At 32.0% G+C, this 144,179-nt stretch overlaps 4 protein-coding genes across 7 annotated transcripts in view; 1 reads left to right on the forward strand and 3 right to left on the reverse strand.

The window, feature by feature from the left end:
• Positions 1-691: 691 nt before the first annotated feature.
• Positions 692-11,899, reverse strand: LOC143079889 (platelet-activating factor acetylhydrolase IB subunit alpha2-like). 3 transcript variants are annotated; one of them, XM_076255513.1, is made up of 5 exons: positions 11,773-11,899; positions 10,173-10,262; positions 8,703-8,819; positions 8,359-8,481; positions 692-6,962 (listed from the first exon to the last, which is right to left on the reverse strand). In XM_076255513.1, exons 2-5 carry the CDS (start codon positions 10,248-10,250, stop codon positions 6,642-6,644), a joined length of 639 nt encoding a protein of 212 aa, XP_076111628.1. In that variant the 5' UTR covers positions 10,251-10,262; positions 11,773-11,899; the 3' UTR covers positions 692-6,641. The 3 variants fall into 3 exon arrangements, with proteins under 3 accessions (XP_076111628.1, XP_076111630.1, XP_076111629.1); XM_076255515.1 differs by lacking the exon at positions 11,773-11,899 and adding an exon at positions 11,374-11,532; XM_076255514.1 differs by lacking the exons at positions 10,173-10,262; positions 11,773-11,899 and adding an exon at positions 9,283-9,312.
• Positions 11,753-29,240, forward strand: LOC143079888 (palmitoyltransferase ZDHHC3-like). Its single transcript, XM_076255512.1, has 8 exons — positions 11,753-11,979; positions 17,854-18,013; positions 18,254-18,363; positions 18,787-18,848; positions 20,724-20,811; positions 22,006-22,078; positions 22,924-23,032; positions 25,389-29,240. The coding sequence occupies exons 1-8, from the start codon at positions 11,861-11,863 to the stop codon at positions 25,463-25,465; spliced, it is 798 nt and encodes a 265-aa protein (XP_076111627.1). The 5' UTR covers positions 11,753-11,860; the 3' UTR covers positions 25,466-29,240.
• An 8,032-nt stretch (positions 29,241-37,272) lies between these two features.
• On the reverse strand, positions 37,273-120,540 carry LOC143079890 (uncharacterized). 2 transcript variants are annotated; one of them, XM_076255516.1, is made up of 5 exons: positions 120,377-120,540; positions 71,838-72,184; positions 44,147-44,493; positions 40,252-40,472; positions 37,273-39,742 (listed from the first exon to the last, which is right to left on the reverse strand). In XM_076255516.1, exons 1-5 carry the CDS (start codon positions 120,377-120,379, stop codon positions 39,323-39,325), a joined length of 1,338 nt encoding a protein of 445 aa, XP_076111631.1. In that variant the 5' UTR covers positions 120,380-120,540; the 3' UTR covers positions 37,273-39,322. The 2 variants fall into 2 exon arrangements, 1 of the variants encoding a protein (XP_076111631.1); XR_012979526.1 differs by lacking the exons at positions 40,252-40,472; positions 44,147-44,493; positions 71,838-72,184; positions 120,377-120,540 and adding an exon at positions 40,047-40,108.
• Positions 120,541-124,949: 4,409 nt separating this feature from the next.
• The window catches only part of LOC143079891 (uncharacterized), a 20,353-nt gene continuing 1,123 nt past the window's right edge, over positions 124,950-144,179 (reverse strand). The window contains exons 2-5 of the mRNA XM_076255517.1: positions 135,429-135,775; positions 128,106-128,455; positions 127,133-127,353; positions 124,950-125,906 (exon numbers count right to left, since the gene is read on the reverse strand). Coding sequence (XP_076111632.1) covers positions 125,457-125,906; positions 127,133-127,353; positions 128,106-128,455; positions 135,429-135,775 — 1,368 coding nt within the window. The 3' untranslated portion in view covers positions 124,950-125,456. The remainder of the gene's footprint in view (positions 125,907-127,132; positions 127,354-128,105; positions 128,456-135,428; positions 135,776-144,179) is intronic.

Consider the following 144,179-nt stretch of genomic DNA (forward strand, 5'->3'; position numbering starts at 1 on the left):
TTATGTTTTACCTTTACACACGCCAGATGTGTTAACCTCCTCAATAATGTTGCATTTTTCATTGTCTTTAGTCTGTCACTCGACATTAAACAGGACAGAAGAACACTGTATGGCAAAATATAATGCAAAGTACAATTTGGTAAGTCATTTCCTCAATGCATAACAACAGCATGAGGATTAAAGTGTCTTTAAGATTTAATTCTCCCTGGTCAAATTATGATCTTGATCCTTTTCCCCTTCCATACGACTACAAATGGAACAAAATGCATGCAATATACATCACACAGCTTTATTGTAGATTGGATGCAAATCACCAGGATTAAAATTGTGTATGCCGGACATACATTTCTTTTAGAAAAGACTCATCAGTGATGCTTGAATAAAAAAAAAATATACGTGATCACCATAAGTTTTTAGTGGGGTTCGTGTTGTTATGTATTTAATTTTCTATGTTGTATGATGTGAACTTGTGTTGGTCTACTGATCTTTTTTTAAGCCATGGCATTGACAGTTTCTTTTTCACTTATGAGCTTAAATGTCCCTCTGATATCTTTTTACTCTCCCTTTTTTTTAAAACTACTCGGTAATATTGTAGACAGGGATATAACAATGTGCACACTTTGAATATTTGATCATCAGATCTATGTAGTAGAAAGGAATTTAAGGCTAGAAATCATAAGAAACAAATCAATTAGTTTAAATGATGTTTGTATTAGCTACACATATTATATTGTTCATAAAAGAAATATACATGCAAACAATGTAACAATTATACATAAACTTATATTGCACATGTGAGATCTGTTTTTGCTGTGAAAAATAAATGCACCAAATATTGTCAACATAGTGTTGAAGCACTGCTTCACAAAAAAAATATAAATGATATTACAAGTGTAAACTTTGGAAAAATAAGTGTGTAAAGCCCCTATTACTCAACATCTAAGGTTATGAAATCTAAATGAGTATTAAGATAATGCGAACTTATGTTGGAAATTATTTAGTTGGATCTACTGTATATATTGAAAAAAATTACCAGCACTATTCTTATGAAATGCAAACACTGTAAGGTATAAAAATGACTGTCAATTCCATTACTTTAGAAAATATGGAAACGTTTATTGATTTCTGATGATTGTACTAAATATACTATCAGTCTTTATCAACCTTGATAGCACCTTCATAAGGTTGATGTTGTAGTAGTCTGCATTTATTATCTAGTCCTCAATTAATACCCGCACTTGCACAAATAAGTATACACTCTACACTAGAATTAAAATCAATTAAAAAGTAAAATATACATATTTATCTTTTATCTGAAAAATTACATAATACATTGAAAACTTAAATATATATGAAAAAAAGGTTATTGTAAAACCAAAATAAACACTGAATTCAAACTTTATAATTTCATATTGTATTCAATTTAATAATACTTTCAATTCTTTCAAATCAATACTCAGTGTTTTCAAGTTTATCTATAAATAAAACTTGACAATTTAATCTGTATATATAATAATAGTCACCACCACAATCAATTTAAGGTAAATAGTTTAAAATTATCAACTATAACACAGCATTTAAACTCATCTCTGTAGATATCTTGTTTTTTTCAAAAGGTTATATTATCTTTTTTGTTTTTTTTTTTAAATATGTATACAATGCATATATTATATTCATGAATATAATAATTTCATACAAATACAAATACAACTGCCTTCAACCACCTGATTTCATACTTCAAATACATCAAAATCTTAAAATAATTCATAAAGACATCAATGATTCTCTGATTTGCACCAATCAATTCAATAAATTTGTAATTCAGCTAATTTATGTATCATTTGGCAATCTGTTTTTATCAGAGTCTGAGTGAAAAATAGATATATCTGTACATGTATCTATTTTGCGCTTTAAAGGAGATCAGCATTGGTTTTTTTCATAATATTTCGAAAAATGCAATATTTCTATTGCTAAGTTTTTATTTAATTCTCCAAATTTGCTTCATATAAACCTAAATGATAATATAAACATTGAGTATTTTATATTTCTAGCAACAACAAAACAGAACCCAATATTGCTTTTGATTGTGGTTTCTTGATAAATTAAAGGCCTATACATACACATTTGAATAGACAAGCAATAAAAGATAACTAGTCCTTGCAGAAGATCATTTAACTTTTTCTGTCAAAACAGGAAAATAAATTTGAACTATAACTGAAGATTTGAAGAAAAAAACATCAATCAAAAAAATAACAATTAACAATATTTTTATCAACAAATCATCATATTTAGTTATGACTTATTTCAACTATTGGAATGTTTTTAAGTCTGACAACTTTAGCTAAGGCTGAATTTGTCATTTTCGTCTGTTTGTGTATTCTACTTGTTATGAAAATTTATTAACAATTATAGCTTTCAGATTTGATTTTCTATTCAGAACTTTTTTTTAAAATGTTGAAAATTTTGAGACAGCTGTCAACAAGTGGACAGGTAAAAAAGACAAAGTTTAGCTTAGCTACAGTTTGTGGTTAAGCAGATAGTTGTGTTAACCTTTCATAATATCAAAGAAGGTGAAATACACCTGAAATTTTCCTTCATAGTATATCACAGGTTTTTTAAAGCTTTTCATAAAGTAACCAAAAAATAAATTTGAATCATTTAAAAGAAAAAACAGAATGACTTTACTGACTTTTACTGTGAAAGTTTTGTATTCCATTGACACACATAATTACGGCAAATCCCCTATTTGTTTATACATGGTAGTAATTTTGCTTTTGCCTAGAGTGGTGTTCGATTTTATTATCAAATTCAAAAAAAGCCTACTGGCATCAAGGAGTACTGATTTGTAAGCTATCTAATAATCTATAATGGTTTTTAGAAAACTACATATCAGCATTTGTAAAGTATTTGGGATGCATGTTTTAAGTATTTCTTCTTCTGTATTCCTCATAAATGCAATTTTTCAAGTCAATTTTTAAATGCATATTGCAAATGAGAAGCATATATAACTTTTAACTTTTTAAATCAGAATTTTTATATAACATGGTTTCCTGAATGAAACTTTAAACTCATATATAATTGTGACCTGATAAAAAACATTTAGTAAGTACCGTAATCACCATCTTAACTTTTAGAAACTATTTTGCTAGACTCAAAAATATTTAAAAATTTACTTAACATTAATTTTCCTATAATTTTGCAAGAGCAAATACTATTTTAGCAGCTATCAGTTATTCTAAATAGCTTATGTAAAACATTAAATTGGAACTTGTCAGAATTTATTTTTTTTTATATCAATGGCAGTGTTTTTTTCTGCTCAAAGCTACTGTCAAAACATTGATTATTTTGGTAACAAATTTCAGAATGCTCAAGCTTTAGTAAAATTGGTTCTATCATTCTATAGCCAATTTTCTCTTATACATCTTTAAGGTTAGGTGATTTCCAAGTTTTGGAGGTTACAAAAGATGACACTAGTAAATCTACATGACATAGCTATCAAATATATATATATCTATACTATAAAGATATATTTAAAACATTATTGTAAATAGATGGCAGGTTTAGAGGAGAGAGCAGATATAACCATAACAGAAATTGCTTACATCATTGAAAAATACTTGGTCTTCTACACAATTGATTTTTAAATTATGGTTACCTCCCTTTTTCCCAGCCTTGCAAGTAGTTCAATACATACAAAGTTTTATAAAAGTATTTTTTTAGATTAACATTTTCAAATTAATGTTGTATAGCAAATTTTTACATTTAATTTTTCCGTGGACAGAAGACCAAAGGAGTCCAAAAAAATTACAGAGCATTAAAATTGTGAATTTTAAATTGATAATATTTTTCATATTCGAAAAAGTATATGAATTACAAATGAACACATCTTTCTATCCTCAAGACATATATATTTAGGCAACACTGAACATTATGTGTAAATAAGTATACATCACTATAGTTCCTTGCTGTATATACCAGCTAGAATATAACAAAATCCTTGAAGTAGGAAAAATTATCAAAGTTTGTTCTGTTTTATAACATACTATACACTTATTTTCTTTACAAATGTATCAAAACCGAAAGAAACTTGTTTTGAACACTGTTAACAACTTGAGGTGAGATTGCTTTGATAAGTGACATCTTGATTAGGGGACTGGCTAGTTCATATATATATACATGATATATAGAAGATAATAAAATTGCCACCAGCTGGTTCCCCTAAAGCAAGACCATCAGACATCAGATTAATCTTAGGACTATAAAAAACTTTAAAAATTTTTATTAAAAGTATGCATCAACATAGCCAATAACCTCAAAAAAAAAAAAATTATATAAAAACAAAATCAAAATTACAAATACTGTGGATTCATTATTAACTAATTTTTGTAGATTTAGTGGGTACAGTTGAATTACAAATTTAACTGTTCCACAATAGTTTTTCATTTTCTATAGGCTTATTTGCACAATATAGCAAAACCATGAAATCAAAAATCACCAAAAAATACAATATTTAACTTAATCCAAGAAAATAAATGAATCCATGGTACTCATTATCAAATATAAAATTCAAACATACATAATTTACCAATTATCCATAATATTCAAACATTTGTGAACTTGAAATCAACCTTTTGAGTCATTACTTTTCAATACCATAAGATTGAAGTGGCCCTTTGCATTGGCCTGCTACCACCTATTTCATGTAATACTTCAGTTTATGTTGGAATAAGATTTCATAAAAGTTCTGGTTTTATACAATGATGCATCCAGTCAAACAAAATAAAGTGAATGTTTTTTTTCCACCAAATTAACAAACAGACAACAAAACCAGTTTTAATAATCCTGTATTATCAGGGACTAAAAACAGACAAATCATTCCCCAAATATGTACTATAGGAAAAATATGCTATCAGTTTAACTTAATTAAAGTTAAAAATGACTTTTTAAACACATGTTTTTCAGATGATAAATTGTAATTATTGTTTACATAATCCCAAGTAGTAATTAGGCATTATCATGATGTATAGAAAAAAGTCTAATTAAACAACACAAAACATAGCCATTATTGCATTTTTTTGTTGGTTCACAAACAATTAAATTAAATTCAACCCTCAAAAAAGGTATGACATGGTAAATTGTAACTGTAAAACTTTTTTTATTTAACAGTATATCTTTAGAAGTTTGTCTCATCGCCACATCTCCATTTTCTAATTATAAACTATTACCAATAAAAATTATGATATCAAATACAATTATCACTGTCATGATTATATACCTGTAATTTTGTTTGTTGCTGTTTCAATATTGTAATAATTATACAATTTTAGTTTTTACACCTATACAATTTTAGCTTTTACACCACTACCTTCAGAATATTTTATTTTTCTATATTTGAAACATCTATCAGAGTTTCCGATATTTTATGAAATACTGTGTACATGTTCTTTTCATAATTCAAACATTAAATAGAATATGTAGTTTGTGCCTTGCTACAATAAGTAATAGCAGATTATCATAAAGGTCATCCATAACATGTTAAAAACAATTTTCATAAAATTTATTTTTATCATAAATGCATTTAGGCAATCAATCCAAGAAAAATGGTTGCAATCACCATGATGATAGTCTTTTAAAGAAATAGTCAATACATTTTGTTTCTATTACATTATAGCACTTAATAGCATCAAATACCTCACTCAGAAATGAAGTTGGGTTTAGGCCCAAGTTTGGTTTTCCCAATGCCCTTTTTTTAAATATGTATTCCACATTTTTAATACAAGCAGAGTTTGCTATTGGAAAACATGTCCACATGTGTGACTGTACACTTTGTACCAATGCAAAAGATTGGACAAGTTTATTCTGACCATAATCATTTGAAAATTATCAGAGATGATTTTGTTTTAAAATTATATTATCAAAAAATGATTAACATGATTAAAATTTATCAAAAAACACCATAACCTCTTTCAAATATGTTTTTTTTTAACCTTTAACGACAAGTCTATAGCTAGTAACTTTGATCAGAAATTTTCACGAACATATTTTTTTTAACCCTGTAAAATATGTCTATTCAGCTCTACTCAAAACCTTTTTGGTCAAATGGAATACATGCTTAACTTTTAATGACAACAGCTATTCATTCCATCCTAAGGTATGAACCTCTCATTTAAAGTACAATCTGATATGCTTGTTTTTAATCAAATAACAGGCTTTCAATGAAATTTTCAGACATGGTGTAAGTTTACTTTCAGATTTAATTTTCTGAAGATTATGTCACTGTTTAAACATGTTTTAAATGTACTAACAAAAACATAATACCGCAAAAACAGCATCAAATTGTGCATATTCCTTCTTAAGCTTAAAAATCCATAAGGTTCAATGAGGACAAAATCAGATATTTCAATGAATAAATGGCAGGAAAATTTGAATACCTTGTATTGACATTAAAACTTTTAACATGTTTAAAGCACTATGCTACACCCCATTTTAATTGGATTTCCCTGAAAAAAAGCATGATACATTTCATGTTGCTAGGGATAAGGCATGTTGGCTGCTTTATACAACAAATGCATACAAAGAACAAAAATAATGTGACCCTAGCCCCTGCCATGAAGATCTGGACGATCTGTAGGATGTTCATATTACGTTGTATCGTTACATAGCAAATCGGCTGTGGAGGACGAATGCATGGAAGTGTTTTCAACCTTCAAAAATGTCTGAAGCAAGCTCTGTACTTCTTCTACCAGTGGCTCACAAAACTTTCTGTAGCCTTCATTTGTAAAATGTAGGTAATCGTACATATCTTTTGAATCTATCAGCCCTTCTGAATTAATGAAAGAAGAAAATTCAGCATTCAGGAATGAGATATTTGGGGTTCCGCTTAATTTTGAACATAAGCCCTCATTTATCTTGGAAATCTTTTCTCTGAGTGGATTAGGTTTTTCACCTCTTGGAGGAATTCCCTGAAAAATATGAAATTAAATGAAATTGTTGTATTCAAGATAATACAAAAAAGTGGGTAATATATATATATATGTGAACATAAAGATTTTTTTAATATCTATTAAATATGATTAAAGGCTAAAAATGTAACTGCCATACACAGAGAGAATAAAAGTAGCAAAAACAGTGATTATTAGATGTTATGCAATAATTTTATAATGCAGTAGCAGATTATACATCAGAAATGAGATCGTGTCTAATGATCAATCTAAATGTTTTTGTTTGTTTGTTATTTATATAATTTGGTGTAGATGGAAGAACTTTCATATTTACTATTACTGGAAAACTACATAAAAACTTTGTTTTAGAGTTTATACTTGATATATAATGTACATGATGTAAGGCACCTGACTATTGTTGAATACTGAATCTATATGTCTTTAAGTTTAGTTTGTTCACTGTCTCATTAATGAAAAATATCTACATCTTCAATTTTATGTATTTGATATCCACTCATTTTATGTGTTTATATAAAAAAAAAAAAGATGTGGTATGATTGCAAATGAGACAACTCTCCACAAGCGACCAAAATGACACAAAAATTAACAACTATAGGTCACTGTACTGCCTTCAACAATGAGCAAAGCCCATACCGCATTGTCAGCTAAAAGGCCCCAAAAATAATAATGTAAAACAATTCAAACGAGAAAACGAATGGCCTTATTTATTTAAAAAATGAATGAAAAACAAATATTTAACACATAAACAAACGACAACCACTGAACTGCAGGCGACTTAGGACAGGCTTGTTGTGTTTGATGTGCTTGGGCTTTAGATTTTGTCATTTGATTAAGGATTTTACATTTAATTTTTCTCAGAGGTGATATTTTGGTTATTTCACATTTTTTTTCTATTCACCATCATGTTATCAGATGAAGAAGAGAATATTTTATGCATTTAATTCTCAACTTTATTTACTTTGCCCCTCCAACATGTCCAAATATTTTGATTTGAATGCCAATGTTGAATTATGTATCTGGCCTAATAAATATAAGCATGGTATCTTTGTCATGTGATTTTTTTAAGCCAGATATTCTAATGACATGTTAATTTGCTGATGTCATGAATTTGCACACACAATTTTCTTCTGAAAATCTAGCATTCATGAATACATTTATCATAACGTCTACTTTGAGAGATAATCAAAATTCATCAGCTTTATAATTTTTATTTGATTCAAGTAAGTTTCAGATTATTCTAATCCTATAAAAAAAAACTTATTGTTGTGACGGCATTTATATAGTTATTGTTGGTGAATATTTCTCAGGACAAATGCAGGTCTGGAGGGATTATTTGTTATGTTGGGTCTATGATGGCATGATAAGAACTAATGCTAAACTTAAATCATAGATTTACCAAAACAATTATTTGAGCTTGGCTCTGTCTCTCCTGTATGGCTTTAACAATGGCAAGAATACCCTCTGTCACTTCTTTATCTGTATGGTCATAATTATTTGTCCCAACCAAAAGAACAACCACCTGTAAAATAATTGTATACATGTACATGAAGATATACTAATTTATCTGACTTTAAAATACACATGATAAAAGTTTATTCTAAAATCCTCAGATGGCCTTTTTTTTTAATGTTACAACATGTGACTATTTACTATATTAAACATATGTCAAATGTATGTAAAACTGCTAAAAATAGAAAGACAAAAAATTTAAATGGGATATAAAGTGCTGTAAACATTAACCTTTGGCTGGACATCGTCCATTTCGCCGTTTTCCACTCTCCATAAAACATGCTGAGTCTGGTCACCACCAATACCAAAGTTTAAACTATGTAAAGGCTGGAACATCTTCACCCATATCTGTAAATAACAATAGTTCAACAGTTAACAGTTAAATCTATCAATATAGTTTAAAGTTTAATGATCAATCAGTTTACTAAGCAACATTCTTTAATTTTTTGAATTAAAAAGATATCAACTAGAAGTATGATTCACAAATATACCAGTTGGTTAAATTTATTTGTGTTATTCTGTTGCATTTTTACTGACGACTATCATGATAATCTCACAATTTCTTAGCTCACAAACTTAATAAAAGTCTGAATCACTTTTGTTAAAAATTTGGGAGTTAGCAGCCTACAACAATGTACAAACATGACAAATGTAGTTTACAAATCAATACCCTCTAGAAACATTTCTTTAGTTGAAATTGATTCTGCATGTTTTATATGAGTGAGTCACCTACCTCAGACAACTGCATGTGTTGTATGAGTGAATCACCTACCTCAGAGAGCTGCACGTATTGTATGAGTGAGTCACCAACCTCAGAGAACTGCATGTGCTGTATCAGAGTGAGACACCTTCCTCAGAGAGCTGCATGTGCTGTATGAGTGAGTCACCTACCTCAGAGAGCTGCATGTGCTGTATGAGTGAGTCACCTACCTCAGAGAACTGCATGTTTTGTATGAGTGAGTCACCAACCTCAGAGAGCTGCATGTGCTGTATGAGTGAGTCACCTACCTCAGAGAACTGCATGTTTTGTATGAGTGAGTAACCTACCTCAGAGAGCTGCATGTGTTGTATGAGTGAATCACCTACCTCAGAGAGCTGCACATATTGTATGAGTGAGTCACCAACCTCAGAGAACTGCATGTGCTGTATGGGTGAGTCACCTAACTCAAAGCTGCATGTGTTATATGAGTGAGTCACCTACCTCAGAGAACTGCATGTTTTGTATGAGTGAGTCACCAACCTCAGGGAGCTGCATGTGTTATACAAGTGAGTCACCTACTTTAGAGAACTGCATGTGTTGTACATGTTGTATGAGTGAGTCACCTACCTCAGAGAGCTGCATGTGTAATACGAGTGAGTCACCTACTTCAGAGAGCTGCATGTGTTATACGAGTGAGTCACCTACCTTAGATAAATACATGTATTGTATGAGCAAGTCACCTTCCTCAAAGAACTGCATGTGCTGTATGAGTGAGACACCTTCCTAAGAAAACTACATGTGCTGTATGAATGTGTCACTTTTCTTATGATCAGAGGAGTACATGTATTGATTGAGTTAGTCAACTTCCTCAGAGAAATGCATGTGTTGTATGAGTGAGTCCCCAACTCTCAAAGAAATGCATGTGTTGTATGAGTGAGCCAACTACATGTACATCAGATATTAAACTGCATGTGTTGTATGGGACACAGTGAGTCACCTACCTCAGAGAACTGCAGCTGTTGTATGAGTGAGTCACCTATGAATACAACTTCAGGCTCTCTCTCTTTGGCTTCATACATAAATCTTTTATGCTGTAATAAAATATATATATACCAAACTGAATTTAAAAATCATTAGTACATCTAAATCTAGTAATCATGGTAATACATTTGTACATGTGGGTACAATTCTTCAATCAAATTTATTTTTAATCTTTTTTTCACTGTAAATCATGTATACGTTGTGTACAAAGTTATCATTTTGTACAAATTATATAGCTATAGGTATATATACTATTTGATGAAAATTCACTTATAACATGTACATGATGTATAACATGTTACATGACATGCATGAGTTCTGACAGATATTATGGCCCCATTGTTTTAACAGATTTTCCATTAGAATTTCTGTTACATGTACATACGTACAACAAATATAAGTAAACAACTCAAGAGAAGATATTAAAAATGAATCATGAAAACATCTATTTTTCTTTTTTTGTCCCCTATTCATGCTATTACAGTAGAAAATCAATACAAAAAATAAAAAAAAAAAAAAAGGGAAAATTTCCCGAAAATTTCATGTACTAATGAACTCAAAATCATTTTTTTTAATTCCCTCATTTGTGCAGAACGCAGAAATCTACTTCCTTTTTCCGGTCTCGTCATGAGACTTTGAGTTGTCTAGTAAAATATAGGAACTCAAGGAACACAATACCAATTTCATTTTTAATAATTCTTCAAATGTCTTTGATATGAATAAACGTTAACTGATGATCGCTTTTCTTTGTTTACATTGAACATGACTTCATAACTTAAATCATGTCACAAGTAACATCCCTAACAACAGAACCAAAATCGGAAACGTAAAGGTATTTCCGTTTCTTTTTTAACAGATTTTGAAGTTACCAATAAAATAAATCATACAGACTTTGTCCCCTTTCACAGGTAATGCCTGCCTCATATTAGTCCTCAATAGTAAGCAATAGAATTTGCAAAACAAATTGCTAACTACATGTACTAGTGGATGCCGAAAATGCTACAACGGCGCCGAATTAACCAGGTGTATATTTGACTAGGTGCCGTGTTGACAATAACGGGTGTCGTTTAAATCAGGTGCCGAAGGGACCAGAAATTCATAAAGAACTGGTGACATGTGAAACAGCTGAACGACTGGAGAAATATTAGATATCTATTCTACCTGACTCATCCAACGACCATCGCCTTGCACATCTTCTAGTTGCTTTGGCTCAGTTGCAGAACTCATCTGTGTCTTTAAGTTTGTTAATTTATTAAAATTAAATATATAATCGACCGTCTTGTCAGGTTGGTGGCTAAACGGATGTAGTGTAGAAATTGTAATAAAAGAAATACTGACGGTTTGGTGAACATATCCTTTTATTTTCCGATTCTTGTAGATACATTCTCCAACGTCAACAAAAGCAAATCAAGTATTATATATAAGTTTTCAGTTAGACTCAACATAATTTGAAAAAAAGACTGAATAATCAACAACTATAAATTAAAGATTTAAGACCGTTGCTGTATATTATCTTTGTCCTTTCTAACAGGTACATTTTTATATCCAAACATAAATTACCTCCCTTCTGCATTTCTTTTCCGGTTGCTAATTTCCCATTTCGAAACATTGAAAATGTCGATTTGAGGCAACATGAAGATATCTGGCTATGGCTGTTTTCAGATCTGATCCTTGTGGTATAATCTGCATAATAATAACTTACTCAGCAGTATTTTATGCAGATTACGTCGTAATATGGCATCTTGTTATTCCTGCGATGTCAAACACGTAAGTTGTCATATATATGCCGGTTTCTTAGTCCAAATAACTGAATAATTATGCCTTTTTAGTACGGCTTTTTGATAAAAAAAATTTGGACGCCTTCCTTTAACGTAGGAAGGCATAACAGCAAAATCAAAAATAGCCTTTCTAGACGGCATAATTATTTGGACTACCGGTTTCTATGAATTACACAATTTACAGTCACTTCGTCATCAAGTTAATTCGCCACTAAGTTTAGTCAAGTTGGTTCTTCGTCATAACTGTACCTGGTTAATTCGTCACTCATTGTTAATATAATGTTTGCATGTAAATTCAGTGAAATCACTAGCTGAATCTGGGTCTGTTCGCGCCAATTCACGTTCACTTATGTCCACCCCCTTTCACGTTCGCACCCTACATGTTCGCACCAAATTTTAATTGGTATTGTGTTTAATAACTTTGTAATCAAGTTTTGCCAAGTGTATTCTTATATATACATGATATAAGTATAATTGATGTCAATGTCTCAAAAGATAGTGAGACAGCTTTTTTTTTGTGTTGAATCATGATGTTTTGGATAGTGTTTATTGTTAAAAAAAAATGATAACCCTTTCTTAATAAAGTGGGATTCTGTCAAAGTTTTATTTTGTGTTGAATAACAGTACTCATCATGCTCATAATCATGCTTTAGTCATGTTAGTTAGTGTATTGCTATAACTATTACTTTGTTTCATTGACTTGTTTTAAAATAAAGTGAGATTTTGACTACGTTTTTTTTGTGTGTTGAATTAATTTTATCATGTTTTGGTTATAATAGTGTATTGCTATATTTTATTGTTTCACTGTTTCAGATCAAAGAGACCAAGCTGTGTGTTTTTCATTTAAAATCTTCAATGTTTTACTCATACCAAGCTATAAATACATTCAGTATTTACACCAAAGCGATTTAAAACAACAATCATGATTTTCCAATTATTCAACTGGAATTTGAGTAGAGTGCGAACGTGCGAGGTGCGAACGTGTAGGGTGTGAACGTGTAGGATGGGAAAGTGTTTTGGGCGCGAACGGACCTGATACCTCACTATCTGCGGAACCGTAGCTCTAAGGTCCCTATATTATTTTTTGACTATTTGCGGACCATAAATTGTTATTTTTTTACTATTTGCGGACCATTTTTGACTATTTGCGGACCATCTATATGGTCAGCAAATAGTCAAAAAATAACATAAGGACCTAAGAGCTACGGTTCCGCTGCTAGGTAATCACATGATGCTTATGATGTTTAGTTTTCTGCCTATACATGTTACAAAGTTATTTTTAGACGACCACAAACAAATTTTGGGGATCGTATAATGGTACGATGTCTGCGTCGTTGTCTGCTGAAGACTTATTTGGTTTCCAGACAATATCTTAAGTTTACTTGAATAGTTCTCTTTGATATTTAATGAGAAGGTTCAATACCACAACAGGAAGTTTTGGATTGATTTTGTGGTTGATGGTCCCACAGGTCTAAAAAGGGCCCCAAAACAAGCATTTTTCGACTTTTAGGTTAAAATTACTTGTGTTTAAGTACATGAAGTATTTCAATTGCTCTGAAATTGTACCACAATGTTTAATCATACCTGCCAACCTCTGAAACCTTCAAAGAGCAGGGGTTAAAAAATCCACTAGCCCGACGCCCGGGACTAGATCATTTATGCCTCGGGCAATTAAAATGTGTAATCCGATATGCCATGTATGCCAGACGGACTAGTAACAAAAAAATATTGACGTTTCCAAAATAGAAAGTGAAAAATCCCTTCATCACTATTCTATGTTAGCCATTTCGATTCAATTAAGTCATCCAGGATTCCAAGAATTTGAACTGGTTTGTACAGGTTCTGTTGTACATATTTTAAAACTGGAACAAATAACTGGCATGTCTGGGTGGCCTGGTATCATGTGTTGATTGCAATTCTCTTACTGTAAATATTGATTTCTCATACCATCGCTTGGGGTATTGTACATTGCTTATCGTGCCGAGATTTTCAATTAACGGTATTTGGGGGTATGATGTATTGATTGGTATTGACCTGTATTGTTGCACAGCTCTTGAGCACGAAACCATGCAACAAAATATTTCTTAATATTTTAGTACGGGAACCCCAGGAACTTCGTCAGTTTCAAAACGAAAAACCGTAGATGAAAGGAGTAACGAGGCAGAAAATTCATCCCCCAAAAATGCTAAATACGACAGGGAAAAGCCGTGGAAAAAAATAATAGTGTCCAGGACAGCAGGGCTGTCAACATGGTCAAGTCTTTAGCGCGAGACTCACACATGTTCATGCTTATTTGGCGGCATTTTCCTTTGATTTATTGTTTTTTCTCTTTGATCTTTACAATTTGGCTAAAAAATCACACATTCACTTCCTGAAAAATTGGCAGAACTGGGACACAATGATTCCCCTGGCAATGTTGGCTGATGCTGATGAAAAAAAACCAGACAATGCTCTGTGTATATTGCCGTTAGTTGCCCCAAGCACGCCCAAAAAAAGTCTGCTTTGAATGTGGGAACAACTAAGTTAGGTTAAGCACCAAAAGAATAAATAACAGATCAACAAAAATTATTAAATACAGTGTATAATGTCTCCTTTAAAACAAAGGACACCCACTTTGTATTATGCAGCAAACTCTTGATTTTTAACATGTTTAAGGCATACTAGGGCTAGCAGGTCAGTTTTGATGGACTAGCAGTTCTTCCAACAGGGCTAGTAAAATCCTGCTGCCAATAAGTCCTGGGCTAGTGAGCTGTAACAAAATATTTTAACCCCTGAAGAGGGAGATCTCCCCCTCAGCTATTACAGTGCGCTGAGTCAGAGATTTTGCGCGAACAACATTTTCAAGTGATATATATATGACCTGTTTATTTATTCATCTACAATACACATACATGACATATAAGAGTTAAAAGATATACTTTATTTCTTTAAATATGGTTATATCCTATCCTTCTTCCTATACAAGGTGTTGTTTGTTTCTTTCCTTTTTCACCATTTTTTATACCATCAGCACAGCATTTCAATATTTCCCTGATCATTGCTGATTCATGTTTCAACCATATTGTCACGATGGTGCAGTATGTGTTTGAATTCATTTAATTGCCACCCTTTTATGATTCTTTGTTCATTTGAAATTTATATTGTTTTATCAGTTCATATTATTTCAAGAAATGATAAATTGAAACGAATCCGGGTCCGTCCGCCCTGATTCTGTTTCGCCCTAGTTTCTGTTCCCCCTAATACCTGTTTGCCCCGAGTCCGTTCGCCCTGATTTTATTTTTTAGTATAGTGTTGCGTTGTGTGTATATAATTGAACGTGTTGAAGAAGGTCTACAATTTCGCCGAATATTTATGATGTTTCATATTAACTTGTCTAAAGCTAGCTGCTATACTAGGTTATAAGTTTCAGTACATTTCAGGACTACAAGATATATTGTGACTTCAAGGTATTGAGGAATAAGTTTGTATCTGTATGTAATTACGTTACTAGGAAATATAAGTTTCGGTTCTGTGAATTTCAGCACTACATTGTGTTTTTAAATGTAAAACAACTGAAGACTAAATTATTTGTATGTAATTGAATATGTTGAAGTTGACATTCACCAAATATTTATTTATGATGTATTCTGTGGTACTGCTATTAGGAAATAAGTTTCTCGGAATTTCAGCACTACATTTTATTTTTAAATGTAAAACAACCGAAGACAACGTTGTTGTCTTGCTGCTACGAGGATAAGTTTCTGTGAATTCAAAGACTACAAAGTATTTGACATAAAACAACTAAAGACTAACATGACTAAGTTATTTTATATATTTAACCAAGGACGTATGTTAGTTATACGTCCTTGATTTAACTTTATTGATACATTTTAACAATTTAAAAATATTCAGTAACGGTTATAACAAGATCAATTCCGAACTGTTCTTCGCACACATTTATTTCCTAAACGAATATTTAAAAGCATTAAACAGAATTACTATTAGTGAAACAAATACCAAAAACACAGTCACACTGCTGTACATTGATCACTTGTCGTCAGTGTTTTTACCCATCCTTTTTTTATTTTTTTATATTTCAAACTGAATTTTACCCATCCAAGCTGACTATTTTATTTTAGAAAAATGTTATTTTCATTATTAATCCATCTAAGACAATTTATATAACAATCAGTGATATCAAAGGTTTCCAATGACACATAATCAGCAATCAAAATTCAATCAACAGTAATTAAAAGTAATTATAAAATAAATTGTAACAACATGAACAATGCAGCCAAGAATTTTATTTAATTAATATAAATTTGGCAAATATTCTGTATTTAACTTTTAAAAGATATACATAAATTTTAATATATATATTTCATTTATTGATGTAACCAGAGACATATAATACTTGTATTATATGTCTCTGATGTAACATATACATATCATAAATAAATATAGGGCGAACGAACCCAGGGCTAACGGACTATCAGGGCGAACAAACTCAGTGCGAACGAACCTAGGGCGAACATGTAATCAGGGCGAACGATCCCGATACCAATTGAAACAGGATTAAACAGGGGAATTTTTTCAAAATAAACAGGTTGAACATGTTGTAGCAAAAGTTGTTAATGATTGTTAACTGTACTTTTTTTGTTTGACACCCAATCTGTCAAGTGAAACCATTTAATTTTACATGGTCTGTGATTAACAGGGAACAACAACCCTCATCAGTGACAGAAAAACGTAATTAATGTTGACTTGTCATTCTCGGTTAAAATATCCCAAAACGGTAGATTATATACTCCCGCACAGGAGGGTACCCCACAAGCTGGAGATTTTCCTAATTTCGCCATTTGAGTGGGAGTCTCCTGCTCAAAACAGGAGGGTTGGCAGGTACTAAATGTATGGTTTAATACCACAAGTAAAAGGTTTGGATTCATTTTGGGGTCTATGGTGTCAACAGTTTAGGAATTAAGGGCCAAAAACAAGCATTTTTGTAGTTTCTGGACAATAACTTATAAATGTGTAAGTGTATGGATTTCTCTGACATGGTACCACAAAGTTCCAAATCACAAAAGGAAGGCTGGGATTGAGTTTTGAGGTTATTGTCTCATTCTTTAGGAATTAGGGGCCAAAAAAGGGCTTAAAACAAGCATTTTTCTAGTTTCTATAGACAATAACCATGATAACTTGTGTTTAAGTACATGTATATGGATCTCTCTGAAATTGTACTATATAAGGTTCCATATACTACATGTACTACAATGGCAAGGCTGGGATCAAGTTTGGGAGTAATTGCTCCAAGGGGAGGGGGGTTCCAATTTTTTTTAATGGGTTCATTTTTTTTCAAAATTTCTTTAATTGCACAGTTATTGCGTATTAAATTTGTAAGATCATGACATTTGTTTTGTGTCAAAAACCTATAATATGTCAAAAATTTGATCTCAATCCAAATTCAGAACTGAATCAAGCTTGAATATTGTGTCCATACTTGCCCCAACAGTTCAGGGTTCAACCGCTGCGGTCATATAAAGCTGTGCCCTGCAGAGCATCTGTTTTTTTTATGCTATAAGCAAAAGCAATAGATCAGCTATATTTGGTGCATTTAAAGCTAATACAAGATTTACAAAAATGACCTCATGACCATATTTTTGCCATGTTTTGCCATACAAGCTGGGACCATGCGACGTCAGAGTAATCTTGGACTAGACATGAACATGATGAACATGTGAATGCAGTATTAATGTACTTTTTAACCACTCTACTCAGAAAAAAAAGTATTATAGAAAAACACTTAATAAGAAACCACAAGACATGTTCATGTAATAAAACTTCATGACAGCAACTGAGCAATTATTTTGGTTTATCTGTATTTCAGATTATGGGGAACCTTTTGTGTGATCCTCTTCAATCTGATTGTATTTCTAATGACAGTGTCACACATGAGGGCAGTGCTGTCTGACCCAGGGATAGTTCCATTGCCAAAAAATGGACTTGACTTCTCAGATCTACATGCTGGAAGATCAATACCTAACACAGTAAGTTAAATCAACATGATCAATGTTAAAGTTTATGAAATTCTGCCTTTACCTGTATTATCTTCAATGCTATCACAGTTCTAGATCTTTATTACATGTCTATTAAACTCCCATTAACACACATAAGATATGATATATATATCCTTTGGTTCTCATCTTAAAGAGAAAATTTTAAAACTTGAGTTAGCTACAAACCAACGTATGTAAACATTTAATAATATGATTTAAATTGATATACAGAAGGATGGCTGGAGTGTATGTAATAAGTGTGAGACCTATAGACCACCCAGAGCCCATCATTGTAGGATTTGTAGAAGATGTATTAGGAAAATGGACCATCATTGTCCATGGTAAGCTTTTAGAAGTTTGTAATGTGCACATAACTTGATGGAAAAGAGGATCCAATGTTGACATGATATTGCATTGCCAGTAGCAGCATTTGTTTGTAATAAACCAAAGTGTTTTCTTTTATAATAGATAAAAGGGATAATAGGAATAGCCAAACTTATAGAGCAGTACAACATACATGACAGACCACATCAACCACTAGCACAGTACACCTCCCAAAAAATAACATACATACAAAGACAAACAGCAACATTTGAGCAATGACATGATCAAACAACAATGTTATGCTTTCATATGATATTGTATATATAAAAAAATCTAAGACATGCTTGCATCTTTTTGCAAACCTGACTGTATTTTGATCTACATATATACAGAACATACTTTGACAGCATATACTATTTTAATTTTGTTTTACTTTTCAGGATAAATAATTGTGTTGGAGAGTTGAATCAAAAATATTTTATACAGTTTTTATTTTATGTTGGTAAGTTTGTTAGAAAGGATGGTCAGTCAGGGGTACTACTTATACAAGTTATTTTTATTTACTTGAAGAAGTAAAAAAAAATATACACATATAAGTAAATAAATAATGTTTGAATAATCTCCCCTTGATTTTCTCAAAAATTTACTTGTATAAGTAAATTTTTCTTACAATCCCACACAAGTTCTCAAGTTTGGAGATGTAAAATCATGCCTTTAATGATTATTCCCAGGTTTGCTCAATTTTTTTTACTAGAGTTCAATGTTTCATCTCATTAATTAAACAAAATAACTGATTGCGCAAAGATCTTAAGTATTTGCGCAAGCCCTTCAAAAATTGCTCCTTGGGGGCTTGTAAATGAGCAGTGTTCTGAAGATAACAGACAAATTGGATTTTCATTGTCCATGAAATTACTCTTAAATGATTAGTAAAGACATCTGCAAAGGGTAGATAATTCAAAATTCTATTAGAGCAAAGACATCATAAGAATTCAATAAAAGAAGATAAGTAAAAAAATCTGAATGTGTAAGGGACATAACTCAGCCAATTTTTTTTTTACCTATACATAAAATTCACTTGTATAAGTATCCTATAAATTTACTTATATAAGTATATTAATATTACTTCTTCAAGTAATTAAAAATAACTTGTACAAGTAGTACCCCTGACTGATGGTATATTCTGTAGGTTCATTATCATGTGCTGCGGTTTCATGTACTGTAATTTTAGAAATCATTGCATGCTATTATTATTGCGATTATTGGAGAATGAACAACAATGTGACTTTCATTATTAAGCTTTAGGAAAGCCTACATACAGAAATATTCAACTTATATCAGAATGCTGTTCTAAGATTTGCAATACATGTAATAAGGCAAATTATTTAAATAAATAAAAACATTACAATGATTTCAGAATTTACAGTATATTGATCTGGTTTCTATAGTTTAAGAAGGTCAATGCATTTTTGTGGATATTTGATTTCATTATAAATGCAAACGTTTGTGTACAAGCTTTATCATGTTTATGAAATAGAATATGTATGTATATTTCTTTGAATATTTTGAACCCTATGAAGTTACAAAAAGCAGCATTCCTATACATGTAATTACGTTTTAAGCTATGATCACGAAAACAAGATTTTAATCAAGTTTTTACTTAATTTACCTGTGCACTTTATTGTGGGACCTCGTGTCATCCTGAATGATAAATTTTATTGTGTAATGAAGTTGATTAAGGAATAATGCGAGATTGCAGTTAGCCAATCAGAAAAATGTATTATATAATGAAAATACATCTAATGTAGTTATGAAGCTATATAATATTGATGGTCACAATAATCAATGATTAAATATATCCTTATTAAAAAAAAAAACTATCTTGAAGAACTAGTCAAATTAGGCAAAATAAAGAATGGGCCAAATTTTAGATTGAAAAATATAAATGTCAAATGTGTGAAATGTTGCAACACAAAAGGGTTATTGAATCATTACACATATCTTGCAAATTCACAAAATATTCACAAATATTTTGGTCAGTTCACAAAACATTCACAATACTACACATTAATAAATTGTGTTCAGTTTTCATTTTCAATATGAAATCTCATTCAGGTCACATAAACTGACATCGATATATATCTGTGAAACAAACAGTCCATCAGATGTTAACTTTATGTAAGCACAGCAAGGGAAAATCTCATTTATCTCTAGAAACATCAGTGAGAACTAAATGTGTGCATATCTGTCAATAAAATTTATCGTTGATTTAAGCATTCCAAGAGTTATCATCTTATATCCCTCTATCTAAATCTAATTTTAACAGAAAACATTGATTTTCATGACACAGAAAACATGTACTTAATCTCTTTATTTGTAGGTATGGCTAGTTGCTATGCAACCACCATGGTGATTACATCCTGGGTAATGGATCCCAATGTTACCAGCACATATAAGCACACAAAACTGTAAGTAAATTGAGTAAATGTATATACAAACTTTTACACTTATTAAACTGTAAAAAATAAAGAAATGCTTAACAAAACAAAAAATAACTAGTATTGAAATATATTTTAACTGAAAGAATGGGAACTTATAGAAATGTGAGATGCTAGTATGAATTATTATTCATAACAAACTGAAAATAAAATATAAGAATGTCAGTTTATGAAACATTCCTTTACTAAGGAAAAAGTGGATATACTATCAAATAGATTTATAGTACAATCACACGAAACAGAGTAAATGTTTACTGGCTCATGTTGAGTAAGGACAAGGTGCATGCTTGCAAAAAAGTGTCATGAATTATCAAAAAATTCACAATATGGCTATTAATTTTTTTTATTTTTTTTTAAACTCAGTGCTAACAGTACATAACTGTATAAGTAACAGTGGCCAGCTGAAGCCCATCATAGGAGGTGGGTTTTTTTTTCTAGCTGCATTGAAAACCCATTGGTGACCTTGGGCTGTTTCTGATCTTTGGTTGGGTTTTTGTCTCTTTGACACATTACTGGTTTCTTTTCTCTATTCTAAAAGAAACACAAATATCTTCATAAAAGTTCATTATAGATTGCTAAATGATCTGTTGTTTTTTTTTGGATTTTTCAAATCTAAAAGACCTCAGCAAACCTTATATTCAAAATGTTCTGTCACAAAAAAGTGCCAAAGTTTTTATTGAATTACTAGAAAAATAATTTTCTGAATCAGAGGTTGCAGCTTAAACTAACTGGTCCGTGTTGAAGACCATACTTTGATCTGTAAAGGTTTTTCTTTTACAAATTGTGACTTGGAGAGCTGTCTCATTGACACTCAAACCACATCTTCTTATATCTATTATCCTGCTCATTATATATAATGGAAAAATAGTAACAACTATTTTTATGTAAATTTTGTAGTATTTTGTTAAGGTTAAAACAATATGAAAATCTTAAGTTTGTGACTGTTTATAAACCTAATCTGAAAGAATGAGTACATAAACAAATATACAGGTACTCAAAATATGAAGATCATATAAATACTGTTTCTTTAACATAACATATATATAATACTACATGTATGTCAAAAAAAAAAGACAGCCACTTAAACCCTTCTGAAAGAACTTTTTTTGTGTAATTCTTATGTAGAGTGTATAAAATTGAGGGTTTTTTTTTTATCTTCTTCAGCATACATTCTGTGATCCTGATAGTGGAGTGTGTTTTATTTGGAATGTTTGTTATAGCTATTGGTTGTGATCAGGTATGACTGTATCTCTAAAACTGTTGATTATATTATTTTTATGGGTACCAATTTTGGTGGATTGAGACAAATTGTAGTTTAATGGTATAATCTAGGTCTAAAAAAGAAGATGTGGTATAATTGCCAATGAGACAACTATCCACAAAAGACCAAAATGACACAGACATTAACAACTATTGGTCACTGTACGGCCTTCAACAATGAGCAAAGCCCATACCACATATAATCCTATAGAAAATTTGTACTGAGTTGAAATTTTGAATTCATGGTTCATGTTTACTTAACAAATCCATGAAAACTGGTATTCCACAACAAAAAAAATGAATCTATAAAATATTTCAGAAAACATGTGTTTTATGCTTTTAATACAGCTTACACGATAAAAATGTTATCAATTACAAATGTTTTATCACTTTCATTAATTTAAGTTCAGCAGACTCATTAATTTGAGTTCAGCAGGTAAACAAATTTTGTTATTTTCTTGGAGACTGCATAAGTTATCTGAGCCTAAAACCTTTTTTCACTGATTCAAAGCTAATCAAATAATAATCTATCAACCAATCAATCTGAACAAAACATTCCATATGTAATGTCTTATAGTTTTATAAAGCTAAATATACCCCCTACTCTACAAATGGGGCTTTACTGCAATCACCTTGTCTGTTAATCTTTTCATCCAACAAATGTTTTGTTACATTTTTTATTCAGATACTTCTGAACAGAATTCAACGACTTCATGTTTGGTCAGCAGTTTGATAGTGACGAGTTATAAGTTTCAATATTGTAATGTAAACTTTATTTTTTGGGGCTTCCATTCATTGTGGGTTAATTTATTATTTTTTCAGATATCTTCCATATTAGGGGATGAAACTCAAGTAGAACAAGTGAAAAAAGAAGGAATAAGAAGAGAAAAAAAGTCAATGTATTCTTTACTACAAGAAGTCTTTGGTAGAGGTAAGTTATGTGAAGATTTCCATTAAGAGCACAAATGTTCCTGGGGAAAGGCACTTGACAATTGACAACCGATCAACACAGTTGTATAACGTAACGGTACCCAAATTGCACCGAGTACCCAAATTGCACCTATTTACCAAAAATAGCAGCGAAAATCTAACAAGATTTCCTAGAGACTAAAAAAATGGTATTTTTATGATTTGATACTATGCACGTCTTTCAACATAGGTAAAAATATTTAGATATACACAAAACGTTCACAATATTTATCAACAGATGAAGTGTTTACTGAAAAAGCAAAATGTACTGAAACGTCGCCATGCGACGTCATCAAAACGTCATCTTTTTAAAATTAACAAATACAATACGTTTCAAGTATCCATTTCTTTAAAAATGAAGAGTAAGCATGGACAAATATCCAATTGTTCAAAATATTTGAAAAAAATAAACAAAAGCTCTGTTATTCGACTTTTGACGATGCGCATTTAAGCATGGATGCAATTTGGGTACTCCTCATTACAGAATCTGGGATGGTTTGGAGGTAAGTTCAGACCAATTTTTCTATGATTCCTTATGGATTGAAAATCAAATTGGTGTACCTTTATAATAAAGAAGGTTACGGCTACAAAATAAACACAAAATGGAAATTTTTTGTCTTGATCATAAAAAAACTTAGTTGAAAAAACTGTCAAAATAGGTGCAATTTGGGTACCGTCACGTTATAGTTACTGTAAATTCAGAAATTATTGCGTGCATTTATTATTGCAATTTTGTCATTTAGATTAAAATGCAATTTAAATTTTTTGCAATATTGAGATCCTGTTTAATTCTTATTAAAAAAAAATCAAAATGCGAGTTTAGATTTATAGTTGCTATTGTAACCCTGTCACATTTTAAGCAATAATAAAAACATCGCAATCATTTCTGAATTTACAGAACTCTCATTGTCTTGAAATTTTGATGATTGGATGTCATTCTGGTCCTGAACATTTTGTGATGTTTTTACCTGTATGCTTTAATTCTTTTTGGATGTAAAATGAACATAAAGAAGTTTCAATTGTTCTGAAATAAATTTGCTGTTACAATCTTAAATGACAACATTTTTAAATATTTAATGCATAAGAAGGAATACCAAAAGTTTGTCTTAACCAGGCTTAATTGTTTACGATCCAAATTAATTGACAAACTTAACACATTGAATTAAAATTGATATTAAACTTAACATCAGCAACATCTTATTGCATTTTTTTCTTGAGTTATGTCCCTTTGATCATTAAAGTCTCTGAATGCAAACCTTGTCAAAATACCTACATGTGTATTTGAAAAATTATTTTGAAGAGCTGAATAGGAGTATGATATATTCAATATGACAAAACATTTCACATCTTTTTCCTATACCAGTCAGGGTACGTTATTACTCAAACAAGTAATAATTAAAATTACCTTTACAAGTAATGTTGAAAACGTGGCTATTTTAAATATTACTAATATAAGTAACTTTTCTAAATCTCATTTTCATAGGTGTCCAATAATACAGATTTTACTAACTTTAACAAATTTTTACAGTTATCTGGTTATTTTTCCCATGAAATATAAAATTTAATTCATCTGAAACACTAAGTATCTTTAATTTCTGACACACTTATCTTTCATACCAAAGGAAGACGGATATAAATAGATAGATATTTGTCAATTTATTAAGACTTAAGGTTATTTATAATTTGTAACCAAAATCAATTACATAATATGTTCCTTCAATAAGTGTAACTACTAATTTTTTTCAAAAATGTATAAAATAACTTATAATTCAAGTAATATTTTTTTCATTATTTTTAAATTAACACTTTATCTCTATTCTCCTCTTTAATAAAAAAAAAATCTTTATTTTATGATATAAAATGAGGTAAAAATTCATGAAAACTACATTTAATCTATGTTTCTATTGAGAATTGAAATAACTCTATTGAGTACAAATGGAGTAATTTTATTTTTTTTAAAAACAAAATTACTTATATAAGTAACTTAAAAATATAACTTGTTGAAGTAACGCCCCTGACTATACTATTTTAAAAAAGGTTTTAAGCAGATTAACATAGATGAGTTGTAACAAGTGTGTACTCTTTAGATCTATCGGGCAACTACTGTCTGTTTTTATGTTTTTACGAGCTTGGTATGCCTACTACTACATCACATTTTAAAGCTTTTCCATAACATGTATATAGTATGCTTTCTCATTGTTGAAGGCCATACATTTGCTTATGATTGCTTACATCCAATCATGGTGAATGGTAATCGTCTCATTGGCAATCATACCACATCGCCTTATTTTTATATTAATTGCCTTATTTCTTTGCAGGTCATCCATTAGGTTGGTTATGTCCGCTGTTCACTGAAGCATCAAAGGAACGGCCATCAAAACAATATATTGTATAAAACATATCAGTTGATAAGAGAGAGCATATCGATCAAATAAAATCATCTATTGTATTTCCAATGTCCTGCAATGTAAGCCCACAGATGAAAGAGCTGCAACACACTCATGAGTTGTCAATAAACGGATTCATTAAGTCTATAGCCATTGCTGGTAGTTACCCTGTAGGTCACAGACTTCAGTTTTGTTTGGAGTCATAAAACCACATACTGCATATTGTATCAGAGAAAATGTATACAGTCTTACTATGGAGGTTTGAAAAATAAGATAAAATGTCAGCCATCAAGAGAAATATCAGTAGACTTTTTACATCTGTCTGGTTCAGTTTTTCCTGCGCATATGTTACAGGGGAATCCATTTGAAAGGGGTCTTATACTAGAAGTGTTTGTATGGGTCAAAATGTTATCATTGTCTGTGATAGCTTGGGAACATGATAGACATGATCTCTGTAAATGAAAATCATTCCATTAGTGTATGCATCGGTATATAAATGAACTTTTTGTACCTAATTTATGTATGTTCAATATTCAGTGATATCTATTTAATTTTTCCTATAAGCAGTTGTGTGCTATTGTTAAACTAGATATATTATTTTCTTTTATTAAATTTGAATATTAATAGATAGATTTAGAAGTAAATTCCAACAGCTAAAAAGAAGATGGTCTTTACTACAAAGTAACAGTCATTGCAAATAGAATCTTTTTTTAGCTCACCTGGCCCAAAGGTGCCTTTTTCATAAAATTTGTAAATTTTTATTAACATTTTACCACTGAAACTACTGGGCTAAGTTCATTATAGATAGAGATAATTGTTCAGTAAAGTAAGATGTACAAACACATCACCATCACCAAAACACAATTTTGTCATGAATCCATCTGCTTCCTTTGTTTAATATTCACATAGACCAAGGTGAGCGACACAGGCTCTTTAGAGCCTCTAGTTTTTATTGTCACAATGTGGAACAATTATTTTACCAGAATTTTTTCTTTAAGCAGAGATGTTTATGGGGGGTATTGTCTACCTTTCATTTAGGCTTACTTTTGAGTGTTCAGTATGCAAATACCCATACCAGTGTTTATTTTCAATTTGTACCAAAAAATATGGCTTTTGGTATAAATATGCATATATATCCTGTCTCTTAAGCCTCTCGTTTATCATGTAAATTTTCTCATTGTGTGTTAAATCCTGTTTTTATTTTAAATCTTGTTGCTATTTTATGTTATATAGATATTTTTGTTTATATATTCAGGGACTCATTTCACAAAAAAATCTTACAAAAAAATTATGTGATAAACTATTCAATAAAGCATTTGATCAATTTTTGTCTTTAAGATTTTTTTTTTTGTGACAAGAGTTTTTTGTGAAAAAGCCTCAGAACTACTGAATCATAAAAACATGAAATGTAATAACAGCAGCAACAGGAGTTATAAATCCATAAATACTTTTATTACAAGAGGTTAGCTCTCTATAGTATTAGATTAAAGAGGGAAATATATTAAAAATTATGACTCGTGTGATTTCTTCCTGGGAGAGAGTTTGAATATGTGTGTATAACTTGCATATAAGTGCTTTTTTCTTGGCAAGAAATTTTATATTTTGAGTAATTTTCAGTTTGTTGTTAAATTAGCAGTTAGCATTAAGATACAGTTCAACGTTTAAGTTTTTCATACATCAATTACTGTGTCACACCTTTATGGATTTTAAAAAATGGACAAACTTGACAGAAGCATTTTTGTATAAAAAAAAAGGAATCCCAATACAAATTTATAATTTTGCAAAAAAAATTTATCAAAGTTTTGAATATTTTTTGTCATTTTTTTTGCATTTTACAAAGTAAGGGATTAAGTTTGTTTTGCAGTTAGAGAAGCTTACAGTCAATGATTTAAATTTTAGACATTGTCAACTTTCATGGAATATTTTGAAACTTGAAAATAAGCTTCTAAAAGTTCAAGGAATAGAAATGTTATCTGATGGGAACAAGTTTTGGGGGTATTTTTACGGTATACAAATGTATCCCTGATAAACGGACTTAATTTTTGTTATCAATATTACACTTTTTCACTGACAGCAGCAATTGTGAGTGAGAAGCATTGTTTAGTAGAACCCTTAACAATTTTTTAAGGATTTTCATACTAAGTTTTTTTATCAACTGATTAAATAGTTTTAATGATGATCATTTTTCATGACTTATTTCATTGATTTTTTTAATAATATATATCATTGATACATTGTTTTGAATTTGTGTTTTTATACCTTGAATAAAACACAAAAAGTGGAATTATCATTGATTTTTGAGTTTTAAGTTTGTAGTTTCATATTTTGCAACAAATAAATTGAAAATTGACATTTCATAAGAGGTTGAAAAACACATGGTTTGATTTTGAAATCCATTATAATTGAAACTCCGTGGGTACAAAATATTTATCAATACTGATATCTGTAAATAAACTTCTTGTGCACCTTATTAAATTTTTTTTAAAATAAAATTTATATTTTATGTAAATGCAATAACTGGTGCCAATAATAATGTGTATATATAGACTTATGTATTTATTGTAAAAGTATTTTTGCACTATGATTTTTTACAATAATTTTTGTGATCAATATTTTTTTACATTGTGCCTCTATTATATAATTAGTACAGTAGGATAAATGCTAAAAATGTAAAGAATTTTAGTTTGTAGCTTAATAAATCTATTCAAAGTACTTCATTTAAGTTTGTACATTGACTTTGTAAAGTTGCATGGTATTGCATCAGAATTGAGGTTTATATATAGGTCAGAAGATTAAATCAACTTAAGCATTTAGTTTTCAAATATAAATAATTGATGAACCACAAATTTGAGTATTTATTGCCAAATGAACAGATATTTCAATAAATCGTTGTCAAAGCCTATCCCAGCACCCCAACTCCATAGATCACAAGGTGTTTCGAACATCTATTTAGACCAATTAGAATTAACTAATTGACCATGGCCATGTCCATCGTCAGGAGCCCAAGCCATTGCATAGTGACACTTATTATAAAAATACTGTAATTTTTATTAGGGGCTTTGACAACGATTTATTGAAATGTTTTCGCACTATTAACTTTAGTTTAAGTAAATAGAAATCTATGAAATTTTGACACAAGGTTTATGACCACAAAAGAAAGGTTGGGATTGATTTTGGGAGTTTTGGTTTTAACAGTTTAGAAATTAGGGGTCAAAAAGGGGCCCAAATAAGCATTTTTCTTGGTTTTCGCACCATAACTTTAGTATAAGTAAATAGAAATCTATGAAATTTAAACACAAGATTTATGACCATAAAAGGAAGGTTGGGATTGATTTTGGAAGTTTTGGTCCCAACAGTTTAGGAATAAGGGGCCCAAAGGGTGCAAAATTAAACTTTGTTTGATTTCATCAAAAATTGAATAATTGGGGTTCTTTAATATGCCGAATCTAACTGTGTATGTAGATTCTTAATTTTTGGTCCTGTTTTCAAATTGGTCTACATTAAGATCCAAAGGGTCCAAAATTAAACTAAGTTTGATTTTAACAAAAATTGAATTCTTGGGCTTTTTTGATATGCTGAATCTAAACATGTACTTAGATTTTTGATTATAGGCCTAGTTTTCAAGTCAGTCCAAATCAGGATCCAAAATTATAATGTTAAGTATTGTGCAATAGCAAGAAATTTTCAATTGCACAGTATTTAGCAATAGCAAGAAATCTTCAATTGCACAGTATTGCGCAATAGCAAGAAATCTTCAATTGCACAGTATTGTGCAATAGCAAATATTTTCAATTGCGCAATAGCAAGAAATATCTAATTGCACAATATTGTGCAATAGCAAGAAATTTTCAATTGGAGTTATCTTTCTTTGTCCAGAATAGTAGTTGAATTAACTTAAATCATTGTTTTATACTATATACAATGTATATTCACTTTTACTACCAACTGATAAATTAAAACAATCTTTACCATTCAGTGATAACATGCACTTTTTTTACATTTTAATATGTATTTAAATGAGTAGTTATTGTTGCATACTCCATTAGAAATTTGAATTAGATCAGTTTTGGAATAAGGGAAAGAGGGATGTGAAAAAAAATGGGGGGGGGGGGGGGGGGAGTTCAATTTATTTCATTTCAGATTTCATAAATAAAAAGAAAATTTCTTAAAACATTTTTTTGAGAGGATTAATATTCAACAGTGAATTGCTCAAAAGCAAAAAAAAAATTTTATAAGTTCATTAGACCACATTCATTCTGTGTCAGAAACCTATGCTGTGTCAACTATTTAATCACAATCCAAAATTTAGAGCTGAATCCAGCTTGAATGTTGTGTCCATACTTGCCCCAACCGTTCAGGGTTCAACCTCTGCAGTTGTATAAAACTGTGCCCTGCGGAGCATCTGGTTTTATTTGATTATCAATATAAACGCAATGTTTTCTCAGGCCACAAATTTCGATAATTTTGAAAAATAACTTCAAACACTTGTTAGAAATTCAGATTTTATTGTTATTAAACACATAGTGTAATTATTTGTTTGATTTGTTTTGTACATGATCAGTATTTTTATTGGTTTCATGATCATCTTGAAATGTTTCCATTTTATATGTTTAATAAATTTTTTAGCTTCATTTGAATTGTTTCTTATGAACTCTTTAATTTAGAAATTATTGCAAGGTTATTATAAATGCAAGTAATGCAATTGAACGACAATCACACTAATAATTATAAAAACACACAGTCTGAAATCTGATACATAAAAACTGTATGAAGATTTTCCTTAAATGGCAATAATTAAAAATCTTGCAGTTTAGCCCTTCTTCAAAATAATTGCTTGCAATAATTTCTGAATTGATACTTTATATGATTGATTGTTGTTTGGTGCTATCCAGTGGCAAATATTTGTTACCAGTAGTCCCCTACTGATGAAGTCAAAGGGGACTTTAGGTTTACATTCCGTTTGCCTGCCTGTCTGTCCAACCATCAGTCCGGCAAATCAGTTTCCCACACTTTTTTCTTCATGCTTGAAGATATTGATTTGATATTTGGTGCATTGTTTTATCCTGACAAGTTACTGATCAAGTTCAAATTTTGTTCTGGTCTGATGATTTTGTGTATAGTTATGGTCCTTAGACTTTAAACAAGAATGTGTCCACAGTACACAGATGCCCCATCCGCACTATCATTTTCTATGCTCAGTGGACCGTGAAAATTGGGTAAAATCTCTAATTTGGCATTAAAATTAGAAAGATCATATGATAAAGAACATGTGTACTAAGTTTCAAGTTGATTGAACTTCAACTTCATCAAAAACTACCTCGACCAAAAACTTTAACCTGAAGCGGGACAGACGGATGAACGAACAGACCGACAGATGAACGAACGGACGCACAGACCAGAAAACATAATGCCCATAAATGGGGCATAAAAAATCACCTAAATAATTATATTTCAACACTTTTTTTAGTCAAACTTGAAGATATATGTATTGCCTTGATATTTAATTTGTTATATAGTTAACACCATTACAAGTTATTGATCAAGTTAGCATTTTGTTCCAATGCAATGAATGTTTAACTTGTAGGGGACTATGTATGTCCATGCAGTATTCACAGTATGCTTGTTACCTACTCCAGTTATAACTGTTGCTTTGGTATTTAACTGCTATGTTGACAATTCTTGAAAAATTTAACAGCTTCGCTGACCATACTTGTAATTCTTCAGTGTTTTTGCTGGGAAAATGTTTGAATTGGTTTCCATTTTTATTCTATGACAATAACAGCCTACCTATAATCTGTCACAGCTAATATCCAGATCAGTAGGTTTTTTATGATATGCCCCATTTATGGGCTTTATGATTTCTGGTCTCTGTGTCCGTCTGTCTGTCTATCCCGCTTCAGGTTAATGTTTTTGGTTAAGGTAATTTCTGATGATGTTGAAGTCCAATCAACTTGAAACTTAGTACACATGTTCCCTGTGATATGATCTTTCTAATTTTTATGCCAAATTAGAGGTTTGACCCCAATTTCACTGTCCACTAAACATATAAAATGATATTGGGAGTACTATGTACTATGGACACGTTCTTGTTGTTCTCATTTTCAGTTTTAAAATAGAAGTCCATTACTGGGTGAAGTGTAGAAGCAGGAACACTGTCCAAAAGAAGGGCGGAGTTGTGATTCTAATTTTGGGGCTCTGTGGTGCCATAATGATTAAATATAGTATCATGAGAAATGCAATTGTCTTAAAGTCCAAGTCGTCTAACTAGCTCATTAATCTGCAGTAATCCCTAGCCTGTCAACGCTGAGGTGATGAGTTTCTTATAAAATTGAGAATTGAAACAGGGAATGTGTCAAATAGACAATTCAATCAAAGAGCAGAAAACATCCCAAGGCCACCAAATAGATCTTCAACAGTGAGAAAATCCTACACTCGAAGTATTGCCTGTTTTCCTGCTAAAGGTAGATGGTTCTCTCTGGACACTTCATCTTACGCCACCAAAAAATATATGATAAAAACTCAGGCCAGTATGATAAGAAATTAACACTTTTATAATTATGTTGTGTCTAAAGCACTTCTATTGATTTATTAAACAGGAATGCACATCCTCCAAAAGATCAATGTTTTAATCAACACTTCTCAATAAAACTTCTCATTGCATCCATAGTCGATATGTTTGAAATTTTAAGATGGGCCTTATTTGATTAGGAAATATGTGCTGATTGGAATTTTTATCTGTCAATAGAACAGGCTCAACGAATCCACCTATAAAACACAGAGTAAAAGTCTATGGAGATACTGTGGAGTCTCTCTTTACATAGAAGGTAGCACACTTCCCCTTGAAGTGGATGTTTTTGTCACAAAGATTCAGCTGCTTAAAGGAGGAACAGCTTTCAAAGGACAATTTGACTTGCTTTAATTCTAGCCATTTTCTAATAAACGAGGAAAAATACAAACAATAAAATTTATTAAGTTAATGCTGTTAGAACTAAGAAAACAAACAGATAATAAAATTATACAAAACATCTCTCAACAGTAATATTGTTACACAGTAAATATAGAAAAAATAGATTGTTAAACTTAACTACATAACAAATGGTTATCAATACAATGCTGATTTTTTTAAACACACAAAATAGTTAAACTTTTTTTATTACATAAAGCATCATTTACGAAAGAACAATTTCAATGGCTTCCTTCTTACCTAGGTATATCAATGTGTTTATTCAACTTAAACGTTGACTGTCGATTATATATAAGTAACATACAGTACAAATATTTCATGTATATTCCACGCTTATTTCAAAAACTTTTGTCACACATTAGGATCTATTTTGGGAGTGTAGGAGGGGTCTCGATATTGAAATCCTTGGCTTAAAAACTCGAAATCCTGAGGTCCTGAATTTTGAATTTAAATAAATGTAAATCCTGACATCCAGAAATTCGAAAAAAAAGAATTCCCTCAACCTGAAATCATGAGCTTTAAAACACCCAATCCCGGAGTCCCAAACAGATCCCCTCAACTATGAGAAGGAATTATATATGGTCAGTTAAGATTTTACAGAGATTAATGTAAATCACAATATTCTTTTAATCATGAAATAATCCACACAAAAATATGGATTTTTAATGCCTTGAAGAAAATTTTTCTCACAATGATGCTGTCATAATTCATTATTGCACTGATCAGGAATTTCTGATACTCCTTTTATTTATAAGGTTACTTTCATTTACCTTCCTAAACCTTATAAATAAAAAGAGTAAGTTCAGCTTTAAATATCTTGGCAAAAACAACACATTTTGTTTGGTATAAAAGGCTGAATTTCATATTTTGGACTAAATTTGAGTATTGTCACTTCATAACACATGTCAAATGTGACTATAACCTTGAAGTGACAATTCTGTACATATCATACCGTCTTCTTAAATAAGCAATAAAACAATCATAAATTTTCTGCAGAGCTTAACTAATTTTGAAATTTCAGGGGGCAAATAATGACCTTTATACATTCTGAGCCCTGGCATTTTGATTATTGACAAGCATATACAACAACATTTTCCTTATCTTTAAGGCACATACATCTTATCTTTTAATTACTTAATACATTAGTATATTTATATCATAATATTTAACTAATGAGCATGTAATTAATTGAATTATAATAAACAATTAAAACAGAATTAACTTCCTAAAAGATCAATAAAAGTAAATATTTCACTTTGTTTAAAGTTTAATTGCAAAAAATGTGAGATTTCTTCTTCAGTTGTATCAATATATTTAAATTGACCACAAAATGACCAACTCTGAGATATTACTTTAATGAAAAAATAATTTGTACACATGTATCATCTGTGCTGAACAGTAATTCCGTTTTCTAAATGCTTTCACATAAACACAGAAACAGCAAATTCAATTTGAAAATCAATAAAAAAACAAATATTTATACAATGAGGAACTGGTTATTAAATACTGCTTAAAAATAATAAAGAATAGCTACATTATATTTACAAATACATAACAGAATAAAACCAGATGCTCTGCAGGGCGCAGCTTTATACGACAGCAGAGGTCGAACCCTGAACAGTTGGGGCAAGTATGGACACATCATCCAAGCTTGATACAGCTCTGAATTTGGATTGTGATTAAATAGTTGACACAACATAGGTTTCTGACACATAATGAAGTGGTCTAAGAACTTAAACTTAACTTGAAACTTAAAATTTTTAAATTGTACATTAATTTTACCTATTATGATCCAATATCCAAAATCTAAATACATGGTTAGATTCAACCATATCAAAGAACCCCAAGAATTCAATTTTTGATGAAATCAAATAAAGTTCAATTTTGGACCCTTTAGACCTCAATGTGGACCAATTTGATAACCGGGCCCAAATATCAAAAATCTAAATACATGGTTAGATTCAACATATCGAAGAACCCCATATATTCAATTTTTGTTGAAATCAAACAAAGTTTAATTTTGGACCCCGATTTGTACCAACTTGAAAACTGGGCCCATAATCAAAAATATAAGTACATGTTTAGATTCAGCATATCAAAGAACCCCAAGAATTCAATTTTTGTTAAAATCAAACTAAGTTTAATTTTGGACCCTTTGGACCTTAATGTAGACCAATTTGAAAACGGATCCAAAAATTAAGAATAAAAATACACGGTTAGATTCGGCATATCAAAGAACCCCAATAATTCAATTTTTGATGAAATCAAACAGAGTTTAATTTTGGACCCTTTTGGCCCCTAATTCCTAAACTGTTGGGACCAAAACTCCCAAAATCCATCTCAACCTTCCTTTTGTGGTCATAAACCTTGTGTTTAAATTATATATATTTCTATTAACTTATACTTAAGTTATAGTGCGAAAACCAAATGTCTTCGGACGACGACGACAACAACGACGACGACGCCAACGTCATACCAATATACGACCGCAAAATTTTGCGGTCGTATAATGACTTATGATTTGAGCTTAGTGAAACATTAGAATGACATTCCAACCTTCTGATGCCAACATAAAAAAATGCAAAAGTATCATGAATACTAAGCGAAAAGTGAAATAATTATGTATTTAAATTGCAATATGTAAACTTGAACCTAATTTTTTTCCTGTACTTTAAAGTAAAGCATTCCAACATTGCTTTCAAATCAGTTTTTTAAGGAGAACATGACTTTCGAACTAAAAGAAACATTTTAATTTTATGCATAGATTATAATTATATACAACTGAGAAACGTCCAAGAATTCTTCATTAAGGTATTAATAGTTTTAAATATTAATGCATTAATAGGACACATCCATTCATTGTTAAATGCTTTATGAGGTGACATTGGGGAATTTTTCTGAAATCGAGGACAACATAAACTTCTCCCTGGAACTTCTCTACAGCTGAGTGGGGAGTCATAGGGCAATAATGTCGCTCACTTCGCCTGGTGTGGTGACCCCTGAAATTTAGTCTGAGTATTATTCTTTAAAAGTTTGGTAACTGTGCGCTGCATTTGTATATTAGATAACTGCACTGTACTGGGAGATAACTCTAGGCTAAAAGAGCACAATTTTTAAATGGAATATTTAAATATATAAAAATTGTATAAAGCATTTAATATCAATAAAAAATAAGGAATTTAATATCACATTTTAAACTCTACCCTATTTTTAAAAGACATATTATCTTATGGTTTCGTCTAGTTCATCAACACTAATACATTGATTGATTGATTGGTATTTAAGGGCATATGATACAGTTTGATCCCAAAAGTAATTGCTGACGAAAATTTAATTGCATACAAGCTTTTCTTCACCTAGTAAGCAATTCAAATATGTAATAAAAATATACCTTCATGTGCTACTTTGAGAGATAATTGGGGTCGAAATTTTAGACATTTACTCAAAATTTAGTTTTTTTGGACATTTCTATCCTTGGGCATGTTGGGATAGACATACCTAACTTTTTGTTTCAAAAGATTAACACAAGCAAATTTATGTAAAAAACATTTAGAAAATCTTCTTTACATTAGTATGCTCTAAACTTGTAGAACAATTCTTTGGAAATAATTAATCTTTATCATAGTTTCAGGATTTTTGAGGAAAAAAAACTGCATTTTTTGCGGTATATCGTTGACTTTTTCATGAAAATTTTTACAAATAATCTTCATACGTAATCAAACTAAATGTCATTTTTATAAAAGAGGGGTTCATGAACTCGTTTTCAAGTTAAATCAGTTTCAATGATAAAACCTGGGACTATTATATTAATGTTAGTATAATAGTCCCAGATGAAACTGTAAAAATGCATCTTTTCCCGATATGTCACGGTGTGACGCTGCGAAAACACCATTTTACGTTAGCAACGTCATCACCTCCCCTGTAATACCGCAGTCTCACTAGAATCTGTGTCATCCCAACTATCGTTCACTACAGCATCGCCATTTGATCTTGATGGACCAGTAATAGGTTGGGATAAAAGTTGGATTGATCGGTCCGACAAATCTCTATTGGATCATGATTCGTTTAATACTATCAGATCTGCCTCTGACTCTGCCTCTACCCCTACCACCACGCCCACGAGTTCTGGTATATTTTGGTTACATGACTGTGTTGTTTCCGAGAAACTCTACGGATTACTGAGAAATAGAAGGAATGGAATAGTATTTATATGGAACACGATGTTGACGTTATTGCTGCGTAGTAAGATCGCGGTATGAACGTGGTATGATCGTAGTATGGTCGTGGTAAGAGTCTGTTATGATCGCAGTAGAAGCGTGGTTAGATCGTGTTGCAATCGGATAACTCGTGGTATGGTCGTAGTGAGGACTTGATTAGCGTAGAAAGATCGTGATAATCGTAGTGTGGTCGCAAAATAAGCGTGGTGAGAACGTGGTATAATCGTAATGGGATCGTTGTAGAAGCGTAATTAGAACGTAGTAGCAACGCGAAAGAAATGAACATTTACATTTTCATGCCGCTCATACCGCGACCTCACCACGATCTGAATTTATTTTAGATCGCGGTGAGCGTGGTGCGATCGTGGTCTGGTGGGACTGGGGCTTAACTGTATCGTATGCCATTAATGCAGCTTCTTACACTATTGTGCTATTTCCTGGTAGTATTTTTTGTTGTTGTTGGAGGAAGTCAATAGACAACACATGGTTACTGGATATATTTAGCACATCAGTTTAATAAGAAAACAAAGAAGTACATACATATCATTTCATTTCATAACAATTATATTACATGTATGTTTCAAAAGAATTTGGTCTTTTGACTGGATGACAACAATAATGAGGCATTACAAATTATATTCTATTTCTCAAGAAAAATGCAACATTCATAAATACATGTGCTAAACCCACAACAAAATCACAACAGTGCATTGGAAAACAAACAAAAAACTTGATATAACTACTTATTTCATTGTTGTAGAATATAAAAGATATTATAAGAAGCAATTTTTAATTTCATTTTAAAGGGTAATACAAGCATTGATCATGTGCAATTTTAAGTGAGCGCCTCAAACAAAATGTGCTTCTTTCAATGCATGCTTTTACAACCCAATAAAATTATGAAAAGAAGCATTTAATTCAATTCAAAAATAAAAATTGTTTTATGTGATTGCTAAGAAATTTAGAAACAAATTGCAAATTTGATTTTGAATGACCAATTAGTTTTTTTTTTGGAACTTGTGTTCTTCCCATTCCTGCATTTATAGGGGTTTAACACTTATTTTCAAGAACTCTTTCAGATATATCTACATCTTTATTCCAATAAATAAAGATTATATCATATTCTATAAGGCATTGCAGAAAATCATTTTAACAAGCTAGATACAATAAAATCATAGGGGACAGTATTTTCGAAAACAGACATGTGTACAATAGTTTTTTCATGTCCAAAAGAGGAGAAAATCAATCTCCATTCTCTGAGAGATGATATATATAGAATAATGGCATTTTAGTTTTTGATACTGACTTTATCAGGAAGAATGGGCGAGCTGATATTCGAGCTGATAAAGTCAATATCAAAAAATAAAATGCCATTAATTCTATTTATCGGCAATTTGATATAACTGTATTTTGTTGTTGTTGAGAATATGAAGTAAAATGAAATAGTTAGTAAAGATAGTTTTATGCGTACAAAACGTTGGGATAGTTGTTCGGTTGTTTACATGAAGTCGCGTGCATTTCATTGATAAATTGACGCGGATGGACTTGAACAAGCGACGTTGCTGCACTAATACATGCCGTCATTGCCTAATATTTTCGAGTATCAAGTTCTATACATGATCTTAAAAATATTAGGTAGTAAGATCAAAGGGAAAATGTACAAACTGCCGATAATATGGCATAAGGTGCTGGCAAAGGAGTTCTTGACAAAAATCGATTTTGCCTTGACACACAAATTCTTGAAATTCCTTGGTAAATATTTGGTTTATTCAACAGATTTTGTAATTTTTGTTTGTAGTCTTATAGTCATCACATACCTTTCAGCTTGAATGACATACATTCAGACATATGAAATATAGTGATGATGAATGCTTCTTTAGAAGTTCCGTTCTCTTCCATATGTTTTTAACCAAATACTAGGTTTTACATGTTTTAGAATATTTTGGTGAAAACTTTTTTAAGATCATAATTTTTTTTTGCCATATCATTTGTCATATCTTTTAAGGGAGCTACCATTTGATATTTATGGGGTTGGGGGCTAGGATGAAATTTGAAAAAAGGGCGGATGAGCAACTATGCCAAACGTAATGCAGGATGACAATTTATGTAAAAAAAAGTCAGGATAAACTAATAAATAAAAAGGCAGAACCAAATAGAGTGAAAAATAAAAAGGCAGGACAGAGATTACAAATAAAAAAAAAGGCAGGACCAAATTTGTCATCCTAGCCCCTACCCCTTTTATAAATCAAATGGTAGCTCTCTAAGTCCAAAAAACAATTCTTTAACTACTGTAAATTAAGAAATGTTAGCGATGTTTTTAAAATTGAAGGAATTGCTAATAAATAATTTCACAAAAATTAAAGAAAACTTGCATTTTAAATCTTGATAGCATAATATCTATGCAGCATTTCCTGTAAATCCAATAATTAAGCTCACGTTTTTGTTCATTGCTCAAAAATCGCAATACTAAATGCACCCAAAAAGTTTACCGTATACTGTATTCATTAAATAATACATGTTTTTTTTATTGGTCTTGAAATTAACTCTAAGAAAATTGCCATTTTTCTTCAACAGTTTAAAAATTAAAAGTTCCAGTCTGACGACTTTTTTCTATTATCAACTACTTATTGAGGCTATTAAGAAAATCTCAGAAAGACAGTCATTGTAAAGATATTATTCAAAGTTTACTTATTTCTAGATTTACCCAAGAAAGAATAAAGCACAATTGGAAGAACAACGATAACAAACACTATCCCCCCACCCAGCAGATAAATTGGAGGTTTCAAAATGTCCACTTTATGGTCACATAACTCATTAAGGCCATCAATTATAACATCATGTTTTGACTTGATAAAGTCATAATTTGCACAGATCGTGTTGAGTTTTTCCTCTGTTATAACTGGCTTCATGCAAAAATGCAGAAGTATGGCCATAAACAGCACTTGAATGGTGATTAGAAGCAATAAGCTTGCAAAGCCAATTCCTGATGTTGCTGGTTGTGGACTAGGAACTGGTGGAACTGGCTTTGGCTTAGATTCACCTGGTATCTCTGGATCATCGAGACGGGCTTCAGGGTTTGTTACTTCTAATGCATTACTGAAAACCTGTAAAAATAAAATTATTGCTGTTGTATAATAATCACATGTACTTCTTTTCGATTTTATAAAATTCATTCATTTATTTTTAATCTATACACAGTTTTTTCCAAAAAAATCATACTATTTACACAATAAATTTCAGTTAAACAAATTAAATGTTCTAAAAGCTCCAAGATTAATGTCTTAGGTTGTGTTCCCATTGTGTATTTTGTTCTGAGCAGGTACTCAAGTATGGCTCAGTAAAACTGACAAGTAACTTGATTAGTAATTTTTTACTGAGTTGACAACCCTAGACTAATGAGTCACTAACCTGTGTCATCAGTTTAAGAACACGCACATCAATCTGTGGTATGACTGAAAACATATAAGCCACTACCATGTTTCATTATTTTAAGAACATTCAAGCACATCAATCTGTGGTATGACTGAAAACATATAAGCCACTACCATGTTTCATTATTTTAAGGACACGCACATCAATCTGAGGTATGACTGAAAACATGTAAGCCACTTACCTGTGTCATCAGTTTAAGAATACGAACATCAATCTGTGGTGTGACAGAAAACATATAAGTCATCTTTTTATCTATATGTTCACAATAATTCTTCATCCTTATAAAGCGGTTATTCGGTATTCCAAGATGTTTTCTGAATTCTGTCTCTCTCTTCTCCACTTCTGTTTCCTTTCTTCCTTTTAAAAGGTCAGATTTTGTCATGACACCAAATAACGGAATACCTGCACATGCAATTTTACAATAAAATTATTGCTTATAATAATATCACAATTATATAATGTTTTATGTACTAATTTGTATCTTTTGCAACATTTTATTTATTTTTACTTGATTTAAACTTCACAAAGATTACCTGTTGATTGAAATACATTAATGTTTTTAAACTTTTGTGAATCACTTAAATCACCTTCCATATTTCACCACTTTGTATTCAAAGTGGTGAACTTTTTTGGCATTTGCATTAAATTATATAAATAGTTTAAATATACTTTTTCACTTTTTTGGTCTTTTGGAAAATGTTGTTTGTGCTGTTTTTAGACCCTTCTACAACGAAATTTGTTTTACATGCACACGTATAAAAATTGCGGTTTTTATCCAACGCAATCATAGGTTTGAACGTATTTTTCAATTTAGACTCGTATATATATATATATATATATATATATATATATATATTAAAAATTAAATACACAAAAAGAGTTTTAAAAACAGCATTGTCTAGCGCTTTCGTCCATCTTGGGACTTTTCAAGACTATGAACGTCGTTGAAAAGAAACTTTTTTTGTATATATTAATTGAAAATAAAATAAAAAATAAAATTGATCACAAGATGTAACAAAATGGATCCTAATATAAATTTAATACTAAACAGAATTTTTTTTTTAACTTGTGGCCACGATGTTATGCCACAAACATACGGTGTCAATATTTTTTTAGTACACCAGATCCGGATTTCGACAATAAATGTCTCTTCAGTGATGTTAGAGACCGAAACGGTATTTGGAAGGCCATATAAGAAGTACCCTCATTTTTAGATAGACTCTTAAATTTGAAGAGTCAAAGGATGAACGGATCATATAAACCGGAGGGAAAATGTGATACAAGCCCAAACGAAAAGATATAAATGAGTCTATATATATATATATATATATATATATATATAACAAGAGATTTTTAAACAAATTGTTTTGTGATACAATTGCTTAAATCATCTTATATTTTTATTTATAAAAGCGCAGCTAGATACGACCGCAGAGGTCTAACCCTGAACAGTTGGTGTAAAAATGGACACAATATTAGCGCCTGATACAGGTCTGAATTTGGATTGTAATTAAATATTTGACACATAATAGGTTTCTGACACTGAATAACTGTAGTCAAAGAACTTAGAATTGGTTACTTGTATATGATTTAAATTTATATTCAATTTTTTGCTTTTGTGCAATACACTATGCTGTTGCAAATTGACCCCCCCCCCCCAAAAAAAAAAATTACCCCCCTTTTTTGCAAAAAAAAATAATGTTTGAAGAAATTTCCCCACCACCCCCATTTATTTCTTTTTTATCCCCCGACAATTTTGTTTCACCCGCCCCTCCTCATTATTCCAAAAAAAAAATGTTTTCCCTCAAGATATGGTCATAATCTCAATTCAAATTTCCAATGAGTTTGCAACCGTAATTACCCATTTAAATACATCATAAAAGTCTTAAAATAGAAAATGACATACATAATCATGGCTAAAATTAATATTCCTTAATCAGCATTTAAGACAGTAACTTCTATAAATAAATTGACAGCTAATCACCTCAAGACAATACATTTCTTTATACATAATTTAAAAGCAGTGTAAGGGAGGTAATCCAAACATAAAATTGTACTTAAATAATTGTCAATTAACCAGGAAACCCTTGTGTTTCCCCCTTTTTTTGTCTTATTCCTAAACGGTTTGAGCCATAACCCCCCCCCCCCCCCAAATCAAATCCTAACCATCCCTTTGTGGTATGGAAACTTGTGGTATAATTTTAGAGAGATCCATACACCGTTCCACAAGTTATTGTCTAGAAACAAGGAAAAATGCGTATTTAGGCCCCTTTTTGGTCCCTTATTCCTAATCTGTTAGCACCATAACCCCCAAAATCAATCTGAATCTTCCTTTTGTGGTTATAAACCTTGTGTTTAAATTTCATAGATTTCTATTTACCTAAACTAAAGTTATTGTTCGGAAACCAAATATCTTCAATATACGACCGCAAAATTTTTTGCGGTCGTATAAAAATAGCATTTATTTCACTCAATTAAATGACATGGGATGACAAACATAGAATTCGAAGGAGTTACTAAATTAAATTTGAACGATTTAAATACTTTGACATGTGCATGGTGTATTTTGCCGTTTCACTATCTCTTACGGTATTCGACTTCCCCTTACGATCGTCAGCTTCTATGTTTATGAAAATTCATTTTTTCTAGTATTCTGACAGAAACACGTTTGACGCCGTCAACAAAGCTGAATTTGGTCTATAAGTCAAAGTGGCAGCAAATGGTTGCATTTCCGTTACTGTGGATGATTTTTTGGGGAAATAACTCCTCCGGATACAAACACTACTAGCACCAACCAAAAATGTTCCGGATTGGGATAATTTGTTTCTCTTTTGTTTCTTTTATTGTCTAGTAAACAACTGCACAAACATTCTCGTTCATTTTTGTTTGTACAAACAGCTTGTAACGTCATAATGAAATTTAACGTTGCAAACGTCCATACTTTCGCAAACATACACTTTCGCGGAAAAAACGCACTTTAGCGTATCGCTGCATTGGACTTTACATAGCATAGACCATCGCACTTAATGTATCAAATCATCGCACTTTAGCGTGACCACCGCGTTTTACCATCCCCATCGCACTTTAAGAGTCCTACATATATAATATAAAGTTAATTTTGACTCTCAAAAACGTTTTCTTTAGATATTATTTTTTGATGTTGATTACACTAATTTGTCCAAGTTTCATAACATTCTATTGAATGTCTTAATTTGTTTAACTTAGACTGCATGTAAATGTTAACTTCATAAATAAAAGTATTTTAAAAATTTGGCTTCAGACATTATCTCTGAATGATAGAAACAGCTTTTTCCTAAGTTTCATAAAATTTCTTTAACATTGGACAAAGTTATCATGTCTAAAAAACACTTTCATCCAAGGCTGTATCATAATGTTAACTGCAAAAACAAACTAAGTCATTCAATCAGTAAAATATTGAAAAAAGAAAACTACCATTTTCAAAATTTTGCTTGGTCTTTATTATAAGAAAATAGATTCTATCTAGACTTGGTAAAATTTTAGTAAGGTTTGATAAAGTTATTGATATCTTAAAACATTACTAGATATAAAAAAGAAGATGTGGTATGATTGCCAATGAGACAACTCTCCACAAGATACCAAAATGACATAGAAATTTACAATTATAGGTCATCGTACGGCCTTCAACAATGAGCAAAGTCCATACCGCATAGTCAGCTATAAAAGTCCCCGAAATGACAATGTAAAACAATTCAAACGAGAAAACCAACGGCCTTATTTATAAAAAAAAATGAACGAAAAATAAATATGTAACACATAAACAAACGACAACCACTGAATTACAGGCTCCTGACTTGGGACAGGCACATGTATACATAATGTGGCGGGGTTAAACATGTTAACGGGATCCCAACCCTCTCCCTAACCTGGGACAGTGGTATAACAGTACAACATAAGAACGAACTATAAAAGACTGAATCTAATTGTTGACTCTACTAAATGCCCTTGTGTCTCGCTTTCAAGACAAATGTGGCAAGTTCAACAAACTTACATATTTTAATGGAATATCTACCTTATAAATTAGCAGCGCTACTTACTTCTTACGCCATGTGCAATCTCACTCACACATGCCATTAACTGTGTCGGTAGAGGAGTCGCGGGGTCTCCTGAACACACAAATATAATTCTGTCTATCACTAAATATTCCTCGCGCTGACCATATTTCTCTTTTAAACCATTTAAGCCAAATGTTTTGAAGTGTGTTGAAACTTCAGATAATTCTTCACCTTCTCTCAATTTTCCATAGAAGATAATTTTCAATAACTCTTTGGTAAACTCATCGTTCTGGTCTTCAAAACCTTTCATATCAATGAATGTTGGCATTAAGATTTCATCCTGCTCCCTGTTTTTCCCACTCCTGGAGTAGTATTTCTCTTTTTTAAAACTGAAACAAAATCGATATTATAACATCAACAACCATCAACATGTTTTTGTTATAGTAGGCTCACAAATACCAACCCGTATAAAGGAAATGTTATATCATACACGTTGAAGTCGTTTACATTTGCTATTTCATATTTAAACCATTGTCGTGACGTCAGCCTATTTAATTACCATGGATTCTTTTTCTAGAATAAACGCTTCCTAAATCCGTCGCTGAAATGGACTCACCAAATTATATTCAATTGTTTCCTTTGTGTACCAGTTTGAATTGGTTAATTTACTGATTTCTGTTCACTAATGGAATTAATTTAAAAACTTACCTTTAATTTTAGTAATTTCTACCCTCACTGGGAATCGAACCCGTCCTTTAAATCTGTTATGCGTTACTGACCTCAACATATCGACAAAACCTCTCGGCAACCAATAGGTTACGATTTCAATGTCTATTTTATATATAATATATAAATAAACATATGATATACATCGGTACAACGAACACCTTTATATATACATAATAGGCAAACATATTGTATAAGTGTAAAGCAAAATTATATCCGGGTGAAATTTGATCCGGAGGAAAAAATGTCACAGTAGTTGTTGTTATTTTTTTATCCGGAGGAAAATATTTCCCTGGGATATTTTTTCCTTTGCCGTGAAGTTCTATCTGGGTAGTTAATTTATTGAATAGTTATTAGAAAAAAAATAATCCTTTACAAATACTATGAAATAATAATAAAGTGTATCTGAATTAAACCTATTTTGTAAAAAAAAATGTATTATAATGGGAATTATTTCACAAATTATCATTGAAAAAATTTCCTGAAAAAATTCAAGTAAATATCATTCTTTTAAAAAGAAAATTATCATTAAACATAAGAAAGAAAACCAGAAATAATTTCAAAAATCGCAATTGTGAAATAATATCATGATTAAATAAGGTAAGTGCAATACATGTAAAAGTGAGTTGTTTTCAGATCTCAGTACAAATATAAATTAAAACGTAAAGTTAGAAATATAGTTGCATTACTACTGTTAACAGTAATGGAAGAATTTGATTATGATAATATTTTTAACTATATATATAGTCTGGGGACAAAGATGTTGTTGCTGATTATATGGAAATCAGATAAATTATAGCATAACAGTATATTGGAACAAAAGCAATTTTAACAGCTGGATAGTATTTACCTGTGAAATGTTATCTGTCTTATTAAAAATTCATGTTGTTAGTCATCTTGTTATATAAATGAATATATAAAAAATAAGATTCAAGGAAAAATTTCACTATGAAAAAGATTCAGGAATATATTATACATGTTATATTAATATCTTTAAAAAATAAATTGCTCATAATTCCCTCCCTTTGATAAATTATGCAATTTGTTCTACCTTTGTGAAACATTTTATAATTAAAGTCAGGTATATATTGATTGCGAGTAACTTACATACTAATTAATGGGACTATATTTCACAAGGTTCTGTGAAATTTGATACGGCAAATATATACCGGTACATACTATCTGCATAACACAGATAGATTTTCACTCCCCAGGAAAAATTCTACCTGTGAAATACCATGCCTGGAAAAAAATTACCTTGACAAATTATTCTCAGGATAAAATATCACAGAGAAATAAATAAACCGTTAAAAGCGATTTTTAGAATTTTAACATTTTAATTATTTGGTGAAAATTTTCAAAAATTTGCGAATTTTTATATTGTAAAACATTGATCTTAATTCCAAAAATCGAAAATATGAACACTTTTTTTAAAATTTTGAATTAACTATTATGTGATAATCTATTACAAATCCTCCATTCCGAAATAATAGTCCACAATTTAAAATGTATCTGATAATAATGAATTCATACAAAGTTTTGATAAAGAAACCTTCATCCAGACTTGAAAAGAATCTGAAGAAAAATGTAAAGAAATATCCTGGCAAAAAGTATTTGTGTGGGATATTATAAAAGCCCTCTCCAAAAATTGCTCCAATATTTCGATTTTTTTCTGCTCAACAAAGGGAGAAAAAGTAGATGTAATTTGATGCTCATTTGATTAAATCACTTTTAAGGAATATATTGCTTCATTAAAATAAAAATATATACATTTGAATCAAAGTGATCGAATCGTTTTTTTGCTACCATGTCCATATGATATCTATCTTTTCCTTTCAATGCTAAAACAGGGATTCCACAAAGAATCATACAATTGTTCAAGACGTTTTGAAGAAAAATTTCAATAGAAACATTATTGTATGTTAAAACATTACATTGGAAGCCATTTGGAATCAAACTAATTATACAACATTTTTATATTACCGACCTTTGACTCCGGGTTCTATAATTTACCTACTCTGTGGTAGGACATCCTGGTACTACGAGGCGCCGAATGGGACTCTTGTGATTTTGTACTCGAAATTCAATTTTGTACGGACAAAAGTGAGTTTTGTTCAACAAAAATTAGTTCAGTTTAACAAAATTTGTAGCATACTACAAATTTAAAATTTTGTCATACAAAATTATCTTTCAGTGGACAAAAGATACTTTTGTCATGACAAAATTCATTTTTGTAACACAGACTTTACTTTTGTTACCTAATTTGAAAATTGGGCAACAAAAGTCAATTTTGTATGCAAATTTGTTTAGTTTGGATTCTGTGAACTAATTTGCATACAAAATCGACTTTTGTGACACAAAATTGACATTTGTGAGACAAAGTTGACTTTTGTGAGACAAAATTGACAAAATTAAATTTTGTCTCATAAAATTGAGTTTTGTTTCACAAAAGTCTATTTTGTCTGCAAATTTGTTTAGTTTGGATTCTGTGAACTAATTTGCATACAAAATCGACTTTTGTGACACAAAATTGACATTTGTGAGACAAAGTTGACTTTTGTGAGACAAAATTGACAAAATTAAATTTTGTCTCATAAAATTGAGTTTTGTTTCACAAAAGTCTATTTTGTCTGCAAATTTGTTTAGTTTGGATTCTGTGAACTAATTTGCATACAAAATCGACTTTTGTGACACAAAATTGACATTTGTGAGACAAAATTGAATTTTTCTCACTAAAGTCAATTTTGTCTCACAAAAGTCAATTTTGTCTCACAAAAGTCAATTTTGTCTCACACAATTGACTTTTGTGTTTTAATTTCCATACCAGGTAACAAAAGTCAATTTTGTATGCAAATAAGTTTATATTTGCATGCCTTTTTGAAAAAAATTGACTTTTGTCATGACAAAAATGAATTTTGTCATCACAAAATTGAAGTTCTCATAAAACAAGTCTGTATCACATAGTTTTGTAAGACAAAACTGATTTTGTTATGACAGAATTGAATTTTGTACAAAACCACAAGAGTCCCATTCGGCGCCCCGTAGGTACATGTACATGGTCCAACCAAAAGAAGTAAAATCAAATATATAATCGGTGCAATTTGGGGGGAAATTAAGTTTACTGCCATTAAAATAAGCCATTAAACATGGCCAATACAAATACTAATTACTTATTACAATACATCTTGCTGGAAATAAATTAATTAGTCAATTTAGTTTTTACCGCAAAATTATAATTTATATATGACAGATTAATTGATACAACAAGGACAGTCATCCACCTTATAATGAGGGATAGACTTAAACTAATAAGAAGAACATACTTGTGAAAGAACAAATTTGTGCATTATAAATGGATTTTACTCAAATTTTGTAATTCATTATAGAATACATGAAGAAATACTTGGTCCTGAACTAAGGACATTCTCGGGATATTCACAGGATATACCAGGATTGAGGGGGGATAGGACCTTTATCGGGACTCCGGGATCGGGTGTTTTTAAGCTCGGGATTTCGGGATTGACCCTTTCGGGATCCGGGAATCGTTTTTTCGGATTTCGGGACATCGGGATTTACTTTATTTAAATTCGGGACCTCGGGAATTTCGTTTTTTTAAGTCCGGGATTTCGGGATCAGGACCCCTCCTATCCCCCCTCAGGATTATCCCAAGACCAACTTATATTAATGCAAGCTAATATGTATATCCTGAAATTAGGATAAATTCCTGAGACCAGGACCTGGTGAATCCTGAGCAAAGGATTATCACAGGATTCTTTACTATGAGATTTATGATCTGGATGGTCTCTGGATATCCCTGGAATTATCCTTGTTCCAATACCGTCCCACGTTTAACTCTATCTTAGGATAAGGATATCTCAAAATTGCCCTGGTATTTTTCCCAAGATTATCCTGAGATATCCTAAGCCATTTTTCGTAAGGGAATTCTCACCAATACTGTCTGCACTGATTGTTTCTGAAGGCATATTACATGCAAAACAACAAAAGAAAAACTTATATCTAGCAACCATTCCAATGACAGTCAAAAGGCATTTGATGTGGTACACCATATGATTTTCCTAGACAAATTATATTATGAAGTTCCAGCAGATGTTTGGAAAGTTATTCAAAATCTGAATGCAAATATGTCAACGGAAGTACAATGGAATAAACACATCAGTAAAAGATTTCCAATAAAACAAGGAGTAAGAAAAGGAGGTGTCCTATCCACTCATTTTCACTAGTCCTATATTGATGACTTGCCAATAGAACTAGAAAAAAGAGCCATAATACTAACAATAGTACTAGAATATTGTGGCAGTCCATTATGTGCAGATGATATTGTACTGATGTCAACAGACGAAGCAGAGATTCAAGCAATGCTTGATATAGCATATAAATATCCCTAATGTCACTCATAAATTATCAAACTAGGAAATGAAGCAATACAAACTGACAAGCAAGCGACACATTTAGTAATCATACCAGCAACCAAAGCCGAATCAAGAATAAATATACAAGAACATATAAGTATTGAGAGAAAGACTCTGTATTCTTTAATTCCAAAACAACATACAAGATCTATCAAGCATAGTTACGTTCTTCCAATGCTACTATACGGCCTCCAAATACTACCTTTGAATTTAACCCAAATTGGAGAATTAAGACAATTGCACATCAAAACTATCAGATGTTTCCAATCCCTTCCAATTGGAACTTCAACAGCTGCTGTATATATGCTTATTCGCGCCATACCAATTGAAGCAGAATTCATAAGAGACAACTAAGCCTGCTATATTCCATCCTAGTAAGTGAAAACACTAAACTAAGAACTTTAATGGAAATACAGCTAATTGTCAACTCAAATAATTCAGAAAGCTTCTTCCAAAGAGTACAAGAAATCCTACAATATTACAATATAAAGCCGATTCACGAGCTGATGAAAAAAACCTCACAGCAAAATTTCAGTGGAAGAAGCAAATTAACTCAGCCATAGCCGATAAATTGACAAGTAAGCTACAAACCGAAATGAAAGAAAAATCCACTATTAAATTTTGCAATAAAACAGAGCTCAAAATACATCAGACTCACCCGGTATGGAACTCCTTACCATCAGTTATATATACGAGGTACAAAAAGACACAAATCAAAGCTAAATTACTTACTGGTACATACCTTTTAGAATGTGACATACAGAAATTCAAAAGGGAACAAGAAAAAGCAAATTGTACTCTGTGTCATTTGGAAATAGAAACTCTATAATACTTCTTACTCAGGGGCCCAGATTTAAGATTTTACATATCATATAAAGGGTTGAGAATCTAGGTTAAGATTTTAGGACCATAGATTGAGGACACTATTACAAGTATAATGTATAAACCTGTAGAAGCTACTATTTTTTTTAAATCTAATCATTATAATTTTAGGGTTTGAGTTACTATATAAAAATAATTAGTGCAATTAAATCTACTGATGTAAATATTCCCACTGCACATTTTTTAGCACAATTTTTTCTTATTTCCGTTTTTTTTTAGCATCGTTTTAAAATATCTTACCATAGCTAATGTCTCGATCTCTAACGTATACCAAAAAGATAAATAAATGCCTGCTGTAAATATATCTCCTTACCACCTTTTCTTTTATGTTAATCTTAATATTTTAAAGATAATGTATTTAGATTTTACTACCGTGTGACACGGGTGCTCCGATGCGGAGGAATTTACGAAGAAAAGAAGAAGTTAACGATAGCAACGTTAACGTGCGGGATATCTGATAACCAAATAAATGGGGAATGTGTCCTTAGGACACAGATGATGCCTCCGCTTGCATATATAACGTTATAAAGGGACATAACTCAAGAAAAATTATTCAAGTGGCACTACCCAAATGTGTACTTGATCTGAGTTTTGTGGTAATAAGCATTGTGTATAAGTTTCATAACATTTGGTTGCGGCAAATTTAAGTTGATGAACAAAAAAAACCCGCCATGTTTCTATTTGTAAAGGGGCATAACTCTAGAATGGTAAAAGTGACGCAACCCAAATTCAAACTTGATCTGTGTTTTGTGGTAATAAGCATTGTGTATAAGTTTCATAACATTTGGTTGAGGCAAACTATTATAAAGTTAGAGAACGGAAACGAAAAATTCAGCCTTTTTTCCATTTGTGAAGGAGCATAACTCTAGAACGGTAAAATTGACGCCACTTAAGGTGGTACCCAACAACTTCACTAAATTAATTTGGCTCGTTTAATTTTCATAAAATTTTGACAAAGTATTAACTTTGACACTTTGACAAAAATGTAAAAATTTCAAAACATTTGAACCAACGGTTTTATCGGGAAAACTACACTGGTTATATAGAAGTTTGACAAACACTTATTTTGATCATTGAGAAGCTTAATATTCACTTAACATCACAACGTAATAAAAACGTTTAGCTGATTTTACAGAGTTATCTCCCTGTAGTGTTAGGTTCCATCTTAAATTCAAATTTGATCTGTGTTTTCAGATAATAAGCATTGTGTTTAAGTTTCATAACATTTGGTTTAGGCAAACTTAAGTTAGAGAACGGAAACGAAAAAATCAGCCTTTTTTCCATTTGTAAAGGGGCATAAATCTAGAACGGTAACAGTGACGCCACCAAAATTCAAACTCGATCTGTGTTTTGTGGTAATAAGCAGTGTGTATAAATTTAATAGCATTTGGTTGAGGCAAACTAAAGTACGGAAACGAACCCTTTAGTTATTTGTCCATTTGTAAAGGGGCATAACTCTAGAACGGTAGAAGGAACGCCACCAAAATTCAAATTGATCTGTGTTTTGTTGTAATAAGCATTATGCATGAGTTTCATAATATTTGGTTCCGGAAAACAAATTTTAGGACGTGCGGACGGACTTACAGATGTACTGACGGACAAGGGTAAAACTTAATGCCCCCTCCGCTACGGCGGGGGCATAAAAAAGCATAGTTAACCATGATCTAAATTTTCAAAGTAAACGACTTTATTTGTGTGAAAGTTAACTAGGACAGACACGAAATAAATGTATTATCTTCAAAGTAAACTATAATTTCGATTGAAAACCCAATGGTCTTTTTTATATATCGTATTTGTCTCCATAAAAGGCATCAACTGTCCTAAAGCCTTTGATTCGTTTATTATTTTGTTAAGCGCCTCCAGAGAAACAGCGAATTGTAATTTGGCCTGGCCAAAAAACATTACTTTCTTTTGTTGGTAGCGACGAAAATAATAATGATAATCCAGGAAATGTCTGAAACGTCCTCTAATACTTCGGACAAATTAAGGCAGTCAGCGAAAATCCAAATTTAATATCAAATAGGCTGGTGACCAAAGTCGGATTTATGAAATTTTAATCGTCAAAAATGGTATACGGCTATATCATATATCATTTGATTCGAAAATATGAGTACTTTGAGATTATTTTGGTCGTCAAAAGAAAATATGGTGCAGGTTTTCAGAAACCAAGATCAAAGGTCACATGTCGTTTTCAAGGAAAATCAAAATTGAATATCTAATTCCAATTTAAATACCCTTTTAACAGTAGAATGATTGAAAAATTGAATCTATTTTCCTCCTTTTTCAATTTTTCATCAAGAAAGTGGAAACCCATCATTAAATGAGTTTTCCGAGTACACGTATGCGGCTTTACAAAAAGAGGGGTAGTTTTCAGTTTAAAATGGTGTATTTTTTTCAAGTAATAAGAACAACGACCGTCAAAACTTTTCAAAATTTATAGAAAAATATGCACAAATATGTATTTGTTAATATCACCATTTAGTATAACTCCATGAAAGTGGAAACTTAAGTTTGGCCATATACGTTGAATTCGGTACATGCAAAACTGACAACAAACATTATTTCAAAACAAATTAATATTGATTTTTTACAATGTCATGACGATTTCTATGAAATAAAACGTATTAATAGGAATATCAATCATTGTAAGATAGACTAACAACTTTAAAAAGACATGTTTTCTGATAGAACTGCCTTTTATTCGTTTAAAAATGGAGAAAACTTCGGTTATTCAATCCCAATCTAAGCGATGCAAGGTAATATATATTTTTTTCTATCCAGGATAGTTTAACATAGCACTAAATAAACGTAACTTTAATCAGTAATTCAGACCTCAAATGTCTTTTGTAATGTGGGAACGTTATGACGATGTTCTGACCCTTGGCTGGAAAACATGGAAGGTTTAGCAAATCTCGAGTCAGTATTGGTCCTAAGTGTTTAAAGAACACGACAAAATTCTTAAGCCACGATAATAATAATAATCGTTGTATCTTTCTAGGACGTTCCATTCGAGAGTGTTCTAGAATTTTCCGTGACAACTATATATATACAGACACTAAAGTTAAACTCTCAGACTTAGACTTAGACATCGATAGACATTAGTGTTCACAGCATTTGGATTGACACTTTTATTCTACAAACAACATCATACTGGATTTTGACCTTAGTAGTGAACGTAATATTCAGATAGGATTCCGAAAGATTTCAGGATACAGATAAAGATAAAAGATTGGATTCATATTTTGACAGTTAAGTTGACAGTAATATTTGTGTAATACTTTTTGTAAACTTTTGTATAATAAATCTTGTTAAATTTTTATTATTGATTTGTGTCTTTTGTTGGCTACAATTTAATGGCGATTTCTGGCCGTAACAGAAATTGGGGGCTCGTCCGGGATACTGAAAATATTTTATTCAAAATTTGTTTAGTATTTTTTATTATAACTAGCCAACAAAGTTCTACAAAATGGCATTTGATGCCAGTAAAATTTTGAAAACGCCAGACCTGGAGAGTTTTGATAATTTAAAGGAAGAGGAATTATTGTTGCTTGCTAAACATCTGAAATTAGTTTTTAAAGTATCTATGTGAAAAAAAAAACAAATTATAAAAAATTTGGTTATAGACAAATTAGTTGACGCAGAAATTTTAGGTGAAGAGGCTCTTGAATATAAGGTCGAAAATGTTGAAGCCTTTAAATTAAAACAGCTTGAATTAGAACATGAATTTAAATTAAAACAGCTTGAATTAGAACATGAATTTACATTAAAACAAGCAGAACTGGAAATGAAGGAAAGGTTGGAAATAGAGAAAAAAGAAAAAGAAGATGAATTTACATTAAAAGAACTGGAAATGAAGGAGAGGGAAAAAATAAAAGAAGATAAATTAAAATTAAAAGAACTTGAAAAGAGAGAAAGGCTAGAGATGGAAAAACTGAAAATTGAAATGGTCAAAGAAGAAAGCAACACTAAAGTCCAGTTGAAATCAGATTATTTTGATGCAGCAAAAAATATACGTTTGGTTCCCAGATTTTGTGAAAAAACAGTCGATAATATTTTCCACAGTTTGAGAAAATTGCTCGTAATTTGAACTGGCCAAAGCCGTATTGGACTACAATGCTACAAAGTGTTTTTGAGGGTAAGGCCGCTGAAATATACTCCACACTTCCATCAGAAAAAAGTTCCTATTATGACACGGTAAAACAGGAAGTTTTGAAAGCTTATGAGCTAGTACCAGAAGCATATAGACAGAAATTTAGATCTTATAAAAAGTTTGATTCACAAACCTATGTTGAATTTGCCCGGGAAAAGAAGATCTATTTGATAAATGGCTTTTGTCAAAGAAAACAGATAACAATTTTAATAACCTGAGGCAATTGATGTTATTAGAAGAGTTCAAACAATGTGTTCCTTTAGACTTAAAAACACATTTAGGCGACAAAACTGTTGGGACAATACATGATGCAGCTGTAATTTCAGATAATTATACCCTTTCACATAAATGAAGTTTTAAGGGTCAGAATGTTAATACTTCCAGTGGAAATTACAAAAATCAAAGCACTGAACGTACTGATAGTAAGCCTGTTGCACAGAATAAGAGTCAGTCCAATTATAATATGTCTAGTCCAAAATTTGATACTTTTGAGAAGAATTCACTGATTTGTGCTTATTGTAAGAAAAATGGTCACCTGATGGCTGATTCTTTTAGACTCCAGAAGAAGAATGAACGAGATAATTAGCCGAAGTCCAGTGCTTGTACGACACCTTATATTACCAGTACGTTGAAATGTCCTGCCAGTCAGGCTTTTAAGTCCAGTTTTTGAGATTACATGGAGGAATATAAACCCATTATGTCTGATGGGTTTGTTTCTATTGTTAATGATACCACTCTTCAGCTTATTTAGATTTTACGGGACACTGGAGTTTCTCAGTCTTTATTCTTAGAAAGTGTGTTGCCTTTGTCCGAGAAGACTTCTGTTGGTGCCTCCGTTTTGTTACAAGGTGTAGAGTTAGGTTGTATAGATGTTCCACTCCATCGTATTTATCTGAAGTCAGATTTGATAACTGGACCAGTTGTTGTGGGTGTTCGTCCTAATCTCCCTGTTGAGGGTGTTACATTATTGCTAGGAAATGATCTAGCTAGGAACAAAGTGGTTGCTGAACCAATTGTTACCAGTGAACCAGTGGTGTATGTTAAATCACCTGAAGATGATGCTGAATTGTATCCAGCTTGTGTTGTTACTAGGGCGATGGCTAGAAAACAACAAGATGAGAATTTGCAAGAAGACCAGTTTGATTACATGGACCTTTCTGACACTTTCCTAGCTGACATTGAAGGTCCTGGTAGCTTAGAAAAGGCCATAATAAGACCACCTAGTGTTAACAAGAATGTTATTATGCCATGGCAAGACGTAAACAGCCATTCATTAGACAGAAAGAATTTATTTGAGGAACAACATAAAGACCCTGAGGTTCTTCAGCTCAACCAGCGGGCTCAACCACAGGTGGAAGAAGACAAAGTGGCCGAATGCTATTACCATCAGGACGGCATTTTAATGCGGAAGTGTGGAGGCCTCCTGATGCTACCCCTAAGGAGGAATGGAGAGTGGTATACCAAGTGGTGGTGCCTAAAGTTTATAGGCAAGAAATTATTGGTCTTGCCCATGACACCCCTTTGGCTGGACACTTAGGTATAAGAAAGACGTGCCTTAAGATACTGCAGCATTTCTACTGGCCCAGACTTCGAAATGATGTCGCAGAATACTGCAAATCATGCCATATATGCCAGGTTGTTGGTAAGCCTAACCAGAAAATACCACCAGCACCACTTCTGCCTATTCCAGCCTTTGACGAACCTTTCAGCAGAGTTCTAATTGACTGCGTTGGACCTTTACCAAAGACCAAAACTGGAAATGCGTATTTATTGACAATCATGTTTACATCCACTCGCTTTCCTGAGGCTATTCCGCTAAGAAATATCAAGACACCTACTATTGTCAAAGCACTTATCAAATTTTTCACATTAGTAGGACTTCCTAAGTCTATACAGTCCGACCAGGGATCAAATTTCATGTCAGGTTTATTTCAGCAAGTCGTATACCAGTAAGGGATTGCTCAGTATAGATCAAGTGCGTACCATCCAGAATCTCAAGGTGCCTTAGAACGTTTTCATCAAACATTGAAGAACATGATTAGAACTTTTTGTCTTCAATTTGACAGAGACTGGGAGGATGGAGTTCACTTTCTGCTTTTTGCAGTCCGAGAGGCTGTTCAAGAATCCCTTTGATTTAGTCCCTTTGAGTTGGTATTTGGCCATACTGTAAGGGGACCGTTAAAATTGATTAAGGAAAAGTGGCTTACTGAACATACTGACTTGTATCTTTTAGACTATGTATCTAGATTTAAAGAAAAATTGTATACTGCTTGTCAAATTGCTCAAAAAAACTTAAAAAATGTACAGAACAAGATGAAAATATGGTATGATAAAGATGCCAGGGATAGAGTTTTTGAGCCTGGTGATAAGGTACTTGTATTTTTGCCAGTCCCTGGACATCCTTTACAGGCTAAATATTGTGGTCCTTATACAATAGAGAGTAAAATCAATGATTTGAATTATATTGTAAAAACTCCAGGTCGGCGCAAACAAAACAGAGTGTGTCATATTAATATGTTAAAACCATATTTTGAGCGTACTAATGAATGTGAGAGTAAACCAGTTGCCACTTTAGGCATGGTTAAATTTGAGAACAATCATGACAAACCAGATGTAATTGAACCACCTTTTAGTTCTAAAACTATGGAAGAGACAGTTAGATTGAAAAATTCAGAAATTTTGTCAAATTTAGACTCAAAACTTGCACATCTGTTTTTTGATCGTAGAGAAGAAATAAAAACTTTGGTATTTTCTTTTAAAAATCTTTTTCAAGATGTGCCAAACAAAACCACTACTGTTTGTCATGATGTTGATGTAGGAGATGCTTCTCCAATTTAGCAACATCCTTACCGGCTTAACCCACTCAAACTTGAAGCTATGAGAAAAGAAATTAAATATATGATTGACAATGATATTATTGAGCCGAGTAACAGTGAATGGAGCTCTCCTTGTCTCCTTGTGCCAAAACCAGATAAAACCTTTCGTTTCGTGACTGATTTCAGAAAAGTAAATTCAGTCTCAAAATCTGATTCCTATCCGATTCTAAGGATAGACGATTGTATTGACAACATTGGTCAAGCAAAATTTGTGAGCAAATTTGATTTGTTGAAAGGTTATTGGCAAGTTCCACTGACACAGAGAACTCGTGAAATATCAGCTTTTGTTACACCAGATGGCTTATTTCAATATACTGTAATGCCGTTTGGCATGAAAAGTGCACCAGCTACATTTCAAAGAATGATTAATAATGTTATAAAAGATTTAAACTGTTGTTATGCTTATATTGATGATCAAATTGTATGTAGTGATAGCTGGGAACAGCATTTAACACATTTGTATGATACTTTTGATAGATTGTCACAATCAAATTTGACTGTTAATCTTGGTAAAAGTGAATTTTGTCAGGCCACTGTTGATTATTTAGGGCATACAGTTGGCCAAGGTCAAGTGAAACCTATTATGGCTAAAGTGGAAGCTATTTCCAAATTTCCTCCTCCTACAAATAGAAAACAACTGATGAGATATTTAGGCATGATTGGATTTAAAGAAAATTTTGTTCAAATTTTGCTACTGTGGTTCAATCATTGACTCGTCTTTTACGAAAAGATTCTAAATTTATCTGGAGTGAAAATTGTCAAAACGCTTTTGAAAATAGCAAATCACTTTTAATTAATAGTCCAGTTCTGATTACTCCAGACTTTGAAAAACAATTTAAACTTGCCGTTGATGCAAGTGATGTAGGAATTGGAGCTGTTTTATATCAAGAGACAGATGATAATGTTGAGGAACCTATATCATATTTTTCCAAGAAATTAGATAAACATCAGAAAAATTATTCAACTATTGCAATGTATTGAAAAAGAGTGTTTTGCAATGTTGTCAGCACTTCGACATTTTGATGTATATTTGAATCCCACTGTTTATCCTATTCTTGTTTGTACTGATCATAACCCTCTCACCTTCATACATAAAATGAGAAACAAGAATCAGAGGTTGACTAGGTGGAGTTATTGTTACAGGCATATGATGTAATTATAAAACATATTAAGGGTAAAAATAATGTAACAGCAGATGCTTTATCTAGAGATTATAAAAAACACTTTGTATATATACTATGTATTTTTGTTCATATTATTCATGAAAAGTTTTTGTTACACTAAAACTTCTTTTAAGGGGAGAGGTGTTATGATATTGTAATTATTGTATTTATTTATGTTGACCTGATTTGTGTTGTGTGGCCTGATAGTTGTTTACAGAATAATCTTAGAACTGTGCAGTTTAGAAATCACTGGAACAATCACGGAATGATTGGAACTTTCCATTTAACTTACATAATGATTCCAGAATGATCTTAGGCTGCTATTTTATCTGTTTGTTTATAAGAAATGTTAGCGGCAACAGCAGATTACCGATGTTCATGTTTTTAAACAAAAACTTGGTGAAACCCAAAAATTTCAAAAAGAGTTTAGTTCAGTTGTGTGAACAGCATGTAACACGTACCATGCGAATCGAAATTATCAATATGTTACAAACAGGAATGGGGCACAAATTGATGGCAAATTTTCAGATCGGATCTGATACTTAGTATTTAAAGATCTTGAACCGCGAAAAGATGTTGCTAGTAAGCTGGGTCATGCCAGAGCTTAAAGGATACATTAATCTTGATATTGTGATATAAAAACGTATTTTGTGTCTATTTCAGTCGCCAGTTCGTCTTCATAATGCAGTACGTGACACCAAATCTAAGTTTCCCACATTCGACACTCAGGTGTCACAATTGGAACATAATTTACTAATCCTCCCGGGAGCACACGAGATAACCCCTGGTTTTCTGTAAGGTTTTTGTTGATCTTAGTTTTATATGTAGTGTTTTGAAGAATTTTTTAGTCATTTCGTCGTTCTCCGACTTTTGCCATGACGCTTTGATAATGTTGCCGACTAATAAGTTTGAATATCCATTTGTAATATGCGGCCTGTTTTAAGTAGTCAGGAGTACACCCCCTTCATGAAGTCTGTACTGACTCATCATGCACAAGCGTAAGGTAACAAATGATTTATGTGCACATTTTACGATGGCGCAGACGATATAGTACTATTTAAACATGGGGAAATTGACAATTGGAAAGTTAAAATCGTCCTTTAAAAAAGATTTTTGTTTGTAGTCGTCAATCTGTGTCAATATCAAAGTAAAGGTCGAGATATGAAGCAAACATTCTAGTTTCTGTAGTATCTTTTATCACAAGCTCACTGGGGTATATGAAATGTAAGTACTGAATGACTGACATGTGGGTTATAGAGAAAAGAAATCTCCAATATATCTGAATTTGAAAGCAAAATGGTTTTCTTTTTGTCTTTGAAAAGGTTCTGCATTTCCAATTGCAGTGCCGACTGTAAACACTGTTATGTTATGTAGACCAATGCATCATTCCTATCCACTTCTAAAATAAACAATTTCCAAGTAATTAAATGAACCAGTCACAATCATCCGCGCACTTTCGGGTAAGTTTCATCATTACACCTATTAACTGTGCAACATACCGCATTTTACTGCAAGTGGTAAATAAAACAATTATTGTACTCCCGCTTTGCAGAAAATAACATTATTTAAAGGATTAAACTGAATGTTTGCTTCTTTGCAATGTTAAAGCCAAGTTTCAAAGGACTTTCTAGTTTTATCATCTTTTGGGGATTTTGTCGGATCGACATTTCTTCAATAAACAACCGAAAAACTTATTTTGCCTCTTATATGAATAAAACTATATCAACACAACCTCACAAAATAATTAGGGACACCCAAATAATTCAACGAAACAATAAAATATCAGCAAAAACAAGTAATATCGTTTCCAAAATATTTGAGGAAAACTATGTATTCAGCCCAATCATGGACGGGATACAACCAGACTTGGGGTAATTGTAATGGTAATTATTAATCAGCTGTAATTGATTACAATTTTTCAAGAAATCATTGCAATCATTAATCAGCCACAAATCTGATTACATGTAATTTAATTTAATCAATTACTTTTCAAATTACCTTGTAATCCTGATTACTTTTTGATTACATTCTGATTACAATGAAAAAATTCTCAAATTTTGTGAACATTTTTAAGTTGTACATGTGTTATATTTGGACATACAAAGACAACTTCAAAATTTTTAACACATCTCAAATAAGGATTATTATTATAACAATATGTTTGATTTGTTAGATTTATTTGAGGTGAAAGAAGACAATTCAGACCCTGAGTTTAGTTTTTATTAAATAAAACAAAAGAAATATGAATAAAATTTATTAAAAATTATAGGATTCTAAAATCTACATTTCTGACAAATTCAGATTTAAAGTTTAACACTCTGGGTTTTTTTTTATCCAAATTTTTTTTCTTCAATGAATGACTATTTTATTGAACATATGATTTGATCATAAATAATTCATGCTAGTATTAGTTTAGGCTAAATTGATTTATTTACTTCTTTAAAAATAAACTGTTACAGTATTGAAAGGCCTTGTTAACCTAAGTAAAAGTATTATACATATATTCACAATTAAAAGTTGTTATATGATAATGACTGTTTTATTCATGTTATACTTTTCTTTAACCCTGAATTATAATCCTTTTGTTAATATTGTGATTATTGTCACCTTTGCATTTACAGGTAGGAGACCAATTAAAGTTTGTTTTTATTTCAATTATCTATTCGGTACTTAGGGCAATATGACAAAAGATAATAGACAATATATCTAATTAGCACAAACAAAAATTGTGATAAATATGTTGTTTAAAATAAACAAATGTTGGTATGTATAATTACATGTAAAATGCAATGATTATTAAAAAATACTATAACAATTTTAGATATGTTTTTGACTAATAAATTATAAAATCTGTCAGCAAGATAATAACCAAGAACTGAATCGATTTTAAAAGAGTAAAATCCATTTTATTCCTTTTTATAATCTTTTTCAATGTTTACCATAAATTAAATGCAAATTTCATAAAGAAATACACATTTTTTACAATATTCCATGTTTTTATTCATATAATTGATAAAATTTACATTTAATGTTAGAGAAATTTCCCAAATTATACGAAAGTTTTAAAATATTTGTGGTAAAGATGAATGTGACAACTTTTAACTTCGGGAAATATCCCAAAATCATTTTCAACATTATTATTTATAACATATATGTTGGCAAAGCATGTTGACATACAGATCTGAAACACATTTCGGGAAAAATCCAGACAAAAATAAACTAGTAAGAGGAAAATATATACACAGATGTCTTCGAATCTTTTAGGATTTATCCCGAAAACCATACATATATGCTAGAACTCATGACTTATAATTTCTTTCAACATTTTTGGAAAAATCCCAAAAATATCAACCAAGTGCAAAATGTATAAGACAAATGTCTTTGAATATTTTAGGGATTTATCCCGAAAACCATACGTATATATATATGCTAGAACTCATGATTAATAATTTCTTTCAACATTTCGGGAAAAATCCCGAAATATAAATCTAGTATCAGGCACACATTTGTTACATAGATTTTTTACCCATTTCGGGAAAAATCCCGAAATAAAATCTACAAGCAAATTTTAAAAATTATGCAAGAGATTTCTTAAACATATTGGGAAAAATCCCGAAAAACAAAATCTTTAAGATTTTACAACACAGAATTTTGATACTAGTAATAAAAAAGTTTTTATATAAATTTGTTTCCAACATTTGTTAAATTTTTGATTCATAAACAATATGTTAAGCCTCTTTACAAACCTTTATTCAATCGAAGTCAAATATTTCAAAGATTAATAATTATATAATGGTAAAGTTTAAAGGGCCATAACCAGTGACAAAATGTTCATTTATATATCTTTTGAATCGTTGTGGTATATCAAATAGATGAACTTTGAAGATATTTTTTAATAACATATCAAAAAGCAAAATAACAAAATACCGTACTCCATTGCAAACTCAAAATGGAAAGTGCAAAAGCTCAAACACATCAAATAAATGGGTAACAACTGTAATATTCCTGACTTAGTACAAGCATTTCCTAATGGAGAAAATTTTATAAATTCTCAAAACATGCTACAGTTATAATCTGTATATATTAACATCATTCAAATGGGTTAATTTGAAATTCATTGTAATCAGATGTTATCATGATTACTTGCAAATATAATCATTAATTTAATCAGCTATTTTGAGAAATGATGATATCAATTAATTTAATTTAATTGTAAAATTGACAAAGCATTTGTAATTTAATCAATTTCATTGAAAGTAATCGGACCCATCTCTGTATACAACTATCCGGAATTTTGTTAAGTTAATGATTGAATTGCAGAGAATTTTGAAAGTTTAAAAAATGTCGTTTATAACATTCTTACCTCATTAAAATTTGTGTACAGGAACATGAACATGAAAAAGGCGACGGTACCAGTATTTACATTGTAAATAAAGATTCTCGTAAATATCACCCATTTTTGGAGAAATTATAGTCCTGGTTACTCATTTGTTACTGTGTGTTGGCAGCAAAATGTACTGCAGCATTTCCTTAATCATGATTCTATTCTTTGAGGCGTAATGTATTTTATGGAGTGGAATGTTGGAGTGGACTATTGGAGTGGAGTGTTGGAATGAACTTTCGGAGTGAGATTTTGGAGTGAAATATTTGGAGTGAGATTTTGGAGTGAATTTTTTTGAGTGAGATTATGAAGTTAAATTTTGTAGTGAACAATGCACTTTACCTGCAAATTATACTGCAATGGCAGTAAAAAAAATTGCATGCAATGAACCTTTTAACTCAAGCTGTGAAGTGAATGACCTCTTATCAACCAAGTCCTTTACACCAATTTTTAATTCCCCTGATCTACTAATGCATAACTAAAAGTTTGACATACTTTAAAATAACTTTTACAGACAGCATTGTGATATCCCAGTCTCATTGAAAAATGCGTCCTCACCATAATGGGGAGTTTGACATACTGGTGTATCATGTTTTATGTATTTTGTAAAATGAAACATATCTCTTCACATTATCATTTACGTATTATAATAATTTTTTTTACACTGTTGATCTCAGCTATTGTCATTGATTACAAATTAACACACCAGACGTTTGCTTGAGCCACTGTTCTGTTTAAGTTACAAATATGTTTAAATGTGTTAAAAATCTTGAAAGTATTTCCATATTCTGGATTTTGGATTCATGGAAATATTAGTTATTAATTCTTATAACATATACCTATCATTTCAGTAATAGAACATAATAATAAGAGAAGAACTTCAACTTATACAATTTTATGTGCGAGATTTTCATTGAGAACAAATTACGATTAAGGGGTTACATCAAAAGATAGATTTCGGATAAAAAAAATGGGGTGTTTGGTTCCTGGCAGATTTTTTTTAATCACACGAAAGTGTAACTTCGGTACAACCAAATCTGTGGACCTATCGTCGCTAATTTACGCAAAAAAGTGCCTTCAATCATCTATTACATTTATTTCCAGATAAGACCTCTGGCGATAAACTTTTTTGCAATGGGTAGGGTTCAAATTATTTTGAGCTCATCTGGCCCATAGGGCCAGGTGAGCTTTTCCCATCACTTGGCGTCCGGCGTCCGTCGTCCGTCGTCGTCCGTCGTCGTCCTGCGTCCGTCGTCCGTCGTCGTTAACTTTTACAAAAATCTTCTTTGAAACTACTGGGCCAAATTTAACCAAACTTGGCCACAATCATCATTGGGGTATCTAGTTTGACAAATGTGTCCGGTGACCCGGCTAACCAACCAAGATGGCCGCCATGGCTAAAAATAGAAAATAGGGGTAAAATGTAGATTTTGGCTTATAACTCTGAACCAAAGCATTTAGAGCAAATCTGACAAGGTTAAATTGTTTATTAGTTCAAGATCTATCTAAATTTTCAGATGAATCAGAAAACTGGTGGTTGGGTTGCTACCCTGAATTGGTTATTTTAAGGAAATTGTGCCGTTTTTGGTTATTATCTTGGATATTATTATAGATAGAGATAAACTGTAAACATCAATAACGTTCAGCAAAGTAAGATCTTCAAATAAGTCAACATGACCAAAATGGTCAGTTGACCCCTTTAGGAGTTATTGCCTTTTATAATCATTTTTTTTTGTTATCTTTTACAAAAGTCTTCTCCTCTGAAACTACTGGGTCAAATTTAACCAAACTTAGCCACAATCATTATTAGGGTATCTATTTAAAAAAAAAATGTGTGCGGTGACCCGGTCAACCAATCAAGATGGCAGCCATGGCTTAAAATAGAACACAGAGGTAAAATCTAGATTTTGGTTTATTACTCTGAAATCAAAGCATTTAGAGAAAATCGGACTGGGATTAAATTGTTTATCAAGTCAATATCTATCTGCCCTGAAATTTTCATATGAATTGGAAAACCCGTTGTTGGGTTGCTGCCCCCAATTGGTAATTTTTAAAGAAATTTTGCCGTTTTTGGTTATTATCTTGAATACTATTATAGATAGAGATAAACTGGAAACAGCAATAATGTTGATCAAAGTAAGATTAAAAATAGGTCAACATGACCAAAACGGTTAGTTGACCCCTTAAGGAGCTATTGCCTTTTATAGTTAATTTTAATTTGGTAAATTTTTGTAAACTTTTACAAAATATTTTCCACTGTATCTACAGGGCCATGTTTATTATAGATAGAGAAAATTGTAAGTAGCAAGAATGTTCAGTAAAGTAAGATCTACAAACACATCACCATCACCAAAACACAATTTTGTCATGAGTCCATCTGTGTGCTTTGTTTAATATGCACATAGACCAAGGTGAGCGACACAAGCTCTTTAGGGCCGCTAGTTAATCCTACATTTAACTTTTGATGTAGCACCTAAAAGAAAAACTATGATAAGATGTTAAAATTTATTTGCTATCAATGTTTTTCTACCCACGCAAAGAGATTGTTAAAACAAAACGTCAGTATTAAATACTGTACTGATCCAGAATTTCTTTGTGTCCATTTTTCAATTGGTCTTTAATTTCGTTGTGTACAATAACATGCGTAATTACGAATCTTGGTACAAGTCGATGTGCACATTCTGCACCAAGGTGAAAGTATGTGCTCATCATGTTCTTAAGAGGTTTTTGTCTCGCATTTTTGACGGCGTAAACAGAAGTCTTCTGCGACAGTTAGTTTGATAGGAAGTACTCGAGATCGATCAATGAAATTTTGCATGAAGTTGTATTACTATCATTACATACCAGATTGATGACTATTTAGGGCCCCTGTCCCCTAGGGATGATTCAGTGACTTTGAATTAATTAGCCAATTTCAATGATAAGTTTTCTGCTTGAGATAGTTTGATATGAACTACTTGCGATAGATCAATGATATTTTCTATAAAGTAACATTACTATAAGTACATTTCAGTTTGACGACTATTTTAAGGCATGCTCCCTAAGTCATGGTCCAGTGACTTTCAATCGATTAACCATTTTGGTGTGGTCACGTTTCTCCAAAATTTGGTAATTAGACTAAAACAACATTAAGGATTATGGGGTCCTATTAAGGACTGGATCTTGATATCTACCTGTAATTCACCTGTTCTTGACCAAAATATTGTTAAAAAGGTATATATCTTTTAAAGATATATATATTTTAAAAGTCTCCCAAAATTGTAAAAATCCATATAGTGTAACACAGTGATGTATTTTTTTATATAAAAAAAAGATGTGCATGGTATGATAGACTATGAGACAACTCTCTACAAGAGACCAAATGAAACAGAAGTTAACAATTATACATACAAAAGAAGATGTGGTATGATTGCCAATGAGACAACTATTCACAAGAGAACAAATTACACAGACATTAACAAATATATATCACCGTACGGCCTTCAACAATGAGCAAAGTCATACCGCATAGTCAGCTTTAATAGGACCTGAGAAAACAAATGTTTAACAATTCAAACGAGAAAACTAACGGCCTAATTTATGTACAATATAATAAACGAAAAACGAATATATTACACAGCAACGACAACCACCGAATTACAGGCTCCAACACTCCCCCTTATCTTGAGACATTGGTGCAACAGAACAGTAAAAGAACTGTACAAAAACAAGCAACAAATAATCTAAGACTAAATTATCAATCACTACACATCCAGTATCCGTTACCGTACGGCCGGAAGCAATTTTTTTTGCTTTTTTTCATAATTTTGTTCTCTATTTTTCATAATAATGTATTATAGATTACAATATTGCGATCTTGAATAAAAATTAACATTTTATATTTTGAGAGCTATGAAGAATTGATGATATATCTTGAGTCATTAATCTTATATAAAAGTACAAAACGCAGCTTATTATCACCGATACAGTTTATTCAAAATTCTTAGTCAACTTGCATTAATTGTCCAAAGCTTAAGCAACAAATCGAAAATACTAGTAGTGCACAATATTTACCAAGCCAGTTCCCACAGTTAAACACTAAATAGATCACGTCGCGACGTGATGTTCCCATTTGTATCAGCTCCGTTTTCGTGGAAAAAGTGGACAGATATACGACTGACTATTTCATCTGCTAAGATAGCATACCATGAAAACTGGCTTCGGCTCTAGTGATATACAGACAGAACGACTAGGTAGATATATTGTTCTTCGCACTAGAAGACAATCGCTTTTGGTGACTTTTTACATACATACAAAAATTTGGCTGTTTTGCATCGGTTTAGATTTTAACATCTACATGTAACACAAATACAACAAGAATGTGTCCAAAGTACACGGATGCCCCACTCACACTATCATTTTCCATGTTCAATGGAGCATGAAATTGGATAAAAAATATAATTAGGCATTAAAATTAGAAAGATAATATCATAGGGAACATGTGTACTAAGTTTCAAGTTGATTGGACTTCAACTTCATCAAAAACTACCTTGACCAAAAACTTTAACCTGAAACATGCACTTTCATTTTCTATGTTCAGTGGACCGTGAAATTGGGGTCAAAAGTTTAATTTGGCTTTAAAATTAGAAAGATCATATCATAAGGAACATGTGTACTAAGTTTCAAGTTGATTGGACTTCAACTTCATCAAAAACTACCTTGACCAAAAACTTTAACCTGAAAAACTTTAACCTGAAACATGCACTTTCATTTTCTATGTTCAGTGGACCGTGAAATTGGGGTCAAAAGTTTAATTTGGCTTTAAAATTAGAAAGATCATATCATAAGGAACATGTGTACTAAGTTTCAAGTTGATTGGACTTCAACTTCATCAAAAACTACCTTGACCAAAAACTTTAACCTGAAAAACTTTAACCTGAAACATGCACTTTCATTTTCTATGTTCAGTGGACCGTGAAATTGGGGTCAAAAGTTTAATTTGGCTTTAAAATTAGAAAGATCATATCATAGGGAACATGTGTACCAAGTTTGAAGTCGATTGGACTTCAACTTCATCAAAAACTACCTCGACCAAAAACTTTAACCTGAAGCGGGACAGACGGACGAACGAACGGACGAATGAACGGACGAACGGACGCACAGACCAGAAAACATAATGCCCCTATGTGGGGCATAAAAATAGTAATATAATAAATTACTAATATGAGGTACAGTCAGTGAACATTTCGATTTTTCATGTTACTTTTAATAAAAAAAAAATCTTTTAAAAATAATAATTTCGAGATTATTTCTTTATAATTTTTTTATGAAATTTTCAGTTTGATTAGAATTTCCCTTGATTATTTATGGATTTTTTTGTTGAATAACCTTTTTAATTTTGTAAATCAAATACGGATGAAAATAATTACATAACCGTTTCGGGTTATACTCGACCAAAAATATATGGTTTGTAAATGTTTTGATATAAATATTTTTTAACAATATCACTTTTTACAATATTTTAGTTAAGACCTAATATAGGTGAATTACAGGTAATTATCACGATGCCAGTCCTGATGAGGACCCCCTAATCCCTGATGTTGTTTTAGTCTAATTATCAAATGTTGGAGAAACGTGACTAAATCACAATTTTTAATGTTATGTTTTATAATTAAGTTAGTTTGATAGGAACTACTTGCAATAGACAATATTTTCTATAAAATTACATTGCTGTTTGTACATCTCAATTTGTCAGCAATTTCGAGGCCCTACCCATTAGTTGGTCCAGCGATTTAAATTGATAAGAAATGTTGTTGTCCATCAGATCGTCTTTTTCTGAATTTCATGTTAACAGGTGAGACATATCTCTTTATCAACAGGTTATTTGACAATTCGACTTGGGGCTGAAGTATGATATGAAGTCGAACCTTTTTAAAAATAAATCATGTGGCGACTTTCTATGCTTTTTTTCTTAGAATTCCTGGTTACAACCATAACATTTACGAATCAAAGCAGCACAAAATGTCAGATGAAATTGTTGATCCGGAGTTGAAGTTTTTTATTCAACATATTCCTGTAGTTCAGTATTGCTTTTATTTGAAACACCCTTCTTTCTTTGTGTAGCTTTTGAGGCTTTCTTTCCTCTGTTTGTGGCCATATTTGGCTTTTCAAAATTAGTAACATTAACTCGATACTTTTTTCTGTAGCTTTTCAGATGAGATACACATATTCCAAGATACTTACTAAACAAAACATTCAACTCCCTAACATTCTAGATGTGCGGGAATACTAAACTATATACTTCAAAATCTCACTCCAAAATTTCACTCAAACACTACATTCCAATACTCCACTTCATCACACCACTCCATAGAAGACATTATGCTGTTCTATGAAGTGGTGTTGGTCTTGGTTATATGTTGTTCAGTTCTATAGTTTTTATTATAAGTCATAAAGTGTTAATCTCTGAGTGGTGTTAAGTATCATGAACTCATACAATGTCAGTCTTAGCTGGGACTATTATACTACTCCCAGGTCTTAGTCACATAAATCACCATGAACTAAATTAACATTTATCAATTTAAACTACAAAAGCACAGAATTCACAATATCAATTAGAATCATACAGGGTAGTACCTCTTTCCTGAAACATACACTTGATTTTTTTTTAAATTATAAACGAATGGCCCATTCATTTCACAACATGGCCCATCGATTTTTTTTATTTTTTTGGGGGGGAGGGGGATGGCGGGCCTGGGTCCATAGAAAAACAAATCTTTCCAGATCACGGGAAACAAGAATGTGTCCAAAATACACGGATGCCCCACTCGCATTATCATTTTCCATGTTCAATGGACCGTGAAATTGGGTAAAAAATCTAATTTGGCCTTAATAGTAAAAAGATCAACCAATAGGGAACATGTATACTAAGTTTCAAGTTGATTTGACTTCAGCTTCATCAAAAACTACCTTGACCAAAAACTTTAACCTGAAAATCACACTTTTAAATTCTATGTTCAGTGGACAGTGTTGGCAAGGTAATACCCGCCCGGGAATTCCCGGGTTTTCCCGGGCTGGGAAATCCTCCCAGAAATGGGTTATACTGGGCATTACTGGGCAATATGATTTTTTAAGCTTATTTTAACACAAAATAGTACAGAATTAGTGTAGTTTCATGATATTACACATAAATAAACACTTTTTATACAGATAACCATTGACAGTCATTTCTAAAAGAATGAAAAATTTAATTTCATTCTCTTTTATGTAGACAGAATACCAAGATTTTCACATTTAACGATACCTTGTTAATTACATTGTACCAAGCATTGTTTCAATAATCCAAACTTTGAAAAAATTGCATTTTTATTGCAGTGTTTAAGAGAATTGTTAATTATGAATGTTATACCTTCATATTGCTAGATAAACACATTAAGGGGTCATGCCATTAACATCAACAAATCTACATTCTAATCTGAATAATTACTTATTAATTAGTGACAGTACATAATTTAAAACATTATTTAAATGTTATTTTTCTTACATGAATTTGGTAATTCTTATTTAGAGTTATATTTATTTGAAAAAAAATTATTTTTGGCTTTATATTTCCAGTTTTACCAATCCAGACAAACAAAATAGGTTCTAAATATCTTAAGTGTATTGCATTTGGGTTTGATCACTGAATCCTTTATAAAATTCAGATCAATACTTTATATTACCCAGTATTGCCCGTTATTACCAACTAAAACCCAGTAAAACCCGGGTTATCCCAGTATTTCCCACTGGGCTGGGCAATACTCATAAAACCCGGGTTTTTGCCAACCCTGTCAGTGGACCATGAAAATGGGGTCAAAAGTTTAATTTTGTTTTAAAAAAAGAAATATCATATCATAAGGAACATGTGTACTAAGTTTCAAGTTGATTGGACTTCAGCTTCATCAAAAACTACCTTGACCAAAAACTTTAACCTGAAGTGGGACAAATGGACGGACAGACAGACGAACAGACGGAAAGACGCACAGACCAGAAAACATAATGCACGTAGGTGGGGCATGAAAAGAAACAGACAAAGGTTTCCCAGATAACTGGAAAAAGGACAGACAAAGGCACAGACGAGAGCCCTTAACATCCCTCTGCTATTGTAGATTAAGCACTCAAATTTATGGAAAATATTACTGTTTTTTTAAAATAGCACGATACACTGTCTTGGGGCCTTTGCAGTAAAAAAAAATAAATAAAAGGGAATGTGTCCATGGGATAAGGATGATGCCCCAGCTTGCATATAATGTTATAAAGGGACAAAACTCAAGAACGGTAAAAGGGATGCTTCCCAAAATCGTACTTGATCTGCGTTTTGTGGTAATAATCAGTGTGTATAAATTTCATAACATTTGTTTGAGACACACTTGCAAGGGAACGGAAACAAAAAATTCAGCAATTTTTCCAATTGTAAAGGGGCATAACCCTAGAACAGTAAAAGCGACGCCACCAAAATTCAAAATTGATCTGTGTTCTGTGTTAATAAGAATAGTGTATACAATTCATAAAATTTGGTTATGGCAAACTTAAGTTAGAGAATGGAAATGAAAAATTCAGCAATTTTTCCATTTGTAAAGGGCCATAACTCTAGAAAGGTAAAAGTGACGCCACCCAAATTCACACATGATCAGTTCTGTGTTTTGTGGTAATTAGCATTGTGTATGAGTTTCAAAACATATAGACGAGGCAAACTAATGTTTGAGAAGGAAACCCAATTTTGTGAAGTAAGGACATACGGACGTACTGACGGACGAACAAGGGTCAAACTTAATGCCCCCTCCTATACATCGGGGCAAAACAAGTACAATTTGCATTTAGAAACTGCTTTATAAAAGACTATACCTGACCAATTCTTGTGAAATTTTCCAATTTGTAAAGGGACATAACTCTAGAACAGTAAAAATGAGACCACCAAAATTCAAATTCGATCTGTGCTTTGTGGTAATAAGTTTCTTTACATTTGGCAAATGAAAGATAGAGAAGGAAAACCAATTTTGACGTACATATGAACAGACGTTCAAGGGTAAAACTTAATGCCCCATCCACTACAGCGAGAGTTTAGATTTATAAACTGCATTGTACTGCATCGTGTTCGACTATAATACCTGATCAAATGTTGTGAAATCTGTTTCCCCAATCCACCATGGCTTCCGTGTTCTGCTATTTCTTTCCATTTTTCATCACGAAAGCTGGCAAATATAGTATTAAGAAGAGATGATTTTCCACATCCATGATAACCAATGATTGCAATATTCAATGGTTGTTTTCCACTCGATATAGTACCAACCTCATCTTGACAAATTTTAATCAGCTTCTGTTTTTCATCCCAGCCTTTTTTCTTTGTAGGATCTGTCGTAAGGAGACTACCTATATCTATATCACTGTCTGAATCTTCTGTCTTTGAAAGTGGTTCAATTGAACCTTTATATGTATCTCTACTGAGTTCAGCCATCTATAAATATACATAACAGACAAATCAAATATACACATGAGGAGATGTGGTATGATTGCCAATGAGACAAATATCCACCAGAGTTAAAATGATATGGTTATAGTAAGCAATTGTAGGCCACTGTATGGCCTTTAACAATGACAAAAACCCATACAGTACAGTCAGCTATAAAAGACCCCGTAATGAAAATTGGTACCAGAAAACTAACAGCCCAATTTATAACCAAAAAGAATTAGGTGGTGTTAAACCTGTGTCTGAGTGCTCAACTAGTACTCTCCCCTAACCTGCAACAATGGTATTACAGCACAACATAAGATCAAACTGTAAAAACCAGTTGCATGCAACTGCCCTTACTCAAAATATCGGCAGCAGACTCAAAAACCACTATCGTAAATACCGTACACTGGACGTTTACTATGTACCGCGCTTTATGTAACGTCACGTCACCTTGACGTGTTACTATGCTTTTCTAATACATATATCAAATAGTCACGACGTCTTTTACTTCTATCCCCCACTTTATGATATTATGGTGCCGTAACCAAATGGGAAAATGGATACGAAGATGAAAGCCGTACGAACGGGACACAAAGGTGCAGTAACGAATACAGGAATCAGATGAGTACATGTTGAATTTAGAATATAAATTACGGCAAATTACAAAATTGTCAAAGTCAGTTCAAAATCAGAGCTTAACCGCAAATGAACCAATTTCATTGAATTTGAACCCTCATGCCGATAGTTTTATACAATCAGTTCCATCTACATTTATTAGTCAACCTTCAACATCAGCAAACCAGCAATATACGCATAGCTCAAATTCACGCTCATCGTCTAGCGCAAACAGCGACTATCACAAGCTACTTACCTATATTTACCGGAGATAATACTAGACTGGCAATCGTTTTGGGACTCCTATGAAACCGCGATCCACACTAATCCTACACTGAGTGATGCACAAAAATTCAACTACCTAAAGTCCCTTCTACAAAGCGAAGCGTTACAAACTATAGCAGGTTTTTCCATGACGAACACAAATTACGACAAAGCAATTTCATTACTCCAGGAAAGATACGGGCAAACTCATAAAATTGTCCAAACCTACATGCAGGCCTTACTTGATTCACAGGCTACAATTAATACAATCACTAGTCTCCGTAACTACTATGATAAGACAGAAACGTATGTAAGAGGTCTCTAGTCACTCGGACAGACAGACGATACGTATGGATCACTACTAGTCCCTGTAATTCTAAATAAATTACCAGCAGAGATACGTCGACATTTAGCACGAGAACACAGATCCACAAACTGGACACTTCATGATTTACGCAAAGCGCTTCTCGAAGAACTAAATATTATGGAAGCCGGCAAATTACCGGAAAAAGTAGAAAGCCCACTCGCTACCGCTACATTCTTGACCAACGCAAAATCACGTACAAAATCATCATTCAACAAGAACGAAAGGTCGTATTCGGATAAAAAGATAAACGCAAAGCAATGCGCATTTTGTCACGAAATCGGACACACATCTGTCAACTGCACTAAAGTCACAACCGCTAACGCGCGGATGAATATAGTCAAGAGTGAACGACTGTGTTTCAACTGCCTAGGTCACCACAAACTAGCTGATTGTAAATCAAAAAGTAACTGCCGAAATTGTAACAAACGTCATCACACTAGCATATGTAGTAAAGATGAGAAATCTGAGGAATCGAGCAAACCGCCAGCCAATGAAACCGAAAATACGGTATTACATTCGTCCCTAACACAAAGAACTGCAAATGTACTGTTAAAGACAGCCGTCGCTACTGTTAGTTCGAGAAAACAAAGTACAGAAGCCAATATTTTGTTTGATGAAGGTGCGTAGAGGTCCTTCATAACAGAGACACATGCAGAGAAGTTGGATTTAGTTTCAAGCGGAAACGAAGTAGTGCACCTTTCCGGTTTCGGAGAACAAAATAGACAAGTAAGACACAAGAAATCGGCGACAGTTTATATTCAAACAGATGAAGGCGAAAATATACCACTAAACGTGCTAATTATTCCTGAAATTGCAATGCCACTACAAATTCACGTGAAATCCGTTACTAGCATGAGACACTTACGAGGACTAAAATTAGTACATCCTGTATCGGACGATGACATGTTCGAAATTGAAATACTAATCGGAGCAGATTATTATTGGAGTATAGTTGGAGATGACATTATTAGAGGTGAAGGACCAACTGCCGTTGAATCCAGGCTTGGATACCTCCTATCAGGACCCACAATGACAAGTACATGTACCACAAGTAGGAGCTCTATTCTTAATGTTATCGTATCACACAAGACGGAGGAATTAAACCTAGAGAAATTCTGGGAGATTGAATCGCTTGGAGTTGAAGATAAGACCGCAAATACTGAAAACGACGAATTTCAGAAAATGTACGAAGAAACAGCAATATCTTACAATAACAACAGGTATATAGCGAAACTTCCGTGGAAAGCAGAACATCCACCGCTACCAACAAACAAAGCTGTTGCTTTCAGAAGGACTGAGAGTGTAATTAAACGTTTACGGAAGGAACCAAAATTACTTTTAAAATACGGAGAAATAATTGATGAGCAGGAAAAGCGAGGGTTCATTGAGAGGGTTAATAACGAAGAAATCAAACAAAATATCAAGCTGCATTACATACCACATCACCCAGTAAAGAAGGATTCAGTCACGACGCCAATCAGGATCGTATATGATTGTAGTTGCAAACAGACACCAGATAGTGCTAGCTTGAATGACTGATTACTGAGTGTACCGCCTAAATTAAATGAAGTCACCGCCATACTACTCAGATTCCGCTTGAATAAGTATTCAGTATCTACAGACATCGAAAAGGTGTTTCTAAATGTTGGACTGGACATTGAGGACCGGGACGTAACTAGGTTTTTCTGGTTGAGTAAACCAACAGACTCAAACAGCGATTTAACAACATACAGATTCAAGTCCATACTATTTGGTGCTACATGCTCGCCATTTATATTGAACGCCGTATTATCAAAGCACTTGAATAACCATCCATTTGATTTCAAGGAAAAACTTACCAAAGATTTATATGTAGATTAAGACAATATACGTATAGTGTCTTGAAACATGAAATTTATTTGTATGAGGCTTAGAAACGGGAAAATGCGAGGTTTTACCGAGCATTTTGCAGTTTCGTGCCGAATACAAATAAATTTCATATTTAAAGACACTATACGTATATTGTTTTTATACTGAAATCGATTAAAAAATTAAAAAAAAAAAAATGTAACAAATATTGTTAAAAAATAAAGTGTTTGGAATTTCCCTGTTGGGGTACCATTTTGGGGTGTATTTCCCTATGAGCGTAGTCCAGGCGGTAGGACATTGACATTTTAAAGAATTAGAAAGGGAAAATGAACTTATTAATAACATTTGATTACAATGGTATATAAATTACCAATTTAAAGACATAACAAGTTTAAATTCATTAAAGTTTGACCATTGTTACTACACATTGTCAGGGTTGTGACGTGACGTTGTTGATGAAATCCGGTAGTTCCGGTAGGTAGGCGGGGCTAATAGGTTAGTTGGGGTCATTGACGTATAAAGCTAACGTTTATACGTATAGCTTTATCTGTATAGTAAAATAGCTGATTGCAGTATAAAACATTGTATCAAGCTTTGAATCAGAAGAAGAACTGTTGAAATACTTTAAACTCGTTCGTAGTTTATTTGCAGATGGAGGATTTAATTGGCGCTAATGGGCCTCGAACAGTCAACTATTACAAGTATTAGCAAGAACCGAAAACGTTCTGGACAAAGATCACAGAATGGGTGAATATCAGAAAGGATATACAGGAAGCCACAAAGACAGTTGTACCCCGACATTACTTTGATGAAAGTTCAGACACAAACAACGACAACGTAATACATGTATTCACGGACTCTAGTATGAAAGCCTACGGCGCATGCGCGTACATTGTCGCAAACGGAAAAAGTTCCTTAATAATGGCAAAGAACAGAGTAGCAACTGACAATACCCAGATTAGAATTGATGGCTGCCGTAATTGGAAGCAGACTTTTAGCACACATAAGTAACACTTTGCAGATAACCCGTGCAGTTTTATGGAGTGATAGCCAGATAGTTTTGACCTGGTTAAGTTCAAAGAAAACTTTAAAACCATTCATTTCAAACCGCGTTAAAGAAATTACAGAGCTAACAGAAGAGTTAACTTGGCGGTACTTACCAAGTGAGTCAAATCCGGCTGATTTACTGTCAAGAGGGATAACCATAGACAAATTCAAAGACAACCGACTTTGGATGCATGGCCTAGATTGGCTCACAGTAGAAGATAATTGGCCAGAATGGCACACAGATGAAGCAATAATTTTATCCACTATTGCACAGCAAGAAGTCGTAGTAGATGCCGTACAAACTACACAGAACAAATTTACTATACACATGATACAGGGGATCGGAAATGTCATCGATTTGAATAGATTCAACTCATTCAAGAAACTTCTTCGAATTACCGCTTACGTGAGAAGATTTATTACAAACTGTAGAACACGAGCTATACAATCAGGTATGTTAAACACGATCGAAATACAAAACGCATCTATAACGTGGATACAATACACACAGAAAAAGCATTATTCAGAAATCATTCAAGATTTGCAAACAAGAGAGGGGGAAAATACAACCTTGTCAAACAACTCAAATCATACATAGCTAAAGACAAATTAATTCGCTGCGACGGACGCATTCATAATGCACCTCTTGAAGAATGGACAAAATTCCTGGTATTGCTACCCGCAAAGGACAAATTGACATAACTTATCATAATGGACGCACATGTAACTCATTTTCATTCAGGATTATCGAGTACCGTAACATTACTACGCCAAACCTATATACGACAAGTTATCAAGAGCATTATACATAAATGCGTGATCTGCAAGAAAGTTGCTGGTCGACCGTATTCGGCTCCAGATCCACCCCCTTTATCTAAAGACCGACTAACAGAAGCACCCCCGTTTACAGTAACCGGGGTAGATTTTACTGGTGCCTTGGATGTTAAAACCACAGATGGACTTACCAGTAAAGTATACATTTGTCTATTTACTTGCGCAAACACTCATGCTGTACATTTGGAAGTAGTGATGAATTTATCTGAAGAGACATTCATATTAGCGTTTCGAAGATTCGCCAGTAGAAAATCATTATCAAAAATTATGATTTCAGACAACGGTACAACATTCATTGCAGCTGCAAAGCAATTTACAAGATCATCATCCGTTATAGAAAAACTAAATAACTTCGGCACTACATGGAAGTTTATACCAAAAAGAGCACCGTGGTATGGTGGCTTTTGGGAGAGGTTTATAGGACTAACGAAGAACTCTATCAAAAAGGTATTAGGGCGTTCATTGATTCAGATTGAACTATTAAGAACAATTGTTACGGAAGTTGAAGCTATACTCAACGACAGACTTTTAACATACGTATCATCCGACCCGTTAGATGAACCGTTCACCTCGTCCCACTTACTTTACGGACGTAGAATAACATCACTACCTTACCCTACGAATCAGGAATTGGAATATTCACAAAATGATATGACACATAAATCTACAACTAAACTGTTTAAGATGAAATCACAGATTATTCAAAGTTTTTGGTATAAATGGAAACATGAGTATTTAACAGCTCTACGAGAATATCATCGCAATACAGGGAACAATTATAAAACAGCTGATCAGCATTGGAGACGTGGTACAAATCTATGAAGATTCGCCGAGGATAAAATGGACACTAGCCGTTGTCGAAAAACTCAATGTAGGAGGAGACGGACTAGCAAGATCTGCCGTCATACGGACCAAAAATGGACTAACATCACGTCCGATCACAAAACTGTACCCACTTGAAGTAAGTTTGAATAGCGATGATGACAATACAGACTGTTCAACTAAAACATGTCGCAAAGCTAAAATGGTTGCCATGGAGAGGATAAAGAAATGGACTAAGTGAATTATGCAAAGACTTTAATTGTGTTAATAGCGAGATTCAATTTAGTTTTTCATGGACATTAATTCATTTGAGAAATGCTTAAAGTTTTCGGTTATTTTATTTTCTTAATGGCTAAATTCAATGTAATTAAGTAATTTTGTGCTAATTTCACTTTTGTGCGGCCCCCAGTATATCGTAAATACCGCACACTGGACGTTTACTATGTACCGCGCTTTATGTAACGTCACGTCACCTTCACGTGTTACTATGCTTTTCTAATACATCTATCAAATAGTCAAGACGTCTTTTATTTCTATCGCCCACTTTATGATAACCACCGAGATAAAAAAAAAAAAAAAAAATAGGCCGAAGCCGAGTACTTGCAATAACTGAAAGCTAGTTTAAAGACAATTATGAAACTAATAAATAAATCATGTTCTCACAGACTAAAGTATCAATCAGTTCATATACAGTTCTTTGTCTGAAACAGTGATAACCATAGTACATTGTAACCTCAAATCACAAGCTTTCTGCATGTAATATTATACACACATTTTCAATTTTTTACATGTGCTTTTTTTATCGCACGTCTGCATGCATTTCATGTCTTTACGCAGAAATCACACACATTCTCCTATTTTATTGTTATGATGGGGATTTTTGGCTGATGTAATTTCCTTTTGGTTATTCCATTGATTGTTAATTCTTATTAAGTGAGAATGGTTAATGGGGACATAGAAATACAGAGTGTCCGTCCGTGCGTCTGTCGGTCCAGTATTGTTAAAGCACTCTCACATATTCAATTCTTGTCAGATTTTTATATCAAAGGATTATATCACCAATGTGTGGGACAAGATTGTAAATCACCGCTGATCAACTATTTTTGAAAGGGTTATGCCCTTGGAAATATCAATTTTATAGAAAATTACATTGTAAAGGGTCTCAAGTCTACATTTCTGTAAGAAATGTATAAAAAGTTTTATAAAAGAACCAAAACAAAAATTTTAGTTATTGGACAGATAAAATATGTATTTTTTTGTGCATCGCTGGGAACATTGGAACTCTGCAGTGTTCTTTTACTTCATACCTGATTTACTGTGGATTCATTATTATTCCTTGGATACCAATTTTAGTGAATTTCGTTGGTACAGGTTAACCACGAATTTAAATGTTCAACGAATTACACATTTTCAATAAGTTTGTATGTAGACTTTGGCAAATCCACGAAATCAAATATCCACGAAAATGCAAGTTTTTCTCAATCCACGAAAATTGGTATCCACGAAAATTAATGAATCCACAGTATTCAAAATTTGAAAAATAACAAGCTTTCATCATTTATTGAATGAAAGTAGAAAATAAAATCGAAATTTTTAATTCAAGGTTATGAAAATTTGCTCTGACAAGAGTCAAATTTGCTCTGACCAATGTCCTAAACGATAGAAAATGTAATAACGTTTTTATTTCTCAAATGATTGACCTAAAAAAATTGGAACATTTCTAACAAGTCGATCTAATCCTTGAATTAATGAATAAAACTAAAATCCAAATTTTCAGTTTTATATGAACTGCTAGTATCTAAAGTTTCTGAGGAATATTTGAAAGAAACAGAAAAAAGTAGTTTTAAATTCACAGGAGATAATAAACCAGATAAAGTTAAAAGAAATTCGATAATTGGTTCATATGAAAAGGGGGAATTATATATGATAAATATAAGAAGTTATTTCATTGTTTTAAAAGCTATGCGGGTTAAAAGACTTATTATAAGTGATTGTGACTTAAAAGGAGATTGTAAAATTATACCTCAGTACTGTTTCTGTAATTTTGGGTCAAACTGGCTAGTTTTTTAAACAAACAATGGGGATATTCCAGAAGAAAGCCTTGAAAAATTCCTAGATTTTTATAAAACTATCCTTAAATGTTGGAAATTAATTGGTATAGGTCTCACGGTAAAAACCCTGAAAAATTTACAGATATAGGAAAACAAATACTATGGAACAATAAATTAATCAAAGAAATTAAAGCTATTATTTACAAACATTGGATGCGAAGCGATCTTATTTATGTAAAGATATCAGAGATGAAAAAGGCTGCGTTTTCACAAGATGTTATTTTGAATAAACTAAAAAACAAATCAAACTGGACAGCTGAATTTAATTTAGTAAAGAAATCCATACCAAAAGATTGAGCTGCTCAGCAGCTATCTTAAAGTCGGAAAATTCTATAAACAGCACTGTTAATATAAAAAGAAACCAATTTATATGGAAAGGTTTACCTATGAAATTAAAATCACTATCAAACAAAATTTTATATAAGTTTCTGATATTTAAAAAGTTCAACCAGTTTTTGGACAAAAAAAATGGCTGTGTATATATAGATGATGTGTTATATCAAAACAATTTATATGAATTTTTATTCAAATATTTGAAAGAAAATAACTTACTTTAAAGGGGTATTAGCTGTCAAATTCATATTCACTGATGATTTGACTCAAATTCTCATATTTGATTTATAACATACAAAAACTTATATATCCAAGTTGTAAAAAGTCTAAAGTAAACAATTTTCAATGCATGGGCTTGATAATATGCATCAACATTTCGCGTGTATTTTATTCTAGACGCCATCTAGTTTACCATTGAGGTGAAGACTGCAGACGGCCATATAACCCGATGTAAAGATAAATATAGATATAAATAGATAGCGAACTCGTACAATAGGATTTTTCTAGGTCTGTTTTATTTCATATTATAGGTTACAAATATATGTTAATCATCGTTTTTTCCTTATAAGAATGAGTTTTTGTGGACCGAATCAGTCAATCAAACGGTTGACCATGGTTTCACTTTCATTGTTGACATTCTTTTCCTTTTAATAACTGAACACACCTGATTCATGCATAACCCAACTCTAGCTAAGGGGTTAAATTAAATGTCACATGAATACGGATTCACTTGCAAGTGAATAAATCATCAGCGAAATTTCTTTGCTTATTTTGACAAAATTGAACCAAACTGGCTGCTAAAAGCGAATAATTATTTCACTATTTCACTTTCATTTAAGAAAAATCATATTTTTAGTTTTTTTATATCTCGTAGCTAATGTCCCTTTGAGATGAAGAACAGCATTAAAAGTGCTGTCCTTTTTTTCTTTTTTCTTTTTTTTTTTATTGGCTGTGCATGTACTGATTTTGTGTCATGGATGGATACACTATATCCTTCGATTTTTTATTAAAACTTTTAGATGGAAATTACTACAACATATTCTATCTACAAAGAAACTTTTATTCGGGTGGAAAATTGTAAACAATAGTTTTTGTAATTTTTGTACACAAGAAGAAGATTACGATCACTTCTTTATAATATGTCCTTTTTAAAAAACTTTTGGAATAAAATAAATGGAGAATTAAAGAGAAGTAAAATAACTTTTAAGATCAAATTAAAACATTTAGTAATTGAATAATTTATATAAAATTTTTGACGAAGAATATTTTAGCTTGAACTACTTTATTACAATAGTAAGTTTCTCAATTTACAAAGCGTATTATATATCTTATCAAAAGACAAAAATGTCAAGGTTTTTTTTCAATTTTCATTTATGAATTCAATAGAAGAGTAAGTGTACCTATTCAAAATAATATTTGAGTAACCATTGGAAAACATTTAAACAATGAGTGAATAAGAGTGATATTATTGAATATATATTTGCTGTATTATGAGTTTTACAACTGATTACTGCCCTGAGTAATTAGTGGAATGTAACAGGGGACATCAGGTTCTTATAGAGACAAAAATGAAAAATATGTTATCATTATGTCATGTTCGACTATACAAACAATCTGTCCTTGTTCCTGAAAAAAATCTCACTGTATTTTTAGACAAGAGTGCACACGCTGAAATGTCTCGCATTCTTTACTTATCATTGATATTATTTTGATAGTCATAAACATAAAGCTTTATCACAACTGTCACATAAACTTAACATTAACCAAATAAACTAAACATTAACCAATGAAGCATGAAAATGAGGTCAAGGTCAGATGAACCATGCCAGGCAGACATTTACAGCTAACAATTCTTCCATACAACAAATATAGTTGACCTTTTTCTTATAGTTTAAGAAAAACAGACCAAAACTCAAAAAACTTCACACTGAGCAATGAACCGTGAAAAAGAGGTCATGGTCAAATAAAACCTGCGCGACTGACATATAGATCATAAAATATTGCCATACACCAAATATAGTTAGACTATTGCATATAGTATAAGAAAAACAGACCAAAACACAAAAACTTAACTATAACCACTGAACCATGAAAATGAGGTCAAGGTCAGATGACATTTACACCTTACAGTCCTTCCATTCACCGAATATACTAGACCTATTGCTTATAGTATCTGAGATACTTGACCACCAAAACTTAACCTTCTTCACTGATCCATGAAATGAGGTCGAGGTCGAGGTCAAGTGAAAACTGTCTGACGGGCATGAGGATCTTGCAAGGTACGCACATACCAAATATATTTATCCTATTACTTATAATAAGAGAGAATTGAACGTTACAAAAATTCTTAACTTTTTTTCAAGTAGTCACTGAACCATGAAAATGAGGTCAAGGACATTGGACATGTGACTGACGGAAACTTCGTTATATGAGGAATCTATATACAAAGTATGAAGCATCCAGGTCTTCCACCTTCTGAAATATAAAGCTTTAAAGAAGTTAGCTAACTCCGCCGCCGCCGGAACACTATCCCTATGTGGAGCTTTCTGCGACAATAGTCGCAGGCTCGACAAAAAACCATGTATCAGATTGGGTTTTCAATATAAACCCATAATTTTGGCAAAAAGTTAAAAGATCTGCAATTTCAATAACACATGTGGACACAAACATGGTGGTAGTCTCACATATCAAGAATCAGGTCAAAATCTGGTGACATATAGAAAAAGTGTCAGTACACCTGTGATTTTCAACAATTTTCAAAGTTATAAACACAAAAATTTGGCCAAAATTAGCAGAGCGAAACGAAACTTAAACTTGATCTGTAACTAGTCATGGTTTGCTCACATACTAAAAATCAGCCCAATATCTGCAAGCATTTAGAAAAAAGGTCTGTATAACTGTGATTTTCAAAAATGTATCATAGTCCAAAGCCCGAAATTACAGCAAAAAATTGCAGAGCGGAAGGAAACTTAAAGGCGTTTAGAAAAAAACTCCGTATAATGGTTTATTGCGGAATGACGGAATGACGGAATTACGGAATTTCGGAATTTCGGAATTTCGGACAAGGGTAAAACTATATGGCACCGACAACTTCGTTTCGGGGCCATAAAAATATAGTACCATTTTTTGGGACATTTTGACAAACAATACGGTGAACCATTAGCATTACTAAATTGTTTATAAGAGTAACATGTGTTTTACAATATTAAACAATAGCAGTAAGCCGTCAAAATTATATATATATATATATATATATATATATATATATAACAACTGGCCCTCTGGACCTACAAGTCACTTAAAACATTTAAACATGTTGAAAATAATGATTTAACGGGGACACAGTATAACTATTAAAATTTGATTGTTCAAATACAAAAAACTTTCTCATATTAAACGCATTGTTAACACATTTAGCAGTTTTTCAAAAATATTTGCAGATTCAGTAAAAATTTCAGTTCATGAGAAAGTGACTTTCAATTTCAAAACAGTTTGAGTTGCATATTTTCATATACGATCAGCTTCTATTTCTTCAACGAACCGCTCTCTTTCGATCTTCAAAGGAAGTATGCCGCATCTAAACTATGCTTGCATAGAACGTTCAGTACGACATAAGTTATGCATTCATATTCTAATTTGAATGTTCTGTATAGCCGTAATTTCGGAAAGTTGTAATAAAATGTTCCCATTCAGCTGAACACAACATTAAAAGCCTGTTTACAAGTTTACAAGGGAAAGATCACAAACATTGTTATCTTTGATTTAAACCAATTCGACGACTTTTATCTAGAAACTTAACCACGAAGGATTTAAATAAATGATTTTTATGTTATAGGATAATGCTGGTACATGACACACAAACACAACCTATCGGTCAACCAATTCATGGTGATGACCGAAAAATTTGAGTGGTGTCGATTTTAATCGTCTTTTTCATAATTCTGTCTGTACAGTTGTCAATGAAATTTATATTGAGATATCATGCACGAGCGCAACGTATTTATTAAGATATGCATTCGCCTTACGATGTTACTGCTGAGAATTGAGAAGTTTACAATTAGAAAGTTGAAATCATCACATTTGTCATAAAATCCAGTTTGGAGTCGTCCATCTGTGTCAATATCGTGGAAAATATCAAGATATGATTGATTGATTGATTTTTTGTGTTTAACGCCACTTTAAAGCACCGTTTTTGGGCTATTTCGTAACGGCCAGTTTTTATCAAGATGTGAAGCAGACCTTCTCGTTGCGGTAGTATTCGTAGTTTCAAGTTCAATTGGATATATGAGGTGCAAGCACTCACTGAAATGTGGAGTATACAATATGCCAGAGTTGAGTAGACGTACTATATTTAAGTTTTCGATCTTTCCTTCTTTTGGAAAATTAAAATAGAGGGGCATCATATATAAATTACTGTTATAGTAAAATCGTATAAATAAGTGCAAATAAGTTAAAATGTGAAGGAAATTTAGCCAACAAAATTTATATGAAAAAGGGGGTCCATTCCCGAAACGACTGTGATACATATTTGCAAAACAAACAGAAATTGATAACGAAACGAGAAGATAAAAAGATGGGTACATTGATAACTTCTTTAAATGACTTATTTTTGTAACTAAAACGAGTGACCGGTGAAAAATAATGTTCTTCCAATTCTTGAGCCAATGCATACAAACATCATTAACTTAGTCTTCTGTGCACAAATTTATCATTTTTGTCGTGTAAATTTCGTATAATCGTCAATTTTTTTTTCAATCGATCAGTGTTGTTGTGAAAATATGGCAGGTTATTAAAGTTCGTGTTTTGAAGCCAAAGTTTAACGATTGTCACCTGTTTGTCAACAATTGACAAAAAATCAACAAAAAAGAATGGAAATTCAGATAATAGAATTTATGATTCAGCATAAATTCGGTTATTAGTGTAAGCAATGTGTGTCATTGACCGTGCTACTTTTTGTCTAATGTGGGTTATCACTTATCCGATTGATCACGCGCAGTATGACTGCGAATGCAATCTTTTCAATAGCTACATTCGACGAAAGCAGACGTATATTTATTTTGAGGATTTTAAAAACAGGATTTTGATTGTTTAGGTTTTTACTTCTTCTTTTTCAACTCGGGACTCAGGTTGTATATTTAATTTTAGTTTCCCGTATTAATAACGGGATGTTTTATTTAAATATGAATGTTTAAAAGCAAATTAAATTTCAATTAATTGATTATTTTACATGTTTTTATATTTTGTCTTATCCGGAGGTAGCGATCGGCGTCTTGTATTAGATTCTTTATGTTAATTACGTAGATATCTTTATTTATTTTATTATTTTTATTTATTTCATTACCTTTGACTCCGATCTGCAAACAAATTCACTCCGGCGGTCACAGCTTATTTTTTTATGTTATTAGTTTATTTAATGTATCTACTTAATATTTAATTGTTCTTCGTGTTTATATCTGAGTTTATATCATCACTTAATTAGTTAATATTACGAAGCATCGTTAAAGATTGTATTTTGATATACCGGTGGTAATCTGTGACAGTGTCTGTCTTTATTACGAGCTTTAATACATTCAGGCTCCATTATATGAGGTTACTATCATCATAAAAGATGTGATTTGTCAAATGTATAATATCCAAAAATAACATAGCTGACGCTCTCTCTCGTTTTCAGTTAGAAAAGTTCAAAAGGTTAGCACCATTGGCGGAGGATACACCAGAAATAATCCCTCAGGAGTTCATAGACCTGATCTCCAAGGTGAAATTGACCGACTAATTGTATCAGCAGTTGCACCGAATACGTCGAAGGTTTATCAACAAGCTTTCCGGTCATTTAAAGAATTTAGGACCTTATTCCAATTTGAAGATCTTTGGCCTATTCCATTACATCACATAACTAACTATATTGCCTATATGTCATTCACTGGAACTGCGGCCTCAACTGTCAAATCATATATCTCTGGGTTGAGTTTTTTCAGTAAGATTAACAACTATACAGATTGCTTTAATACTTTTGTTGTCAGAAAGCTCCTCGAGGGAATGAAGCGTTCTCAAAATCGACCAAAGGACGTAAGGTTACCCATAACACTTGATCTATTGTTAAAAATTAATAACGTTCTACCTGCTGATCTTCCAAGCTTCGTTTTCCTTGGCCTTTTTTGGTTTCCTACGTGTTGGCGAACTGACCGCTGATCATAAACACGCCTCAACCCAATCCCATGCAATTGAATATAACGACATTAAAATAAATCTATCTAGTATTGAAATCCGCTTACGTTCATCTAAGACTGACCAGTGCTGTACTGGAACTACAATTGTTATTGATGTTAGGCCAGGTGATGTTTGTGCCGTTTTCGCTTTATGTAATTACTTAAAAGTAAGACCAAATGTTGCTGGTCAATTGTTTTGTCATTTTGATTGAACTCCTGTCACTAGATACCAATTTTTCGGAGTCCTTAAAAAGTCACTGAATGTTTTGGGTTTAAGTCAAGGAAAGTATAGTTCTCATTCATTCAGGATAGGTGCTGCCACAAGCGCTGCCATGAACGGATTATCTGATTCTGAAATTCAGGCTATGGGTAGGTGGAAGTCTGATGCATTTCGTTCATATATTCGAATACAACAATGTCTATAACTGTTAGATTTACTTTTAATTTTGTTTAATGAACTTGCAATCACTTTAGTGGGACTAACCGCTATTTAAGAATTGCAGGTTGACCAATTACAATTTGGATTGTTGGTTCCTCCTTAGTGAAAAATGCATTTGTTCAAGCTAGAAGAAGACCAGGTGGCATTAATCTTGGCCTAGATCACATTGGTGTTCGGCTGTGGTGGTTAGGTAAAAGCGGAATGCGGCTTAAGGATCTACTAAATAGGATCAAGCTGATGTTTAGATACGAAGAACCCCCGAACTATCTAGTTATACACATTGGGGGAAATGACTTAGGAGAAATTAAGACAGGAGTGTTACGTAATAGACTAAAACATTATGTAAATAACATTACAGAACTTTTACTAAATACAACATTGGTATGGTCACAAATGTTGCCAAGACTCACTTGGCGTTACTCCGCTAATATTGATGCAATGGATAGATCCAGGCAGCGAATAAACAGCTCTCTAGCAAGTTATATCATTCGCCACGGGGGACATTACATACGATACCCAGATATATCTCCTAATTCTACATTTATATGTCAAGATGGTGTGCATCTGACTGATATTGGTAATTACATTTTTCTAAATACAATTCAAGGCGCTTTAGAGGCTTTCCTTGTCTACTCACCACACACTTTTCCCGAATGTAAATCATGAACTTTTAAGATATTCATTTGAATTCAGTTTTTATTATATGTATATAGCTCCTCTATATCTTATATATTATTGTATTTGGCCCACAGCTTTTACGCAGCTCTATCCGCTTGGAATGGCGGTTGACCCGTCAGTCATTTATGACTGCCTCGGTCAATTTGGCACATTTCGCTGCGTTTACTTTAGATATGCGTCATTTTGTCGCATATTTCCATTAGCATCCAAAACATTTGATATTGGGGGTCTCTGTATCCCAGGACCCACCACACAAAAAATAATGAATCTCTGTATCCCAGGATTCATTTTATTTTATTGGATGCTTCATTTATTGTAAATATTTAGTTATCTATCTAGTTAGTTATCTAGTTATCTTTTGTAGTCTGCCAATATGAAAGGTGACTACGTTCATTTAATTATCTATCTGTTTGCTATATATATATCTTAACTGTTTATCTAGTTATATGTGTTTATAATTTTGTAGTTTGTAATAAAGCTGTGGCCAAATACTGCCAAAACTGTGTTTCTAATATTTGCGCATCAATAATAATAGAATTTATGATTCAGCATAAATTCGGTTATTAGTGTAAGCAATGTGTGTCATTGACCGTGCTACTTTTTGTCTAATGTGGGTTATCACTTATCCGATTGATCACGTGCAGTATGACTGCGTTTGCAATCTTTTCAATAGCTACATTCGACGAAAGCAGACGTATATTTATTTTGAGGATTTTAAAAAAGCAACCACCCACCGCTATATGTTTATAATATATTTGGACAATTTTTGCTGTGTGTTGATGTATTTTTTCAGAATGTTCCTGTTACAATTAAGGACATCCATGCGTATTGTGATCACCGGATTTTTACGAGATGGGTCACACTGAGGTCACTTTGCATACGGAAAATATGTCGGGGGAATTGCTTTCTGGAAGGAAGGAAGCAATTAAAATAAAATAAACTTCTTCTAAATATGAATAAATTAAAGAATTTTCTTAAGAAAAAAGTATATGTACATAAGTTTTATAATGAAAACTATCCATTGAGTTATAAAAAAAACATATGCATTATTTTTTTTTGATTTGAGGTTTCTTATGACTTTAATTGGGGTGTAAAAGCGTTGACCAAAGTACATTTTGTATGAAGCGCGGAAGCTACAAAAAGAAGCATTCAATATTTATAATTACATATGATCATATCTATGAACCAGTACGTGAACAAAACAAACAATCTATGAATATTATATATCTTCCCAAAAGAGGCATGGCTTGTTACATCCCAGCTCCTTTGTTCTAACAGGGGTGATCTGAGCCGGATCACCCCTGCCAGATCACCCTAGTTTGAGTTTCTTTGTTATGCATGCTTTCCTTTGTTCTGTAACATTTTGGCGGGAATGTCAAATCCACTATAAAACTTATAATTAATTTTACGGAAAAGACTATCTATCAACATTCACGTAGAAAAAATCCAGTAGATATGCTGGGATTCGAACTCAACACCTTTAGCATATCAAGCCACGACACATACCACTACACCAGGACGACTTGATACAAATAATAGTAATTTGACATACTTAAAGGAAGCAAGACATTTTTATTAGTGGGGCGAGTTGTCAAACCTTTATTCAGTGGGGTTTTAACCTTTTACGTTAATTTGTGAGTTTTCAGACTGATTGTTCAATTTGATTTTACACTTTTTCAAAGTGGGGCAAGTCGGTAAACAAGATTGGGACGATATTTTTATAAAGTGGCGATATAGCGTGGGCCGATTGGCAAGTGGGGCGAGTTGACATTGTTTGATATCTACTCATCGTGTTTGGGGGTCAAAAAGGGTATACATCATATAGTAATATATAAAGTATATTGTTATGGTTGTGTGGCGTTCTAAATTAGATTTTATGAATTGTAAATGGTTTTTCGTCTAATCTAAAACAGCTGGGATGTAAAATAGTTATCCCAGTCGGACTTGGTGTGTCAGTGTTAGATCACCCTCTGGCCTCCGGCCATCGGGGTGATCTTACACTGACACACCGCGTCCTTATGGGATAACTATTAATGAAACAGCTGTATTTAGAGAAAAGATTGATCTGTTAAATTAATTTTTGGACTTTGAAACCGGACCAGTATTTCAAATGAAAAATCCAAAAAACAGGTAATTAATAGTTATAATTGTGAAAGAACGAATCTTTCATTCATACGTGTAGCAGTCCAATAATCGATCCATAATTGAAATGTATTCAACAAAATTAAAATTATAGTACCTCGCTTAACATTCAACTAAGTCTTCTTATGATAATTGCTGATATGATAACATAAAAATGTCTTTTAAAAATATAATTAGATAAATTTGCATACAATAGAAATGATTTAACAGAGCATTTGTGAATTAATTACAAAATAATCATGTGTAAAAATTCTTTTAAAAGTTACTGTTACTTAAATGTGTTTGCATTACTTGTGCACATCATCCACGATAATGTTTTAAATATTACGCATATAAATTATCCGTGATATAAAAAAAAATCTATAAAAAGAGAGTAGTCTAACACACCGTACATGCAATGACACTCCTTTCAAGGACTTAATACATTACGATAGTTGTTATATTGGGCTAAATTGGTCATATATTTAATATTATTTCAAATGTGCAGAACTAAATGTTAAACATATGAAGTTTGATTCAAGGTGTTACTTAGTAGTAAGAGCATTTGCATTATTCACGTATCAGGATACGTGCACGGATTGACGTATACGTATCGAACAGATTTGTTTACAATAATGGTTTTGACCCCGATCTCAATTAAAATTTAATGCATTATATGATATTTTCATCGGGACCAACTTGACTTAATTTATCTTTTCCTCATATACGTGTTATACGTTACATCGATACGGATACGCCAGCAAATACTTGATTAATGCAAATGCTCTCTAGAGCATTTGCATTAATCAAGTATTTGCTGGCGTATCCGTATCTAGAGCATTTGCATTAATCAAGTATTTGCTGGCGTATCCGTATCGACGTATCGTATAACACGTATATGAGAAAAGGATAAATTAAGGCTATTTGGTCCCGATGAAAATATTTCATAATGCATTTAATTTTTATTGAGATCGGGGTAAAATCATTATTGTAAGCAAATCTACCCGATACGTATACGGCGATCCGTGCACGTATCCTGATACATGAATAATGCAAATGCTCTATTAGAGCATTTGCATTATTCACGTATCAGGATACGTGCACGAATCGACGTATACGTATCGAACAGATTTGTTTACAATAATGACTTTACCCCGATCTCAATTAAAATTAAATGCATTATATAATATTTTTATCGGGACCAACTTGACTTTATTTATCCTTTCCTCATATACGTGTTATACGAAACGTCGATACGGATACGCCAGCAAATACTTGATTAATGCAAAGACTCTAATATTGGTCGGTCATTTAAAGACGTATCCGCATCTGCAGATATACTAAAAAACAGTATGTGATCCCGAAAATTTCATTTTATGTACTTTCAATTATGCAAATGGGCGACTGATTAATTTCTAATGCAGAAATTTACAAAACAATATTAAAGGAAATTTCGAGTTTTCGTGGAATATGTTACCCGACTTTAAAGATATTCCGGATAGTTGGAACAGTTTAAAGGCATGGTAGGAGTGAATACGGTAAAATCGTTTGTTTGTGTATGAACTTGTGCTCACGTAGAACCAAATTGGTATTTGACGAATAGAGTGATACTCAGTACTGTTTTATTTAAATGTACATGACTTTGTATTTATATGACATCTGAAGTCAACTCGTGTTTCTATTTCCTCTAAGCCTTATGATAACATCGCAAATGAACAATATTCAAAGTTCCTTACATGTATATAAGTAGTACATTTGATTTTTTTTTGTGTTTATTCATGTAAGATCTTGAAATTATTTTTTAGCTAGATTATTAAGGATTGTGTACGATATTAGTGTAGCTGCCCTACATTGACTCCTTTTTAACGGCATGTAAAAGAAGGTGATAGAACCCCTTATTTTTTTTTTTACAAAACACCACTTTTATAAATATTGAAAGTGTATGTTTGATTGTTTCGAAGAGATTCCAATTAGTGTTTTTTTAAATGAAGCATGGTCTTATTAATAAGCTCGGGATCGAATATTATTTTTCGATATATCTGCAGATGCGGATCAGTCATTCCCAAAAAATGGGTACAATTACAAAATTTCAGTGTCGCCGGCAAATAACAACAAAATGCAAGCTTAACATATGTCACAGATAATCTTTTTCGTGTTCTAAGTGATTAATATGTATACTAAAATAAAATTATATTCTTTTGTGATGTATATCGTAAATATATTTGTGTGATTTTCTATTCAATGTACGGAAATCACACGAATTCCGAATGTCGCCAAGAAAAACTCCAAATATCGGTGTGAATTAAAATACTTTATTTCATCTAAATCATGATTAGATTTGCTTTTTTTATTTAACACTATATTGATTTTTATCCACAAAAATATTTTAGAATCAAAAGTTATAATATACACTTTGATTTACCCATTAAACCAATGTCGCTGATAAACGTATAACCTACCGTAACGTATCTTTAGGTACAGTCAAAACATATTTATATGATTGGAAATCATGCCCAAAGTGACTTTAAGCAAAGTTGATACATCAAATTTTAAAATCCTGCCTTTAACTTTTATTGCAATGAAACGAAAAATACAAAAAAATCTTCTCTTTCTCTTTTTTTCGATTGTCGCATATAAGAATCCAACCTACGTAACGCGTATTTTGGAACGCACTAACCAAGAACAAATCAAAATGATGATTATTTCATTGAAAGCACCCATAAAGCTTCTCAATAATTAGTTTTGAGAAAGCAACTCAACAATATTGTTACATATTTCCATGTATAATGTATTTAAAACTAACCTCCGTTTAAATAACCTCCGTGACGCAGTTATTTACAGTTAAGTTGTTAGACTTTTTTTATCAGTATCAGCGGCTGCCGACACTGCCGAAAGTCATTTTTGTAGCAGACATCATTCATTATAAAGAAAACAGACAAACGAAATACAGATTTTGAGAAAAAAAATGTTGTTTTGAGAAAGGTAGATTAACTTGTTTTTTCCCTATTGTGTGAGCAACATTAATTATATAACGTTTAATAAACGTTATATCAGCCATTTTCTTAGATTTAAAATAGTCTACAACACAACTTGTGTAATTACGACGACAATCATAACTTTAACAGCGGTTTATGGCAAACATTTTCAAGATTACTTAGGACTCATCAATGTAACGGAGGTTATGCAAATAAAAAAAATCTAAAGATGCATGTAAACACGATCATACCAATTGAAATTCTTGTACATTGTTATAGATACCAAATCAGTTCATCAATTATCACAAATAAATATCAAAAGGTGATGTCAATCATAGACGACATCATTGATTTACGTTACGGAGGATAGAAATTTAAGGAAAAAAAGTTTTTTTTTCTCTAACAGGACTTTACTCTTTTTAGATAACGATTTACTAAGAAAAATGTTTAATTCTGTTGTCTTGTTTGTCATTTAATTCCAATATTTACATTCATTTATATGTTTGCTGTTGGTAAGAACTGGAATTGTCCGTTATGAAGGTTTTAAATGTCGTTACGGAGGATAGAAATTTTCGAAATGAAACTATTTTGACTTCAAAACTTCATAGTTGAGTATAATACATACATTATGGTGTGAAGGAAGATGACATTATCTGTATAGAGCTAATAAAATTAAGTTGAACAGTATTCGGTTTAGGTAAAACATATTTTTGAGTGAAAGTTCATGAATCGTTACGGAGATTTTGACAAGAACAAGTCCATTTGACTAAAAGAAACATATAACTTGATAGAAAACAGTTTTTTAGTTTGTAATGTCAATAAATTGTTTAGAAAAGCTAGCATTAAAGAGTTAAGTGTTACTATGTATCAGCATTCAGATACTGGTTTGATATCAACCTCCGTAACAAAGATGGGGGTGTGGATTAATACAAGCATAAAAAAATACATACAAGTGATTCAAAACATAAATAATAGGGGTTTTCCTGGAAAGCTGTATTATGAAACTAAAATATTATACAGCATAACATTTCATTAGTTTAAATTTATTACTAAATAAGTTATGAAAACTACTTATTTGAATTATTTTTTAAACACTATATTAATTCAGACCTTAAAATTGGTATTTGCTTTCAATATATACAGAATAATACGTATAAATCAGTTTGCTATGGTGGTAAATGTAACCCATTTCACATGAGCCTGGATTTAAATCTTGTGTTTTTCTCTAATGCAATTTTTAAGATGACTTTATACAACGCTAATCTCCGATACGTTCATACTTACCTTGTCTTACAAAAAATGCTAAAACTAGAAAACAACTAAAATGGTGTAAGTAAAAATTAAAAAAACGACAGACTAGATATAGACACAGAAGAAAACAACACTCTCTCTCTGCTCAGTTAAAATTTATTTTTTAACAGTGTCTACATTCGAATTGTACCCATTTTTTGGGAATGACTGGGATACGTCAACGTATACGATACGGTTGATACGTTTGTAAATGACTGACCTCTATTGCTAGTAATTGCATTGCAATACGGATATGAAAAGACGGTAAATTCCGGTAAATTGAGCATTTATCCTTACAAAAAGTAACAAATGTGTTTTACATTATTGTTATGATTGTGGCCGGTTTTCTATTTCTTGCATGATGATGTTCTTCTTGTAGCACAAGACACGTAGTGCGGTACAAAAACTGCGTTAATTTGATCGGCTTATCCAGCATCACGAGACGGTATAACGACATCTTCATCGTCTATCCATAGAGGTTTGTCACTATTTGCTAGGTTTAATATCCATGGGAGCCCCCATTGATAGTACACAATGCAGATAGTAACAAACCCCTGTGGTCTATCATTTAGGTCATTGCTGAATTTGAAAGGTTAAGACGATCTATCATGTTTAATCAAAAGCAACGGATATATTTGATTTCTTTAATAATATACAAATCTCGCACACTTTTAACCTAGAAATTGAGGATGAATTAAACATAAAATCTGCCTTTCGTCTTGGTAAAAAAAAATGATGTAGCAGTATTGAGTCAAAATGTGGGTCAGGAACGTATACGGCCTATATTGGTGAAATTTAGTGACAGGCAGAAACGTGACAGTGTACGTAAAAGGAGTTACAAGTTGAAAAGTTCGTCAATTTCTATTAGTGATCAATACCCGAAATCTGTTGTGGAAAAGAGGAAATCATTAATCTGATTTAGTGTTATTGTCCGAGACACACCAGGGGCTTCAAAACGCATTAGATAAACTAAATAAATATTGCACTAAATGGCAGTTGAGTGTTAATACAAACAAGACTAAAATTCTAGTTTTTCAGAATATTTATAAACAATCCCCACCCATCTTGTTTAATAATAAATTTTTGACTGAAGTTAAGGACTTTAAATTTCTAGGGAATATTATTAACTATAGGGGAAATTTTACAAAAACTACTGAAGAGCTGTCTAAAAAAGGCATTAAAGTTTTATTTTTATTGAGAAAATATATGTCCAATTTTAATTTTGTTCCCACTAATTTGTCATGTAAATTATTTGATACTCTTATAAGACCTATTTTGACATACAACTCTGAGATTTGGTTTATGGATAATTTTCAGTCAGCTTTTAGGGCATCTAATAGAGCTGCAGTAAATAATACTTTTTGTTATACTCTTGCATTAGCAGAAAAACATCCCTTTGAGAAGGTTCATTCTAAATTTTGTAAAGCAGTATTAGGACTGAAAAAGACAGCCACTAACATAGGTGCTAGATCAGAATTAGGTAGATTTACTTTGGACTCCTATATAAAAACTCAAACACTCATGTATTTTTATAGAATAAATTGTAATGATATTAATCCCCTGGTTAAAGAATCTCTACAAACAAACATAAATTTACATTCAGAAGGAATTTATTCCTGGTACTCATTTGTAGATAAAATTTTTAAAGAAATGAAAATAAACCCAGAAAATTACTCTAATAATAATGTACCTTTTAAACAATCAAAAAATATGTTAAAATGTAATATAAAAAAGTGTGTTTCAGAAGAATATGAAAAAAATACTTTAATTAAACTTTCAAAAATGGATTCCTCATCCAAACTTTGTCTTTATGGGAAATTAAAAAATAATTGTCAGTCTGAGGAATATTTAAATTGCAATAATTTTATACATAGGCAGTTACTCTCAAAATTTAGACTAAGTGATCATTCCCTAGGTATTGAATTAGGAAGGTACAGAAACATTCCAAGAGCACAAAGATTATGTAAAAAATGTGAAGTCCTAGATGATGAATATCATTTCTTTTTGTATTGTGACATTAACATATCTTTGCGTTCTAATCTTTTTGCTTATCTAAAAGACTATGTACCATTATTTCAGCATCTTGATGCATTCAATAAACTTAAACACATTCTAAACCCCATCCCTGAACTTGTTTGTCATATTGGAGTCTTCATTAAACAGTCTTTAGAACTGAGGGAGTCAGACCCGTGTCAGGCAAGGTTATGATGGTGTTTTTTACATACATTTATAATTGAACTCTAATGTTCTATTATTCCATATATTGTATTGTATTATTTTGTATTTCATTGTATTACATTGTATTTCATTGTATTACATTGTATTTCATTGTATTGCATTGTATAGTATAAAATTATTGTTTCATTGTATTGCTTGACCCTCATGGGTGTAATTTTGCAATAAAGATATTATTAATTCCCTATCTTAAAAAAGCTCGTGACGCAGATGTGAAAGCAGTGCTTATTAAGGATAAATTGTTTATTGGAGGTGTTTTATATTCAGGTGGCCCAATTGATGTAGCTATTGCAAACGCAAAAAAGGAAAAAATGAAATTTAGTGATTCAGAAAATGTTGTAGATAAAAGTCAAAATCATGATGGTGTCGATGTCGTGAATGAAAATGGTATGCAAGTATCATAGAAATCGTCGGAAGTTTTAATTAAAAATTTAAAGTGTTTATCTTGGAATATAAATGGTGGTTTTGAAGAAAAAATTAAAGATGAGAAATTTAAGAATTTTATTTGTACTTATGATATTGTGTTTTTATCAGAATGTTGGATCAATAATACATGTAATATTGAAATTGATGATTTTGTGTGTAAATCTATCCCTTTATCTAGAAAAAAAGTATAAACAAGGGTGTGGTATGTATGTAATGATCAGAAAAATATTGTCACCCTATGTTAAAATACTGTGGATTCATTTTTATTCGTGGTATACCAATTTTCGTGGATTTCGTGGGTAACAGCGAACCACGAATTTAAGAATTCAACGAAGAATAATCCCGAGAAATGTGTATTGAGTCGGATATTTATTTCCGGTTATATTATGCAGTTCTTGTATAGTGTTGACTAGCGATAAACATTGTAACATAACACGTGTTTTTTATTGAAAGAAGATACAAGTATTTTGATTAAATCTATAATAAATATATCTAATATCAGTGATAATTTACTTTTTAAAATTGATTAAAACTGTTCATGGAAATATTTTGACAGGGAGGTTCAAAAATGTAAGCGAAAGTATTGGTTTAGTATGCAGCAGGACTTGTTGTTGGAATCAAAAAGAAACCAACAGCAGTTCTGGAAAAAAATTGGTAAAATTGGGGTAGCGGAAAACCGGAAGTCAGTAATTCCCATGGAGGTCATAGATCAAGATGGGAATGTTAATTCAAATCTGACAGCTGTTTTAGATAAATGGAAGTCGGAATATAGTAATTTGTTGAATCAAAAGATTTCAACCAAGGTTTCTGAAACGCAAAATCATGCATATGCGAAAAATACTTTTAATGACTTTTTATTGACGGAACCCATTTCGTTTGCTGAAACAGCTAGTGTCATTGACAAAGCAAAGAAAGGCAAATCTGCTGGTTTTGATAATTTACCAGTTGAAGTTTTGCAAAATAATTGCTCAACTTTGTTTTTGTACCATTTATTTGATTTTTGCTTTAGGTTCCAAAAAACGCCAGAATTATGGAACAAAATTATTATCAATCCTATACCTAAAGCAAACATGACAGATCCGCGCGACCCTTTGTCTTACAGAGGAATTGCATTAGCTTGTGTTTCCTATAAGCTTTATTGTAATATTTTAAACGAAAGGCTTGTGCAATGGATAGATGACAATAACATATTAGTCGACGAACAAAATGGTTTCCGTCAAAATCGAAGCACTATAGACCAATTGTCTTCTCTTACAAACATAATTGAAGTCAGAAAGAAGCTTCGTAAATCTACTTTTTGTGCGTTTATTGATTTTAAAAAGGCATATGATACCATCAATAGAAATATACTATGGTCCAAGTTAAATGTAATGGGGGTGGCTGAAAATTTTTGTGCTGCTATACAGTCTATTTATTCAAATATATTATGTTCAGTACGATTAAACGGCCATTTATCAGAATGGTTTAATGTTAACAGTGGTCTTAAACAAGGATGCCCATTGTCTCCCTTGTTATTTAATTTATATATTAATGACCTAGTTTCATTCTTGAAATCATATGAGTGTGGTATTGATATTGATGATGAAAAAGTTTGTATTTTGCTTTATGCTGATGATGTGGTTTTACTTGCAAACGATGAAAAAGAATTACAAATTCTGTTAAATGCATTAGATATATGGTGTGGAGATAATTGTATGACCATTAATTCCAAAAAGTGTAATATTGTGCATTTTAGAACACCTTCTGTTGATAAGTCACATGTTGAATTTAAATGTGGGAATGATATCATTGAATATTCTACTACTTATACATATTTAGGTTTAGTTTTAAGTGAATTTTTAGATTATAATGTAACTGCTAAAGCTGTTGCAGCTTCTGCAAATAGAGCACTTGGCCTTGTTATAGCCAAGTGCAAAATCTTAGGTGGTGTTACTCATAATGTCTTTTCAAAATTATATGAGAGTTTGGTGCTTCCAATTGTTGAATATGGTGCTGGTATTTGGGGTTGCAAAAATTTTTCTTTTATAAATGCCATCCATAATAGAGCTTGCAGATTTTTTCTTGGAGTGGGTAAATATACTCCAAATGCTGCAGTTGCAGGGGATATGGGGTGGATACCTATCTTTCAAAAACAATGGCAATGCTTAATTCGACTATGGTGCCGTTTGAACAATATGAGTTCTGATCGTTTAAACAGAAAAATTTTCATATGGGCAGACATTATGAGTAAAAATCATAAGTGTATAAAAAATTGGAATTTTTATGTAAGGAAAACGTTTTCTGAGTATAATGCAGAACATTTGTGTATCATTACAGATTATGTTGATAGTACCTCAGTTGTCAATACTGTTATGTCTAAAATGTTTAGTAAATATGTCGAACAGTGGCAAGGCAATTTACAATCAGAGAAAGCTTTATCTGGTAAAGGTGGTAACAAACTTCGTACATATAATTTATTTAAGAACAGTTTTGAAACGGAAACTTATTGTAAAATTCCAATGCCATTTTCGCAAAGGAGTTCTTTTGCCAAATTTCGATGTGGTGTAGCACCACTAAGAATAGAAACGGGGAGATTTGAAAAATTAATTTTAAAAGATCGAGTCTGTGATAATTGTATGAATATTTTAGAAGATGAAGCCCATGTTATTTTATCGTGTCCTTTGTATGATGATTTTAGAAAAAAATTATTTGATGAAGCAACACATTTTAATAGTGATTTTATGTCTTATGATGATAAACAGAAATTAGTGTTTTTATTTACAGATAATAATATGATTCGTAGCTGTGCCAAAGCCTGTAATCTTATTTTAAATAGACGTAGAAATGTTTTATACTGTAAATAATGTTAATGTCAATATGTTTTATAATAGATGCATACTTTATATAATTTTTAATGTTATAGTCTCTTGTAATTCTGTACAGAATGGCTCTCCTTTTATATTTATATATTTTTTACATTTAATGTAATGTTGTATTATATATTATTGAGAGATGAGACTTAAATAAAATATTGAATTGAATTGAATTGGAAAATAACTGCAAGTTGTTAATTACCGTGTCATAGTTATTAAAAATCAATAGGATTAAGTACGGGGATATTGCCCGTAGGTAATATTGTTTATGACAGGACCATTTATTTTCACACCTTATACTTATATCACTGTTTATTATATCGTGATTAGGGAAATGAGCTTTCAATCATAAAGTTTTGAATGCCTTATAGAATTCAGACAAGAATTTATAAATTGTAAAACAAACAAATAATTAGTTGTCTCTGTCCATTATTGTAATCGAAGTTATCAATGAACACTTTAACCTAGAATGACCAAGCGAGCTTTTTCAATGAATTTCTTCTTTTTTGTTTTGTTTTATTATTGATCAAAACAAGGAGGTTATATGATCTCCTAAATCAAAAAGAAATCCACGAATTACGTATCTAATTTTTTGTTGTTGTAATCAGCGATCCACGAATTTACGTATACCACGAAACGTCTTTTTTTCTCTATCCACGAAAATTGATACCCACGAAAATAAATGAATCTACAGTAATTGACATTTCGTATGAGACATTGATTTGGATAAGGATAGCTAAAGAACTGACTGGATGTGAAAGTGACTATTTAATTGCAAATCTGTATATACCACCACAGAACTCATCCTTTTATAGGATTCATAATTGTGATTTATTTTATGAGCTTGAGTCTCAAATGATACATTACTCAGCTGAATGTCCAAATATTTTTGTTATTGGTGATTTAAATGCTAGAACAGCTAATATGAATGATTTTGTACAGAATGATAAATTACATGATAGTATTTTAGATAGGGTTGGTGATCTGTTTACATATGTTGCTGATGAGGCTTTGTTTTGCCGTAATAACCCAGATGCAGGAACCAACGACTATGGAACAAAACTACTTAATTTGTGTAAGAGCAGTGGACTTAGAATTATAAATGGGCGCCACCCTGATGGACTTCCAAATGATTTTACATATATTGGTCCAAGAGGTATGAGTGTGATCGACTACTTGTTAGCTAAGCCAACCAACATTGAAAAAGTTTTAAAATTTATCACAAGTAATTTTACAACATACAGTGACCATGCTCCCATGCATGTTCAATTTAAAACTGACTTTACTATGCAGTGCAATGATATAAATACAAAATTAGTGGATGGTGAAGAATCTCAATTTTTTAAATGGAATAAAGAATTTAGAGACTTGTGCTATAATGCCCTACTAGTTAATGCTGATGATTTAAGTTCAACGATAGCTAATATGGACATAGCGTCTCAGGATGGTATGGACTTGTGCATAAATAACTTCACTCAGTGCTTAGCAAATGTGACAGCTCCTTTTTTCAAACAAATGCCAAAAGTAAAAGCAAAATTAAAGCGAAATTTCCAAAATCAGAGAGTAAATACTGATAAACCATGGTTTGACCAGAGGTGTAAAGAGCTATATGCCAATTATTGTAAAAAATTACATACTTTTAATGGTAAAAAAACATTTAATAGTCATATAGATTTGAACAGTGCCAAAAAAGCTTACAAGAAGTATGAATGCAAGCTCAAACGTAGTTACAAACGACAGGAAGGTTATATGTTGTGTAAACTTAAGAAAGACAATCCAAGAAAATTTTATTCATTATTTAGGAAAAAAAATCAGAGGAAATGTGATTTAAACATTACTGACTTTTTTGAATATTTCAAAGAACTTGTATCAAGTGCGCCGAAGAACAATAAGAGACCTGAAGTGATTAATAATGAATGTGTTTTTGATGAACTAGATGCAGATATTACAGCTGATGAGATTATAAAGGCAATAAGTGATCTTAAAACGGACAAAAGCCATGGTCCAGACTGTTTGCTGAATGAATTTTTTATTGAATACAAGGATTTTATTATACCACATTTATGTACTATTTTTAACGCCGTATTGAATAGTGGATATTTCCCGTCATCATGGTCAGATGCTATCCTGGTACCAATTTTCAAATCTGGTGATGCTAATGATGCAGCAAACTATCGTGGCATACGCCTTGTCAGCAATCTAGGTAAACTTTTCACCACAATTCTTAATAAAAGATTGTTAAATTGGGCAACTGTTAATGATATTTTATCTGATGCACAGTTTGGTTTTCGAAACGGTTATAGTACAGTTGATGCTGTTTTTTGTTTATACTCTGTTATTCAAAATACACTCTGTAAAAATAAAAGATTATATTGTTGCTTTGTAGACTACTTGAAAGCTTTTGATTCAATTGATCGCTTATGTTTATGGTACAAAATTTCCAGATTAGGTATTCGGGGAAGACTATTAACTGTTTTAAAATCTATGTATAATAATGTTAGAACCTGTATTAGATTCAATGGGCTAAATTCTGATTACTTTTGTAACAACCTTGTTTTTATGCAAGGGGAAGTTCTTTCTCCAATTTTATTTTCTTTCTATGTGAATGATTTTGAAAATGAATTTATTGCTAATGGCAATTGTGCCTTAGAGTTTCAAGATATAACATTATTTTTGTTAATGTATGCTGATGACATGATTTTGATGTCTGAAACAGTAGAAGGTTTACAGGAAATGTTGAATACTTTGTCAATTTACACAGAAAAATGGGGCTTGTCTGTTAATACAAAAAAAAACAAAAATTGTTGTTTTCAGGAAGGGTGGAATTGTACGGCCTAATGAGACATGGGTCTATAACGGTCAAACAATGGATATTGTGGAACAATTTTGTTATTTAGGAGTATTAATACCGTATAATTGTAAATTTCTTAACACAGAAACATTGTGCAGAACAAGTTAGAAAAGCTATGTTCAGTATGAGAAGAACTACATCATCATTATTTTTAAATGTATTTACAGTGCTTAGTCTTTTTGACACTTATGTTAGTAGCATATTAATGTATGGGTGTGAAATATGGGGAGTACACAAATCTCCTATGATAGAAAAGGTCCATTTGGACTACTGCAAAATGTTATTGGGTGTCAAAAGAACGACCTCAAATGTGATGGTCTATTTTGAATTAGGTAGATTTCCACTGCAGTATGAGCGTAATTATAGAATGCTTAAGTTTTGGTTCAAAATTTTAAATAGTGACAATTGTATATTAAGGTCTTGTTATAAAGAACTTGTGTTAAATTGCTCAAAATGTATGAATTGGGCAACATATGTAAAAAGATTGATATATAGTCTTGGTATGAATAATTTGTGGGATAATCAGTGGTTGTTAAATGTAGACAGCTCATATTTACCTTTGATAAGACAGCGTTTGTTTGATCAAGCTAACCAAGAGTTACAATTTTTATTAGATTCTTCTTCAAAGTGTAGATTATATAAGTATGTTGTAACAAATGTAGTTTTGCAATTTTATTTACAGAAATGCATTCCTGTACTTTTTCGTAAATGTATAACAAGAATTCGTTTGTCTTCACATAATCTTTGTATTGAAACTGGACGTTATGTTGGTACTAATAGAAATGAAAGAAATTGTATTTTTTGTGATTTAGGGGTAATAGAGGATGAATTTCATTTTATTCTTCAATGTAGAAGATATACTGATTTGCGAAAAAAATATACAAAAAAATATTACTGGTCTAGGCCATCAACTTTTAAATTAATAGAATTATTATCAGGTGAAAACACAAAACAGCTTTGTAACTTGGGAAAGTATATACATTTCTCTTTTAAATTAAGAAACAGTTTATTGTAATAAAAGATATTTTGTATTGATGAAACTTCTGACGTCATCTATTGTTTATTATGCATATTGTTTATATTGTTTGTAATATGCCATATGTATATACACTGTACATGTACTTGATTATACTGATGAGCCGTAAGGCTCAAAGTTAATAAAGAATTTGTATTTGAAACTGCAAATTTTTCTTTGTCAAGTTTAATTGCATTCTGAAGCGTTTTTAATTTAACGCAATGAGAGTGTTGACCACAAGAGAGATAGGTTTAACTGCTAATGAATATTTGATATACCCGCTTGGTATCAACTCTCGTAATTCAATTTAGAAAGTAATAATACACTCGCCACAGGCTCGTTTATTATCATATAAAAAGTAAATTACTTAATCAATTTATCAAATGATATCTAACTATTACTCGTTATGAAACTTATGATTATCTGCTTTAGCAAGATAAAAATGTAATAGAAAATGTTATTATTGAATTATTTTATATTATTGTTCAATCACCTATTGATCTTGACCTTCCTGGCAAACACTCCCTGAAGAAAGAAGTATGCTTATAGATCGTTAAAATGCAAACAAAGGACTTCTTTCCATTTTTTTCATAATTCATTTTAATATCTATAGCAAAGGCAAACGCAGAATTATGTGTGGTAGTATTTATCTAATCACTTTAATTATCAAATTAGTCAACGTTTAAAAATGATTAGTTGAACTTTGAACTGGATCCGCCACTGAACAGTATCAACTATATTTTCTTTTAAAAAATACAGGTAAATCTTAGGTGAATTTTTAATTAACCTTGAATGTTATAAAACCAATTTATTTATAGGTTAGACAATACTAAATCTTCATAAAACATGACCAAGTATTGTCTGACCAATTTAGAACATATTCACACTTTCGAGTGACCTTACAAAACTATCCTTTCCCATTGTAATAGTCAAACCCAAATAAGAGTTCACTTTTTATAATGAACTAAATATAATACATAGGTAATGGTCATTTCAATGGATGAAATGAAATAGCACTGACATAGTTTGTGATGGATAAATTGTTTTTCTTCTGCTTCAGGTAAAATTTAATACTTATATCATATATCTTTAGATTTTTTTTATTTAAAAAAGCAACACAATGTTATATAAATCCCCTTTTTGAAATTTGATTTTTTTTTTATAAATATGAAACTCTCTGTATGAATATTTGAATTCAGACCATACAACATTAAATGTTTACTTTTTATTTGATAAATTTAAATGTAGTGTTTCTCCAAAAACAATCCTCTGCTATATATCAGCAGTCTGGCAATGGGTTTTTTGATAGAAAAAGAAAATAATTCCCTCAAATGTAAGGTACATGTATATAAATGAAATAAATATCATTTTATTTATCCTTATTATTTTTTTGTGTATTCTATATATGTTTATCATTAAAAAATGCATGAAATTTTGCAAAATTCAAAATATTTTTATTTTAATCTTTGCTCTTTCGTTTCTAATCAGTAGTCTATTTTCCCAAGGAAAATGCCTTAGGGGATTGTACACTTCGTTAGTGCAGCTATTAAGAGTTCACTTTCATAATTAACTGACAATGAAAAGTCATTCATGTATAGCATTTCATAGTGCATGGAAAACCATGTACTATGAAAATTAGAGGGCAAAAAACTGACTTTTCATTGGACGAGAAGGGGTGAGTATGTTCTAAAATTAATCAAACCATCTATTGCAGGAATAGTGATTTTTAAAAGTGTGAATAGGAGGAATACACCATTTAGACACGTGCCCTTTTTTCTTTGATATGCCGAAAAAATCAATGAACCGATTGACACGTGCCAAATAACATAACAACAGTTACTGATTAAACAATCGTGATCTTTTTTATTTAAATTTTTTTTTCAACTAGTTTGATATCTGTTTACAAAGCCTTCATATGGTACTATGTGGTATGTGTTTTACTTACTGTTGAAGGCCGTAGGGTGACTTATGGTTATTTATTTCTGTTTCAATTCGTTTCTTGTGAAGACTTGTCTCATATCATAAGTTTCACCCATGTCCGTCAGTACTTTAGTCGGCACGAAGTTGGTTTCCATTTTCTAATTTTAGTTTGCCTCAACCAAATGTTATGAAACATATACATAATGCTTATTACCACAAAACAGAGATCAATTTCAATTTAGTTGGCGTCACTTAAACTGTTCCCGAGTTATGCCCGTTTTGCGTTACTTTTCTTTGTTTGATACTTTAGTACTTTAGTCGTCACGAAGTTGGTTTCCATTTTCTAATTTTAGTTTGCCTCAACCAAATGTTATGAAACATATACACCATGCTTATTACCACAAAACAGAGATCAAGTTTGAATTTAGTTGGCGTCACTTTAACTGTTCCCGAGTTATGCCCATTTTGCGTTACTTTTCTTTGTTTGATACTTTAGTACTTTAGTCGTCACGAAGTTGGTTTCCATTTTCTAATTTTAGTTTGCCTCAACCAAATGTTATGAAACATATACACAATGCTTATTACCACAAAACAGAGATCAAGTTTGAATTTAGTTGGTGACACTTTAACTGTTCCCGAGTTATGCCCGTTTTGCGTTGCTTTTCTTTGTTTGATACTTTAAAAATTGTTAAAACCGAGAACCAGATCAGTTTCATAGGCGGATCCTGGGGGGACAGCCCCCCCCCCCTTTTTGTGGGAAAAAATGGTTGATTATATAGGAAATCACTGAAGTGTGACTGGAGCGCCCCCAACTCCCCCTCCCTTTTACACAAAGTTCTGGATCTGCCACTGAGTTTAAAACTGTATAGTTTGCCTTAAATGACCTGGTTAAGTGAAAAAATATCTAAAAGTGACCATTTGATATTTAACGAAAACCGTTCTGAAGCCCTTTTTTTCTGTCATACATACCATATAATATTTTTTCGACTTTTATGTATTTATTTTTTTTTATCATTTCTGTTAAAATAAAAAAATAAAAGATGTGGTATAATTGCCAAATTGAAACAATTCTTCACAAGATACCAAAATGACACAGAAACTAACAACTATAGGTTATCATACGGCCTTCAACATTGGGCAAAGCCCATGCCGAATAGTCAGCTATGAAAGGTCCCGAAATGACAATGTAAATCAATTCAAACAAGAAAACCTATCTATTTACAAAAAGTGAACGAAAAACAAATATGTAACACATAAACAGACGACAACCACTGAATTACAGGCTCCTGACTTGGGACAGGCACATACATAGAGAATGTGGTGGGGTTAGATATGTTAGCAGGATCCCAACTATATATAAATTAATCCTCAAGAAAATCTTTATATAGATAAATTAGTAATGATTAAGAATTTGACATATTGTGTAGACACCTATAACTACTAGTATTGTTGAAATCTTTATGTTGCCTGTTAAATGTCATTAGTTGGTTTTTTTCGTTTGATTGCTGTGTTATTGACGTATAACCTACATCTCCTACAGTTTTAGTTCCATTTTGGTGTACTTTCAAAAAGGTGTATGCAAAATCATAACTAAATATAGATGTATTGCTTTTCTTCCCCTAGGTAATATGCTTAGAGAAAGATGAACCAATGAGAAATGTACCTCAATTTAGAAAGTTAAATAAACTGAAAAAAAAATTTCACTTTCCAATCTTAAACTCTCCCCATTTTTTTCCATTTTTCGTTCAATAAATTGTTTATATTTATTGACGGGATTTCACTTTTAATTTGTATACGTTTTAGGTCACGGATAATGTGATTTTAATCATAAAAATCAGGGAAAAAAAACAGTTTTCAGACAATGCTTTGAGCAGTTATGAAACTTTGGTGACGCCAGGTTTATATCTATTAACATAACCTCCCATTAGTTTTTCATGAATTTGTGATATGACATTGAGAAGTTATTAAACTTTTATTATTCTTTGAAAAAGCGACGGTCGTAACATGCGCTCATGGCGCAGCTGTTTATTTTTATTTTATGGAATTACAACCTTTTCAAAGTCTAGGATCAGTTAAGAGTACATTCGAACTTTGCAGTATATCTGAGGTAGTTAATGCACACCTTAGCTGTGCATGATCCTGATCTATGAAAGATTCAAACAAAAACTACCCAACCTCCACTCCTCCCCAAAATGCAACAGTGTGTATATTAAAATTTGTTAAGTCTTTTCAATGAGCAAAGACAGTCATGACAGTACTGAGAGTGAAACAAAGAAAAGCATGCAGTTATATTCCCATTAGAAAAATGAACATTATTAACATAATTATATGTAATTTTTTACATAAACTATATTATATATCATTTGATTGACTGTTATGGGTGATATGTGTCACCATGGCAACTGTTGTAATAATACTTAACGATTGCAGTTTAGAGCCTATATATGCTTCAATGCATGTCTTTTCATAAAGGTTTGGAAACAATTGAGAACATTGAATTCCCCATACCGCAGAATTCAATAAATAATAACTCTGTTTCCAAGGGGAAAATACGTTAACATGGTGATAAAATTCAAGAGAGCCCCACGCAATGTTTTATTTATTTTGGTCAGGTAGTATTAAAACTTTGTTACTACAATGCTAACTATGATTTACATATTTTCAATTTTCGGAAAAACACAAGAGAAAATTTGATAATTTCACAATACTTCATGATTTCGAAAAAAATGAATGTTTTTTTAGTATTTTTTAACAAAAAATCTAAAAGTCGGGGTTAAACTGCAAACCTAACTAAGCTCTGAAGCTAAAACCAAGTTATATCGATGTTATACATGTATATTAAATTTCTGAAAATAAAATTGGTTCTATTCATAATCATTATTCTATTCATAATCAGGCTCTCTGACCAAACGTTATCTTTTCAAGAATCTACATGTATGGTTTTTTTTTTAAATAAACCTACCCCCCTTTTTTTCCCTAACCTTCGATTCTAACCTCAATGTTTCATTATATATTATACTAGAACACACCCGTATATCGCGGGTCCGTGACTGAATTAAAGTATATGACTATGCGCAAGCCTTATTTTAGTATTAGTATTGTCATCTGATAAAGTCATGCTGATTATAAGATACACAGTTTTCTCTGCTTTCAAATCTTTCTGTTTGAACCCGTCGAACTGGAACTTATCAATAATTGATAATATTAATTATTTGGAAAACAAAAGGTCCTGGAATGGAGTATTTTTTAATCAACAGCATTGTCCTATATTAGTTATAAATATTGAATTCTTTGATTCGCTGTTTTACGTCATGCCCGCTAACAAATTGAAAACTGTACCTATACGCCTAATTTTAGTCAAGATTTTTAGTGTTCGTATTGTTATCTTAGAAAGTCTAACTGATTAAAATACTACAATAGGTAACAATTTGACAATTAAGTAGTGTCAACCCTTTGATTATGACCCGTGTAATACTATAAAGCATATTAATCCTGAATACACCGTTTGGTGGTGCGCCTGTCAAATGCGGAACGTACAGATAAGGTAATCGGTAACAGGTGAATATATATACCATTGGTATCGGTATCGGACTCGACCCGGAACTTCTTAATTATTGGCAATATTAATTACGTGGAAAACAAAAGGGCCTGGAGTGGTGTAATTTTTAATCTACACCTTTGTACTATATTAGTTATATATAAAGTTGAATTTTTTGATTCGTCGTTTTTACGTGATGACGGCTGACAAATTGGACCTCGTAATTTTAGTATTATAGATACAGACAAGACTGTGAGTGAAGCAAAGCATGCAATCATATTCCAATTTGAATATAAACACGGTCTATATATAATATATGTATTTTTTTACATAAATTTCTATTGATACATTTTAAAATAGATGTTACTATGGGTAATATGTATTTCCATGGTAACTATTGAAGTCAGCAACTATTAACGATGGTAATTTAGAGTAAGCTAATGCTTAAATGTAGTTTTTTTTATTAGTTATGGAACAATTCAGTACATTAAAGCTGTAGAACTGCAATATTCTGCAAATGATAACTCCGCGGACCCTGAAAATCGCATTGTAAATAACTCATTAGTGGACACTCCTGTTGGAAATTCAATCGAAAGTGCACGCCAAGTTTTATATGGACAGCATCTTAACTATGTACCTTTCAACACACCAGCAAATCTGCATGGCAACCCACAACAGAAATTGGTTTTCTCCGATCAACCCTCCCCCCAAATTTCGAACGCACAAAATACACAAATCTGTCTAGAATCTATATTAAATGATATTTATACAAAACTGTCACATCTTGATGCTTTACCGTCGATTGATAAACGTCTAGGGGGGATCGAAAGCAGATTCTCATCATTAGAAACAGAACTTGCCGAGGTCAAGCAAGATATGAAGCAAATAGAAGGCAGAGTAACTGGATCTGAACACGTAGTTAAAAAGATTGAAAACAGATTTTGCTTTATAACGGAGGAATTCGATAATATGAGACAAGAAAATATGGAACTAAAAGAAAAGCTTCTCGAAGTTCAGTCAAGGTCGATGAGGGAAAATCTTCTTTTTTGGTGGTATACTCGAAGATCCGAGGGAAAAAGATGACTATGATAATATTGAAACGGAAACAGTCCTTAAGAAATTTATCAAAGAAAAACTTAAGATAAACGAAGAAATCAAATTTCATATTGTTCACCGCCTCCGACCACGCAAGGACGCTAAACCAAGAACCATAGTAGCTAAATTTGAAAGTCGAAAGGATAGAAACAAAGTTCTTAGAGCTGCCCCTGCTAAACTGAAAGAAACATCTTTCAGCGTCTTTGAGCAATATCCATACGAAATGGTAGAAAGAAGAAATGTTCTATGGCCTATTTTCAAACGAGAACAACGTCTAGGAAATCATGCACGTCTTAAGGAAGACAAGCTATACGTCAATGGTCACAGAATATATCCTGAAGATGTAATTGAAGCTCAGAAAAATGCATCCAATGTACCCAACAACCCTTCGCAAGACAACATGTATCCATCTCAACAAGGCAGTCAATTTCTAAGGGAGCACTTTGGCTCACGAGACGAATCAAGAGCAGGTTTTGGCCGTCCCCGCCACATATAGGACAGGCAAACAAGAGGACAGTTGAACTTTAAACCCAGTATATGTAACAATTCTCACTCATTAAATATTTCATGCTTAAATGTATGTGGCCTAAAAAATCGATTAATATTTAAAGAATTTACTGATTTGATTGAACTAAATGACATTTTTGTGTGTATTGAGTCAAAACTAGATGATTTAGACCAGCTTAACTTGCCGAAGGGATATGATTATTTTACCAAAGATAGAAAAAAATTTGAACGAAAATCTGGAGGTATAACAGTTATTTTTAAAAAATGTTTAAAAAATTTTCTTACATTTATTAACACAGACTCTGAGTTTGTACTTTGGGTTAAAGTAGATATTCCAATGCAATTAACTAAAATTATGTTTGGTTGTATTTATGTACCTCCCGAAAATTCAAGGTACTCCTCCAAGGATGCCTTTGATGAAATTGAAACAGAATTAATTACGTTAAAAGATCAAAGCACTGCAACTGCACTACTTGGCGATTTTAATGCCAGAACAGGGTCTCTTTGTGATTATATTATACCAGACGATGAACTTTCAAAAATTTTGAATTATGATGGAATAGATGAGATAGATAGATGTTTATATGACTATTACAATTTATGTTTATATAATGTATCCTTACAAAGATCTTCTGAGGACAAAGGTCGCATCAATGTATATGGTAACAAACTTTTGCAATTATGTAAAAACAATTGTTTATATATTGCCAATGGCAGAATTGGTAACGACAAAAATATGGGCAAAGTAACTAGCAAAGAAACTAGTCTAGTTGATTACTTAATAGTATCAGGAGATTTGTTCCCCTATATTACGGAATTTGAAGTTATTGATTTTGATTCGTTATTTTCTGATATTCATTGTAGATTGCGATTCAATCTTTCAGCGATGTTACCTGATGATTTGCTTGATAAAAACAATTCACCGAATGTGCCTAGTAAGCATATTCGTTGGATTGGTGACAAAAGAGATCAATTTGTTGACAGCGTTGAAAGTAAATTGACCATTGATAACTTGTCGAACCAGTTAGACACGCTTGATATAACTAATGAAAATTTTCAAACTGACCTTAACGAATTAGTCGAAAGTTTAAATAAAGTGTTTCTTGATTCAGCCATCGAAAATTTCGGAAATAAACCCGCCAAAATTAATCGAAATTCAAAACAACATCAACCGTGGTTTAATGCGCAATGTCGTTTAAAACGAGATAATTTTCATCAAGCAAAGAAAACACATAATTTATTTAAAACAGAGGAAAGTAGATACGATTTGAAAAAAGCTAGTAAGGCATATAAAACAGTAATGAACAAAAGTTACGAGGAGTTTCAATTTAAAGCTGAAAACGAGCTGCGTAGTATGGATCAACATGATCCAAAAAAATTATGGAATGTTTTGAATAATTTTGAAAGACCACAGGATAAAAACACACCAATCGATCTTGATGAACTTCACGCTTATTTTAAAAATTTGAACACAGACGGAGAACGAGATGATGTAGATTTTGAAATACCAGATTGCAATGACGAACGTGTAAATGCAATCTTAAATGGTAAAATTACAGAAAATGAAATTTTTAAAGCCGTTAAAGATTTAAAAAACGGAAACGCGCCAGGTTACGATATGGTCATCAATGAATATGTGAAATCTACCATTCAATTTATGATGCCCCTTTATCTTAAGTTATTTAATAAAATATTAGACTCTGGAGCCATTCCTGAAGCTTGGACATTAGGTATTATTTTGCCATTTTTCAAAAATAAGGGGGACCCCCTTAATCCTGACTCATACAGAGGAATTACTCTAGTATCTTCTCTGGGAAAATTATTTACTGCCATACTGAATGGGAGACTTTCAAAATATGCAGACTTATTTGAAATAATTCCAAAAGCACAAGCTGGCTTCAGGAAAGGCTATTCAACTCTGGATAACATATTCTGTTTACATGTGCTGATAGAATTATATTTATCATTTGGTAAAAAACTTTATTGTACGTTTATCGACTTTAAGAAAGCGTTTGATACTGTTTGGAGATTGGGGTTATGGCAAAAGTTGGTAAAAAATCAAGTTACAGGAAAAATTTTAAGAGTGATTTTTAATATGTATGATAACATTAAATCTTGTGTCAAAAAGGGAAATGATATTTCTGGCTTCTTTTCGAGTGATCTCGGGGTACGCCAAGGAGAAAATTTATCACCTTTTTTGTTTTCTATTTTTCTTTCGGATCTAGAAGAATTTTTGTGTGAAAATAACATAAATGGACTTGAAACAGTATCAACGCATTGTCAAGAACATATTGGACTATATTTACAAATTTTTATCTTATTTTATGCAGATGACACTATCATACTTGCTGAAACAGCAAGTGATATGCAAAATACATTAGATATGTTTGAATTATATTGTACTCAATGGAAACTTTCTGTGAACACAGATAAGACAAAGATTATGATATTTTCAAAAAGAAAAAGCAAAAGAAACCACTTACATGATTTTAAATTATATGGTTCTGATATTGAAATAGTAGATTTTTATCCTTATCTAGGCTTGCTGTTTAATTGTAACGGTAGATTTACAAATGCCAGAAAAAAATTGATAGAACAAGCAGAAAAGGCACTCTATGCTCTCTACAGAAAAATAAGGAATTTAAATATTCCTATTGATTTGCAACTAAAATTGTTTGATTCTTTGGTTGAACCCATACTGATTTACTCTTGTGAAATATGGGGTTTCGAAAACATAGATGCTTTAGAAAGAGTTCATTTAAAATTTTTGAAAAGAATTCTTTCATTAAGAAGCAGTACTCCTAATTATATGGTGTACGGTGAAACTGGCACGTATCCCTTGGAAATTAAAGTACGATTACGAATTTTATCATTCTGGTCAAAATTATTGTTAAACAGCACGAAATTATCAGGATTATTATACCAATTTTTGTATAAGATGCATAATTCTGGAAATATTGTTTCTAAGTGGATTAATTGTATTAGATCTACATTAGACAACACAGGTTTAACCTATGTATGGAACAATCAATGTATTTTAAGAAATGTTGACATTAAAATATATGTTAAGCAAATTTTACAAGATCAGTTTATTCAAAAGTGGTTTAGTGATGCTGAAAACTCTTCTAGAGGTGGATATTATTTACTGTTTAAACACGCTTTTTGTTTAGAAAATTATTTGGTAAGATTAAAAAAAGAAAATAGAATATATATTACCAAACTTAGATGCTCAAATATCAAAATTCCACTAGAAACTGGTCGATGGCATAATATTCCAAAAGAGGAAAGACTATGTACTTTGTGCAAAAATAATTGTATTGGAAATCAGTTTCATTACTTATTTGTATGTCAAAATGACGAGGTTAAAAAATTAAGACGTGCATATATCCCAAATTACTATATTGTTAACCCCTCAGAATATAAAATGAAAGGTTTGATGTCTTTATGTAATGTAAAAGTCTTAAATAACTTGTCTATTTTTATCAAAAAACTTATGAAATATCTATAATTTTAATATATTATCACTTACATGTAATCGACTGGCTATCTCAGATCCCATTATTATAGCTTTAAATGATTATCACGTGTTATGTATGTGTATACTTGTGTACAGAGAATTAGGTATAATGAACTATGTATGTATATTTCTTTCTATCTTGTTCACCATTGTAAATTATTACTTGTATTATTTGTCTGCCTCTTGTTACAGTGTAAACTGTCTAGAGTGTTAATAAAAGTTGAAGTTGAAGTTTCCAAGGAAAAAATCGGTTGCTATGGTGATAAAACTAAGAAGAAAAAAAGAAGAAAGTCCCAAGCTTTTTTCTATTTAATTTGGTAAAGTAGTATCCAAACTTCATAACTAAAGTGCTAACTATGCTATACACAGTTGCTCTTTTCTGAAAAACACCACAGAAAATTTGATAATTTCGCAAAAATCCCAAATTCAGAAAAGTTGAAAATATGCATTTTTTGGCAAAATTTTTCAAAAAATTTACAAATTTGGTTTACATGCAATCTGAACTAAAATGATGCTAAAGCCAAGTTGTATCAATGTTTCATATGAAAATTAATGAAAAATGCTTGATTCTATTCCTATTCAGGCTCTGAATTGTAGTGATTTAGCTGATTTTTGGAAGATTTTACTAAGCCTCACAACCAAAAAATAGAGTGTCCGTTACCATGGCAACCACTCGTATTTTCCCACTCATATTTATTTTTTGAGCAGTATTCAGTTACTGCTTCTTTTAGGCCATTTATAGATAAAATCTGAAACCCTCATAAATCACATGTATATGGCACCCTGTCTGGTTCTTACAAAGAGCTGTATTTAAAAATATCGATTTTATCTGTTTCATGTTTACATACCCCTCTATACACTCAAATTGACTGCAATGTTACATAATTGTGTAAAATATTTTAATTCCTAGTGTACATGTATAGGTTTAAAATAACTTGATTTGATTACAACTGGTACTCATCTCAGGGTGATCTATTTATTGTTAAGTAATTGGCATATAAAACAGACATACCTTTTGTATTGATAATAACTGTAGTGTTGTCAAAGCGTACACTTTGCCTAACCGGTCACTCGTATAATCGTTCGACCGAATAACCGGTTAACCGATAGTTTAAGTTAATTTTTGAAGGCCTTATCAATAGTACCCTACACATCGATATAAGAAGATGTTGTATGAGTGTCAATGTGACTGCATTCCATCCAAGTCATACATTTACGTTTTTATAATACGATGAATTGAAGTTTGGTCTTTGGTTTTATAAGGCTTGTCTGTGAAGATTCCTGTCGAAGTTTGAATTTTAATAATAAAAAAACGTCTTGATCTCGTAGAATTGAATATATAGATATAGGAAGATGTGGTGTGAGTGCCAATGAGACAACTCTCCATACAAATAACAATTTAAAAAGTATGTCTGAAACCGATAATTCTTCCATTTTGTCTTGTTGTCGCCGGGCCGAAAATAATGTGAAGTGTTTCAGTTAAAATTTATTAATCCTGATATTAGTACCATCAAGTATACATTGATGGCATTCATGTTGGTTTGCTTTTTACATATTTTGAGTTAGCACTTAGTTTAAAGTATGACAAAGACTTGCATGACGGAGATTGCACATTCAGATGTAGGTCTACACAATATAAGATCAAAAATGAAATAATGAAGTAAATCGTAAAATTTAATCGTATTACTGATTAAAAATTACTATTAAAAACATCATGAAACTAATTATGTTTCTTTAAGATCTTGCCCCGAGCTGAGAGACAAGTTCTAATTAATTTTATATTTTTGGATTAACAATACCAATCAATATAATGGACAATTGATCCGTCAAATCCATTACTACGACGATAATTTTTAAAGAAAACATATATAGTTTGTAACAATTTAATGATTTCAATATAGATATATATATATCAAATCTAATAAAATTGAAAAAAAGTCCGGTTAACCGGTTAGCGTTTTTTGGTATTCGGTTTTCGGTCGTACGAACGGTTAACCGTTTACAACTAATAATTTCATTTAGATTTAAGAAAGAAAAATTATAATTGCATGAAAAAAAGAAGATTCAAAAGTTTTTAATCAGCTATCAACCAGTGATCTGTTGCAGACAATCTTTCAAACGTCGGGCACCACATCAAAGTTGAAAGGGTTACATTGAGTATTCAGGAAAGGGGAGGGGTGATACGAAACATGTGTTAGTAAAAGGTAACAGCGATTTATAAGGAGGCTCGCGGGTATAATTTTTTTTTATAATAAAAGATTTCGCTTTGATTTTTTTATAAACGAATTTTATCATATACTTAATAGGAAAATAACATAAAACATGGATTCACCGTTCATTTAAGCTCGCATTCTGCATTCGAAAGAAGTATGCATTTTAGTTAAGGTACTTGTTTTCTGTTGAACTAATAGGAGAAATGAGTATAGGTAATATCGAAATAAAAAAAAAGAACTTAACTACAGAGATCGCGTAAATTTTACAATTATTTATTTTAAGGCTTTTTTGAAAAAAATATAAAACATATAGGTAAACGTTGAGTTTTGAAAGATATTTCAATTTTAATGAAAGGAAAATGGCATTTTTGACCAACGGTAGATAACTTGAAGCTTTTTCAATGATATAAACATTATTTAAAAGTCAACTGGGACCATAACGAATCGATTTTTTTGTTGATTTTTGTACAATATCACAAAGTAACAACTGATAGTGTAATAAATAAAATTTGTTATGAAGAATAAAACGTTTAAAATTTTGCAGCATTTTTTGTACCCTCGAGCCTCCCTAAGTAACATCCCATGCATAACAAAAAAACATATTAGCTATCTGTCCTTATTACTATGAAAGATTATCCATGTGATTCTCGATTGTGAATTCACGATGTTAACTGCCGTCTTTAACCGGACCATTCCCGATTAACAATTGTCAAAAGTCTGATAATCGTGACCGGATATTCAAACTTGAATTAAATTTGGAAAAAATCATTTTTTCTAATCACAAAAACAAATAGATATTGTCCAGGATGCGTCCACATTGAGCCGGTTCTAGTCGTAATTTCTCCCATACAAATATCCCGTCTCATTACGATTTTAATCCGATTTGTATCTTTTGCAAGGTAAAACACGACCGAATCTGTCACTATACACTATATACTAACTTACGGACGTTTTCTCTAATGTGGCGTTCATACAGTGCCGATACTGGCTCCTGTCTCAGATCAAACAGCTCTTAGACACGAAAAGTAAATAAAAATGGATTACTATCCTTATTGTTCTGGAATATCCTAAAATTGTCTAAACGAAGTCGTTTACGTTCGTAGAAAATTCCTACGTTTCGGAAATGGTCTGGAGATGTCAGCCAAGCACCCGACAGTTAAGTGCGTCCCGTAACATACGGGGAAAGTCAGCCGATTTTGTCCATTCTGATTACAATCATGACTATCTCGTAACAGATTCTGATGAATAGGATTAAAATCGTAACAATGTTCTGTGTTTATTTGGACGTTGTCTACTGGAAAAGAGGGACGAAAGATACCAGAGGGACAGTCAAACTTATAGATTGAAAATAAAATGAAAAAACTTGTTGTTTTTTTGCTGATTGAGTACAGATTGCGTCCAGATCTTGCCGAATGCGAACTGTCATTACCGAAACTGCTCCGAAATAATCCCGTTATTAATACAAAATTCGGCAATGATACCTACTGCAGAGTCCCGACAATTGCAGAACACAACACGACAATGTCCAGACGAAGCCGTGTCCTATGGGGGACAGCAGACTTCGATAGGATTGCGTTCTGACAGTATCTGATCATCCCAAATATGACGACCGTTTTCTAACGGATATCTTCCGTCAGCATCGTTTCACTGTCTGGTCACTGTCTGATCTCTGTCGGATCACATTCGGTAGAATCGGGACGATGTAGAGACAAATTTGTTCGTTTTGTACCATGGGAAGGATACAAATTGGATTAGAATCGAATTAGGAATGGGATAGTAGGAACAAAATCGGTTGGAAAGTACTGAATATGAACGCTTCTTGAGAAATATCTGTTTCTTGTCGTGAATCAAAAAAAAAAAAAATTAATTAAATTTTTAATTTCCAGCCACGATTCACAGTATCTTAATCAGACTTTTGAAAAATATTTATCGTGAATGATCCTGTGAAGGACGGAAGTAAATTCGTTAATGTGTGACCCCCAGCTTCAAACACTTTTTACGACTCGTAACAAGATCTGTCACGTTCCAATTGCTATACTTGGCCACTTTCACAACTTTTTTTCTCTTCTTGTTAAGAGAAAAACTGTTGAATGTTATATACTTTTATAAATAAGATGACAAATGTGATAATTGGCATTTTATTGATTACTTCGTCTAGCGCAAATGCAGAATTTCAATACTGGTATTTATGATAAGTTTATTCACAACCACTCGGTCGATCCCACTACTGGTGGAGTTTTTATTTCCTGTAGGTACCACAAGCCCAGTAGTCAGCACTTCAGTCTGTGCTTACATGTACATAAGTTATCAACTTCGTACTTTATTTGGCCTTTTTAACTTTATTGATTTAAGCGTCACTGCTGAGACTTTTGTAAACGAAACGCTCGTCTGACGGTAATGCAGAATTTTAAACATGGTATCTATGATGAGTTTATCTAAAAAAAAAAAATCCCAAATAAAAAAAAAAAACAGTTGCCCATCTATTATAGTTTCAAATTATTATTTAATCCAACAAACTTTTATGGAGCCGACTGACGATTTTGGCGAGGCAAAGTTTTTTGTAGATCTTTTCTTTCTGAGTTCTTGTTATCTTTCTATTATAATTATCATGATGATAATGGGAATTCAAAAAGCATTTGTAAAATACGTTTTTAAGGGCAAAAACTCCTACAAACAAATCGTCTTACGGTTTGTATGAAATGAACAGAATGAAGAAATTATCAATGGTAACATTTTGCCCTTGTCCGATTGTATCAGTCCATAATCGTTTTTTTTTTAAGATAATGGACAAAATTTGCATTTTAATCTGGTGTTCTTTATCGGCCATGTCGGCTATATTCGTGGTGTTGGTTCCCAAGCAGAGTCATCACACACATTTATAAACTAAATGTCCGAATGATGATTGTGGACAAGTCTGTGTAAACGATGTCCAAGTTTCACAGGAGATGATCTTTGTAATAGTTTACGAATGAAGAAAGACGACACACAACGGACGTCAAGTGACACAAAAGCTGATAAGGAAGCAATATTTATAAGATATTCTACTCGTTTTCGTCAGATTACATTTTGGGATCCCAAAGACGCTTTTGTCCAAATCTACATTCCATGAAGGTTTAAAAAAGTTTATGATGTCATTCATATATTTAAATACAGTCAGCAAAAAAATTGTTACCACAAACTGAACCTTAATTTTCAGAAATTGAAGATCGCCCCGTCTCGATTCCGTGACAAATATCTACCCTAGTGGTAAGTCTTACATAATGAACTTAATCAAACCTGAACCATAAAGAACACTTAATTTTTTCAATTAATTTAAAAGTATTAAAATGAACACTATAAAATATGCTATATTTGTTCTGTATATATAAGAACTTTAAATTTACAAAACATAAGGCGATTAAATAAAATTGGCAGTTATTATTTAGTTTAACCCAAACATGTACCTCATTTATTAAAAGGCGTCGATCTAAAGAAAAACGTCATTCAATCAATGTAATGAGGCTTAAGTTATTTCATTCATTATACTTCATTGTTCTACCTACAAAACATTACGTGCTTATGTAAGATTTCCTTTATGATTGGCATAACTATTTACTTGCTTATTGATATGAGTCATTTTTTGTAAATGATCTAACATGTTACCTTTTTGTTAATCTTTTAGGTAATAATGTTTATGCTGACACCACAAAACTTACACTGAGTACAGACAAACCTATGCATTGTGGAAAAGTTTGAAAGTTGTTGCTGAATCGACATATTTTTCTTTATGTGAAAATAAAATCTTTTTAGGATTGCGAATATCATTCTTAAAATCTGAAGAAGATGAAAAAAAACCCACTTGCTTTCATTTTAACTGTCTACTCGCGGATACACTGTCGTTAATTGAAAAATGTGTAAAAACGTCTTATTTGCTAAAAGGTTATGAAATACCTTGATGGGAAAGTAGATGACACAGTGATTTGCATTTACACATTTTTGTCATAAATTATCTTCGCCTTCATTTAGAAAACAAAGGTGCGTAATAATTCTTTCATTTCTACATGGCAGCAACATAATCTTATTTTAAAAAATCTTACCATTCACATTAAATTCGTACTTCCTCTTTTCCTTTATTTGTCTTGAAAAATTACTGCTAACGAAATGACTGTAGTTTCAACTTTCGGTATGACAAAACGGGTTTTTTTCGATCTACAGGGAAATCCTGATTGGACAGGAGCGATCTACCCGTAATCCAATGGATATTTAACCTTTTTCGTTCATACAATGTTTTTTTTTTTAAATTGACTGTATGACGAAAGTTCGTCTTTGACTCGGAATTCATATGGTATTGTTGAAATTTCTATATAAACATTCTTTTAAATATAGATTGCAACGTTAACTATGTTGTATTTTATGTACTTTTGTATGTCGGTTGTTCTTTTTTTCTTGCCATGATGTTGTCCGTTTATTTTGCGACTTATAGTCTGAATGTCCCTTTAGTATCTTTCGCATCTATTTTACAGCTCGTTTGATGATATCAATGTTACATCGTATTTACGTTTCACAGATGACGACAGATATGTGCGAATTGTGTAACCACGTTACCATAATATCGTCTCCTTTTTTCGATCATTATCTACCGTATTGAACGTGTCATTGGGTTTGTATTTATATGAATAATTTGGCGGGTGCCATATATGGACCAGAGTCTGTTTACGCTTCCGAAGCACATTCGGTTTTGCCATGGAACTGTCCGTGGGTTTTTTTATCGGCTAACGAGTCTGATTTTTCTGTAGTTACCTTTTGCCTCTCTCTTACAATCTTATTTTGTTTAATTTTTACAATGTTTTATGTTCAGATAAAAGCATTTTTAGAATACAAGAACTGTTTGCTCGGAGTTTAATTCAATTTGTGATGGTTTGATTTAGTAAAAAAATTACAGTTCGAAACTGTATTAGTTATTATTTAGCATCGTAGTTACCCGCGTCAATTTATCAGTGAATTGCACGAATTAAACATAATCTTCGTGTTAAAAGATTTACAAACACTTAAATTGACATATGAACAATGAAAATGGGATCAAGGTCAGAAGATACCTGACAGACAGACTTGTACACCTTCCAATCATCTCATACACAATAATATAGTTGACCTATAACTGCTAATAGTGCTTAAAACATATTTACAATGAAAATGAGGTCAAGGTATGAGTACAATTGCCAGACTGACAATCATCCTTATCATGCAACTCAAACTGATCACTGATCCATGAAATGCAGTAGAAGTTGGGTGAACTCTGTATGACGAAATCATAAATGTTGCAAGGAACCCGTTTGTCAAATATAGTTATCCTTTTACTCATAACAAGTGAGAAATGAATATGACATCGCAGTTGTTGAAAATGAGGTCAAGACAATTGACATTTGACAGACTAAAACTTCTCAACTTAAAATATCTGCGTACAAAGTACAAAAGTTGTAGCATCGATGAACCAGGTACTCTTAAGATTCTGGCTTATTGCTTCCTTCGTTTCGTTGACATACAAATCTAGCAGTATTCAAATATACTACATGCAACAACTTATGAACGATGTTGGATAAAAGGTAATGGGGGATAAACACACAAAAATATATTGGAGTGCTCAGGTTCATAGTTTGACATTTTACTAATATATTCCAGCCAGTCAATGATCTTAAGATGTAGTGTAATGATGAGTTACAGACTATTGCACTGATCAAGTAAAAGCAAGACCAATGCATACTTTACAGTTTCAATGTTTTCTCTTTTCGTTTGAAAACAAGAGACTCTTAAGAACATGTGTCACTCACCTTGACCTATGTGCATGTTTAACAAAGGAAACTGACCATGATTATGGAGGTGAATAGAAATCATAAAATAAAATCTGTTTTGTTGATCTTGTATTACTGATCCATTAGTTTCACGGTTTAGTTTCTCTCTATCTTCTTTAGTTTTTTTCTCGAAGAGGGTAAACTAAATTCTCATTTAAGGACAATCACTCCTTTAACGAAGGACAGTCAATATCGGCAACAATTGACTTGTCCGTAGATCTTGCCTTGCTGATCATCTTTATGATTTAAATTGTCATTTTATCATATAGCATGGTATGGGTAAATCATCACTAAAAGGTATCAACTCCAATAAAAAGTCGACAGGAGTGGAGAGGTCGAAGTGGATCGTAACCCTTGGCTAGCGAAGATGCTTGTGCATATGAACACAGACATGAAAACAATTGAGAACTATATTTCCGTTTGGAAGCCGGTGCCTTGGGCAAGAATTGAAATACAAGTGCCAATTTTTCCAAAAATCAGAAGAAAGCTTCCTTTCATCAATCCCCACAATAATATAAGTTTTTGAGGAAATCAATGCTTATTAATGTCCAATTAAAAATATTTTCAAGAGCTCTTTCATTTATAAATTTATCTTTGCTTATACAAATAATTATACAGTATTTAATGATGAGGCATTACAGACATAAATTTCAACAATTCATAATAACAAAAGTTTGGAATATAAAATCAGAGGAGAAGCATATTTATCTAATATTCAAATACATGACTTGAAAATGTGCATACTTGTCCAAAAAAGGAGTCATTATCTTTTCTGAGATGTGAATATGATTGGATTTGGATAAGTTACTGTCAAGGAAGTACAGGCCAACAAAAAACAAATCTAGCTACAACACTTGGACTTGCTTTACTTTTTTTTCATACTAGGTAATTTTTGTAGCTTTCTAGTCTTGACTTACATTTGAGCAGATGCTATATGGCTAAGTATTCAGTAAAGTGCTGTTTCAATGGGTGTCCCAGAAAAATGCATTTTTTTCATATTTTAAATTATTTTGAGTTTAAATGCAGGTAGCTAATCAATCCACTGTATAATGAAGGGATAATATAAACAGTCTCATATGAAAAGTTTATTGTTGAATAAAGTATTTTATAAATGAAGTGTTGAATTCCCTGTTTTGTGCATGCTTATTTTGTGACATGGTCCAATGACCCAAAATCAAAATTGTTTTATAAACCTTTTTTATGAATGGCAACTAGGTAAAAAGGATTTTCAGGTAATACAATAGGGTTCGCAAGGTTTAGGACACTAAAACATGAAAAATCTTCGAAAAATAAGGGTTAAAAACAATTTTAAATGGTCATGTTGTCGGACTAACATTTTCTGTCTTCTTCCTAAGAGAAAATGAAATAAAAGTTATGTAACAATAGAGGGCAATTAAATGCACAAAGTATCTTGAGGCTTCAGCTTATGAACTAAAATGTGATAATTCATCATGAAGATATAGCAGAAACTTTTATTTTTTTCAGGAATTGTCATTAAAGTTTACTCTTGAAAAATCTGTCCAACCGTAACGGGCGAAAATTTCAATTTTCATTTGCAAGTTGCCAACTCGGTTTATTTTTTTTTTAATGTTTATGACAACATATTTTAAGACAATCGCATTGCGCATTTGGTATTGCTGTCAACTGTTCCTTTTTATTCGAGGTCAACGACATCGAAGGGGTGAACGCTCTTTCTGTCCAACCAAGAGATGGAAGTTACATCGATCCGAATTAATGTTACGTCCAACATCCAAGATATTCTCTACAATGGCTACCACAAGTCATGGAATCAATTTCACTTCCACTTTGACAATAACTTAACCTTAAATACTACCGTATATATGAAAAATAAAGAGGTTTTAAACTGTTGACAGTGTAAATTTGACATAATTTTGAAAATTAGGACGTAACAAGAGTCCTATTATGTTCTGTTGGACGAACCTTAGGACAAAATCTCTAATGTCGGACGTAACAGCTTTTTAAAAGTAAAAAGAAACTTAGACATAAATTTAAAAATAGTTCTCAGACCCTTCCTTGTCTCTTCTGAAGAGGTGCCCATTTTTAAATTGCCATTAGGATCAGTAAAATAATGAATTCTGTCCTATCTTTGTCCGACAGGGAATATAATCTGTCCTATGTTTGTCCTACAATAAATGAATTCTGTACGCTGTTCATCCAACAGTTTTTTATGGTTTCATTTTATCCATTTATTTAATAATGAACCATTTTACCTCTTGCAGAGGAACACCAGCTGTAGATATTAGTATAAACAGCAAAGTTTTGATTTTGTTTTTGACTTTGAATGATGCAAATGGAACAAATTCTCATCCAAAAATGTCCCCGTTCGTCCGACATATTTTAAGATTTTTCAAACTTATAAGTTAGTTTTTGAAACATTTAACAAAATGATATACTTTAATTGAAGATCTTATGAACTGTCAGAGAAAAATTAATATATTTATTAACAAAGCCTTCATATAAAAGGAAAATATTCATTTGTCAATGTCCTGTTACGTCCAACATAACCTCTGTCCAACATGCTATTTAGGTCTAATTTTATGTTTTCTGACTAAATAACTATCTTTTTACATGTAAAACCCTAAACTAGAATCATTCTCCTTTCAGAAAATCATGTTATTATGATTGAAACAGCTACTTTTAAAACCATACATTTTGTCACACACTGTCAGCACTATACTGAATACTTAGCCATATATCAAATGACACTGGTACAGGCATATCGATTCTGATAATGTTAGTGATTATTTTCTGAAAAACATCTCTCGTCTACACAGGATTTTTTTCTAACAAAAGATAAAGGTTTGAAAACAGCACATTTATTTCACAAATGTTAAACATTATTTATGTGAGATTTTTCGTATATCTGAGGTTAATTTTTCCAGTACCAAGAAGTAAAATCACAAAAATATTGAACTCTGAGGAAAAATAAAAACAGAAAATTCTTATCAAATGGCAAAATCAAACAAAACAAATGAATAGTTAACAACTGTCAAATTCCTGACTTGGTACTTAGAAAAGTTTTTATATCATATCTTTAAACTAAAAGTATCAGTAATTATAAAAAAAAACACCATAAGATATAAGTATCTTAGTGCTCGTGATACAAACCAATTAAGCAGTCATATTTTCAAAGTGTTGTTAAAAATATAAAAATCCATAACTTTTTGTTGGATAAGAAAAAAAAATCATCAAGTTCAAGGGATTACATGACAGTCAGACCAAATTTCTTTTCTCTTTTAATTCCCATTCAAGCTAATAAAAGTTTGCCTGAAAAACAGTTCTTGAATATATATGTTATACAAGATAACTAATTTCTATTTTTAACTAAGAAAGAATAAAGCACAATTGGAAGAACAACAATAACAAACACTATCCCCCCACCCAGCAGATAAATTGGAGGTTTCAAAATGTCCACTTTATTGTCACATAACTCATTGAGGCCATCAATGGTAGCATCATGTTTTGACTTGATGAAATCGTAGTTTGCACAGATCGTGTTGAGTTTTTCCTCTGTTATAACTGGTTTCATGCAAAAATGCAGAAGTACGGCCATAAACAGCACTTGAATGGTGATTAGAAGCAATAAGCTTGCAAAGCCAAGTCCGGATGATGCTGGTTGTCCATTTCCTGAGGGTGGTCTTATTCGTGGTGGAACTGGCTTTGCCCCTTCTTTAGTTTCACCTGGTATATCTGTTTCTGGAGAGAGATATTCTAGACGAGCTTCAGCGTTTGTTACTTCTAATGCATTACTGAAAACCTGTAAAATAAAAAGATTGCTGATGTATAATTCATGTACTTCTTTTCCAACTTATGAAATTCAAGTATTTAGTCTAGTTCTTCATTTTAATCTCTGAATCCGTAATAAAAATTACCTGTTGAATTTATTGTAAATTTGTCTGTCCTAAACATTCATAAATATTTGCAACTGGATGTTGAGCAATCAATCAATCAATAACTTAAAGCTTCCAGTGATTTCAAGTACTCTCAAATCTGCATGCATTTGTAATGGCCAAAATTATTCAAATTCCTAAGCAGGTAGGGATTTTACAGTCGATTTGATTTGATTTTTTTTTATTTTTGGTGTTTTAACCTCACTTTTAAGCACAGCATTTAGGCTATTTCGTGGAGCCAGTTTAATTTTTTTGGTGGAGGAAACCAGAGTGCCAGGAGAAAACCACTGACCTTCGATAGGAAAACTGACAATCCTAGTCACGATTGGAGCCTAGTTCACCCGCATGAGCATGATGAGTAGAGTTCAAACTCACAACCCCAGTGTTGACTGGTTATTGATTACAGTAGTATCTTCCTAGACCACTCGGCCACCGAAGCCCCTTTTTTACAGTCGATGATAATATTATGATAAAAAAATATGAATTTCTTGAATTTTGTGATAATAGTAGGATTAGAACAGAACTTCTGCATTATGCATCGTGATTGTATATGTTTGTATGGCTCGGTTAAAAGTTTAAGAATCAAAAGATTGAGGTTTGATGTCTAGCCAAAAGGATAGTATTATTATATAGGGATCATGTTTTGGACAATCTTATTAAATGAATGATCATCAATATGTGTACTATCAATTAACATATATAGCAACTATCCCTAATCAGAAAGGAAAGGATCTATACGAAAATACCAAACAGAATGTACTGCTTGATTAAAGGGCTTAATGTTAACCTACATTGGGCAATGCGTATTTATTTTTATATTTCTGATTGTACTGTCTGATTTATTTTACCAGTCAGATGTGATTTTAAAATTGTTCATAATTCTTTGATCTTTACTTCATGTAGATAAATCAACTAGTAAATTTTTTAATAGTTTTGTACACAAAATTTAGCTATTAAAATGCTGAAAACCTTTTTCAATCAGGGTGCGAAGCTACTGGGGTATATATATGAGCCCTCAGACCCCCTGCTGATCTGTGTCTACTGTGAGTTTGACTGAATATCTAGCTTTGTAACACCCCTGTTGGCCACTAACCTGTGTCATTAGTTTGAGAACACGAACATCAATCTGTGGTATGACTGAAAACATATAAGCCATCTCCTTATCAATATCTTCACAATAATTCTTTATCCTGGCAAAGCGATTATTTGGTATTCCAAGATGTTTTCTGAATTCTGTTTCTCTTTTCTCCACTTCTAGATTGTTTCTTCCATTGAACTTGTCAGATTTTGTCATAACACCAAATATTGGAATACCTGAACATGCAATTTTACAATGTTATTAATATTTATGATACTGCATTTATATGAAAATATGTCCAAATTTCATAAAATTCTTCTTTAACATCCAGGTGTGGGAGTTTCTCGCTGCATTGAAGACCTATTGGTGTCCTTCTGCCATTTGTCTGCTGTTGTCTGTTCTTAGTAATGGTCGGGTAGTTTTCTCTTTGACACATTCCCCATTTCCATTCTCAATTTTATTATATATGAACATGATATAGGTTTGACAGAGATATATAATGTATAAAAATATCTAAGTCCCATTTATCAATAAAAGAAATGCTGACACCACTGACGACAATAAGTATAGCTTCAACAACAAATATTTTATAATATATTAATGCTGACTTAACAAATAAAAAAAGTTATATATTTTAATAAATATCTACAGTTAAACTTGAATTAAGCAGTCACTCATGGAAATTAACAAAAGTGACTGCTCAAGAAGGTTACATTTTAAATTAGGTTCAATCTGATTCAGACATTACAAATTGTTTCAGTATTTTCAATTGGAAGAGTTATGGTTGTTGATTGAATGCAAACAGATTTCAATTCTCATTTTGAACTCGATATCAAACATATATATATACATTATGATCAAGGCATTTATATTTTGGTCTGAAAGAAGCTGTTAGAGTCAGGTGATTGCTCAAACCTGAGCTGACCATTAAGGTAGGTTTGACTAAATATATTTTAGGTTGACCTTATAGATCAGCTTTGCTACGTACCTCTTAAACCATGTGCAACCTCACTTACACATGCCATTAACTGTGTTGGAAGGGTAGTCATAGGATCTCCTGAACACACAAATATAATTCGGTCTATCACTAAATATTCTGTGCCCTGACTATATCTAGTCTTTAAACCATTTAAGCCATAATTTTGGTAGTGGGTTAAAACATCAGATAATTTTTCAAATTCTTTCATCCTTCCATAAAAAATAATATTGAGTAGCTCTCTCGTAAACTCATCGTTCTGGTCTTCAAAGCCTTTCATATCAATAAAAGTTGGCATTAAGACTTCATCATCCTCTTCATTGTTTGGTCCCTCCCTGGAGTAGTATTTCTCTTTTTTAAAACTGAAACAAAAACATAATACCAACATTACGTCATTCAATATATGAGCTGCGTCAGGTGGAAACCTATCTTGTGGAAATGAATATTAAAGCTTCTATTAACTTATTTCAGGTTGAATAAAATATCTACTGTGTATGTGAATTGTGTCTATTGAAAATTGAGTTGATACATTTAGAAACCTACAAAACAGACCAACATTCATCTTTTACTTAGAATCAGAATAATAAACCAGATGCTCCGCAGGGCGCAGCTTTATATGACTGCAGAGGTCGAACCCTGAACAGTTGGGGCAAGTATGGACATAACATTAAGCTTGATACAGCTCTAAATTTGGATTGTGATTAAATGGTTGACACAACATAGGTTTCTGACACAGAATGAATGTGGTCTAAGAACTTAAACTTAAAAACTTAAAATGTTTAAATTGGACCTTTACCGATTATGGTCCAATATCCAAAATCTAAATACATGGTTAGATTCAGCATATCATAGAACCCAAAGAATTCATTTTTTTATGAAATCAAATAATATTCAACTTTAGACCCTTTAGACCTCAATGAGGACCATTTTGATAACCGGGCCCAAATATTAAAAATCTAAATACTTGGTTAAATTCAGCATATTGAAGAACCCTATATATTCAATTTTTGTTGAAATCAAACAAAGTTTAATTTTGAACCCCGATTTGGACCAACTTGAAAACTGGGCCCATAATAAAACCAGATGCTCCGCAGGGCGCAGCTTTATACGACCGCAGAGGTTGAACCCTGAACGGTTGGGGCAAGTATGGACACAACATTCAAGCTGGATTCAGCTCTAAATTTGGACTGTGATTAAATAGTTGACACAGCATAGGTTTCTGACACAGAATGAATGTGGTCTAATGAACTTAAAAATTTTTTTTGCCTTTGAGCAATTCACTATGCTGTTGAATATTAATCCTCTCAAAAAAATGTTTGAAGAAATTTTCTTTCTATTTATGAAATCTGAAATGAAAAAAATTGACCCCCCAATTTTTTTTTCACATCCCCCTTTCCCTTATTTCAAAACTGATCTCAATTCAAATTTCTAATGAAGTTTGCAACAATAACTACTCATTTAAATACATCATAAAATATTAAAATGTAAAAAAAGTGCTTGCTATCACTGAATGGTAAAGATTGTATTAATCTATCAGTTGGTAGTAAAAGTGAATATACATTGTATATTGTATAAAACAATGATTTAAGTTGATTCAACTACTATTCTGGACAAAGAAAGATAACTCCAATTGAAATCCAATTGGAATTTCTTGCTATTGCACAATATTGTGCAATTAGATATTTTTTGCTATTGTGCAATACTGTGCAATTGAAAATATTTGCTATTGCACAATACTGTGCAATTGAAGATTTCTTGCTATTGCACAATACTGTGCAATTGAAGATTTCTTGCTATTGCTGAATACTGTGCAATTGAAAATTTCTTGCTATTGCACAATACTTAATATAATAATTTTGGATCCTGATTTGGACCAACTTGAAAACTGGGCCCATAATCAAAAATCTTAGTACATGTTTAGATTCAGCATATCAAAGAGGCCCAAGAATTCAATTTTTGTTAAAATCATACTTAGTTTAATTTTGGACCCTTTGGACTTTAATGTAGACCAATTTTAAAAGGGACCAAAAATTAAGAATCTACATACACAGTTAGATTTGGCATATCAAAGAACCCCAATTATTCAATTTTTGATGAAATCAAACAAAGTTTAATTTTGGACCCCGATTTGGACCAACTTGAAAACTGGGCCAATAATAAAAAATCTAAGTACATTTTTAGATTCAGCATATCAAAGAACCCCAAGGATTCAATTTTTGTTAAAATCAAACTAAGTTTAATTTTGGACCCTTTGGACCTTAATGTAGACCAATTTGAAAACGGGACCAAAAATTAAGAATCTACATACACAGTTAGATTCGGCATATCAAAGAACCCCAATTATTCAATTTTTGATGAAATCAAACAAAGTTTAATTTTGGACCCTTTGGGCCCTTTATTCCTAAACTGTTGGGACCAAAACTCCCAAAATCAATACCAACTTTCCTTTTTTGGTCATAAACCTTGTGTTTAAATTTCATAGATTTCTATTTACTTATACTAAAGTTATGGTGCGAAAACCAAGAAAAATGATTATTTGGGTCCCTTTTTGGCCCTTAATTCCTAAACTGTTGGGACCTAAACTCCCAAAATCAATACCAACCTTTCTTTTGTGGTCATAAACCTTGTGTCAAAATTTCATAGATTTCTATTAACTTAAACTAAAGTTATAGTGCGAAAACCAAGAAAATGCTTATTTGGGCCCTTTTTGACCCCTAATTCCTAAAATGTTGGGACTAAAACTCCCAAAATCAATCCCAACCTTCCTTTTGTGGTCATAAACCTTGTTTAAAATTTCATAGATTTCTATTCACTTTTACTCAAGTTAGAGTGCGAAAACTAAAAGTATTCGGACGACGACGACGACGACGACGCCAACGTGATAGCAATATACGACGAAAAATTTTTCAAATTTTGCGGTCGTATAAAAACTAAGTACATGTATAGATTTAGCATATCAAAGAACCCCAAGAATTCAATTTTTGTTAAAATCAAACTACATGTAAGTTGAATTTTGGACCCTTTGGACCTTAATGTAGACCAATTTGAAAACAGGACCAAAAATTAAGAATCTAAATACACAGTCAGATTTGGCATATCAAAGAACCCCAATAATTCATTTTTTGATGAAATCAAACAAAGTTTAATTTTGGACCCTTTTGGCCCCTAATTCCTAAACTGTTGGGACCAAAACTCCCAAAATCAATCCCAACCTTCCTTTTGTGGTCATACACCTTGTGTTAAAATTTCATAGATTTCTATTTACTTATACTAAAGTTATTGTGCAAAAACCAAGAAAAATGCTTATTAGGGACCTTTTTTGGTCCCTAATTCCTAAAAACTGTTGGGACCAAAACTCCCAAAATCAATCCCAACCTTTCTTTTATGGTCATAAACCTTATGTTAAAATTTCATAGATTTCTGTTTACCTCTACTAACGTTTTTGTGCGAAAAACCAAGAAAAATGCTTATTTGGGCCCTTTTTTGCCCCTAATTCCTAAACTGTTGGGACCAAAACTCCCAAAATCAATCCCAACCTTCCTTTTATGGTCATAAATCTTATGTTAAAATTTCATAGATTTCTGTTTACTTTTATTAAAGTTATTGTGCGAAATCTAAGAAAAATGCTTATTTGGGCCCTTTTTGGCCCCTAATTCCTAAACTGTTGGGACCAAAACTCCCAAAATCAATCCCAACCTTTTATTTATGGTCATAAACCTTATGTTAAAATTTCATAGATTTCTATTTACTTTTACTAAAGTTATAGTGCGAAAACCAAATGTCTTCGGAGGATGACGACGACGACGACACCAACGTCATACCAATATACGACCAAAAAATTTTCAATTTTTGCGGTTGTATAAAAACAATCAAACACTTATACATGTATATGACTTGCATTATGTTGATTTCTATCTGACCCAGCTGATATATATTGGAGCTGCTATACTCCCCCCTTTTTTTTTTTTTTTTTTTTTTTTTTTTAAGTATTATGACATTTTGATGACAACTATATAACTTGATTATAAATATGGTACAAGAATTGTATGTGTGAGATCACTTACATTGAAATTATCTATATACTTTTTTTTCTTCCCCAAGGGGTATTATCATCATGATCATGATTATACATGCTATATAGTATATACTAAAACAAACATGGTTGATGGTGTTATCATTATTGAACCTAATAGAAATTTCATTAAAAGGCACAATAATGCAATTTCCAACAAGAAGCTGTCACAACGACAGCGAACCGGATTTATTAACATTTATTTGTGTCCTGGCAATATCACAAGAACCATTACTGATGAATGGTGCAAGTGAAGATCGTCAATATCAAATTTGACCTCCATTTTGTCATCAGTATCAACATATTAAAATTTGAAAAGCTTAGATTGAATGGTTCATGAGAAAATGCACGGACACGACTGGAAACACCATTTTTCAATCTTTCAAGAACCATAACTCCTGAACGGTAAAAGTCAAAATCGTCATTATTGAACTTGACCCCATTTTGTCATCAGTAACAACATATTAAAATTTGGGAAGCTTTGGTAGAACAGTTCATGTGTAAATGCACGGACACGACTGGAAACACCATTTTTCAATCTTTCAAGAACCATAACTCCTGAACGGTAAAAGTCAAATCTTCATTATTGAACTTGACCTCCATTTTGTCATCAGTAACAACATATTAAAATTTGGGAAGCTAATGGTTGAACAGTTCATGCGTAAATGCATGGACACGACTGGAAACTCAATTTTTCAATCTTTCAAGAACCATAACTCCTGAACGGTAAAAGTCAAAATCGCCATTATTGAACATGACCTTCATTTAGTTGTCAGTAACAACATATTAAAATTTTAAAAGCCTTGGTTGAACGGTTCATGAGTTAATGCACGGACAACATTTGATTGCCGCCCGCCCGGTCGGCCGCCGTACATCCCCAAATCAATTACCGACATTTTTGTCACAAAAATCCGGTTAATAAAAATGAAATCCCAAAAATAGTTGATCACAAAACGTATAGATGTAAAAGTGCTTACAATATAATTTTTGGTATGAATTGTATTCTTGTAATTATAATATTATAAATATTTTAATTCATCAACAGGAATTCTATTTTTGTAGAAAATAAAATGTACAAAAAAGAATGGAAAAAGACAATAAAAGAGTATACCAGGTAACCTCAATGATATCATGCTGACAAAACTCAAAGCTACCCTAAACTAGTATTTTAAACTGAAATATCCTGTACGAAATGTGACGTCTGTATTTGACACGACAACCTGGTGTAAAAACCATACTTTATCCGGGCGGCATTGCAGTTTTTAAGGAATGCATGTCCAGGCGGAAACCAGGCGGAAATCAAACTTACAATGTAACTGAGGTAGAAATCAGGCGTAAAATTAGGTCTAATATTTAAATGAGTACTCCTGGTCCTCATAAAAGCAGGCGTAATATGCAAATCAGTCAGCCTGGTCAATAAATAAACCAGGCGTAATATCCTTACATAACACTACACTTATATTTTAAATCAGTGTTTTACCCTAGCTGTGTACTTTTGTGTATTTGATACAAACTTCTGTACTGTTGCTTTAGTTTCTCATTGTTTGACCAAAAACATTAAATATTAACCACTGAAGTAGCTATATACAAATAAATACATTTTTGACAGGCACTGGCTCAAATAAGTTAAATTCTAAATAAGAATTATATATGACAATTTTTTTTTCTTGAAATAAAAAAAGCATTTTAACTAAGTTGTTTTTGAAAATTAATGTCCTATGACCTAAAATATCGATGATTTATAAATACATATTGTAAAGTATTTTAATGTTATTATCCAAGGATAAAAATTTTGGGATTTCAAAACTATGGTTAAAACTTACTAACTAATAGTAACATACTCACATAATTATTATTACCATGTATACTGCTTTCCTTTTATTTCACAATTTTCATTAATCAATATGATTCCATAAAAATTTTCCAATTTCAAATTCTTCCAAAAAGCACAAAACAAGCTAATTATCCCTGAATGTATGAAGTTGCCATAAGTCCAACTCTTGCAAACTAAATGAAAGAGCAAAATTAAAAAAAAAATCCATGATCCTTTAGACAAAACATTATGGGTATTATGATTTACGCCAAACTAACAGTTTTACACTGTAACAAAATCTACACCTTGCTCATATCAATTCATGCCAGAACGTTTACCACTTTTTTCTACGCCTGTAACATGTGTAAGGACTACAAATTTACCTTTCCTGCTCTCTTACACCTGGATCTAGACACGTAACTACCACTTACGCCTGGTTTACGCCTTATCCAGGTGTAATATGCCTTATAATTTCGTACTGGTTGTGACAAGAGAAGATACAAACATGATAGACTAGAAAACATAATCCCCTTCTACTGTTCTAGGGACATAAAATGCATGGCAAATATTATAAATACTATATCTCAAATTAACTTCAAATGATGCAGTCTTGACTTCAATATTAAACGAATTAATAAACAGAAAATTTGACTGATGATGCCCATAAGGGACATAACTCAAGAATTATAAAAGTGATGCCACCCAAAGTACTTGATCTGAGTTTTGTGGTACTAAGCATTGTGTAGTCGTTTCATAACATAAATAAATTGAGGCAAACTTAAATGCTTAAGTTAACGATTGGAAACAAAAAATTCATCAAAATTTCAATGTTAAAATAAAATAAATGGGGAATGCGTCCATGAAACAAAGATGATGCCTCCTGTCACTTGGGTTAAAAGGGACGTCTCAAGTACTGTAAAAGTGACACTACCAAAATTTCGAAACTTGATCTGTGTTTGTGCTCATAAGCATTTTGCATCAGGTTCGTGATATTTAGTTTAGAGAACAGAAATAATAATTCAGCAAATTTCCATTTTGAAAAGGGCATTAGCTAACTCTAGAACGGCAAAAAAGATACCATCAAAATTCATACATGACCTGTGATTTGTGGTAATTAACATTGTGTATAAGATTCATAATATTTGGTTGAGGCAAACAAAGAAAAAGAACAGAAACCAAAAATTCTGAAATTTTCCAATTTGTGAACGGGCATAACTCTAGAACAGTTAAAGTGAGGCCACAAAAATTCAAACTCGATCTGTGCTTTGTGGTATTAAGTATTGTGTATAAGTTTCATTACATTTGGCAAATCAAAGATAGAGAAAGAAAACCAATCTTTTTACGTATGTATCAACAGACGGTCAAGAGTAAAACTTAATGCCCCATCCACTACAGCGAGGGTTTTTATTTATAAAAGTTCTGCATTGTACTGCATCGTGTTTGACTCTACCTGATCAAATTTTGTGAAATCTGTTTCCCCAATCCACCATGACTTCCATGTGCTGCTAGTTCTTTCCATTTTTCGTCACTAAAGCTGGCAAATATAGTATTAAGAAGAGATGATTTTCCACATCCATGTGAACCAATAATTGCAATATTCAATGGGCGTTTTCCACTGGATATTGTACCAACCTCCTTTTGACAAATTTTAATCAACTTCTGTTTGTCTCCCCAGCCTTTCTTCTTTGTATTATCTATCTCAAGGAGGCTACCTATTTCTATATCACTGTCTGAATCTTCTGTCTTTGAAACTGGCCCTCTTGGACCTTCATACGTATCCCTACTGAGTGCAGCCATCTATAAATATAAATAATCGAAAAATCAGATAATCCTGCAACTGGCCTTTTGTTGGCTTTAATATTGATTCACTTATAGGGTCTTTGCATCAGATCTACACATTTATTTAAAAAACAGTTGTTGACATTACACGGGTTATGTTCTTCTCATATATTTTATGATAGTATGATACTAAACCCCTAACAGGAGGGATTGCCCTTCCCTAGATCTTCCATCAATTTCTTCATTTTCCATCAACACTTAATGGACAATTGATGGAAATTTGATGGTACTTGATGGAATTCCATCCCAAACCAAAAATATCCATCAAAGGATGATGGAAATTAGAAATATTTTTTCCATCATCATTCTTTTGATGGAAAATTTGATGGAATCTTTAACCCCTAATGGAAAATTGGATGGCATTTTTACCCTTTGATGGAAAATTGGATGGCATTTTTACCCCTGATGGAAAATATGATGGCACTTATTCCATCTGATGGTAAATAGGATGGAAATAAAAGAATTTTGATGGAAATTGGACTTCAACATTTTCTTTGATGGAAAGAGGGATGGTATTTGGACTCTGTCATTTTTCTTGATGGAAAAAAACTTAGAAATTTTTTCCATCACAGGTGTCAGGTGCCAATCTGTTTTCCTTTAACCTTTGTGTACAGGATGTGACATCATAAATGAACACAGAGTTTGAGGCCCAATGAGGAGAGCACATGTTTTTATGCATTCTTCTGCAATATCTCTAACTTATAACATAAAGATAAACTACAAACTATAAATACATATTTTTTATATAATTTATAGCAATTATTCAAGATTTAGATAATTAACAGTATTTATTAGGGGCACATTTCAAAGAAATCAAATTGTCACAAGACCCTACACAACCTCAACAAATCAACAAATTCAAATTTGAACATTCATGAACATGCAGACAAGAAGCAAAGATGTCTTCTGTCATTAACAAATTATGAATTTTACAATGGATTTAGATGAAAAGGTTCTTATTAATTCTATTGACTGGGATTGAATAGTGCAGATGTATTCTTCTGATGACATAATTGTCTCTTGGATCTAGGAAGATTAGTGTGTACACATGTTCTGGATTAAATCTTTTGGTAAGTACAATGTATTAGAATTTCCACCATTTTGAATGTGCATGCTCTTTTAGTTCAAAGTTAAGTGACATTTAAAATGTTTTATTAGCTTTTCAGAGTCAAGAGAAAAAAAACTAGACCATAGATTAATAGAAATTATTAATCAAGAAGATGTGGTATACATGGTATAATTGCCAGTGAGACAACTATCAACAAAAGACCAAATGACACAAAAAATGTGAATATACATATCATACAATTGTGTACGACAGGAGTCATATTTTGTATCATTTTAAAACATTATTTTTTTTATAAAATTATTTAGTACTTAATTCCAATAAAATAATTTTGCTATAAAATTAGAGATCTGTGGTATGACTGACAATTATACATTTATATATCCACAAATGACAAGTAACTAATAACTTTACTTTATGTCTTTACAATGTTAACTTATTCTAATTTATCATGTTTATAATATGCTAGATTCTTTTATTTTTATTTTGCAGAATTTGCCATCAACTAATTCAACTTTAAGGACAGAGATTCCAATGGGACACTGAACTAAAAGATACACACATGTAACTGGACTACCTATAGACGACAGAGAACAAATATTGTTTTATGACATCACAGAAAATGCCATATATGGAAAGATTTTCAAATTCCATCTGATGGTCAATTCTCCATCAAGTTTCTATGCATATTACATGTAATGGAAAATATTCCATCAGTTAAAATGTTCCATCAATTATCCATCAGATGGCAAAAATACCATCAATTATCCATCAGATGGAAATTATGCCATCAGTTTTCCACCATCATGAACACAAATTCCATCAAAAAATTTCCATCAACCATTTTCCATCATTGATGGAAAGTTGATGGAAAGCTGTTCCAATACTCCATCAAGATGATGGCATTTGTTCCATCACAAAATTCCATCATGTTTTGATGGAAAATCTAGGGAAGGGTGTGCCTGATATTCATATGATGAAGACATAATCTTTCAATCAGTTCAATTGAGGTCTGGAGCTGGCCTGTCAGTTAACTGCTAGTAGTCTCATGTTATTTATGTATTATTGTCATTATATTTATTTCGTTTTGTTACATCTTCTGACATTTTGTCTGACATCAGACTCGGACTTCTCTTGAACTGAATTTTAATGTGCGTATATTGTTATGCATTTACTTTTCTACATTGGCTAGAGGTATAGGGGGAGGGTTGAGATCTCATAAACATGTTTAACCCCACCACATTTGGCCCTGTCCCAAGTCAGGAGCCTCTGGCCTTTGTTAGTCTTGTATGATTTTTAATTTTAGTTTCTTGTGTATAATTCGGAGTTTAGTATATATATGACTTCCATTATCACTGTACTAGTATACATATTTTTTAAGGCAGTCTTCATGATGAACTTTTAAATCTACAGTCCCAGAGCTCAATTTTTGAAAATTTTAAGTTAGATTCTGTTGGCCTGTAGATATGATTTTTACAGGCCCGAGAGCAATTTTACAAGCCTGGGCTGCCTGGGCTGCCACTCAGCGTGAAGACTGTTAAGGGGCCAGCTGAAGGACATCTACAGGTGCAGGAGTTTCTCGCTACATTGAAGACCCATTGGTGGCCTTTGGCTGTTGTCTGCTCTATGGTCGGGTTGTTGTCGCTTTGACAATACTATTCTCAATTTTATTTTAAATATTTCTTGAGTTTTATATGTTGAATGTGTTCTGTATTCATAGATGCCAACCCCCTTTTGACACAATCAGTAACAAACTATCAAATTTTCCGTATTTTTGAAAAGTTTTCAGTAATCATTCATAAACGTGCATTTACCAATAAAAATTACTGACGAGTGGTTGCAAAGTGATGTACACTAAAATTTGTCATGTAACATGTTGTCTGTAGTATGTATTCCATTCATTAATTGTTCAGATGTTCTCGACTCAAACATTTTCGTTTTGTCAAGGAGAAGTAGAGAAAGGGGGAAAGCTACTTAATAAAATGCAAGTTTGCCTCTTCGAAAGTCAGTTGGTTACCCAACAATAGGTTGATAACTCCCGAGAAACCGGAAGCATTACATTGGCGTTTCCTAAATACCGGACCAGGTCGGAAAAGTAATGATAAAAATCCGCGTTTTACAAAATTGAACGTCGATGATTGGGAATCCGTAACTATTCGACTTTGACCGTAATAGCGTAGTTTTTATCGCAAAATCGGAAAAACTACGGAAAAATCGTAATGGTTGGCATCTATGTGTATTTAATATTCATATATATATGCTGCTTGTAATGATTGTATGTGCTGTTAATGTAAATAAGTCTAATCCTTTTATGAATGTATATAGTAGTCGACTAAAGAGCCCTAAAAGTCTATGTGTAATTTTTACTTTTTCGAACTCATACTTCTTTAGTTCTACTAATTTTTTCCCAATTTTCAATTTCTATGTTTGATTGAAAACCTGACACTAAATAAAGATTATACTTACTAACTTTACAATAAGTTATAGTTATTGACCTAATGAGCAAGTCAGTATATATCATTTAATCTGCATGGTTGACCTTAATTAACCAGATCGATGCAGGAGTTCAGGTTAAAGTGTCATTCTGAGCTGTGCAGATTAAATGATTATATACCTAAATTGCTACATGATTTTTCTTACAGGTGTGGAGAGTAAACCGCACATTGACAGAAACAAGTGCCTGTGCTATAAGGTATGGGGAAATATGAATAAATCATTTTTTTTTGTCATCTGCTTGACTATAGAACATTTCTTTCCTCAAATTGGGTACCAGTATCAGAACATATTTTTTTTGTAAAAAAAACCATAACATATGGATAGTCGACCTTTCAATGAATAGAAAAGTGCCCGTATTGGCGTGATTTGCATGAATCGTAGTATAAAGCATTATGTAAACACTTATACTGTTTAAAATGTTTAAGGTTCATCATAAGGAATTGAAAAATATGGCCATGTTTACACCTCAAAATTTACTATGTGGACAGACAAACTGGTACATCTAGGAAAGTTTTAAGGCATGGTAGGAACTAGCTATATAAATATACAATATCTGCATGTTGTCGGAATTTCGAAAATATAAACATGATAAAATGTATTTGTATGAGCTTAAGAAACAGGACGAAAAGCAAGGCTCTTCCGAGCTTTTCTCCTGTTTCGAAGCGAGTACAAAAATAAATTTTATGTTTTCAGACAATGTACATATATATATATTGTTTTTATCCTGAAATTTCTCCCAACACTTGAAACTTTAGTAATTAAAACCAAAATCATTGTCTCTAATTTCTCAAAGAAATCAACATCGTTGAAAAGTGGACAGCGTAGACAGGTAGAGGACCGCTTTTCAATGATGTTGACCAAAATGAACTGAACTGGTAAGGAAACAGAAATATTCATATTACCGCTTCCTCAACGTGGAAGTAGAGAACAGGATACTTTATTTGTACATGTACAAATAAAGCAAAAATTAATTTGTGTACCTGTTATTAGTACAATAGTTGGCTAGTTGCAGGATAAAAGTTATATGTAGTATATGTTTCAGAAAATTAAAAACTTACCTGATTTTGGATGTCCAGTTTTTTCCAGTCTGCAGATTAGATAGCAAAATAAACAAACACACCAGTTTCGTTTGATACGGTCCACTCATTTACACAGTTTAAATCACCTATCATGTCTATTGTCTGAAGATGTCAATTGTCCATCTATTGTCCCATTTAAATCAATACTACTCACAACATGTATTATTTGAGTGGAGATTCTCAAACCTCTTTCCCAACTTTGTTTATTTTGTTACCTTCTGCAGGAACGGACAAAAAACTGGATTGCAAAATCTAGTAAAGATTATAATTTTCTAAAACATAAAATGCATTTGATATTTATATTTCTAGTTCCTGTCATCCCTTAAAGCTTTGAATTTGCAGGTGCAAAGGTTTGTCTGTACTCAGAGTAAAATTTGTCATATATCCAACAGTCAGGGGAATTACTTAATTGAGTGATTTTCTAAATCACTGATTCAAGTAACATTATTTCCATAAAGATTGGAAGTAAGAGTTGTCTTTCTTTAATAATCACCTATTTAAGTAGTACAAATCAATCACTAGAAGAAGTGATTTAATTTTATTGTAGCTTTAAATATAGAATACTAATGATCCAGGGACTAATTATGTTCCTAAAATTATCAGAACCAACATCTGTGTTGTCTAGGATGACTATAATGTAGGTCATTTCAGGTGATGACCTTGTACTGAATCTAGGATAATGACATAAAAATCACTTGTTTAAGTATCATACCTCAATTTTCTAACAGTAGAATTTTATTACATAATCTGAAAGATACAACCTTGAACTTTACAGGAAAAATACTCCCACTGCTGGGAAAAATCTGTTAAAAAAGTATCAGTTCATTATGTAAAGCCATTATTATAGCATTTTTTTCAACTAAAATAGAATTTTCAGCAAAATAATAGCATCAAAGGCATAAACCTTGCTACTTAAAAGAAGCAAAAAGTTCGTTTTTTTCAATTTTACTAATGAAAAGATATTATTTAAACCTATGTGTTTAAAATTTTGGTAAAACTACAAAATCACAATTTGTGACAAAAACTTTGAATTTGCTACTCAAATAAGTGATTTAAAAATCACTTATTTCAATAAGTCCCCTGACTTTCTAACTATATCAGTCATCACGTGACTTTGGTGACGTCACACATCACCCTTATCAAGGCCAAGTAAAATGTATAAAAATGCACAGCAGCTTTCAGTAATCGATAAAATAAATTACTTTAAGTTCATGATACAAAAAGTGTGGAAATATATATAGCAATTCCTCATATATTTAGAAATATATTTATGCCTATTTCAAAAGTTTAAATTTTGGTCTTCTCCAGTCCAAATGCTTTTGAAAATTTGTCTTGTTGCCTCAAAAATTCACTGTTAAATCATCCAACTCCGATAAATATTGGATTTTCTGTCATGTTAAAACTAAAATTGCGATTTAAACAAAACAGAAGGAAAAAGTGTGGAAATATGTGCTTTTTACTATATTCATAAATATTTAAAATATCGTATATATGCAATTGTTTAATTTTTTATTATGTCCCTTCCAAATTGATTTGAAAATTAGCTATTTTAAAAAATCTGGTATTATTTTTCAAGATGGCGACCACATTGACAGCATGAGCCAACTTGGTAAAAATATATTTTGTAAGATTGTTACAATGAAAATCAAATAACTATTGGATGCTCGCATTTTCAGTCATTGTCTCACCTTAAAGCAGCATAAAATCAAATATTGGTAAATTCCTTTTGATAAAGCTGTTATATTATTTATGATATTGAGAAAAAATGGCGACCAAATAATTTTCAAACATAGACGATGATCGACACTTATTTTGTCTATGCAAATATATTTAATTTACTTTCACTGTTTATATTGCAATTAAATATGACACGTTATTGTCACTTTAATGATAGCCAAGGACATACATGACATATCTGGATTAATGAAGGAGATATTAAGTCATAATATCAACGTGATCAAAAGAAAACAAACATGGCAACTAATCACGATGTAAATTTTGAAAAAACCTATATATAGATGTAAGTTTTGACAATACCTAATGTAGATTATTGTTGTCCGATTCTCAATAAAATTCATTATGATGTTATTTTATAATTTATAAAAGAAGACTTGAATGGATATTAATCGAGGTGAAATAACTAAATTATTCAATTTTCTTTAAATTATGATTTATCGGGTAACCAGTAAATTGTACATAATCCTATATAACCATTAGCATGCAGACTTATCGAAGGTAATTATGACTGGAATAGCCTTACCGGACACAATTACGAACGATTTTTGAACTCACATGATTAATATTTTTTTATGTAGACTACTTTTCTTGAATTATTTATACCATATAGAATTTAAGATGTACGAGGACTTTCCATTTTGCATCATATCCCACATAATTTTTTATTCACGTTAGGATATTTTAGTAAGATTTGCGTGACCTCGTTTTAGGCGTCAAGAGAGCCACTATAGTCCAAATAATTATGACATCTTGAAAGGCTATTAGATTTTTTTTCTTTGACGCCTTACATCGCAGGAAGGCGCCAAAGCAAAAATTTTAAATATAAGCCTTCCAAGACGTCATAACTATTTGGACTAGAGAGCCACATATGGACGCAATTACGAACAGCACTATGTTGCTATATCTTGCAGAAGAAATCAGTGACAACAGTCTAGATTGATAATACAATATATATACATTAATCTTTATCTCAAACAGGGGCGTAGCTAGAAGAAAATGATGTGCAGAAAAATGTTTTTTTTTCGGTTTTCGGTCATAGGACAGTTTAAAGAGGAGCTACATGTAGATAGGACTTATAAACAATTTATGAACGTAAAACTATTAATACTTGAATCTTTTGAATAGAGTAAATCATGGTTAATTTAATACATAAACAACACATTTTTGAATTACAGAATTTACTCAACATTGACCAAAATCTGCTCTTCGGGTCTAAGCAGATTCAGACACGAACTTCTCTATTACTTTGTCAACATTCACACTGAAATCCCGATCAATATGCAGTAATGCTAGTGATGATAACCTGTCGTTGTTCATTGTTGATCGTACATTTGTTTTCAACAGACTTAATACACTGATAGATCTGCATGGTAGCACTCGCGGCGGCGAGATGTTATAAACCAGCGTACGTGTTCTCCATCGAGCGACCTCCGGATTAAAATTGTCCGCCAAATACATGCCAGGTCATTTTGTATGTCTCAGACAATGTTGAGAATTATTCGTTGGTTATATTTCCTACAACACGAGGAAGCAGATACGACACAAAGAAGCTATTTTCTGATAATACCAGACACACTCTACTCTCCAATTCCATTATCATATGGTCTACGTGTTTGAACGCAAAATATAACGAGACTTTCCAATGCTGTTTTGGCGTGTTTTCAGGGTGATTGGCTCTGGTAGTCTGTCAAATACGTCGCCTCGGCATATTTTCAATAATTTCAAAGGATTTCGATAAATCTAATGGTCGATTGGTACATCGCATCGCAAACAGATAAGCCGTACTCTGCAAATGTGATCCGAAACTACACGTCTTAGACTGAGTATAATAAATTCAAATCTGGTAAAAGTTACTGTCCTATTTTTACATGATCTCCAATAAAACATTTATTTTGAAATGCCGTTATTTAATGACAGTTCATCAATTAAAAAAGTGACAACATATGTGTTTCCTTTAACCATAATTAATTTATAAATTTTTATT

Source organism: Mytilus galloprovincialis, chromosome 6 (assembly GCF_965363235.1).
Source record: "Mytilus galloprovincialis chromosome 6, xbMytGall1.hap1.1, whole genome shotgun sequence".
NCBI classification, from domain to species: Eukaryota; Metazoa; Mollusca; class Bivalvia; order Mytilida; family Mytilidae; genus Mytilus; species Mytilus galloprovincialis.

Bases quoted from the DNA above. Each gene is read 5' to 3' on its own strand.
- LOC143079889 (XM_076255515.1), bottom strand. From the start codon at position 11,439: ATGAGTTCTGCAACTGAGCCAAAGCAACTAGAAGATGTGCAAGGCGAT. The intron at 8,482-8,702 runs GTTAATGTTTAC...ATTATTTTACAG, and splicing joins TGGACGATGTCCAGCCAAAG to GTGGTTGTTCTTTTGGTTGG. The intron at 6,963-8,358 runs GTAAATCTATGA...CATATTTTTCAG, and splicing joins AAGCTCAAATAATTGTTTTG to GGAATTCCTCCAAGAGGTGA.
- LOC143079888 (XM_076255512.1), top strand. From the start codon at position 11,861: ATGGCTGTTTTCAGATCTGATCCTTGTGGTATAATCTGCATAATAATA. The intron at 18,364-18,786 runs GTAAGCTTTTAG...TTTACTTTTCAG, and splicing joins ATGGACCATCATTGTCCATG to GATAAATAATTGTGTTGGAG. The intron at 22,079-22,923 runs GTATGACTGTAT...TTATTTTTTCAG, and splicing joins TAGCTATTGGTTGTGATCAG to ATATCTTCCATATTAGGGGA.
- LOC143079890 (XM_076255516.1), bottom strand. The intron at 44,494-71,837 runs GTATTATAGTCG...ATTTTGTTTCAG, and splicing joins ATTTCACAACATTTGATCAG to TTTTAAAAAAGAGAAATACT. The intron at 39,743-40,251 runs GTAAGTGGCTTA...TTATTTTTACAG, and splicing joins TTCTTAAACTGATGACACAG to GTTTTCAGTAATGCATTAGA.